The sequence below is a fragment of the Salvelinus namaycush genome, chromosome 16, assembly GCF_016432855.1.
Source record: "Salvelinus namaycush isolate Seneca chromosome 16, SaNama_1.0, whole genome shotgun sequence".
NCBI classification, from domain to species: Eukaryota; Metazoa; Chordata; class Actinopteri; order Salmoniformes; family Salmonidae; genus Salvelinus; species Salvelinus namaycush.
The window spans coordinates 2,804,007-2,948,185 of record NC_052322.1 but is presented as its reverse complement, the minus strand read 5'-3'; the positions used below and the strand labels follow the sequence as shown (position 1 = coordinate 2,948,185).

At 42.8% G+C, this 144,179-nt stretch overlaps 1 protein-coding gene across 1 annotated transcript; it reads left to right on the top strand.

Annotated features, from left to right (window-relative positions):
* Positions 1-61,560: 61,560 nt before the first annotated feature.
* LOC120060579 (liprin-alpha-3-like) lies at positions 61,561-116,076 on the top strand. The gene is made up of 29 exons (XM_039009951.1): positions 61,561-61,884; positions 68,291-68,392; positions 68,931-69,095; positions 69,258-69,332; positions 69,449-69,508; positions 69,696-69,821; positions 77,106-77,198; positions 78,575-78,627; positions 79,078-79,171; positions 79,477-79,611; positions 79,836-79,919; positions 86,139-86,270; positions 86,405-86,467; positions 86,977-87,056; positions 91,810-91,954; positions 94,649-94,842; positions 95,285-95,534; positions 96,060-96,196; positions 96,390-96,538; positions 97,182-97,360; positions 103,957-104,157; positions 104,320-104,382; positions 104,852-104,878; positions 106,779-106,954; positions 109,461-109,558; positions 109,779-109,954; positions 113,798-113,866; positions 115,714-115,876; positions 116,024-116,076. The coding sequence occupies exons 1-29, from the start codon at positions 61,561-61,563 to the stop codon at positions 116,074-116,076; spliced, it is 3,666 nt and encodes a 1,221-aa protein (XP_038865879.1).
* Positions 116,077-144,179: the final 28,103 nt, after the last annotated feature.

Genomic DNA, 144,179 nt, shown 5'->3' with positions numbered 1-144,179 from the left:
CTGACACCGCCTGGTATAGAGGTCCTGGATGGCAGGAAGCTTGGCCCCAGTGATGTCCTGGGCCGTACGCACTACCCTCTGTAGTGATTTTCGGTCAGAGGTCGAGCAGTTGCCATACCAGGCAGTGATGTAACCAGTCAGGATGCTCTCGATGGTGAGGCTGTAGAACCTTTTGAGGTTCTGAGGACCCATGCCAAATCTTTTCAGTCTCCGGAGGGGGAATAGGTTGAGAATGAGAATGGGGGCGTGCTCGGTCCTCCTTTTCCTGTAGTCCACAATCATCTCCTTTGTCTTGATCACGTTGAGAGAGAGGATGTTGTCCTGGCACCACATGGCCAGTTCTCTGACCTCCTCCTTATAGGCTGTCTTGTCGTTGTCGGTGATCAGGCCTACCACTTGTGTCTTCGGCAAACTTAATGATGGTGTTGGAGTCGTGCCTGGCCGTGCAGTCATAAGTGAACAGAAGGTACAGGAGGTGACTGAGCACGCCCCCGTGTTGAAGATTAGCGTGGTGGATGTGTTATTGCCTACCCTTACCACCTGGGGGTGGCCCGTCAGGAAGTCCACTATCCAGTTGCAGAGGGAGGTGTTTTGTCCAAGGGTCCTTAGCTTAGTGATGAGCTTTAAGGGCACTATGGTGTTGAACGCTGAGCTGTAGTCAATGAATAGCATTCTCACATAGGTGTTCCCTTTGTCCAGGTGTGAAAGGGCAGTGTGGAGTGCAATAGAGACTGCATCATCTGTGGATCTGTTGGGGCGGTATGCAAATTGGAGTGGGTCTAGGGTTTCTGGGATAATGGTGTTGATGTGAGCCATGACCAGCCTTTCAAAGCACTTCATGACTACAGACGTGAGTGTTTCGGGTCGGTAGTAATTTAGGCAGGTTACCTTAGTGTTCTTGGGCACAGGGACTATGCTGGTCTGCTTGAAACATGTTGCTATTACAGACTCAGACAGGGAGAGGTTGAAAATGTCAGTGAAGACACTTGCCAGTTGGTCAGCGCATGCTCAGAGTACACGTCCTGGTAATCCGTCTGGCCCTGTTGCCTTGTGAATGTTGACCTGTTTCAAGGTCTGAGTCACATCGGCTACAGAGAGCGTGATCACACAGTCTTCCGGAACAGCTGATGCTCCGTTGCATGCCTCAGTGTTGCTTGCCTCGAAGCGAGCATAGAAGTAATTTAGCTCGTCTGCTATGCTCGTGTCACTGGGCAGCTCGTGGCTGTGCTTCACTTTTAGGTCTGCAGTAGTTTGCAAGCCCTGCCACATTGGACAAGCGTCGGAGCTGGTGTAGTATGATTCGATCTTAGTCCAGTATTGACGCTTTGCCTGTATGATTGTTCGTTGGAGGTCATAGCGGGATTTGTTATATTCTTCCTGGTTAGAGTCCCACTCCTTGAAGGCGGCAGCTCTACCCTTTAGCTGAGTGCGGATGTTGCCTGTAATCCATGGCTTCTGGTTGGGGTATGTACGTATGGTTACTGTGGGGACGACATCATCGATGCACTTATTGATGAAGCCGACAACTGGGGTAGTGTATTCCTCAATGCCATCGGAAGAATCCCAAAACATATTCCAGTCTGTGCTAGCAAAACAGTCCTGTAGCTTAGCATCTGCTTCATCTGACCACCTTTTTATTAACCGAGTCAGTGGTGCTTCCTGCTTTAGTTTTTGCTTATAAGCAGGAATCAGGAGGTTAGAATTATGGTCTGATTTGCCAAATGGAGGGTGAGGGAGAGCTTTGTATGCGTCTCTGTGTGTGGAGTAAAGGTGGTCTAGAGTGTTTTTCCCCTCTGGTTGCACATGTAACATGCTGGTAGAAATGAGGTAAAATGGATTTAAGTTTCCCTGCATTAAAGTCCCCGGCCACAAGGAGCGCAGCCTCTGGATGAGTGTTTTCCTGCTTGCTTATGGCCGTATACAGCTCATTGAGTTCGGTCTTAGTGCCAGCATCGGTTTGTGGTGGTAAATAGACAGCTCCGAAGAATATAGATGAAAACTCTCTTGGTAGGTAGTGTGGTCTTCAGCTTATCATGAGATACCCTACCTCAGGCGATCCAAACCTCGAGACTTCCTTAGATATTGTGCACCAGCTGTTGTTTACAAATATACATAGACCACCACCCCTTATCTTACCAGAGGCTGCTGTTCTATCCTGCCGATACAGTGTTTAACCCACCAGCTTTATGTTATTTATGTAGTCATTCAGCCACGACTCGGTGAAAAATAAGATATTACAGTTTTTAAAGAGAAAGTTTTCATCCAGTTCAAGATGAGTAATCACTGTTCTGATGTCCAGAAGCTCTTTTCGGTCATAAGAGAGACTTCTTAGGGCTAGGTTAATGGTTGTGATATGAGAACTGAGGATAGGTCAACAACAATGTAGTTACTCCAAAATACTATCCTAAATGACAGAGTGAAAAGAAGGAAGCCTGTACAGATCAGGCACTAAAGTAAAACGGCAAAAAATGTGGCTAAGAAATTTACTTTATGTCCTGAATACAAAGCGTTTCGGGCAAATCCAACACAACACATCACTGAGTACCACTCTTCATATTTTCAAGCATGGTGGGGGCTGCAACATGTTACGGGTATGCTTGTCATCGGCAAGGACTAGGGAGTCGGGATAAAAAGAAACGGAATGCAGCAATAAGCACAGGCAAAATCGACAGGAAAACCGGGAACCAGTCTGCTTTCCAACAGTGCAAACAGTCCAAACAGTGCAGACAGAATAATGGCAAAGTAGCTGCATTTGTGTTTGTTTAAGCGGTTTTCTACTGATTTTTTAGGGATACATCCATAACAATGAGGTAATGATGCACAATTTAGCCTGGCATTTGCTCTCTAGCCAGGACACTGTTCAGAGGAGCTAGCCAACGACACAGCTAACACAGTCACTTAAAACTGAAGCTGGAATGACAGCAAACTAGCTGCATTTTATGTTTTTCTATTTATTTTTATACAGTGCCTTGAGAAAGTATTCTTACCCCTTGACCTATTCCACTTTATGTTGTGTCACAGCCTGAATTCAAAATGGATTAAATATTTAAACAAATATTCACCCATCTACACACAATACACCTGATGACAAAGTGAAAATATTTTTTGAAATTTTAGCTAATTTACTGAAAGTGTAATGCAGGAATATATATATTTTTGTACCTTTATTTAACTAGGCAAGTCAGTTAAGAACAAATTCTTATTTTCAATGACGGCCTACCGGGGAACAGTGGGTTAACTGCCTTGTTCAGGGGCAGAACAATATATTTTTACCTTGTCAGCTCAGCGATTCGACCCAGCAAAGTTTTGGTTACTGGCCCAACGCTCTAACCACTACGCTACCTGTAGGTTAGAATAAAAATCTATGTCATCCATGTTGAATTCAGGCTGTAACACAACAAAATGTGGAATAAGTCAAGGGGTATGAATATTTTCTGAAGGCACTATATCCTCCAAACACCGGCTTCTTGGGCTTGATTATGGTCTAGGCTAATAAGAGTGACTCATTTTGATGATGTCATCACCCCAACCTCATAACATGATGTTGCATCTGAGCTTATCATGCCTGAGGGCCCACTGTGCATTAGACTGCATACATGTTGTTTGGCTCTGTGTGCATCATATTGGCATTACAACAAAGATCTGATTTCCCTCTTCTTGTTGCTTTCTCTCTCCCCCACTTTCTCTTTACTCCATTATTTCCCTTGATCTCTTTCTCTCTCTCGCTCGTCCCTGTCTCCCTCTCTCTCCCCCTCTCTCTCTCTTCCCCATCTCTTTCCATCCATCCCGACCATCCATTAAGTAACATGCAATTATCACCAAAATAACAACTTTCAGAATTCGCTGTCGCTAATAATGTGTTTGTCGCGCTCAAGTTTCAGTTCACGCTGCACCTTTCCTCTCCCCTGTCATGTTACATTCGAATTCTAACCAGCTTTATCGGCATCACGGGAAAAGCCAATGTTGTCAAAGTGATTTATAGTGTCCTATCACTTCACATAGAAAAGGGAAAAGCAAATACAGATGTCACGAGAGACATCTCTCTCTCTCTATTCTCTCTCTTTATCCACTCTCTTTCTTTCCCCTTTACCTAAAATATAATATCTTTCTCTATTGATATCATCACATGTTTTCAGGCATATACCACAGTATAACCTTACATTTAATTGTTTGCCCTATTCAACTGTTAAAATACTTCAAACAGTTTGATACTTGTTAAGCCTATGTTGTTAGCATATTCCTATACTGGCTTTTAAGTAGAACATATGAATTCTTAATAGAGGAAGCTTTGCTTCCATTATGCACACTGGCATACCACTTACAGTGAATACATTTTTTGGACATGCATTCTCTGTGGTATGCTAGTATGGACAGTGGGACGTAACCAAGCCTCACTTCATCCCCTACACACAGGTGTACATGCGGAGCACAGACTACTACTGCACCCTGATGAGTGCCCAGGCTAACCTGGCTGAGCTGTTCCCCCCAAAAGACACCCCCTCCCATCATGCCCTAGTTACCATGGCAGCCCATTCCAGTTGAACTGTCACCAGAGCCAAGGATAAGGTAGGTAGGCGGCAGGCAGCTGGCATAAAAAACATGTCTACTCAGTCACATGTGTTTGAACTAGCCTGGTTGCATTGTAACCAATGAAAGAGTCCCAAAAGTGTAAACCCAGCCCATCTGACCTGGCACTCCAGGTAGGATCAATCAAACATATTTGAAAGAAAATACTAGTTCTATTGGTTTTCTGTGGCGCTTGCTGTGAGACTCAATATCATTACGCCCATTTGAGATGTGACTGTGAGCATGGATCTTTCACATCCATTTCCCTTACCAATAGGCCATTTGGCAGTGGGATGGAAATGGCGATTAAAAACAAAACAAAGGACTGCTAATAAAGCAAAGCTGTAAACTGAGTTTACATGAATTTTACCCGACACATTTGACATCGGATTCAAACTTGTGTTTTTGTCTTGGATTTGACAAGCTGCTTCACAGTAGACATGACATAGCATGTTCAGACTTGGGTCAAATTCATAGCAGTATGTCAAAAAATGTCAAATACTGCTTGAGCTTGATTGTGTTGCCCGATCCAATTGAATCAAATAGAATAGTCCCAACATGGAAAACTCCAAGATATACCAAGCACACCTCAATAACTTTTATGAGTTTGTTGACAACTTGTTGTTGTTTATGTCATTGTTTTTTTATGTTTGTTTTTGTTGTTCCGTCGCGTCATTTCAAGTCATATCATGTGATAGATATGCTTTGAGCAATATACCATGAAACCCTTTTCCTCCCAACCCTGTCTCTCCCTATTCATCTTGTCCCATAAATACATTTTTGACTCACTTGCTACATGTGTTTGTTATCCAAAGACTGAATTAATTGTCTGATTGTCACAAAGGCCTTTTTAGTTATTTTGGTGCGACATCAAGTCCTCAGCGATATTCTCAGTCAATTTTCTCTGTCGTCTTCCAAAAAGCTGCTCAACGCAATTTCTCTCACCTTCTCAGAGCTGTTAATTAACCACAGGATGGAATTAAAATGAAAAGGTTTTAATTAAACTGAGTCCCATCATGAATCCTATTAAGGAAAAATCTGGCAATTTATGGAGGCGTCCGTTGGTACGTTTTACTACCCTCTGGTGGGAACATGGAGTAACTGAAAAATTGTGTCACCCTTGGTACATCTCAATATTCAAAAGTGGTTTCCTCTCCTTGTGTCATTCAATGTGATCTGAAGGAATTGAGCAGCTGAAGGCCTAATAGGGTTTAAAGGTGTAATATGTCGAAATCGCTCCGCCATTACCTGATTGCTAAAATTCGATCATGTTCGCCTGATTTCAGTTTACGTGACGTCAGGCAATATATAGTATATAGAGAATCTTTGTACAATCTAAACGGCTGTGAAATATGTTTTCAATAACCAAAAATATTGCATTGTCAGCTGTTTTAAGCTGGTGTACAAAACTGAAAGTAAAAAGAGCAAAAGCAAAACCTCAGGACTTGGAAGCATAGAATTAGCACACACAGAACGGATCTACCGCTAATCAGACTTGCTTTCAATGATAATGACAGATCTACAACTCACATTTCTGTGTGAATTTGGTCAGGTCACACAAAGCTACATACTGGACCTTGAATCTATCGCTACATACTGACAGTAATCAACACTTGTCAAGTATTTTGCATCACTGTAGATGAAGGGAAGAACAATGAGATCCTTCCACTGAGTAATTTTTGCTCTTGACTAAGCACTGGGTAAAAAACAACTTGGTACAGTGCACTTATTTGACAAGACATATGGTTTTAATAATCAACTGTTTATGGAGGCAAAAAGCTAATGTGACAGAATATATTGATTGCTTTTAAGAATCCGTCAGTCACAGTAATACATTTGACTGACTGGATTTAAAAAAAAAATCTTATAAGATCAATATCATGTAATGAATGTAGTTATGATCCCACAGCGATTTATACAGGAACTCTCCAACCACACTGGGTACCCTGTGTCTAAGCTGCTGGGCAGGAATTCCATCTGGAGGGTCTACGACACTTTCCTGTCAGGTACTGAACTACCATATGTAGCTCACTACATACACACTCTGACTCTGATATCAACACCATGCCACATGTATGTAGTGTTTCCCCCGTGGGACTAGTTGCATGTCCCCTTCTGAGGGTGGGGCGCAAGGTGACCAGAGAACAGAGTCCCAAATGGCACCCTAGTCGCTTTATAGTGCATTACTTTTATGGAGGGCCCATAGGGCTCTGGTCAAAAGTAGTGCACTAAATAGGGAATAGGGTGTCATTTGAGACGCGTGCATACATTACATACATATACTTGGTTAACACCCAGTAAACTCACGTTTCCTGCACGCTGTCTGTGTAACTTCGTAACACTGGTGTCAGAATGGGGATCCCTCCTGCCTAGCTCTCTTGCCCTGTGTCTAAAATATTTTGTATTTTATTGGTTTCTATTGACAACGTTGGTGCCAGAAAGTCTGGATATTGCTTTTTGGACCTGTGTTCCCCATCTGGGAATAGGCAGTCTAGGTGAAACACTGCCATGTGATCATCTGGGCCTTTGGGCTTAATACTTCAATAGCACATTGAATTGAGAAATATTCATGATTATGTAAGAGGTAGACTTGGCCATAATTGCAGTAATACGCGTTCGCAATAGTGCAACGTGTACTTCCAACATCTCTTAATTTTAGAGATGGCTATAAATGGAAAGACTTACACAAGCCATGTAATACATGATGCATCCCAAAAAGAACCCTATTACCTTTATATAGTACACTACATTTGACCATGAGTCCTATGGGCCGCGGGCAAAATGTGCGTACCACAAAGGGAATATGGTGCCACTTGTGACGCAGCCACAGTAATTACATGGGTATAGGCTTGGTCGTGACTCGTGTTATGGAAGATTACGCTTCAAACAGAATGATGCTAATGGTTGTCATTGTTCCCGTTAGAGGAATCACAACCTGACCACTCCGGGCTGGGCCACACAGGAAGTACTCAACACCATACAGGAAGTAGCCTCATTTGAGGTCGTGCTCAGTGTTGTCACACACAAGAGAAAGGACAAGGCCCTCGGGAGGTGAGAGGTTAGAGTTCAAACGTTGCCAGAGGTGCTATGGGCTGTAAAAGAGTTGACGTAATGTTGCTTTAAGGTTGTGGCTGTGGGCTGAGAAGTTGAGTAGTGGAATATGCTGGGCCTTGTGAGTTGGTCTGAATGTTATGGTAATAGAAGGTTGGATTATACCAACTGTTTGCTTGTATGTCACCGTGATTGTTTTTTATAATGTTGATCCAATGTTTGTTTAATGTTTAGGGGTTCTGTTGAAAGCCATCCGGAGGAATTTCTCCAAGGCAATGGAGCAGGTGCAAGTTCATCATGTATTCAACGGTTTGTGAACGCCAATGGCACACACACACACGCGCGTACGCACAAAATGCACACACTTCATATTATGCAATCAGACATCTACTAGCATGTCTCCGTATTCATATTTACACATTCACAAGCACACACACGCGTGACCGTACATACAAACACAATGGTTATGCGATGTGATGATGCAATTTAATACGACACCAATTAATTCTATGTGACCTGATGTGTACGTCTCTCTCTCTGGTATGGATCCACCCTCATCACGCTCCAGGGTGCCCTAGACATGTACAACAGTCTTCTTCTTACACTGTCTCCTCCTCCAGTCTCCTCCTTACACTGTCTGTCAGCTCTTTGAGTTCTACCAAGAGGATGGTGGGTAATGTAGTATTTGTTGCAATACCTCTAGAAATGATACAGTATGTACAAGGCTAATGTTTTAGCGCGATAACCTGGACAGGTTGTTTTAGATGTTCTTCTTGATTTAAATGACAACTAAATGCAGTGGTGGGCCGTCAGGGCCAGCAAGGCCTTCTCTGCTGGCCTAAACATCATCAGAATATATATATATTTTTAAATATATTTTCCCACAAATATGTATTAAATTATTCCCCAGAGTAAGAATTATACTCTTCATTTCATAGCTTTCCTCTTGGTTGCACTGCTTCCAGGCCCAGGTTGAGATTTGGAGGGCTGGTCTTTATGTTAGATCTTTTATCCAATCATATTCAGCCATCATGTGTTGCCAGGGGTCTAAAATCTGCCCTCAGGCCTTCAGAATCAACAGTGCGGGCGCTTGTAGCTTAAAGTGAATGGAAATGAAAATTTAGTGTCAACCAATCAGCTTTAGAGTTGGCTATTGTACGCCTGCTGGCTGGCTCCAGTGTTACACAGGAGCCAGCTAGCAGGCGTAGTGCGTGCACGTCTTTTGATTGGATTACCAATATTGAGAAGCAGGTCCTATGGGCAGGTCTATGCAGATCCTCAGAACTAGGAAACTGAATTTGATAAACGAATTAATTTGCGTACGACTAAGCTGTTTTTTCAACCCACAATGGCGGAAGGAGGAGAAGATATCGATTTGGTCGAGGATATAATTATAACGCCATTCTCAAGACGAACTTTTCAAGAAAAGTTAGACATTGTAAGGAGAGGTCGCCCGACGCCGATGCTACAAAGCCTGTCACAGGCGGGAAAGGGGTTCGTTCGCCACTTTCAAAGTTCCAACTACGAGCGCTATCAATGGCTCACAGGCTCCGAGAAGCACTGCAAACTGTACTGCTGGGAATGCCTATTATTTGCAAGTGATCGATTTGGTGTTTGGAGCCACACTGGCTTTGCAAACTTGAGTTGTCTAACCAAGGCAGCAACGAGACACCAAAGTACGGCTGGGCACTTACAAGCAATGGTGCTTTTGAAAACTTTTGGGGACACCCGAGTGGATCTACAGCTCAATGAACAATCGCGCAGGGCAACGGAGCTGCACAATGAAAAGGTGAAGAAAAATAGGGAAATATTGAAAAGACTCATTGATTGTGTCATGTTTTTGGGTAAACAGGAACTTTCTTTTAGGGGACACGATGAAAGTGCTGACTCCACAAACAAAGGGAACTACGTGGAGCTTCTTTCTTTTCTTTCTGAAAGCAACACAGATTTACAATACCACCTGTCCACTAACAAAGTGTTCATTGGGACGTCAGGCAAAATACAAAATGACCTAATTTATGCTATTGCTGAAGTGATGGGAGAAGAGATCAAAATGGAGATTAAAAAAGCTCCCTTTGTTGCTGTTATGGTGGACGAGACAACAGATGTGGGAAATGCAGCACAGCTCTCACTCGTCCTGCGTTATGTGGCGGACACAGGAGTCAAGGAGCAATTTATCCGATTTGAAGATGTGACAAGCGGCAAGCGAGCTGATGACATTGCCGCTCTTATTTTCCGTTTCTTGGAGGAAAATGAATGTAGTCTGGATAAAGTTGTGGCACAGTGTTTTGATGGCGCAGCAGTCATGGCATCTGGACTCAATGGGGTGCAGGCTAAAGTTAAGGAGAGGGCACCGATGGCCTTATTCATTCACTGCTATGCACATCGACTACATTTAGTACTGACTCAAGGAGCCTCAAAGCTTAAAGAATGCAAGGTCTTCTTTGCCAACCTCAATGGCCTTGCAGCATTTTTCTCACGATCCCCTAAGCGCACGCAACTGCTGGATGACATCTGCCAGCGTCGTCTTCCTAAGGTTGCACCAACGATGTGGCAATATACATCTAGATTGGTCAATGCAGTCTTTGAAAAGAGAGTTGCCCTAAAGGAGCTGTTTAACCACTTACTGGAACATCATGATGACCATGACGGGGATACTGTGCTTATGGCTGATGGATTTAATGCACGTTTGGATGATTTTGAGTTTTGTTTTTTGCTTGAAACATTCAATGGGATTTTTAATTATTCGGATGTGCTTTTTGGAATTCTACAGAAACAAACTTTGGATGTACAATTCTGCCTGACAAGGGTGAACGAGTTTTGTGACACAATTGAGCGAGAGAGGTGCAGGTTCAGTCAAATCTACGATGACACAGCGCGCATCTCAAGTTCACCCAGCGCACACAGAGGCCCAGCACAAGGAGACCCTCGCACATACTATCAACAACTCCACAGCAATATTCTGGACAACATTCTTTGCCAGATACGAAACAGGTTTCAAGACCACGAAAAATGTATGTTTCTCTCCCTCCTGGACCCCCGGCACTTTCAGACCTACCGGAAAAAATTCCCGCAAACAGCCTTCTCCAGCTTAACAGAGTCACGGAACACTGTTCGACCTATCCAAGCTAAAAACAGAACTGACTGTAATGTATGCTATGACTGATTTTGAAGGGAAAAGTCCCTCTGATCTCCTTGATTTCCTTAAGCAGAAAAATCTGAATGAGGACATGGGGCAACTTTACACATTGGCATGTGTGACAGTGACTATCCCTGTGTCCACGGCTTCTGTCGAGCGGTCATTCTCAGCCTTAAAGCGAATCAAAACGTATTCCAGAAATGCTACTGGACAGACTCGGCTTTCAGCATTAGCCTCCATGTCGATAGAAAAGGACTTATTGGTGGAACTAAAACGCACAGATAGACTGTACAACAGAGTCATTGAAGTCTTCTTGAGGAAAGAAAGGAGGAAGGATTTTGTGTTCAAATAATCAGTCTTTGGTGAGTAGGCATACAATGCATGTTATTTTTTATTAAATGTGTATGTATGTTTCGCATTTTATTTCGTTAATATTAAATACCCTATATATTAACAAAATAAAATGGCAAATAGCCTATGTTGCAAATTATTTGTTTTCTTTCTTTTATTTTCAGTGAATAGTTATGTGTCTTTATCATCACGGTGAAACTGTTTTGGGTGCGACAATGCGCTGTTTAGTGAACACACTGTATTTATTTTTTTGGGTACTTAAAGCTCAAAGTTTGTGGACCAGAAATGGATAGAAGAAGAATATTAATATAACTCTGTTGCACTCGACTATGTTCTTGCCTATTAGTTGAACTGTACTGTATTGTACTCTTCCCCTGCAATTCTCTGAATAAAAATGTAAATTTCAAGGTGACGCAATGCCTGGTTATACTGCGTTTCTGTCTAAATGTATAGTGTCTAGAGCCATGGCATCATAATGATGGTAATAAGAGGTGGATTAATTCGGGTGGGACTGTGTAGGACCTCACTGAAGGCCCAGGCCCCAGGCCCACGGCAGGCTACTGACTAAATGGTATGTGATATGTGAAACGAGTATTAAAGTGTTATAGAAATCTGCACGTGACTGTATCTGTAAAGGGAAATTCCAGGTGAACAAAAAAGAGAGCAAAGAAAATAAAACATCTATCTGGTTTAGTACAAGTTGCAACAGGGAGACAACCTCCAGCATGGGAACATAGAAAAATGTAATGAAATGTTATGACATGGTCATCACTAGGGCTGTGGCAGTCATGACATTTTGTCAGTTAGTGATTGTCAAGCAAATAACTGCCGGTCTCATGGTAATTGAGTTTTTTTAATTAACATAAACACATTTAGCATCTCCTGTCTTCCACGCACGGCCTACGAGCCACCGATGCAAACCTTTGGAACTTCTACATTTAAAAAATTATAATAAATCCATGTGTAATGATCGTCTGATGAAGGAGTGGACCAAGGTGCAGCGTGCTACGTGTTCATGATATTTATTTAACTCAGAACACTAAGACAAAATAACAAAAATAGACCAACACGAAACAGTTCTGTCTGGTGCAGACACAAAGACAGAAAACAACTACCCACAAACACAGGTGGGAAAAGGCTACCTAAGTATGGTTCTCAATCAGAGACAACGATAGACAGCTGTCTCTGATTGAGAACCACACCCGGCCAAACACATAGAAATAGACAATATAGAACAAAACATAGAATGTCCACCCCAACTCACGCCCTGACCAACCAAAATAGAGACATAAAAAGGATCTCTAAGGTCAGGGCGTGACACCATGTAATATAGCCTACACCATCACAATAAATCTACATTTTTATTTTAGACAGGTCTAAAGAAACATGATATGAAGAAAATGTCTATTTCAGAAGAACAGAATAGCATACTGTGCATTATTATCCTTATGTTAGGCCCTGATCTGGTTATGCCATATGGCTGTGGGCTATTCTCAAAAGTGACCACAAATTAATGTGATTATGCATGTAATGCTTTTATTATAAAGGTGCGTTTTTTATGGTAAAAATGATCTTCCCCAAACTTGAAACTCACGTGCTGCGAATGTATGCCAGTTAGTCTGTACACCCGTTGTAAAGCGGTTTAATGTGCTTCATTTTAAGAAGTTATTTGGCCACTTTAGTTGTGATACAAACCTTATCAAAATATATAGGCCTATGGGCTAGGTTACATATGGTGTGGGACTATGATTTGAAAAAGTTTGAGGGAAAAAATTATGCGCCTTTTGCATTAGTCATTCACAAGTGATAGGCTAATATTGTCACCATCGCACTATTCTTGATTTAATCTTGTCTTTACATATACTAAATAATTAATGAGAGAAATTTGTTTCGATTTAGGATGGACCATTGTCATGCAACAGTCTCGAAACTGGGCCAGCGAGGGGGAAAAAAAGTAATCTATGCATTTAAATAGCGAATGGACAACGCTTTTTTTGTGGTTCATTTTCATGCCAGCCAGGTAGGCTATACTCCTGTCTTAAAGAGAAGCAATGCGCTTAATATTAGGAAGGTTGAGAAATAAATATAGTAGGCCGAGCCTATAGAAAGCTGATAGACACCGTCAATTGCATAGCCTGTAGAAATGTTGCGCAACATGAGCTCATGGGCTCTCATTAAGTGTTTGATTAGATTTTTGATTACAATTTACATTGATGTCAGAGTGATTAGAGGGACAACAGATTGGGGAGTACATGGCAGTTAGCACGTTTGGTAGGCTACTAATGACCATCAGCAACTTCAGAGTATGGAGAAGCCTAATTACCGTGACTAAACGGTCACAATTTGACTGCCATCATGACTCGTGACCGCCGGTGTGGCAGTAATATGGTCACCGTAACAGCCCTAGTCATAACTATGTCATAAAGTCATAACAGCTGACATAACTTGTCATAACTTGTCAAAATATGGTCATAACACTGTCATGACCCATATATATATACACCTGTTATTTAGTTATTTTATGGCTGGTTACGACATCTACATAAGAGTGTCAAAACCCACATTTATTCTAATTCGTTTTTTTTCTAACAAGAAGTTCCCTTTCGTTTGAAAGTTTGTTTCTTAAATCCTTTGCTGTTGCAATGGATTCTTTACAGTCATGTTTTTTTCATCATATTTCCAATAACTAATACACTTTATGATACTGAAGAATCATTATGACCATAATTATATAAGCCAGATAGGCCTATCACGTACATGCACTTATATCAGTCATCAGTCAAAAAGAGAGCGTCTTGTCCTGCTTTTATAATCTGCTCCTGCATTCATCCCAGTCACCAGCAACAGAGCATTGGGATAGGTGCATGTCTGCCATCAATTTGTGTGCAATTACAATGATAATTCATTATGGTAAAACAATAAAACAATTAAACAACATAAACATACTGTTTACAAAAAGGCTATGTTGTAATGTTTTGCCTTGTATGGTAGGTTTTGTGGGTTTTACACTCTTATGTACAGTTGAAGTCGGAAGTTTACATACATACACCTTAGCCAAATACATTTAAACTCAGTTTTTCACAATTCCTGACATTTAATCCTAGGAAAAATCCCTGTCTTAGGTCAGTTAGGATCACCACTTTATTTTAAGAATGTGAAATGTCAGAATAATAGTAGAGAGAATGATTTATTTCAGCTTTTATTTCTTTCATCACATTCCCAGTGGGTCAGAAGTTTACATACACTCAATTAGTATTTGGTAGCATTGCCTTTAAATTGTTTAGCTTGGGTCAAACGTTTTGAGTAGCCTTCCACAAGCTTCCCATAATAATTTGGGTGAATTTTGTCCGATTCATCCTGACAGAGCTGGTGTAACTGAGTCAGGTTTGGAGGCCTCCTTGCTCGCACACGCTTTTTCATTCACACATTTTCTATAGGATTGAGGTCAAGGCTTTGTGATGGCCACTCCAATACCTTGACTTTGTTGTCCTTAAGCCATTTTGCCACGACTTTGGAAGTATGCTTGGGGTCATTGTCCATTTGGAGACAATGACTGACTGATGTCTTGAGATGTTGCTTCAATATATCACATCATTTTCTTCCCTCATGATACCATCTATTCTGTGAAGTGCACCAGACCCTCCTGCAGCAAAGCACCCCCACAACATGATGCTACCACCCCCGTGCTTCATGGTTTGGATGGTGTTCTTTGGCTTGCAAGCCTCCCCCTTTTTCCTCCAAACATAACGATGGTCATTCTGGCCAAACAGTTCTATTTTTGTTTCATCAGACCAGAGGATATTTCTCCAAGAAGTACGATCTTTGTCTCCATGTGCAGTTGCAAACCGTAGTCCGGCATTTTTATGGCGGTTTTGGAGCAGTGGCTTCTTCCTTGCTGAGCGGCCTTTCAGCTTATGTCGATATAGGACTCGTTTTACTGTGGACATAGATACTTTTGTACCTGTTTCCTCCAGCAGCTTCACATGGTCCTTTTCTGTTGTTCCGGGATTGATTTGAACTTTTTTCACCAAAGTACGTTCATCTCTAGGAGACAGAATGCGTCTCCTTCCTGAGCGGTATGACGGCTGCGTGGTCCCATGGTGTTTATACTTGCGTACTATAGTTTGTACAGATTAACATGGTAACTTCAGGCGTTTGGAAATTGCTCCCAATGATGAACCAGACTTATGGAGGTCTACAATTTTTTTTCCTGATGTCTTGGCTGATTTCCTTTGATTTCCCCATGATGTCAAGCAAAGGGGCACTGAGTTTGAAGGTAGGCCTTGAAATACATCCACAGGTACACCTCCAATTGACTCAAATGATGCCAATTAGCCTATCAGAAGCTTCTAAAGCCATGAGATAATTTTCTGGAATTTTCTAAGCTGTTTAAAGGCACAGTCAATTTAGTGTATGTAAACTTCTGACCCACTGGAATTGTGATACAGTGAATTATAAGTGAAATAATCTGTCTGTAAACAATTGTTGGAAAAATTACTTGTGTCATGCACAAAGTAGATGTCCTAACCGACTTGCCAAAACTATAGTTTCTTAACAAGACATTTGTGGAATAGTTGAAAAACGAGTTAATGACTCAAACCTAAGTGTCTGTAAACTTCCGACTTCAACTGTAAGTGTCATAACCAGACATAAAATAAGAGAAAAATGTCACAACAGTCTAAATGTTTGTGTCATGACAGTGTTATGACATGGTTATGACCGTTTCATAACGTGTTATGATGCTGAATGTGTGAAGTAAAGTGTTACCGAAACATGTCTCCCTCACCTTCTCGCAGCAGACCCTTATATCCTAATCACATACAGTATGTTCTGTAAACACATAACAAAAAGCATTGAATACAAGCATACGTTTGTCCTTAACTGGCACATTTAGACTGTTGCCAACTCTAGCAGAAGATAGGAGAAACTAGCCTAGTGACCATCAACCTTGCACAAACAGAATCATGTGTATTACAGGAACGAAACATATGATACATTGTGGTAATCACTTAACTGAATATGTACTTTATTCATCTTAAATTTCCCCTACATAGTCTGTGTGAACTATTCCAGATCCTATTCTCTTGACTTGTATTACTGTAATGACTCATCCTGTGGTCCCTACCAGACCCCTGTGTCTGGCTGTGAGATGACCCGTGCCCTCTCACCTCATTTTATGACCCGGTTAAAGATGTCATCTCAACGGACTGTGAGGCCGAGTGTGGGCTCACACCATCATGGTCCAACACAGGTAAGAGAGGTAGTCCATATCTTCCTCATGGTTCAAAGGTTTTGCTTTGTTACTTTGGCGGAGGAGCTCATTGTTCTGTCATTCTATACAACAGAATAACCCTAAATATTGCCACAGATAAGTAAAAGTTATCACAATGTTTCCTCTGAAACTGTCACTACTCATTGAAACGGGACTCTCTTTAAGACTGAAATCTTAAATCTGATTACTAAACTTCATTGCGTCTCTCGTGACTCTTGCAAAGTGTCATTGTGGCGCTTGTAGTGGCGGTGGCTTTCCTATTGGTGGCACTGTTGACCAGCATAGCGGTGTTGATCCACCAGAGAACAAACCTGTACTCCAGGGATGGGAAGTAGGGCTTTCCGAGGGTTGAATACGTTTTCCTAAAACATCATGGCATGGAGATAAACGCTCTTATCCAGAGCGACTTACAATTAGTGCATTCATCTTAACCTCTAAAAGTCTAAGCCGTTGGGGGGAGGGTGGGTACTAAGCTAACATATGGAATTGTTTTAAGATAGTCATACCATGGATCATTTAGTTTTTTGATTTGACATTATAGGACCACTTTAGGTATCCCCCCAAAATAAAAAATAAATGTTTTGATAAAATATTGAATTTTGCCTTTACTATAGCCCATAGAAACGCATTGAATAAGATATTCATAGACAGTAAAAAAAAAGAAATCACGAGGAATGAGGCTTTGAAGTGTCTGTCCTATATCTAGGAGATAAAAGAAAGCTCAGTAAATATATAGATATTTTTGACACATATTTAACCCAATATTTTGGGGGGGACAAAATTACCTCCATACCCATTTGTTTGTATGAGTTACCTTCAGACAAGTCCCGTGACACTTGAGGTGGTGAAAAACGGAGAACATCATCGTGTTCATGAGAGTCCCCTTTCCATTGAGTGGTCATAATAGTTTGTAGCTCAAACGGTTCGAACGCTACAAACGTTTTCGCGAGAAGACCAATTTTCGGGATGTTTTATGGTCTGACAAACACAGCTGTAGCTCAGCCACCTTCCACCACAGATGCGGAAGGCCGAAATAAGCGGATGTGGTGGATTGAGACGCAAACCACGCAAAACAATTATATCTCTAGCTTTAAATGACAGAATTTGATGGGGATGTTTTTATTATGTTACTTAGATTAACACACGGGTGCATCAAAAGATTCTTAAGGATTAAGATAGCTAGGTAAGACTACGTCGGGGCTTTAAGATACTCTTCAAAGAGGAAGGGTTTCAGAAGTTTTCAGAAGATTAGCGGGTACTCCACTGTCCTGACTTCCACCATTTGGGTTCCAGGACAGAGGAGAGCTTTGACTGGGCTGAGCGGGAGTTGCCCTCCTGTAAGACCAGAGGTGGCGGAACGGAGTTCTCGGGTTGGGATGTAGGGTTTGAGCATAGCCTGAAGGTAAGGAGGTGCAGTTCCCCTTGCTGGTCTGTGGGTAAGCACCAGGGTCTTGAAGGTGATGCAAGCTTCTACTGGAAGCCAGTGGAGTGTGCGGAGGACTGGGGTGACATTGGAGAATTTAGGAAGGTTGAACACCAGGGGGGCTGTGGCATTCTGGATAAGTTGCAGGGGTTTGATGGCACAAGCGGGGAGCCCAGCCAACAGAGAGTTGCAGTAGTCTAGACGGGAGATGACAAGTGCCTTGATTAGGACCTGCCCCGCTTCCTGTGTGAGGAAAGGTTGTACTCTACAGATGTTGTAGAGCATGAACCTGCAGGACTGAATCACTGCCTTGATGTTTGCAGAGGATGACAAGGTTATTTGCATTCTGGGAGGGAGACACCGTGGAGTTGTCAACTGTGATGGCGAGGTCTTGGAGCGGGCAGGCCTTCCCTGGGAGGTAGAGCAGCTCTGTTTTGTCGAGGTTGAGCTTGAGGTGGTGGGCAGACATCCAAGCTGAGATGTCTGCCAGGCACGCAGAGATGCGTCTCGCCACCTGGGTGGCAGAAGGGGGGGAAGTAGAAAAGTAGTTGCGTTCCATCTGCATAGCAATGATAGGAGAGGCCATGTGAGGATATGACAGAGCCGAGTGACTTGATGCATGGAACTGAGCCCTGGGGGAAATGGTCAGACTCCAGCCACCCAAGTTATCCTCTACGGGATTGGTGTCCCTGAACTGGGACGGTTGTTGCTATCGTGCGCTAATGTGACTAGAATGACGTTGTAAGTAACAACCAACTTTCCAGGACATAGACATGTCTTATATGGGCAGAAAGCTTACATTCTTGTTAATCTAACTGCAGTGCCCAATTTACAGCAGCTATTACAGTGAAAAAATACCATGCTATTGTTTGAGGAGAGTGCACAAGAACAAAACACTTATCACGGCAACTGGTTTGATACATTCACCTCTGAAGGTAAATAATGTACTTACATTCAGTAATCTTGCTCTGATTTGTCATCCTGAGGGTCCCATAAATACAATTTAGCATAGTTTTGTTTGATAATTATTATTTTTTTATTCAAATGTAGGAACTAGGTTCTACAGTTTGAACCCCTGCTGCTAACCAGACTATCTGCATTAACCATTTTTGCATTGACCTTTTTGACTCTATCCACATACACTGGACTCTGCCCACACACTCACATATACTTACACTGACATTTCTTTATACTTGTCAGATAGGCTACTACTGCTATACAGATATAAGCGTACAGAAGGAGGCAAATTCATAATTTTCTATCAGAATATTTTTTATAAAGATAAGGATTATATTGCTAGATTGAAGCAGTAACTCTAGTAGGTCTAAAACGAGAGAGGAATTAGTCAGGTCTGCCATGACCTCACCATGCTTTGACCATGCGCGTTCACATGGGAGGGACCTCTGTTCCATCTGAAATCAATGTAATTCTCCGGTTGGAAAGTTATTCAAGATTTATGTTAACAACATTCTAAAGATTGATTCAATACATCGTTTGACATGTTTCTACTGACTGTTACGGAACTTTTGGACATTTCGTCAGGTTTTAGTGAACGCGCTTCGTGACTTTGGAATTGTTTACCAAACGCGCTAACCAAAGTAGCTAATTGGACATAAATAACAGACATTATCGAACAAATCAAGCATTTATTGTGGACCTGAGATTCCTGGGAGTGCATTCTGATGAAGATCATCAAAGGTAAGGGAACATTTATCATGTAATTTCTGGTTTATGTTGACTCCAAAATGGCGGCAAATTTTATTATATTTTTGAGCGCCGTCTCAGATTATTGCATGGTTTGCTTTTTCCGTAAAGATTTTGGGAAATCTGACACAGCGGTTGCATTAAGGAGAGGTATATCTATAATTCCATGTGTATAACTTGTATTATCATCTACATTTATGATGAGTATTTCTGTTGAATCGATGTAGCTATGCAACATCACTGGATGTTTTTGGAACTAGTGAATGTAACGCGCCAATGTAAACTCAGATTTTTTGATATAAATATGAGCTTTATCAAACAAAACATACATGTATTGTGTAACATGAAGTCCTATGAGTGTCATCTGATGAAGATCATCAAAGGTTAGTGATTAATTTTATCTCTATTTGTGCTTTTTGTGACACCTATATCTTTGGCTGGAAAAATGGCTGTGCTTATTGTGGTTTGGTGTGACCTAACATAATCGTTTGTGGTGCTTTCGCTGAAAAGCATATTTGAAATCGGACACTTTGGTGGGATTAACAACAATATTACCTTTAAAATGGTGTAAGACACATGTATGTCTGAGGAATGGTAATTATGAGGCACACAAGCCTAAGATCACCATGCGTAATGCCAAGCGTTGGCTGGAGTGGTGGAAAGCTCACCGCTATTGGACTCTGGAGCGTTCTCTGGAGTGATGAATCACTCTGGCAGTCCAATGGACGAATCTGGGTTTGGTGGATGCTGGGAGAATGCTACCTGCCCCAATGTATAGTGCCAACTGTAACGTTTGGTGGAGGAGAAATAATGGTCTGGGGCTGTTTTCCTTGGTTCTAGTGAAAGGAAATCTTAAACCCACAGCATTCAATGACATTCTAGACGATTCTGTGCTTCCTACTTTGTGGCAACAGTTTGGGGAAGGCCCTATCCTGTTTCAGCATGACAATGCCCTCGTGCACAAAGCGAGGTCCATACAGAAATGGTTTGTCAAGATCGGTGTGGAAGAACTTGACTGGCCTGCACAGAGCCCTGACCTCAACCCCATCGAACACCTTTGTGATGAATTGGACTGCTGTCTGCGAGCCAGGCCTAATCGCCCAACATCAGTGCCTGACCTCACTAATGCTCTTGTGGCTGAATTGAATCAAGTCCCCGCAGCAATGTTCCAACATTTAGTGGAAAGCCTTCCCAGAAAAGTGGAGGCTGCTATAGCAGCAAAGGGGGGACCAACTCCATATAAATGCCCGTGATTTTGGAACGTTCGACGAGCAGTTGTCCACATAATTTTGGCAATGTGGTGTATTAATTTGCAATGTACTACTCTGATTCCACACAATAGAGAACATGGTTAAAAGGGAAAAAAACTCTGCATCTCAATTCTGATCTCCTTCCTCCTTGTCCTCCTTGTCCTCCTTGAGAGCTTAGGGAAAATAAGAAAATGGAACATTCAGGTGCTGTTCATACTGCATGGTCAATATACTTGAGATAATATACAGCATAATGCTTCATTAAAACTAATACATTTAATCAATCATAATGAAAGTACTATTTTTGAACCCATGCTGTTTTTTCCCATTACAATGACAATCATTATACGATTGTACAAATACAGTACATGCATATTTTTACCTTGTGTTGCTACAAAGCATTTTTCTCCTCTCCCTGTTTCACTCTCCCCATCCTTTCGTCCTGACATATCCATCCCTCCCTCTCTCCATACTTTATCTCCAGCTTGCACTCCTTCCCTCCACCCCCCTCCCTCCCCGCTCTCTCCAGCTTGCATTCCATCTCTTCTCTCTCCATCCCTTTCTCCTGACCTACACACACCACCCCTATCCTTCCCTCCACCCTCCCATCTCCATTCTTCCTATCTCTAGCTTGCACTACACCTCATATCTCTCCACCTCCCTTCCCCTCCGTCCCTCTCCATCCATACCTTGTACGAGCAGAGTGCACTCCACAATGTCCTCCCCCATAGCTTGTACGAGCAGAGTGTTGATGGCCGTGCAGGTGAACTTGCCCCTGTCATACTGGCTGGGCTTGCGGATATTCAGAGTCAACACCCCCTGGTTGTTCTGCATCAGGAACCTAGGATTCTCAGATTCTCGGATTCTCCTCTGTCACGATCGTCTTGATATGAGAGATTGGACCAAGGCGCAGCATGATATGAATACATCTTTTTTATTAAAGAAAGAAGACGAAAACGACACGAACACTATACAACTAAACAAAACAACAAACGACCGTGAAGCTACAAACGCAAGTGCACACACAAACTACTTACGTTCAACATAGACTAGACATAGACAATGACCCACAAACAGCTAAAGCCTATGGCTGCCTTAAATATGGCTCCCAATCAGAGACAACAATAACCAGCTGTCTCTAATTGAGACCCAATTCAGGCAACCATAGACTTTCCTAGACACCTACACTGAACACTAAACCATCTATTCTACTAAACCCCCTAAACCAAACAACACCCTAGACAATACAAAAACCACATACTTCACCATGTCACACCCTGACCTAACTAAAATAATAATGAAAACAAAGATAACTAAGGCCAGGGTGTGACATCCTCATTCACTTGAGCTTAGGCTGAGAGGGACCCCAAAAGAAACTTCATGACAAGTATGTGACCTTAATAGCCTTCAATGTAATACAAATCAGGGAAAAGACTTGGTAACATGTTATTACATTTTTCATGAATAAGCCCATGGAAATGCTTGTAAATGTTTAGAAATGCATATATAAATCCCTTTATGAATGACCATAAATGTTTATGTATGAATTTACCATACAGTATATGAAATTATGTTTCAGTTTTTTTCACGTTGTAAAATATTGTTTTTATCTAATTCACTCTAATGTGCATTCATGACGAAGAAAGAAAACTGAATACGTTTACACGTCCTTTCAGGTCAGTGGCCATGAAGATGGTGACAAAGCAATTGGAGACATTTGGCACAGAGCCCCAATTTAAACCCCTGCATCTACAGTTAGCGCATTCAGACTGTTTGTCCCAAAAAAAAGCCACTGACAGCAGAGCTGACGGTGGTACTGTAGCCTGCCACCACAGACCAGTCAAGCAGGGGCTGTACTATGAACTTGGGGGCAGTTTGCATGTCCTTCTCCTTGAATGGAGGTGGGTTGTACTCCAATCCTGATTGAAAAGGAGGTTATTATACAGTGAATTAATATGGAGTGGTAAGGAATTCATACTGTAACGGATGTCTCTGAAACACATACTGTAGGCCTTGTTGATATAATGTATGTAAGCATGTACAGCACATACACCCACACCTATCTAAAGTATGACGTCTGAGGTTCTCACTGAAGACACTGAACATGCACTCGTTCTCCATGATCAGATTTGAGGCTGTGCAGTTTGTCCTTCAGTTGTGCTCATAAATACTGAACCAGTCCTAGAGAGAGGGAAAGAGAAAGATATGGAATGGATAGGAGAGAGAGAGCGAGGTGGGGGGAGAAGGAAAGAGAGAGAGGTAGAGAGAGCGAAAGAGAGAGTATTCAGGACAGTGGTTAGTTGCAGTGATCTGGTGTTTCGAGACACTTTAAGAATTCCATTGTGTCCATTACCAAATAATTATATTTGTGAGACTGACCATTCCACAACAGTTGTTTTTTTTCCCCAAATACCATGCCACAATCCTATACATTAATTAACCCATCACTTTGCATACTGGGGGGTGGAGTATTTGATCCCTTTGTCCCTAATGTATATGCCCTCCTTTCTCACATTGATCTTTTTGTCTACCTTCTGTATTGTGTAACCGGTGATCTTAGAGACGCCGTAGTCCTTGTGTGGCTTCCACTCCAGCGCAGCACTGAAGCCCCACAAATCTGTGACCTTCGCAACCTCTGGAGGCCCAGGCGTGTCTGATTGGACAAGAATATGGGGTAATTTTTTTACGATTAGGGTAAGAAAATGGCAAGATGTTTACTACAAAAAAGCCAGTATACTTTACCCTTTGTGGATTCGAACCCACGGCACAACAACGCAAAAAGTACTGGTGGCAACAGTAGCTACTTCAGGTCTCAGGAAGGCAGCAGTGTTGTTAAATTACTTAGCCATCCGCTTCACTATGATCCTGGGTTGTGTTTATTAAGCATTAAACAGACTGAAAAAAGAGGAGGGACTTATCCAATAAGAAACACACATTTTTGTGTTCCGTTGCAAAACATTTTCCGTTTGCCTGCTCTAATGAACACGACCCTTTCATCTTCAGTTGTCTTTCTTCTCTTACCTATGATCCTGATTTCCAGAGTAGCCCTGGCCTCAATCTGCAGGACCAACCTGTACATCCCAGAGTGGGCTCTCTCAGCCGAGCGGATGAACAGGATATAGTCCACGCTGGAACTGCGTGTGCTGCTAACTCAAATGTCAACTTCTTCCCCATCCTCACTGTTAGTCTACACCTGTTGTTCACAAAGCATGTGACAATTGAAATTGTATTTGACACCAGTAGTGAGAGCACGTGGAGCAGACACAGATCCTCTCCATGCCACCTGGTAGGAGCGGCCTGCCAGGGAGCATTTCTTACCCTATTAGACAAAGCAATACTTTGTTCAGAATAGAAACAAATGAAGGAACAAACAGTAGCTGTCAATGGCTAACTGCAGTGGTACCTTGTAAACTTCACGAGATATTGGGCACCTAATAAGATGTTCAAGTTTGATAAGCTCGTCCCATATAGAGTGATTCTGTAGAACACATAGCATTCAGCTTCAGTTCATACTTCATAATACACGAAACCATTGCGGTGTAATGGGTAACTTTGAACAACAGACCTGGAAGGGGATGGTCAGATTCATTTTGTCGCCTACTCTTCTGGGGTCGGTTGCACAAGTTGGGCATAAAAATGTTGGCCGTAAATGCTAGGTCGGGCGTAGCTACGTCCGACTTTGGGATCAGAATTTACACCTATTGCACCAACACAAAATAAGACTAGTCAAACCTGTCTGGCGTAAGCAATGCACATTCATGAGAGTTGATGCTTTTTTTATGCAAAATCTGGATCCCTACAAATCAGCTGGGCTAGACAATCTGGACCCGCTCTTTCTAAAATTATCTGCCCGAAATTGTTGCAACCCCTATTACTAGCCCAAGTCTATATTGCTGTCATCAAGGAAAAGGGTGGCTACTTTGAAGAATCCCAAAAAATGTAACATATTTAGATTTTTTTAACACTTTTTGGTTACTACATGATTCGATATGTGTAATTTCATAGTTTTGATGTCTTCACTATTATTCTACAATGTAGAAAATAGTAAAAAATAAAGAAAAACCCTTGAATGAGTAGGTGTGTCAACTTTTGACTAGTACTGTATATAGAAATACAGCATGGCTCTTGTAGCAATTTATTCTCTTCACCTCTGTGTCTTTTCTAAGGTCGCAAAGGAGTTTTCCAGAAGTCATCCTCCCATCCAGGGACACCTGGATCTTCAACAGAGAGGATGCCGAAAGGATTGCCAATGGTACGACTACCATACTACAATACCAGTGACCTAGTCGGTTACCATAGTGCTGTGGAATACCAATTCAGAGTGGGGTCCCTGCACGCTATCATATATCCAAAGGGATATTGGAAAGGGCATGTAAGACAATGTTCTTATGAGGGTGCTGTTTGGTGTAATGAACTGAACAATACGCTTTGACTGGTTAATGATGGGTATGATTTTGTTAGGGGGTGGAATCAGAGCGTTCAGCCCGCACCCCTTTACCTCAGGAGCTCCAAGACACCAATCAGGGAAGAGACCAGGGGCATGTGTGGATAGATCCAAACTACGAGGTGAGTACTGAGAGACACAGTAGGTTGCATTCTGATTCTCTACCCTTTTCTCGAAGTGTACACTTCTTATCATTGATTTAGCAATGGTGGAAACTCCAGCCAATGCTCACACCAATGCAATGTTTCAAATCCATGACAGGTAGTGTGCAAGTGCACACTTTGCGAGAAGGGTAGAGAATCAGGACGCAACCATACTGATAATACCACTTTGAATCCTCAACAATGACACAGTAAACATCTCTGTTGCGTCCATGATCTCTGTTTATGTACAGTATGTACTCCAGGGCATCTACAGTGGCCCAGTATAGCCATTGGACAGAAGAGAAAACAGACAGTCTGATATCCATGGTGACAGAACACAGAGAGAGACATCAGGTAGCTAGTATGATATGGAGTTTTTGACTATGCCCATGACGATCGTGTAAATTAACCACCTATGTATCATCGATTTCCAGAGTTGAGCAAATACCGGTATGGTATAACTATAGCAAATGTCTCTTCTGATGGTGTTACACTGTACAATATTGTCCTTGTCAGGTTTTCATGTTATCAATTGCTCTTTCTTATATACTTATTTTCCCTCTATCTCTGTCATCCTCAGAATCTCAGTCTAGTTCTAGATGGTCCACACCAGATCCCACAAAAAAAGGTACAATTGTCAAATGAATTACAGTCTCCACAATCTGCACCTTGATAAAATGTAAATCACTTGATGGAATACAAATAACTGACATATTTTTTTTAATTATGTTTTTTTTCAATCAAAGCCAAATTCAAATGTTTTGATTCTCATCTGATTCCTTACAATTAGGTCAAGTTGCAATATCTCTGACAGTCAACAGAGGGAAACAGAGACACATGGCTCTATGATTCTCGATGTAGTTACACCCAAACCCCTCTCTCTCTTTCTCTCTCTCAATTCAATTCAATTCAAAGGGCTTTACTGGCATGGGGAACATATGTTTACATCGCCAAATCAAGTGAAATAGACAATAAACGAAAGTGAAATACGCAATCAAATATGAACAGTAAACATTACTGTTTACAACAAACTACAACAAAAGTTTCAAAGGAATAGACATTTCAAATGTCATACCATGGCTATGTACAGTGTTGTAACAATAAATAAACATAAATATGGGTTGTACTTACAATGGTGTTTGTTCTTCACTGGTTGCCCTTTTCTTGTGGCAACAGGTCACAAATCTTGCTGCTGTGATGGCACACTGTGGTATGTCACCTAATAGATATGGTAGTTTATCAAAATTGGATTTGTTTTTTAATTCTTTGTGGGTCTGTATAATCTGAGGGAAATACTGTATGTCTCTAAGTGTAACCTAACCCCTAAGCCTACAATTGCCTTTTTCCTTGTGGGGACGAGCGAAATGTCCCCACTTATCCGAATGTTCCTTGTTTTACTATCATTGTGATTACTTATGGTCCCCACAAGGATAGTAAAACCAAACACACACAAACACACACACACACACAATATCATAGATTTTCTATTGGCACTATTACTACTTTGGCATTCTCAAGCTTTCCTGCTATTCATTAATTACTACAGCTCCCTTTTTTCACACACAACATCCATGACTTCCATTCATTCTGTGCATTGGAGTCATACACATTGTATTAAAGTATCAACTTTTCCTCATAAGGAGAGGGTGAGTGAAGAGGAGCAGATAGAGAGGATGAGGAGACATCAGGAAAGGCTAGCCAATCAGAGGAAACCGCTCATTCCCGGGTCTCACGACCCAAACCCAGTGTCAAAGTTCAGATCCAAAAGAAGAGGTTGGTTAAATGTTTTTTTATTTAACTAGGCAAGTTAGAACAAATTCATATTTACAATGACGGCCTACCCCAGCCAAACCTGGAAGACGCAGGGCCAATTGTGCGCCGCGCTATGGGACTCCCAATCACGGCCGGATGTGATTCAGCCTGGACTCGAACCATGGACTGTAGTGACGCCTCTTGTACTGAGATCCAGTGCCTTAGACCACTGCACCACTTGGGAGGATGAGTGTGTAATGGATTTCCATACGATCCATGTATATATTAATATATGTTCCAACATTGTATGGATATATACATACTGTATGTGCAAACATATATCTACGTACAGGTAAGACCCAAAATAAAGGAAACACCAACATAAAGGGTCGAGCCGCCAGAACAGCTTCAATGCGCCTTGGCATAGGTTCTACAAGTGGAACTCTATTGGAGGAATGTGTCATTGTGTCATTCTTCCATGAGAAATTCCATCTTGTTGTGTTGTTGATGGTGGTGGAAAACACTGTCTCTCAGGTGCCACTCCAGAATCTCCAATAAGTGAAGCAGATGCTAAGCTACTGTTTTGCTAGCACAGACTGGAATATGTTCGGAATTCTTCCGATGGCATTGCGGAGTACACCACATCAGTCACGGGCTTCATCAATAAGTGCATCGATGACGTCGTCCACACAGTGACCGTACGTACATACACCAACCAGAAGCCATGGATTACAGGCAACGTCTGCACTGAGCTAAAGGGTAGAGCTGCCGCTTTCAAAGAGCGGGACTCTAACCCGGACGCTTATAAGAAATCCCGCTATACTATCCGACGAACCATCAAACAGGCAACGCGTCAATACAGGACTAAGATTGAATAGTACTACAACAGCTCCGATCCTCGTCGGATGTGGAATGGCTTGCTTCTATGCTCGCTTCGAGGCAAGTAACACTGAAACGTGCATGAGAGCACCAGCTGTTCCGGACGACTGTGTGATCACGCTCTCCGTAGCTAATGTGAGTAAGACCTTTAAACAGGTCAACATTCACAAGGCCGCAGGGCCAGACGGATTTCTATGCTACCAAATACTAATTGAGTGTATGTAAACTTCTGACCCACTGGGAATGTGATGAAAGAAATAAAAGCTGAAATAAATCTCTCCTATTATTCTGACATTTCACATTCTTAAAATAAAGTGGTGATCCTAACTGACCTAAGACAGGGATTATATGTCAGGAATTGTGAAAAACTGAGTTTAAATGTATTTGGCTAAGGTGTATGTAAACTTCCGACTTCAACTGTACATACATACATACATACATATATACATACATACAACTTTAACCCCCCTATTCTCCTTTGAGACCTCTCTTTCAAAGTCACTGAGCCATGGTAGCCACAATAATGGACAACTGGGCATTTTTATTCATGACCCTCAGCATGATGGGATGCTAATTGCTTAATTAACTCAATAACCACACCTGGGTGAAGCGCATGCTTTCATTATACTTTTTAGCCATCATTTACTCACGTGTTTCCTTTATTTTTGCAGTTACCTGTATTTGCATACATGCAGGCCTATACATGTAAATGAATCATTCAGGGGAAATTTCACTTTTTTTCTTCAGGCCCCCTCTCTGATTGCCATTTCTGTGGAGGAGCCTCTTCATAAGCTGGACACTCCGCTGCCTGAGCAGATTCTTTCAGGGATGAAACACAGATTGACAGAGACGAGCAAGAAAATACTCCAGAAACCGCCAGGGGGTGCTTTGTTATTCGAGACGCATGATCAAAATTCCAACTGGTCCCAGGCAGAGATAAGGGAGATGAGCCAGGAGCCCAACAGTTGGCTAAGGCTCTACAGGAGATAGCTTCAGAGAGGCAGGAACAAAACTCAATTTGGGCTCAATGCAACCAGGGCCGAGCAGAGCCACAATGTCACCACCAAGTTCTCCAGAGACGACCCCTGGACAAAGGCGGAGACTGCTGCAGAGGCCCTGAAGCCCCATCAGGCTTGTGACTGGGCCGTGGTGGAAAATGGGTGTGTGGCCTCTGTTCCCAGGGTAAGACAGGAGGATGGGAGTCATGACTCTACAAGAAGTGTGTTGGGAGGAGGTCATAAGGAGGAACAGAAGACGAGATGTTGATGTGGACTTGTTGTTCAGTACAGGTCATTTCATCTCATCTCTTAATTCAGTTATAAAACGTGTCATATTCTATTAAAGGCTTTTACAAGCTAATTAGCTACTGATCGCTAATCAAATCAAAACAAATTTATTTATATAGCCCTTCTTACATCAGCTGATATCTCAAAGTGCTGTACAGAAACCCAGCCTAAAACCCCAAACATCAAGCAATGCAGGTGTAGAAGCACGGTGGCTAGGAAAAACTCCCTAGAAAGGCCAAAACTTAGGAAGAAACCTAGAGAGGAATCAGTTTATGAGGGGTGGCCAGTCCTCTTCTGGCTGTGCCGGGTGGAGATTATAACAGAACATGGCCAAGATGTTCAAATGTTCATAAATGACCAGCATGGTCAAATAATAATAATCACAGTAGTTGTCGAGGGTGCAGCAAGTCAGCACCTCAGGAGTAAATGTCAGTTGGCTTTTCATAGCTATTCATTAAGAGTATCCCTACCGCTCCTGCTGTCTCTAGAGAGTTGAAAACAGCAGGTCTGGGACAGGTAGCACGTCCGGTGAACAGGTCAGGGTTCCATAGCCGCATGCAGAACAGTTGAAACTGGAGCAGCAGCACGGCCAGGTGGACTGGGGACAGCAAGAAGTCATCAGGCCAGGTAGTCCTGAGGCATGGTCCTAGGGCTCAGGTCCTCCGAGAGAGAGAAAGAAAGAGATAATTAGAGAGAGCATACTTAAATTCACACAGGACACCGGCTAAGACAGGAGAAGTACTCCAGATATAACAAACTGACCCTAGCCCCCCGACACATAAACTACTGCAGCATAAATACTGGAGGCTGAGACAGGAGGGGTCAGGAGACACTGTGGCCCCATCCGATGATACCCCCGGACAGGGCCAAACAGCTAATCAACTGTAACACGTTAGGTCTTATCACAGTTTTACCTGGCCTTTTACTCTAGTACAATTAACTTCTTGTCAATATGGGGGCGCTGTTTTCACTTTGTAAAAATTCGTTCCCAAATTAAACTGCCTCATACTCAATTCTTGCTCGTACAATATGCATATTATTATTACTATTGGATAGAAAACACTCTCTAGTTTCTAAAACCGTTTGAATTATATCTGTGAGTAAAATAGAACTCAAGTTGGAGCAAACTTCCTGTCAGGAAGTGAGAAATCTGAAATCGGGCACTCTGTTCTAGGGTCAGTTTATTAATTTGCATGTATTCTATTGGTCGACATGCACTGCATACGCCTTCCCCTAGATGTCAGCAAGCAGTGAAAATTGGAATGGAGTTGCTAGGCAGATCTGAGGCCATATAAAGGGTCTTGGTACGTGGGGTGCACTCTTTTCAACATTCGCCATTACGCGAGACAGACCTCAGGATGGCATTCTGGAAAGCTCTCGTTATAGGCCTTAGATATATCCGGCTCTGATTTTATTCGATATAGGTGTTAAAAACGTCATAATGTAGTTATTTTAAACCGAGTTATATCATTTTATATCAGTATATTGCGATTTTCGGAATTTTCTTAGTGCTGCGTTATAGTGAGTTGGACACGTCTTCGCCATATGGCTAATGTTTACTGCTAATTCCAAAGTTGAAGGCGACAATCTACAACCGAGCAACGATTCTTCTGGACAAAGGACAACTTGCCCAAGATTCTGATGGAAGCTCATCAAAAAGTAAGAACTATTTATGATGTTAATTCGTTGTTCTGTTGAAAAATGTAAAACTACTATTCCGCCATTAATTTCGGTGCGGTCTCGCTTTAACGCACGCTGTATGTCGTAGTAACGTTAATTTTAAAAATCTAACACAGCGGTTGCATTAAGAACTAATGTATCTTTCATTTGCTGTCCAACCTGTATTTTTTAGTCAAGTTAATGATTAGTTATTGATTAGATGAGGTGCCTCTCCCAAGATTTCTCCCGACATTTTCTTTGCAGCTTGGCTACTATTCTCATTGTATAACCACGATTTGTGCCGCTAAATATGCACATTTTCGAACAAACAATATATGTATTGTGTAATATGATGTTATAGGACTGTCATCTGATGAAGTTTTGAGAAGGTTAGTGAAAAATGTAATATCTTTTGCTGGTTTATTCGCTATCGCTAACGTGCATGAATCAATGCTGCTGTGTGGTTGGCTATTGTAGTAAGCTAATATAATGCTAAATTGTGTTTTCGCTGTAAAACATTTAAAGAATCTGAAATATTGGCTGGATTCACAAGATCTTTGTCTTTCATTTGCTGTACGCTGTGTATTTTTCATAAATGTTTTATGATGAGTATTTAGGTAATTCACGTTGGTCTCTGTAGTTATTCTAGTTGCTTTGGTGAGAGGTGTGATGGTGGCTGCAATGTAAAACTATGATTTATACCTGAAATATGCACATTTTTCGAACAAAACATATGCTATACAATAAATATGTTATCAGACTGTCATCTGATGAAGTTGTTTCTTGGTTAGTGACTATTTATATCTTTATTTGGTCGAATTTGTGATGGAAAAAAATGGTGGAAAAAAAAGTTGTGTCTTTTGCTATGGTGGTTAGCTAATAGAAATACATATTGTGTCTTCCCTGTAAAACAAAAAATCAGAAATGATGGCTGGATTCACAAGATGTGTATCTTTCATTTGGTGTCTTGGACTTGTGATTTCATGAACATTTTATTATATGATATCCCTGTGGCTTTAGGCTAGGCTATGCTAGTCAGCTTTTTTGATGGGGGGGATCCCGGATCCGGGTTTGTGACTCGTTAGCATGCCACATATCTCAAAGTCACAATTTGGCAGATGCCCTTCTATTCAACTGCCTTTTGATTCATGATATACATCCATTGATTCCAAAATAATACAACTTATGAATGCCTCATTAAACACAGACAAAGACTCATTCATGTTACAGGTTGAGGGACATGCTACTCTCTGAACCTCTGCCCCGGACCCTAACCTTTGCATCACCCCTGAGCAGAGAGAGGCTAAACTGAGACGTGTGGAGAGGATCAGGGAGAGAGTCATCCAGAGGTGTGTGTGTGTGTGTGTGTGTGTGTGTGTGTGTGTGTGTGTGTGTGTGTGTGTGTGTGTGTGTGTGTGTGTGTGTGTGTGTGTGTGTGTGTGTGTGTGTGTGTGTGTGTGTGTGTGTGTGTGTGTGTGTGTGTGTGTGTGTGTGTGTTTCATTCAGAAAGCTGGGTCATGATAAATCTCTTCTGTGACAGCTCAGTATGTTTCACTATGTAGAGAGACACTTAGAAGGGAAATCAATTACTCTAACTCCCATGTCCATAGACCTGTCTCTGTGTTGCTATATGTTCTTGTCATGTGCTTTTCTTATGCGTTTGCATGCATCTACAAATCTAGCTTTAATCTCAGGGCTTTTCTTCCACCTCTTCTTTCTGCTCTTCCTCCCTATGTCTCGCTCTCTCGCTCGCGCTCTCTCTCAGTGCAGTCAGAGAGAGTGCCATGGCGACCGGCCATCCACTGATCAGGAGGGAGAAACAGGAGCTCCACAACACTCCTTCTACACAAACCTATGACAAGGCCAGAAATAGCAGGGAGATGTCAGGTACTCATTTAGCCATAATGCTTAGGTACAAACACTCAATCAGTTATTTTTAGAAATGTATGCTGAAAGTTTGTCCTTTCTGCTACATTACTCTCGTTAATATACAGTCTACACTTTACTACATTCAGAGAATCACACCAATTCCAGAACTTTCTGTACTTTTCAGTGTCTGGACCTTGTGAGGATGTATGCGGAGGCTGGTGCCATAGTGATGGAGCAGTTCTTTGTAGGTACAGGACAGTAGAACCTCATACCCCTGGAGAGACACTACTATATGCAGATGAGGGAAAGGGACATATGAAAGGCCACGAACGTCATATTGGGAACAAAACACAACACGAAGGTCAGAGTGAAAGAAAGGGTGAATGAAACATAAAAAAGAAAAGAAACCGTCCACTTCTTCCAATCAGATATCCTCGATGACTGTATACCAGACCGATGGAGGCCAGCGATTCAAGAGGAGGTGCGAGGAGGAAGAACACGAGGAGGACCAAGAAGAACTCTCAACCAATCATGGTGAAAGCAGTTCTCTGTCCACCAATCGGAGAGCAGAATGATTCCTCTTAACCAATCAGTGGCGAGAGTTCATACCTTTACGAGTCCACGGAATAGAGTCGCTGTGGCATGAGGAAAGCTCGAATGTGGACAATTATCCAATATCTCATGATGCAGGAACTGATTCCAATGGCGACACATTTTCTGTCAGTGAAAGTTTAGAGAAAATGTTGGAGAATCATGCCCTCTTCAATAGAATCACAAGTGACATCAATCTATCAGACACAGACTGACTGATGGACAATCAGTATCCAATCAGGGAGAGAAGATGGAGGGGCAACCAGTGAGATTTCAAGAACAGATGAAGTATAGTGTGGTAAGACCAACATATCAACAAATCGAAGGTTGCCACCCTTCAGAACCCTCCACAAATCATGGTACAGCCACAGACGATAGCGGAGACATCGCTACAACCAATGAGCAGCAAGACTCAACATCTATGGACCTGAACGCACAACTAACACTATCTGGTAATCAAACAACATGTGCATCAACCAAACCAGTACATGACCTATGCATCTGTGAAGAGATACCGGACAATGACGCCTTGTCCAAAGTAATGGAGGAACCCAGTCAAGAGAGTCAAGGGAAAATCAAGAAAAGTAAGGAATCAAGGAAACCTAATCCCGAATCGTCGGGTAATCCTGAATCAGAACAGGCTCCCTCTATGGATACATGTCTGTAGTATCTGGGATCTACATCTGTTTATATTAGTTACTATGCTGTTACTAAGCAGTGATGTATTACGACAGTGTTACGTTACTACACCTAATAGGAAATGCACATGCGCACTAGTGTGCCCGGGAACTGTAGAGCACGAGAGGTTTTGACTAAACGAAAACTAACTGTACTCCCGTCTCCTGCCTGGTCATTTCTCCACAACACAAATATTACAGTGGCGACGAGGTGATTAAACTTCTTTAACGGACATTGCTTGAAGGGAAGAATGTTGCGTGAGTAATGGAACTCAAAATAATTATGTAATTCGTCAGTTATTTTTTATTTTCTTTCGCCAGTAAAAAAAGGCTAAGCACTGCTAGCAGGTACAGTGTTCAGGAGCTGCCAAGTAGCAAGACTATTGGAGTCCAGAATAGCGACACTGCCCTCTGGTGGTTAAATAAATAAAAAACTGTCATTGAACCCATTGAAATTTGGCGATCTCAGTGGAGAAATATTGTCAAGAAGAAAAAAAAAAAGGAAGAAGGAACGTAACACGGTGTGTACATTATTACAAATGAGTGCAGTGAACGAAGAAATTGCAGAAACTTCTGAAGTGACGAATTAGATGAAAATTAAGGAATACAAGGAATAAGGAAACTGAACAATTAACTGTGAAAATGGCAACCATTGGTCGAGTACCAGAGTTTGAGGCTACAAAAGAGGATTTTGATTCCTATTTGGAGCGTTTTGAGCGTTGGCTGGCTGCAAATGAAATCAAGGATGAAAAGAAAGCAGACGTATTTCTCAGTGTTTTGGGTCCAACTGAGTATGGATTGCTGAAAGGTCTCATTGAACCAATAAAAGCAGTGGAGTTGAACTATGCAGAACTGACTGAAACTCTTTTAAGGCATTTCAAGCCTAAGCCAATTCTCATTGCAGAACGTTTCAGATTTTACCAACGTCACCAGAGTCAAGGGGAAACCGTGGCTGACTACATCCTTGCTTTGAAAAGGCTGGCAAGTACATGTGAGTTTGCACTATTTCTTGATGATGCTCTTCGAGACAAGTTTGTATGTGGTCTCACAGGTGAAGCATATCACAGAAGGCTTCTGTCAGAGAAGGACCTGACCTTTCGGAAAGCCTGTGATATCGCACTTGGACTCGAGCTTGCCCACAGGGATACTATTGAGCTATCGAGATATGCAGAACGTCAGAAAGGTGTTCACAAGGTCAGTGATGCACGTGGTGAAAAAGGCTCACAAAAGTCACACTTTTCTCAGTCCCGTCCTCAAGGTTACACAAGAACAAAGCAGCCCACATCTCAAAGGTCTAAGCCAAGTTGCTACAGATGTGGGGGAGATAATCATCAGCACAGTGAATGTCGATTCCAAAATGTAAAGTGCCACAATTGTGGAAAGGTTGGACATTTACAGAAAGTGTGTAAAGCCTCAAAACGCACAGCAAGAGCGCACAAAGTGTCAGACGCAGCACAAGAAGAGGAAGGTACAACTGAAACAGTATTGGAACTGTTCACAGTGTACACAGCTCAACAACAAAAAGATGGAATCTATCTCAACATGGAGTTAGCGGGAAAACCGGTAAAAATGCAGCTGGACACCGGAGCGTCTGTATCTCTGGTTCCAGAGAGACTCTACAAAGAAAAACTGAAAGAGTGCCCTCTTCAGCCAGCGTCCATCCGACTTTCTTCATACACTGGTGACACTATTCCTGTGTTAGGGCAGATCCAGGTACCAGTCCGGTATGAGGGGAAGGAGTGGACGCTACCGCTTGTCATTGTTAAAGGAGAAAAATCTGCCTTGCTAGGCAGAAACTGGCTACAAAAGATCAAGTTGAACTGGGGAGAAATCTTCAGTCTGAGAAAGGACAAACCAGTGAGTCAGGCTACACTCACTAACATGCTGGAGAAGCACAAAGAACTTTTCAAAGATGGCTACGGCGAAATACAAGACTTCACAGCAAAAGTCAGAGTGCAAGAAGGAACCAAGCCTATCTTTCACAAACCACGTCCAGTTCCCTATGCTCTTAAGGAAGCAGTAGAGAAGGAACTGGACCGCCTACAGAAGAATAACATAATCACGAAAGTAGCGAGGAGCGACTGGGCCGCTCCGATTGTTGTAGTCCCAAAGAAAGACAAGACCGGCAGAATGTGCGGTGACTACAAGGTCACAGTAAATCGCTGCATACTACCAGAGGAATATCCACTACCAAACGCTGAAGATCTGTTTGCCACTCTAGCTGGTGGGAAGGTTTTCAGTAAGCTGGACCTGGCATTCGCTTATCAGCAACTGAAGCTGGATCCGGAGTCAGAACAGTATCTGACCATCAATACACACAAGGGGCTATTCAGATTAAATCGCTTGGCCTACGGAATCTCGACAGCTCCAGCGATATTCCAACACACAATGGATCAGATCTTGGACGGTATAGACAACGTTGTGTGCTTCATGGACGACATCCTCGTGTCAGCACCAACCATTGGAGAGCACCTTGTAGTGCTGGACAAAGTGATGTCAAGACTGGAGAAATACGGAGTGAGAATGAAACGCAGCAAGTGTGAGTTTCTCCAGGACTCAGTGGAGTATCTCGGATACAAGATTGATGCACAAGGCCTGCACCCAACCAACAGCAAGGTGGAAGCAATCGTAAACGCACCAGCACCCACAAATATCTCAGAGCTGAGGTCATTTTTTGGGCTCCTGAACTATTACGGAAAGTTTGTAGCAAACTTGTCCACATTGTTGCATCCGCTTCACCAACTGCTGCAGGCCGATACAAAGTGGAATTGGTCCCCACAATGCGAAGAAGCATTCAAGACTTGCAAACAGCGTCTGCTAAAGAGCAAGTGGCTTGCCCACTACAACACAGAGATGAAGCTGAGACTCGCGTGTGATGCATCTCCATACGGAGTAGGAGCCGTCATCTCACATGTTCTATTGTCAGGTGAAGAACACCCTATTGCATTTGCATCACGGACTCTGTCACCAAGTGAGAAAAATTATGCTCAAATTGAGAAGGAAGCCCTGAGCATAATATTCGGAGTGAAGAAGTTTCACAAATACCTGTACGGAAGGAAGTTCCAACTGCTGACAGATCACAAGCCTCTGTTGGCCATCCTTGGACCAAAATCAGCTATACCAACCCTTGCTGCACTTCGAATGCAACGTTGGGCTCTGATATTGTTAGCCTACGACTACGAGATTGAGTACAGACGATCCAGTGATCACGCAAATGCAGATGCACTATCAAGACTACCATGCAATAGTGACTCCGACAGTGAAGATGATAGAGCAGTCTTCCAGATCTCTCTCATTGACGAACTGCCCATATCTGCTTCAGACATAGCAGAGGAAACAAGGAAAGATCCAGTGCTTTCCAAAGTCTTGGACTTAACATTAGGAGGTTGGCCAACCTTCGTAAATGACGATAACCTTCGTCCATTCATCGACAAGAAAGACCAGTTGTCCACTGATCAAGGATGTGTTCTGTGGGGATCAAGGGTGGTGGTACCTCACAAATTCCAGAGGAGACTGCTATCTGACCTGCATGAGGGACATCCAGGGATCACTCGAATGAAAGCACTCGCTCGCAGTTATCTGTGGTGGCCTGGACTGGATCAGGACATTCAACAGCATGTAGGCCACTGCTCACCTTGTGAAGCTGTTCGCAACAAGCCTGCTGCTGCAGCTCTTCATCCATGGTCCTGGGCTGCGACACCTTGGGAACGCATCCATGTGGATTACGCCGAGATTGACAAGCAACATTTCCTTGTTGTCGTCGATGTCCATTCCAAGTGGATGGAAGTGTTCCCTACTCAACTGACCACAGCTGAGAAGACCATCAATCTTCTCAGACACCTGTTCGCATCCTTTGGACTAGTCAAGGAGCTCGTATCGGACAATGGCCCTCCTTTCACGTCAAACGATTTTGAAATGTTTCTCAAGAACAATGGAGTAAGGCACATCCTGTCACCACCTTACCATCCGGCATCAAACGGAGCAGCGGAGAGAGCCGTGCAAACCTTTAAGAAGGCCTGGACTAGACTCGAGGTTCAGTCTGTGCCCACCCACCAAAGGCTTCCCCGGTTCCTGTTTACTTACCGTAACACACCACACACAGTAACGGAATGTACACCAGCTGAACTGTTTCTGAGACGCCAACCACGTACCCGCCTGACATTGTTGAAACCAGACTTGTCAAGCACTGTGGCAAAGCACCAGCTACAGCAGAAGAAAGCTCATGACAGACACTCAAAGACTGTCAGAGAATTCAAAGAGGGAGAGAGGGTGATGGTACGTGATTTCAGACACCCCAAGAGCCTGTGGAACTCAGGTGTGATCTTGCAACGCAAAGGACCTTTGACTTACCAAGTCCAAATTGGTCATCGCCAGGTCAACGTTCATGTGGATCATCTGCTACGGTCCAACGCCCCAGCAGAGACACGCCGAGAGAACAATAACGACCCCCAGGACTATTCTCCTGACTGTGGCCGTACGGGAGAGACAGAGCCTGACCTTCCACCCGAACCTGGCCCACCACCGGAAGCCCAGGAGGAGCGGAGATATCCTATTCGACAGCGAAAGGCACCTCAAAAGCTTGACCTGTGAGTTGAGCTGTTTAAGGTAACAGACAGTAAAACAAACAAACACTTTAATATGTCCTAGATAAAAGGAAAGAAAAAAGGACATTACCTGGGTTAGTTATTAGGACACAAACTCCATCTTCGGGGCAGAATAATCCCCTGGATTTGTGCTGGGCTCTGAAAAGTCTGCTTCAACCCAGTAGTTGAAAATGTTAAGAATGCATTGTTCAGATATTGCATTAGTAGTTCCCTAACATATTTACCTTGTTCTCTGGGAGTTAAACACTATGGGGGAGGAGTGTAGTATCTGGGATCTACATCTGTTTATATTAGTTACTATGCTGTTACTAAGCAGTGATGTATTACGACAGTGTTACGTTACTACACCTAATAGGAAATGCACATGCGCACTAGTGTGCCCGGGAACTGTAGAGCACGAGAGGTTTTGACTAAACGAAAACTAACTGTACTCCCGTCTCCTGCCTGGTCATTTCTCCACAACACAAATATTACAATGTCGAAGGGCAAAAACAGGAGAAGGAAATTGTGGAATAGTTGAGACAGTAGATATGAAGGTAGAACAGGAGGGATCTTCAGAGTTGAATGTGGGCAATATCAGTTTAGGTGGAAAGAGTGAAGAGGTGGTCCAAAAAAGAGGTAGCCTATCCAAAACCAAATCTTTAGGCCTATATGAGGGTGAAAGTGTGGATCGAAGTGCCTCGTTTGGAAGAGGGAGAGTAACAGTACTGCGGACAAGTTTATAGAGAGACCACAAAAATTGAGGATGACAAAACATATGTAGTACAATAGAGACTAGAGTAGTGAGAAAGATGGGGGGAAGTATAAAAATGATAGAGGGAAATAGTGTATTGAGGAGAAGAGAAGAATGAATTTGGGGGAATGGGACTGTTATCAGAATAGGAGAATGATGTAATAGGATCACGTTTCAGGGAGAGATATTGATGGTTACCAATAAAAACAGTTAAACATCTGAAGTAATTTTTTATGTAATATCCTGGAAAAATTGATGATCAGAAAATAAATCTATGATCAGGATATGCTACCAACAGAAAAGTACGTACATGGAATTCACCCTAAAATCTGTATATACTATATGTATACATTGTGATCGTTTGTAGTATCAATATAATTTAAGCTACAGCACTAGCAATAAATGAATCTACATGTCAAATGTCTGAGGTTACAGAGTCATTCCACCCAGTTTACATATCTAACACGGAGCAAATACACACGTATCACAGTTGGATGGGGGTTTATTATTCACAAATCACGTATTATTATTCTTACTGTTTAACATGAATTGTGCTTGTGTTTTGTATCTCAAATGTCTTAATTAATAAACATATATTTGCCATTACCATGTGTTGCACTGAAACTATTATTATAAAATTAGGAACATAAATTACATATGTGGGAGGAATGCACGTATATTTGCTCTTGTTTCGTCAATAGTGCTTTCTTTCCTTCAACACTGGTCTCCTAGATTCCTACTCCCTCTGGTTAACTCTTCTCTGACCAGGCCGAATGCAGAATTGCGCTGTTATTTTTTTAAACGCCTTTGTCACTTTAAATCCTTGCTGCGTCTCAGTCAATGACATCACTGTCTGAGAACACATTACATCACCACTTGCTGGGCTCTCTTGCAGCTTAAAAACAGCCCTACCTTCTGAATTGACTGTACCAAACGCAACCAGCTTATCTGTTTACCTGAGATATGCTATCAATATCGGTATATTCTATATGGAAACTACATTTATATCAAACAATGTCTTGTTAGTTTATTTATTTGAAAGAACATTCAATGCAATGGAATTGAATATAGGCTAGTATACGGTATGTACATGGTCTACTACTCACACATTAACATATTCAGAATACAACATGACAACTACATTTACAAACTGCACACTAATTCATGTAATAAACATATAATAATATTATTGTCATATTGTATTGACTATAATGGTCAATACAATACCGTACTTAGCCCGGAATGGATAATAGTTTAGCCTACTTTTATGTCATGTATTTTTATTTTATTTTTAAATACTCCTGCGTTATAATAGCGTAACATAAAAGATACAAACAACTATTTACAGATGTAGAATCTTAATTTGATCACTCTTTTGTTGCTGAGAATTTTCCTGCTTAGCAGGAAATGCAAACGTGTAGTGTATTTGAGGTTTAAAAAGGCTTCTAAAGTGTGTAATTTTCACTTTTAAATATCAGACTTGATTTGCCCTAACGAAAAATGTTTCAACCCCGACAAAAAAAAATCCATTATTATAATCCACATAATAATTTACATTTTCTGTTGCTGCAGTATTATTTTCCTGCTGATGCAAGCTGGTTCAAATGAATATCCTACATCTGTAGAAATGTACATTCGGTTAAATATTCACTGATTGGTGCAGTGAGTGAAATTACAAACATCAGAGGCCATTTTACGAACTAAAAAAGTTATTTGTACAAGTATAGTTTCAACCTCTCCCTGTCTGTGTCTGTAAACCAACATGTTTCAAGCAGACCTCCATAGTCCCTGTGCCCAAGAACACTAAGGTAACCTGCCAAAATGACTACCGACCCATAGCACTCACGTCTGTTGCCATGAAGTGCTTTGAAAGGCTGGTCATGGCTCACATCAACACAATTATCACAGAAACCTAGACCTACTCCAATTTGTATACCGTCCGAACAGATCCACAGATGAAGCTTCCTGCCATCCAGGACCTCTATACCAGGCGGTGTCAGAGGAAGGCCCTAAAAATTGTCAAAGACTCCAGCCACCCTAGTCATAGACTGTTCTCTCTGCTACCAAAGTCTAGGTCCAAGAGGCTTCTAAACAGCTTCTACTCCCAAGCCATAAGTCTACTGTACATCTAATCAAATGGCTACCCAGACTATTTGCATCCCCTACTCCCCCCTCTTTTACGCTACTGCTACTCTCTCTATTATTATCTATGCATAAGTCACTTTAATAATTCTGCTCATATGTATATATTACCTTGAATTACCGTGACTAACCGGTGCACCCCTCACATTGACTCTGTACCGGTACCCCCTTTATATAGCCACGCTATTGTTACTGCTGCTCATTAATTATTGTTACTTTCATTTCTTATTTTTTAGGTATTTTGTAATGGCCCTAGCCCTCACCCTCCGATCCAACAGGTCCCAGACGTGCTCAATGGGATTGAGATCCGGGCTCTTCGCGGGCCATGGCAGAACACTGACATTCCTGTCTTGCAGGAAATCATGCACAGAACGAGCAGTATGGCTGGTGGCATTGTCATGCTGGAGGGTCATGTCAGGATGAGCCTGCAGGAAGGGTACCACATGAGGGAGGAGGATGTCTTCCCTGTACCGTACAGCATTGAGATTGCCTGCAATGACAACAAGCTCAGTCCGATGATGCTGTGACACACCGCCCCAGACCATGACGGACCCCCCACCTCCAAATCAATCCCGCTCCAGAGTACAGGCCTCGGTGTAACACTCATTCCTTCGACGATAAATGCAAATCCGACCATCACCCCTGGTGAGACAAAACCGTGACTCGTCAGTGAAGAGCACTTTTTGCCAGTCCTGTCTGGTCCAGCGACGGTGGGTTTGTGCCCATAGGCAACGTTGTTACCGGTGATGTCTAGTGAGGACCTGCCTAACAACAGGCCTACAAGCCCTCAGTCCAGCCTCTCACAGCCTATTACGGACAGTCTGAGCACTGATGGAGGGATTGTGCGTTCCTGGTGTAACTCAGGCAGTTGTTGTTGCCATCCTGTACCTGTCCCGCAGGTGTGATGTTCGGATGTACCGATCCTGTGCAGGTGTTGTTACACGTGGTCTGCCACTGCGAGGACAATCAGCTCTCTGTCCTGTCTCCCTGTAGCGCTGTCTTAGGCGCTGTCTTAGGCGTCTCACAGTATGGATATTGCAATTTATTGCCCTGGCCACATATGCAGTCCGCATGCCTCCTTGCAGCATGCCTAAGGCACGTTCACGCAGATAAGCAGGGACCCTGGGCATCTTCCTTTTGGTGTTTTTCAGTCAGTAGGAAGGCCTCTTTAGTGTCCTAAATTTTCATAACTGTGACCTTAATTGCCTACCGTTTGTAAGCTGTTAGTGTCTTAACGACTGTTCCACAGGTGCATGTTCATTAATTGTTTATGGTTCATTGAACAAGCATGGAAAACAGTGTTTCAACCCTTTACATTGAAGATCTGTGAAGTTATTTGTTTTTTTACTAATTATATTTGAAAGACAGGGTCCTTAAAAAGAGACGTTTCTTTTTTTGCTGAGTTTATATTCAAACTAGCCTAAAGCACACTATATTCACTTTTCTTTGTTAGGGTCTTATCATGTTATGCACTGTAAAACATTTCCTGTAAAATTACAGTAACAAACTGGCATTCATTTTCCAGTAAGTTACTGTCATTTATTTTACAGTAGAGCTACTGTAAAGTTTTACTTTACCACACATATTACTGTAATCTACTTTACATTATCGAGTCAGTTATTGTAATCTAATTTACAGCACCAATTTACAGTACAAACAGCATATTATTGTAATGACCCAGTGACATTTACCTTTACTCACATCAGTCATAGCAAGTAACACATTTCTGTAACCATTACTGTTGTAAAATGTTGTAGTTAAGCATACAGTGGTCTTCAGAATATATATCTATGACTATCTCTGGATAGTGCCAATACAGTACTAAGCTATTCACAGTAACTTGATGCCAGCGTCCTGTAAATTATTACAATATCCAAAGCAATTAAAAACAGTACAATACTGTAAAAGTGACAAATAAACTGTATGATAGATATTTTGACAGTATTTTACAGACATTTCAAGGGATTGGAGCAAGCAGGTTGGATGCTAGGCATTTGTACTGTATATTACAGCATATTCATTAATAATAGGAGTGTTTTATTACGTGCACTTCTAGAGGCCTAAACAAAGGCTTCCAAACTTCCCGTCAGCGGAAATAAAATCGCAGCACCCCCACCCCCACACAGCAAGATTTTCCCACAGCTATAGACACGCCTTAAAATATGTTAATGAGACAGTGATTATTTACCCTCCCACAATAATTTTCCAAAATGCACCATAATATGGGGCGGCATGTAGCCTAGTGGTTAGAGCGTTGGACTTGTAACCGAAAGGTTGCAAGATCAAATCCCCGATCTGTCGTTCTGCCCCTGAACAAGGCAGTTAACCCACTGTTCCTAGGCTGTCATTGAAAATAAGAATTTGTTCTTAACTGACTTGCCTAGTTAAGTAAAGAATACAGTACTTTATTGTTAAATTGTATTGAAAAATTATTCATTAACTGCTAATAGTGAATATGTAATTATATATTACATCATACCAACTGATATTTGGTGTTTTATATCACTTGCACTTTAGGCCTCAACAAAGGCTTCTCAACTGACAAGTAACTACAAGGCAAAACAGATCAAAAGGACATGACTAGCCACTCAGGTGTGAAACTTGCTGCCACTCTGATCTGTCGCCTAAATAAATGTAATTGTTAGGGAACCACTACCACATATCAGTTAAATTCACGTACAGTGTTCTCACTAACAGGTGCAACAAATATAGCCTCTTACAAGACATCCCTCAAAATATGTTAATGAGTCAGAAACAACAATATCATGCACCCACTAGTGTTCAAAAGGTTTTTTCTGCTCCAAAAATACATTATGGTACTGTATTCTGAATTGCTGCAATTGGCCAGGAAATTGCTGTAGATTTTCAGTTTGTATTACTGTATTTTTACTGTATTTTGTGGGGGTACAGCATTCTCACTCACGGGTGCAACAAATATAGACTCTTACAAGGCACACCTCAAAATATGTTAATGAGCAAGATACTTTTCCCGCCCACAACATTTTCCTCAATGCACCATCATTAATTCTATCAAACTCATTTAAGGTAATTTTACAGTGTTTACTGTTGCAATGACAGAAAAGTAGTCTTACAGTGCTCTGCAACAAAGTATTACAGTGTTTTACTGTGCATTCTGCAGTGTTTTACTTTTGAAATTGCGGAAAAGTCTTATGTGCTGTAAAACACATTAACGGGAATTTATTGTGCATTTTACAGTGTTTTACTGTTGAAATTACAGAAACATCTTACAGTGTGCATAATGCATGGTATGATGGTTAAGTATGTCTGTCTGTCAATATGGCCTAGCTGTCTCTCAGAGAAGCCCCTGACCTCAGTGTGCAGTTCGGGGCCGGGCTCAATGTGGGCGGAGTCAAACGCGTTTAACCTGAACCCTTCTTGTCTCCTTCAAGGTCACCCAAGTTGAGGTAAACGTCTGAGGTATCAACGTCAACGCAAGCGAATCTTAATCGAACCTAATCTACATGGACAAAAATATAAACTATGGAAGTAAGTGAGACTGTCACTATGCATAATGTACTTTGTAATATTCATGTTATACCAGTGCAGTGGTATATTTTTATATAACCAACTACTGCACCAATGTTAGCATAGCGTTAATTAGCACCCATTTGCATGTGAGCTAGCTAATTGCTCACAATGAGGGAATCTTATTTGGACAAATTTGAGCAGTAAGCCTGGGTTTACATGTACAGTTATGTAATCAATTTGTTCGTTGATTTTCTGTGTTTCTTCAATGTATGCCTTGTGTTTGGCTGGCTCTAAATGTGTATCGTTGATGCCATTCCCTTAGTTACACATAGTGAGTCTACACAGCCTACACACAGTGTATATACAATAATGAAATCACCTGGTCCCAACATACATGGCAAGTCAAGAAGTCATTGTAACTTGTCCACACTGCAAACTGAAGTTAAATAAGAAAAACTTAAACACATTTACGAAGAAAGCATACACATTGCTTTGAAACAGTGTCCAAGGAACAGTTTTTGGCATGTGAGTGCATTGATGTGAGAAATGGTGTGTTTGCAATCGAAAATACATTTTCTGGTCCAGGAACACATGTTGTGAAAAATACTTGGGCTAATTCAGTTCCAACTGTGTTCAAAACTGTTATGCATGCTGAAGTATAAAAAGCTGTTGAATTGTACTTTTTCTTTACTTTCACATACACTGTGTTCACAAAAACATAAAACATTATTGAAAATTGTACCTTGTTCACACCACAGGGCCTACAAAAGCAAGGTTTCTCAAACAACTGTGGGGTGTTTGTTTTGATGGTAAAATGCTGGCTATTCAGTATATTATATTAATCCTATTTTCTGTTATAACATATGAAAAGTTATTATTATTTCTGTGCTTGCAGCATACAAAGCACACCATTGTTATTGCTCATACTTTTTCTTGTTTATTATTCTTGACACTTTTGGGGACCTATTTCCTACAGTTTTTACACTACATACACAATTTATACATCAAACTCCTGCAGAGCTGGATACTGATGTGACATGCTGTGACTTCTTGGGGAGGGGATGTCTTCTACATCTTGAAATATATTATTATTATTATTATTTACTATTATCATTATTGTTATCATAACTATCAAAGTTGACAACCTACTCTTTCTTAACTTACAGTACGCTCTGTACATTGCAATGGAAGCACAGTGTGATTTCACTGAGGTATCTACAAATTATGAAATTCTCATCACTAGTGGACATAATGTTTTTTGGGATACTCATCCGATTGTGTGATTTTCTTTTTCAAAGGAAAACATGCAGCAAATTAGGCGATGGTGGTGGCTTTTGTTTGCATGGTGGTATTGTGAAAGTGGGGTGTAATTTGACTTGATCACCCAATGAGGCACTACTCTTAATATTTATTCTTCCTATTTCTTCAAGGAAGCAGGTGTTCTTCCCAGGTACACCCTAGAGGCAGCAAGGTGGTGCGAAGGCCAAACATTTAAATACACTGTTTACCCTCCTAGTGTAATTCGGATGGACGGGGAAGACCGCATTACAACCCTTAAAGAACTACAGTTGTATGATGGCCTGGATGAAGAGGAAAATATTCTCCTCAAGGAACCATTCATGTTACAGAAAGATTATGAGATGTTCTATGTGGAAGCAGTTGACAACAAGAAAATAACTGTCTTTGCCTCTTTTGAGGAGCAGGAGTGAAGCCATTTTTGAGGAGAGGTCAAACCTTGTTTTTGTCTGCTGTGTTAATTGCTTCAATTGTTAACTGTTAATTGTGTTAATTGTGTTTAGTAAAGATGATGTAGAAGTCACCGAGTCTCTGATCTCTTTACTGGAGCTGGTATAACTTAATGTACAAAACACATTGTACACACATTCCCTTACATTACGCTAGCTGTCTAGAGCACATCGGACTGCTAGCTTAAGAGGCCCATCGGACAAATTCTTTGGCCACTATAACTATTTTGCCAATTGGCCTGGTTTACCACACGGAGCCCTGCTGATCTGTCTGCCGACGTCACAGCACGAGGGGGCCACAACAGACTTTCTTCCGTCGTGACGTCCCTCAAAGGCCCGTCTGCTAGCTTGCCAGCCCCGGCCCGCTAGCTGCCTGAAGCCACTCACTGGACTCCTATGATCACTCGGCTATGCATGCCTCTCCCTAACGTCAATATGCCTTGTCCGTTGCTGTTTTGGTTAGTAATTATTGCCTTATTTCACTGTCGAGCCTCTAGCCTTGCTCAATACGCCTTAGTTAACCCTTTAGTTCCATCTCCCACACATGCGGTGACATCACCTGGTTTAAATGATATTTCTAGAGACAATTTCTCTTTCATCGTCACTCTATGCACAGGTTTACCCCCACTGTATTCACATCCTACCATACCCTTGTCTGTATATTATGCCTTGAATCTATTCTACCGTGCACAGAAATCTGCTCCTTTTACTCTCTGTTCTGAACGTACTAGACGACCACTTCTTTTAGCCTTTAGCCGTACCCTTATCCGACTCCTCCTCCTCCGCTCTTCCTCTGGTGATGTGGAGGTTAATCCAGGCCCTGCAGTGCCTAGCTCCACTCCCATTCCCGAGGCGCTCTTATTTGTTGACTTCTGTAACCGTAAAAGCCTTGGTTTCATGCATATTAACATTAGAAGCCTCCTCCCTAAGTTTGTTTTATTCACTGCTTTAGCACACTCTGCCAACCTGGATGTCTTAGCCGTGTCTGAATCCTGGCTTAGGAAGACCAACAAAAACCCTGAACCCCTAACTACAACATTTCCCGACAAGATAGAAATGCCAAAGGGGGCGGAGTTGCAATCTATTGCAGGGATATCCTGCAGGGTTCTATATTACTATCCAGGTCTGTTCCCAAAAAATTTAAGCTTCTACTTTTAAAAATCCACCTCTCCAGAAACAAGTCTCTTACGTTGTCGCTTGCTATAGACCACCTTCTGCCCCCAGCTGTGCCCTGGATACCATATGCGAATTGATTGCCTCCCATCTATCTTCAGAGCTCGTGCTGCTAGGTGACCTAAACTGGGACATGCTTTACACCCTGGCCATCCTACAATCTAAGTTTGATGCTCTCAATCTCACACAAATGATCAATGAACCCACCAGGTACAACCCCAAAGCCGTAAACACGGGCACCCTCATAGATATCATCCTAACACACCTGCCCTCCAAATACACCTCTGCTGTCTTCAACCAGAATCTCGCTGTCTTCAACCAGAATCTCAGCGATCACTGCCTCATTGCCTGCGTCCGTAATGGGTCTGCGGTCAAGCGACCACCCCTTATCACTGTCAAACGCTCCCTAAAACACTTCAGCGAGCAGTTCTTTCTAATCGACCTGACCCTGGTATCCTGGAAGTGTCACGCGGGACTAGGTGGGTGAAAGAATCAGAAGCAGAGAGAGAGCCGCTTGGGAAAAATATTCCTTTTTACTATTTCACAAAAAATGCAAAAAATGCACAAAAAAGCCCGAACATCCAGGGCACAGAGAAACACTTGAAAAACCCAAAACACACACACGTAACCAAAAGACAATCCCGCACAAAACAAGGGCGGGTCAAAATCCTAAATATAGGGAAGCTCATTACGAAACCAAAAACCACAGGTGCAACTAATAAGACAAAACAAACAGACAAACGAAAAAGGGATCGGTGGCGGCTAGTAGGACGGTGACGACGACCGCCGAGCACCGCCCGAACAGGCAGGGGAGCCAACTTCGGCGGAAGTCGTGACAGGAAGGATATTGACCTCATTCCGTCAGTAGAGGACACCTGGTTGTTCTTTAAAAGTGCCTTCCTCACCATCTTAAATAAGCATGCCCGATTCACAAAATGTAGAACCAGGAACAGATTTAGCCCTTGGTTCACTCCAGACCTGACTGCCCTTGACCAGCACAAAAACATTCTGTGGCGTACTGCATTAGCATCGAATAGCCCCCGCGATATGCAACTTTTCAGGGAAATTAGGAACCAATATACACAGGCAGTTAGGAAAGCAAAGGCAAGCTTTTTCAAACAGATATTTGCATCCTGTAACACTAATTCCAAAATGTTCTGGGACACTGTAAAGTCCATGGAAAATAAGAGCACCTCCTCCCAGCTGCCCACTGCACTGAGGCTAGGAAACACTGTCACCACCGATAAATCCGCGATAATTGAGAATTTCAATAAGCATTTTTCTACGGCTGGCCATGCTTTCCACCTGGCTACCCCGACCCCGGTGAACAGCCCTGCACCCCTCACTGCAACTTGCCAAAGCCTCCCCCATTTCTCCTTCACCCAAATCCAAATAGCTTGTAACGATTGTCGTCTGGAGAAGGAGAGGAGGACCAAGGTGCAGCGTGGTAAGTGGTTATATTTTTTTATAAAATACGAAAACACTTGACAACCAACAAAAACGACAAACGAACAGTCCTGAAAGGTGAAACAAAACACTAAACAGGAAACAACCACCCACAACCAAAATGGGGAAAACAGGCTACCTAAATATGATTCTTAATCAGAGACAACGATCGACAGCTGCCTCTGATTGAGAACCATATCAGGCCAGACATAGAAATACTACAACATAGAAAACAGAACATAAACTACCCACCCCAACTCACGCCCTGACCAACCTAACACAAAGACATAAAAATAAACTAAGGTCAGAACGTGACATAGCTGATGTTCTGAAAGAGCTACAAAATATGTACCCCTACAAATCAGTAGGGCTAGACAATCTGGACCCTCTCTTCCTAAAATTATCCGCCAAAATTGTTGCAACCCCTATTACTAGCTTGTTCAACCTCTCTTTCGTATCGTCTGAGATCCCCAAAGATTGGAAAGTTGCCGCGGTCATCCCCCTCTTCAAAGGGGGAGACACTCTAGACCCAAACTGCTACAGACCTATATCTATCCTACCCTGCCTTTCTAAGGTCGTCGAATGCCAAGTTAACAAACAGATCACCGACCATTTCGAATCCCACCATACCTTCTCCGCTATGCAATCTGGTTTCCGAGCTGGTCATGGGTGCACCTCAGCCACGCTCAAGGTCCTAAACGATATCATAACCGGCATCGTTAAGACACAATACTGTGCAGCTGTATTCATCGACCTGGCCAAGGCTTTCGACTCTGTCAATCACAATATTCTTATCGGCAGATTCAACAGCCTTGGTTTCTCAAATGACTGCCTAGCCTGGTTCACCAACTACTTATCTGACAGAGTTAAAAAATCATACAATGTGATTTTCTGGATTTTTGTTTTAGATTCCGTCTCTCACAGTTGAAGTGTACCTATGATAAAAATTACAGCCCTCTACATGCTTTGTAAGTAGGAAAACCTGCAAAATCGGCAGTGTTTCAAATACTTGTTCTCCCCACTGTATATATACAGTATATATATATAAATACTCAATGAAATAATTAAAAAAAAGTTATAACATTTATCAACACAATTTTAACAGTACATGACATACATAACAAGTCTGTTCACTGCAACAATATCCATAGCTTGTCTCAAATATAGCATGAAGCAAAAAGGGTTACAACACATCTGCTGGTACCACTTTTATATAATATTTCTTACTATCTTCAAAAATGAAATACGTTTTTATTCAACGTGTGCCTTGCACAAACGTATGTGTCTGTATTTGGTGTGTGTGTATTCGGTGTGTGACTGTCAAACCTCAGATGGACAAAAACCCATGGGCGTGGTCAAACGTGGGCGGAGTCCATCGTTTGACTCCGCCCACATTGAGCCCGGCCCTGAATCGCACGCCACAGTCAGGGGGAATCGCACGCCGCAGTCAGGGGGAATCGCACTCCACAGTCAGGGGGAATCGCACGCCACAGTCAGGGGGAATCGCACGCCGCAGTCAGGGGGAATCGCTGTCACGAATCCCGCTTCCTGAGTCTGGGTTTGCCTGTGTGTCTGTCCTGGAGTGTGTTTCAGGTGTCCTGGAACGCACCCTGTCTGGTTGCCGGGCGAATTAGCTTGTTGGGAGATTGATGTTCACCCGCACCTGTGTCCCATCAGTAATCTGCACACCTGTCCTGATCATCATCTCTCCCCTTCAAAAAGCTCTGACCTGACTTCCATTCCCTGCCGGATCGTTAGCCATGAACAGTATGTTGTGCCATAGTATCAGACTCCAGTTGGATAGTATTTGTTTTGTTATTTTTGTTTACGTATTGCTTGCCTTGAACTTACCTCCGTTTGTTTTGCCTTCAGTTACTCACCCGGATCATTCACCCCATTCACGCCTGGTCGACGGAGGATTCCGCTACTCCATTGGATTCACCTATTTACTCCCATCAATTCACCACCGCTGCCCGCTACGCCACCTGGATATATCTACCCATTCACATTTACTTGTAAATAAATACTCACCTTCTTCCTACGCTCCTTGTCCTGGTCTGCTTCTGGGTTCAATTTTGAAAGAACGTGACAGAACGATCCGGCCAAGGATGAACCCAGCGGACCTGGACTCCGTTTGCCATGCCATTACCCAGCAGGGGAAGACATTGGGACAACACAATACGGCGCTACAGGAGATAGCGAGTTCAATCCAGAACTTATCTGCTAGCTTGACACAAATCCAGGATCAGCTCAGTTTGCCGGCGATTCATTCACCACCTGTTTCACCCATCTCACCTGCCGGGTCTGGAGCGGTTTCCTTCCGTGAACCCAAGGTACCGACGCCTGATAAATATGAAGGGGATTTGGGAAGATGCCGTTCGTTTCTTATGCAGTGTGGGTTAGTGTTTGATCTGCAGCCCCATTCTTACGCCACGGACAAGGCTAGGATAGCCTTTGTTATTGAACTGCTGCGTGGAAGAGCTCTGGAATGGGCTTCAGCCATTTGGGAACGACAGGGAACCTGCACGGCTTCATATCAGGAGTTCACGGGAGAGATGAGAAAGCTTTTTGATCATCCAGTCCGAGGTAAGGACGCAGCTAAACGTTTGTTCTCTCTTCGCCAAGGAGCTCGCAGTGTGGCAGATTTTATGATCGAGTTCAGGACATTGGCGGTGGAGAGTGGTTGGAATGAGGAGTCACTACAAGCGGTTTTTTACAAGGGGTTGTCGGAGGAACTTAAGGACGAGCTGATATCTTATCCAGAGCCTAGTGACCTAGACAGCTTGGTCACTTTATCTATTCGGGTAGATAATAGAGTCCGAGAGAGAAGGAGGGAGAAGCAGTGGGGCCCATCCAATCAATCAGCCACTCGGTTACCATTCGGTTCAGGAAGTGAACCAGAAAGTATTGATCGTTATTCCCCACACGGTATTAGTGGAGGGGTCTTGCCACCAGATTCTGAACCAATGCAAGTGGGGCGACACGGGCTAACTAAGGAGGAGCGCCAACGTAGACGTAAGACCAACAGCTGTTTCTACTGTGGTAGCTCGGGACATTACATCTCCGCTTGTCCACAGCGCCCGTTAAACTGCCCGGCTCGCTAGTTTTGGGAGGAATTTTAGCGAGCCAGTTTCAATCTCTCAAGGATCCTGTCAGACCCCGTTTTCCTGCGACCCTTATGAATAAGGATCAGAGATTAGAGATGAACGCTCTTATCGATTCAGGTGCCGATGGCAGCTTTATTGATGCCGACTTGGTGGAACAGCTGGGGCTTTCCAAGGAGCAATTGCCGGAAGCCATTGAAGCAACCACTCTGAACGGGAGTAGTCTGGCACGGATCACTATGAGGACTGAACCGGTTAAGATGTTGGTGTCGGGGAATCATTCAGAGTTGATCTCCTTCCTCATTCTGTCCTCGCCCCATGTTCCTCTGGTTCTTGGTTACCCCTGGCTGAAGGAACACAATCCCTCGTTTGATTGGGTGACGGGTAAGGTAACTAGTTGGAGCATTGAGTGTCATGCTAACTGCCTTAGGACTGCCTGTTCTCCTGCTGTTTCCAGTCAGGTCAGTGACTCTGCTCCTCCTGATTTGTCTCTGGTTCCAGAAACATATCACGAGTTGGGTGAAGTATTCAGTAAACAGAAGGCTCTGTCCCTTCCTCCCCACCGACCTTATGACTGTGCGATTAATCTGTTTCCTGGAGCTGCCTTTCCCAAGGGACGGTTATACAGTATCTCTCGACCTGAACGTGAGGCCTTGGAGACCTACATCAAGGAGTCTCTAGCTGCAGGTCTCATTCGGCCCTCGTCATCACCTCTGGGAGCAGGATTTTTTTTTGTGAGCAAGAAGGATGGCTCTCTTCGACCGTGTATTGATTATCGGGGGTTGAATGATATTACGGTCAAGAACAAGTATCCCCTTCCCTTGATGAGCTCGGCTTTCGATTCCTTACAGGGTGCTACGGTGTTTACGAAGCTTGATTTACGTAATGCGTATCATTTGGTTCGGATCAAAGAGGGGGACGAGTGGTTGACTGGGTTCAATACTCCGATGGGACATTTTGAGTACCAAGTGATGCCGTTTGGACTGACCAACGCTCCGGCTGTGTTCCAAAGTATGGTAAATGACGTTCTGAGAGATATGATTGGAATTTTTGTGTTCGTTTACCTGGATGATATCCTCATCTTCTCGAAGGAGCTTTCTAGCCACGTTCTGCATGTCAAGCAGGTCCTGCAGCGGTTATTGGAGAACCGTCTGTTCGTGAAGGCTGAGAAGTGTGATTTTCACGCCCACACGACGTCATTTCTCGGGTACATCATATCCAGGGGAGAGATCAAGATGGACCAAGAGAAGGTTCGGGCGGTTCGGGATTGGGTCCAGCCCGGTACGAGATTGCAGCTCCAGAGATTTCTGGGGTTTGCGAACTTCTATCGGAGGTTTATCCGTGATTACAGCCGGGTGGCCGCCCCTTTAACTGCCCTGACGTCTTGCACCAGAAATTTCTGTTGGACTCCTGAGGCAGACCGAGCATTTCTGGACTTGAAGAGCCGATTCACCAACGCCCCGATTCTCTCTCAACCTGACACTTCCCGTCAGTTTGTTGTTGAAGTGGACGCGTCTGATGTGGGGGTGGGCGCCATCCTGTCCCAGCGTAGCTCCACTGACGGTAAACTCCATCCCTGCGCTTTCTACTCTTGTCGTCTTTCTCCAGCTGAAAGAAACTACGATGTGGGTAACCGGGAGCTTCTCGCTGTGAAGCTTGCCTTGGAGGAGTGGCGTCACTGGTTGGAGGGAGCGGAGCAACCGTTTGTGGTCTGGACTGACCACAAGAATCTGGCTTACGTGCAATCGGCTAAACGTCTCAACGCCCGTCAGGCCAGGTGGGCGTTGTTTTTTGGACGCTTCAATTTTTCCCTGACGTTCCGACCTGGGTCGAAGAACGGGAAGGCGGACGCCCTGTCCCGGATGTTCTCTAAGACGGAGGAGAGTGGGGCCAAGACTGAGACGATTCTTCCCCAGAATGTTGTCGTGGGAACCGTTACATGGAGGATTGAGGAGGATGTGATGGCGGCCCTTCGGACGCAGCCCGGCCCTGGTAACGGTCCACCCGGTCGGTTGTTCGTGCCTGAGTCGGTCCGTTCTGCTGTTCTTCAGTGGTCCCACGCCAGCAAGATAGCTTGTCACCCTGGCGTTGCTCGGACTATGTCGCTACTGCGCAGACGATTTTGGTGGCCTGCCATGGGAGAAGATACCCGGAGGTTTGTTGCCGCATGTCCTGTTTGTGCTCAGAACAAAAGTACCAATCGGCCCAGCTCTGGGCTTCTTCACCCCCTACCTATTCCTCGGCGACCTTGGTCGCATCTGGCCCTGGATTTTGTCACAGGATTGCCCCCTTCTGTTGGGAACACGGTCATTCTGACCATTGTGGACAGATTCAGCAAGTTTGCTCATTTTGTCCCTCTCTCCAAGCTTCCATCGGCTACGGAGACGTCTGAGATCTTGGTTAGGGAGGTTTTCAGGGTCCACGGATTGCCCAGTGACATTGTTTCTGACCGTGGTCCTCAGTTTACCTCTGCTGTCTGGAGATCTTTCTGTTTGGCCATTGGAGCTACAGTCAGTCTCACTTCTGGATTTCATCCACAATCTAATGGTCAGGCGGAGAGAGCCAACCAGAAGATGGAGTCCACGCTGCGTTGTCTTGTCTCCTCTGATCCTACCTCTTGGTCATCTCAATTACCCTGGGTCGAGTATGCCCATAATACCCTTCCGTCATCTGCCACTGGGATGTCCCCCTTCCAATGCCTGTACGGTTACCAACCTCCTTTGTTTCCTTCTCAGGAAAGGGATCTCTCGGTTCCCTCTGTCCAGACCCACATTCGTCGTTGCCACCGGACCTGGCATCGGGCCAGGAAGGCTCTCCTTAGAGTGTCTGACCGGTATCAGATCCAGGCGAATCGTCGCCGTATTCCTGCCCCAGCTTATACGGTCGGAGATAAGGTTTGGTTGGCTACACGGGATCTTCCTCTTCGGACTGAGTCGAGAAAGTTGTCACCGAAGTTCATTGGTCCGTTTGTAGTGGAGAGAATCATTAATCCTGTTGTGGTTCGACTCAAGTTGCCTGCAACTCTTAGAGTACATCCCACCTTTCATGTCTCCTGCCTCAAGCCGGTTCACCTCAGTCCTCTGTTGCCCCCTCCTCCTCGTCCTCCTCCTCCTCGGATGATCGGAGGTGGTCCTGTCTACACGGTGCGCCGCATCATGGACTCCAGACGGCGGGGTCGAGGGTACCAGTATTTAGTGGATTGGGAAGGATATGGTCCAGAGGAGAGGAGTTGGATTCCTCGGCGTCAGATCCTGGATGACGACCTGCTTCGTGACTTCTACCGCCTCCACCCTGGCGCTCCAGGTAGTCCGCCCGGTGGCGTTCGTCGGAGGGGGGGTACTGTCACGAATCCCGCTTCCTGAGTCTGGGTTTGCCTGTGTGTCTGTCCTGGAGTGTGTTTCAGGTGTCCTGGAACGCACCCTGTCTGGTTGCCGGGCGAATTAGCTTGTTGGGAGATTGATGTTCACCCGCACCTGTGTCCCATCAGTAATCTGCACACCTGTCCTGATCATCATCTCTCCCCTTCAAAAAGCTCTGACCTGACTTCCATTCCCTGCCGGATCGTTAGCCATGAACAGTATGTTGTGCCATAGTATCAGACTCCAGTTGGATAGTATTTGTTTTGTTATTTTTGTTTACGTATTGCTTGCCTTGAACTTACCTCCGTTTGTTTTGCCTTCAGTTACTCACCCGGATCATTCACCCCATTCACGCCTGGTCGACGGAGGATTCCGCTACTCCATTGGATTCACCTATTTACTCCCATCAATTCACCACCGCTGCCCGCTACGCCACCTGGATATATCTACCCATTCACATTTACTTGTAAATAAATACTCACCTTCTTCCTACGCTCCTTGTCCTGGTCTGCTTCTGGGTTCAATTTTGAAAGAACGTGACAATCGCACTCCACAGTCAGGGGGAATCGCACGCCGCAGTCAGGGGGAATCGCACGCCACAGTCAGGGGGAATCGCACGCCGCAGTCAGGGGGAATCGCACTCCGCAGTCAGGGGGAATCGCACGCCGCAGTCAGGGGGACTCGCATGCCGCAGTCAGGGGGAATCGCACACCGCAGTCAGGGGGAATCGCACGCCGCAGTCAGGGGGAATCGCAAGCCGCAGTCAGGGGGAATCGCACGCCGCAGTCAGGGGGAATCGCACGCCGCAGTCAGGGGGAATCGCAAGCCGCAGTCAGGGGAATCGCAAGCCGCAGTCAGGGGGAATCGCACGCCGCAGTCAGGGGGACTCGCACGCCGTAGTCAGGGGGAATCGCACGCCGCAGTCAGGGGGACTCGCACGCCGCAGTCAGGGGGAATCGCACGCCGCAGTCAGGGGGAATCGCACGCCGCAGTCAGGGGGTATCGTACGCTGCAGTCAGGGGGACTTGTAATTAAATCAGGTGTTTGTTTGGCCTCAGTGTGTGTGTTTTGTGTGTGTGTGTGTGTGTGTGTGTGTGTGTGTGTGCGCGCGCGCGCGCGGAAATCACAGAGAGATGTGGAGAATGTTGAGAGGATGTTTCTTTAAGACCTATTGCCTTCCAATCCGAAAGAGGGGGAGGCTATGGTAAGGTGGTGTAGCGCCGCTCCCCGCTCCCTTATGCCGTTTACATGTGCAAAGGAGAGAGACAGGGGGAACCATATATCTGGGTATTTGAAAGCAGCACAGGCACGGAGGCATAATCCGCGGAGATGTGTCCGAGACATATTTAACGTCAGATTTGGACAGTATGAGCATCGCGCGATGACTGTGGTAAGGATGTAACTTCCACCGCCCCTCCCAACCCATTTTCTTATGGCATGAAACGAGAAGAGTCTGTGAAAATGTGTGCGTTTGTGTGTGGCCCGATAACCAGTTAGCCTATGTTTATTGTGTTGTCAGGAAGGGAGGGGAATATAGGAGGGAGGTAAATACATACAATAAACGATGCAATAAAAATAAACGAGGCACCTGTACTGTACTTAACCTACAGGTGCGTTAGCAACACACGTTAGCAACACACACATCGATGTATTTAGGGCGCTCACGAGAGAGATAGAATGTAGCCTACAAATAACGTTATATGTAGCCTATGCATTGCCAAGTTCTTATAAGCCTATAATAAACTAATACACTAGCATATAAACTACCGTTATTAAGCAACGATTTCCAAGAATACGCATTATTTTAGTGCTTTTCTCTCGTTTGTCTCTGGAGTAAATTGTATCAAATGCGTGACATGTATTTTGGATCCCGTTCAGTGTATTTCTGACGTGCTGTTCTCCATAAAATGAGTAGCCTATATCCTATGGCATGATGAGCGTTAACCATCGAGATATCTTCCTGCAAACTGTGGATGTTTTTATGAACATTCAGGAATGTCTGTAGTTGTGTGGGGCTGTGTGTGTGTGTTTTATCAAATTATATTTTTCTTTCCATACATTAAAACATGGAAGTAGTCTATAGCTGTCATCTCCAAACGCCTCATTTTCAGCACTGAAACACTGTTGGGGATGCGATTAAAAACATGTTTGATTGTCTTTCCTTCCTTTGATTCTGTCTCACTCTGCCCAGCTGCCGACAATCAGTTATTGACTTCAATGATGCGTTTCGTGATATGAGATGGATTTAAATAGGCTAGTTGTGTTTGCTATTGTGAATAATGTGGCACAGGACAAACCGCCACTGTCTCAGTCATCATTAATGTGTAAAAATGTCAAGTAAATAATTTAATGTGTGCGTAAATGCTGAGTAGGCTATATAAGACAACATTTATGGTGAACAGATCATGCCCCACTTTCTTCCAATGTCGGTAATAGCGAAAGGCTTGGCCACACTCCCCTCTCCCCCCCAATGTCTGGTGAACAGCGCTGTGTAGGCTGCCTTGCTCCTTCCTTCCTCGTCAATCGCTCTCTCTCTCTCTCTCTCTCTCTCTCTCTCTCTCTCTCTCTCTCTCTCTCTCAAACGTTTCATATTTTCCTTAGTAGTCCCCCATTCGTGGATAGCTGCTATTTTAGTAACCTAATACTGTACAAGATTGAGGCCTGCTCCTAATTGGCCATATAGAGAGCAACCATGAGATGGCCTACTACTCTGGGCTGGAAAGAACAACCACAACCATGTTAGGAATGTGACAGCTATAGGGTGTTGACAGAGATGATGAGGGTGATGGCAAGTATGATGATAAATTGTATACAGAGATAATTTTGTAGCTGTTCAATGATGCAGTATTAGTCAGTGTGTCAGGTGCAAAGAAGACGTGGTGCTAGATGACCAACTAGCATTCATAAGCTGAGTACGCTTAAAATCAGCTGCCCCTATAGTCCTATTCTTGCCATGAAAAATTATGGAATATCTTATCACAAGCCCAATCATCTTTGACTCTATATAATAATTTGTCCATCATTTGGGACTTTGCTTGTCTTGAGAGGTTTGTCGCTTTTGTATCCTCGTGTCAACTGTTTGTAATTGCCATTAACATGTTTGAATAGCCTACCTCACAAAGATAATGAAAATACTACTACATTACTATTGGTATTATATTTTGTGGAAAGGCTTGGGCCACATCTAGTACTTGTCCTGAAGTGCAGGGGCCAAATGGTCACATTGCCTGGTTGTCCAGTCTGTTTGTGCTTTCATCATATGGCAGTGTTCTGCATTGCTTTTGAATGTGTCTCTGTAAATATCTCTAGTCCTCTGTCTCTCTAGTCCCCTGTACAGGCAGTGCACTGGCCATCACTAAGTACCCCTACCTCAGAGCTGAATCAGGTGTGTCAGTGCTGGGCTGGAACAAAAGCCTGCACACCGAGTAGCTCTTCAGGACCAGGGTTGGAGACCACTGCCCGTACCAGTAGAAGGATGGCATGAGAGACAGCCTTGGTGGTCCTCCTTACCTCTCCTGGATGAGATGGAAGATGCTGATATAGCAGCAGGAGTAACCCAGGTGCAGTAGGTGCTGGGTGGGTTACAGTTTGCCAGACATCCTCTTCCTGGCAGGTCATGGAGGGAATGCTATAGTGGTTACCCAGACTGACTCATGGTTCTGATGGCCTGACTTGCCCTATCTACAGCCACCACATCATGTAATAAAATGTAACAATGGTCCTAGACCAGTGTTATTCCTTACTGGTCCTGACTGGGGACTCACAGGGTGTGCAGGCTTTACATCTATTTCAGCACTAACACACCAGTTTCCAGACCCCAATTTATTAAATGAATTATGTGTTAACAAGGGGCAGGGACAAATGCCTGCACAGCCTGTGGGTGCCCAGGACCAGGCTTGAAGAAAAACACTGATCTTTCCTTAGATCTCTATTTTAGGCCTATCCTCTCTGTTCACAAACCTAAACTGGACAGGTGTGGGAAACAAGCTTTTTCATCCAGTCACCTTATTGATCTGTGATCATTAGATAAATATAAGGGAAGGAAGGGTGTGTAAAGTATTGGGACACAGGCTGGGAGTTGTAGTCTTCCCGCGCAGCCCGTTGTTGTTACTGTACCACTAGTAGTCTCTCTCGAAAAGACTACAGAGCCACTATGTGCCGGTCTGCTCCCCAATCTGGAGAGGTGAGGGTCTGGAACTGGGCATGTCTTCAGCATTTAGATTAGGTTACATAGGTCTGCGTGGTCTCAAAAGCCTGCACACCCCGTGTCTCCCCAGGACCAGGATTGAATCAAATAATCAGCAATTTTTTCAAAACATGATTAGCTGAATCAGGTGCATTAGTGCTGTATTGGTGCCTTGCACACGCTTTGTTTGTTTAATCACAGAGAATACACTAATATGTATAACACACTAGATGTGGTCAATATCTGGGTCATGTTTAGTAGGGAGAAAACATGTAGAAATGGGGAGGTACTACCAATAAGAACACAGATCGTTTTGTTTTCCAGTGTAAAACATTTGCAAACACGTGCCCTGCTGAACACGACCCAGGTCCCGCACCTATATTTCATTACATATTTCGTATCATTATTTGTCCATGTTTGCGAGATGCTTGAGATTACTACACTTACAGTACATCAAGTTACAGTACAGGTTTATGTTGTGGAATTGTCTTACAGTAAGTAGTTGTAGTACTGGCCTAGCTTGTCTTTTCCTATGTTGTATACAGTGCATTAACTGAGGTGGGCCTAGTATGACGCTTTGTCTATCTTTATTTCTTTCAGCTATCGCTCCGGGTGTTGTGAAGACCCAACCTGTGGATCCAGTCGGAAGGTGGGCCTTCCACTATCCATTCCTCCCCTCCCTTTCCTCAGCCAATGCTAGACTCCCACCACAGCCCAGTTTCACAGAGATACTTCCTCCTTCGGTCATTCAAGAGCACATAGATCAGGGATTATCAACTAGATTCAACCGCGGGCTGATTTTTTCTTGAGTGGATGGTCAGGGGGCCGGAACTGACCGCACGAAGCCCAAACAGATATAACATTTGACTAAAACATAATAATTTCAAATCTTTCTTACATTTGTATATGATCACATATAGCTCTCTATTATGCGTGAGAATACTTTGGAACAGATTTTCAAAATTAAAATCACTTGTAGCTGATTTGCTGGTGATTTTACAGTCATTTATGTCCAAAAAGAAAGAAATAACTATTTTCTTTGCTCGGCAATCTTGCAGGGGCCCAAAAATATCACCAGAGGGCCAAATTTGTCCCGGCCCCACAGGCCGCCAGTTGGGGAACCCTGACATAGTTCCTTCCTGGTAAACAAAACCCAGGTTGTTGCACAGTAAGAAAAAAGCAGCGAGAGAGAAAAGTGCACTAGGCCTATTTGTTAGTGTTGTTTTGGAGAGAAGAAGTAATGCAATAGATGGAATCAGAAGGAGTGAAATGGAAGCGTCAAACATGATTAAAAGCTATTTTTTACAAAGAAAAAAGGAACAATTTATCTTTTTTATACAGTGTCATTTCAGTCAGACATGAACAGACTCAAACAGAAGATCTCGTTCAAGTAAAATACATTCTGTCAACGAATCACACGTACACACACTTTGACCCACCTGCACACAGGGCTTTTGGGTAAACACAAACTCCCAACATAGACGTTTTCTCTCAGAACCCGCCACACACTCTCCAGTCTCATGATGATGTGCGAAGTGATGCCCACCATTTCGGAGGACGGGCGCGGTGGAGGCCCCTCCTCTCCTGGGGTCGGGGCTGGGGGCCCTGGTGGGGCCATTGAGGGAGGGGGCTACGGTGGCCGAGGAGAATCAAGGGGTGGGGGTGATGAGGGAGGCAGCACAGGGAACCTGGAGTCCCTGATGGTCAACATGCTGACCGAGAGGGAGAGGCTGCTGGAGAGCCTGAAGGAGACCCAGGACAGCCTTGGGACGGCCCAGCTACGCCTCAGAGAGCTAGGCCATGAGAAGGACTCCCTCTCCAGACAGTTGTCCATCGCCCTGCCACAGGTATAGTAGTGTGTGTGTGTGTCTGTGTGTGTGTGTGTGTGTGTGTGTGTGTGTGTGTGTGTGTGCGCGTGTGCGTGCGTGCGTGCGTGCGTGCGTGGGGGGGTACAGTATGTATGAGTGGGGGTACAGTCAATGTATTTTCATGTGAGTGAGTATGTGGGTGTGATTGGCATGTCTGAGTGTGTATTTGTGTGTTTGTGCGTGCGTGTGTGTGTTTGTGTGTGGTGCGTGTGTGCGACTGCATATGTGTGCGCGTGTGTTCATGCATGCGCATGCTTGTCTGTGTATGCGTCAGTTGCAGAGCAAAGCTGGCTCACAATAAATCCCTGCAGTGGCAGATCAGTGTGCTCCCCCATATAGAGAAAAACTTTCAAGTGTAGAGAGGGACATCAATTAATTCCAGTCCTGCCTCTTTAAAATAACCGGTATTGTACTAACACATGGAGAGGATTTGTGCTTGTGTTCCCTTTTGTCTTTTTGCTCCCTTACTGTTGGCATTTTCTTTTAGCTATTTTTCATCTCAGATTGAGGGAAACATTTGTTTGTTTTTAGCACTGTAATTACCATACAGTCATTGGTAATAGGTGTAATAGCCTATGGATCTGATAGGACATTATACAGTAGTACTGTGTTCATATTTTTCATTAGATTGACCTTCATGGCCACAGTAGGTGAAGGCTAATCTACTTCAGTGGGCATATATACTAACTTTGTACAGTCGTGGTCAAACGTTTTGAGAATGACACAAATATGAATTTTCACAAAGTCTGCTGCCTCAATTTGTATGATGGCAATTTGCATATACTCCAGAATGTTATGAAGAGGGATCAGATGAATTGCAATTAATTGCAAAGTCCCTCTTTGCCATGCAAATGAACTGTATCCCCAAAAACATTTCCACTGCATTTCAGCCCTGCCACAAAAGGACCAGCAGACATCATGTCAGTGATTCTCTCGTTAACACAGGTGTGAGTGTTGACGAGGACAAGGCTGGAGATCACTCTGTCATGCTGATTGAGTTCAAATAACAGACTGGAAGCTTCAAAAGGAGGGTGGTGCTTGGAATAATTGTTCTTCCTCTGTCAACCATGGTTACCTGCAAGGAAACACGTGCCGTCATCATTGCTTTAAACAAAAAGGGCTTCACAGGCAAGGATATTGCTGCCAGTAAGATTGCACCTAAATCAACCATTTATCGGATCATCAAGAACTTCAAGGAGAGCGGTTCAGTTGTTGTGAAGAAGGCTTCAGGGCACCCAAGAAAGTCCAGCAAGCGCCAGGACCGTCTCCTAAAGTTGATTCAGCTGCGGGATCAGGGCACCACCAGTATAGAGCTTGCTTAGGAATGGCAGCAGGCAGGTGTGAGTGCTTCTGCACGCACTGTGAGGCAAAGACTTTTGGAGGATGTCAAGAAGGGCAGCAAAGAAGCCACTTCTCTCCAGGAAAAGCATCAGGGACTGACTGATATTCTGCAAAAGTTACAGGGATTGGACTGCTGAGGACTGGGGTAAAGTCATTTTCTCTGTTGTTTGGGTCATCCGGAAAAAAGCTTGTCCGGAGAAGACAAGGTGAGCGCTACCATCAGTCCTGTGTCATGCCAACAGTAAAGCATCCTGAGACCATTCATGTGTGGGGTTGCTTCTCAGCCAAGGGAGTGGGCTCACTCACAATTTTGCCTAAGAACACAGCCATGAATAAAGAATGGTACCAACACATCCTTCCAGAGCAACTTCTCCCAACCACCCAGGAACAGTTTGGTGGCAAACAATGCCTTTTCCAGCATCATGGAGCACCTTGCCATAAGGCAAAAGTGATAACTAAATGTCTCGGGGAACAAAACATCGAGATTTTGGGTCCATGGCCAGGAAACTCCCCAGACCTTAATCCCATTGAGAACTTGTGGTCAATCCTCAAGAGGCGGGTGGACAAACAAAAACCCACATATTCTGACAAACTCCAAACATTGATTATGCAAGAATGGGCTGCCATCAGTCAGGATGTGGCCCAGAAGTTAATTGACAGCCTGCCAGGGCGGATTGCAGAGGTCTTGAAAAAGAAGGGTCAACACTGCAAATATTGACTCTTTGCACCAACTTCATGTAATTGTCAATAAAAGCCTTTGACACTTATGCAATGCTTGTAATTATACTTCAGTATTCCATAGTAACATCTGACAAAAATATCTAAAGACACTGAAGCAGCAAACTTTGTGGAAATTAATATTTGTGTCATTCTCAAAACTTTTGGCCACGACTGTAGACAGATTCGTTCTTAAATTGTTCTTAAGTTGTGTGGTCGACAGCAGCAATAATGAGTGAAGGGAAGGATACAAAAAATCTGAAAACGTATCATTTCCACAAGGAATGGGAGGAGGATTATTTTTTTGTCCGTAAAACTCAAAATGTGTATGCCTCATCTGCCATAATAGCATCACTATCCCAAAGAACGGTAACATAGAACAACATTTTAAAACTACACACAAAAACCAGGAAAGAGATTTTCCAGCAAAGACTGAATTACGAAGAAGAAATGTACTGTCACGCCCTGACCATAGAGAGCTGTTTATTTTCTGTGTTGGTTAGGTCAGGGTGTGATTAAGGGTGGGTTATCTAGGGGAATTATATGTCTATGTTGGCCTGGTATGGTTCCCAATCAGAGGCAGCTGTTTATCGTGGTCTCTGATTGGGGATCATATTTAGGTAGCCATTTCCCCATTGTGCTTTGTGGGATCTTGTCTAGGTATAGTTGCCTGTGAGCACTACTCTGAGCTTCACGTTTCGTTTGTTTGCTTTATTGTTTTTGTTCTTTAAGTTTCTCTTCCAAATAAAAGGATGGAAACATACCACGCTACATCTTGGTCCACTTCTTATAACGATCGTGACAGGTACAAGAACAAAAAAATCTACTGGCAGCGCAGCAGTCAATTTTCACAGGCCAGGGAACCATAGCATCTTATTATCTTAAACTAAGCAAAATAAGAAACGTCCCTTTTTCAGGACCCTGTCTTTCAAAGATAATTTGTAAAATCCAAATAACTTCACAGATCTTAAGTTGTGCCCTACACTGTTTCACATGCTTGTTCAATGAACCATAAACATTAATGAACATGCACCTGTGGAACCGTCGTTAAGACACTAACAGCTTACAGATGGTATGCAATTAAGGTCACAGTTATGAAAACTTAGGACACTAAAGAGGCCTTTCTACTGACTCTGAAAAACACCAAAAGAAAGATGCCCAGGGTCCCTGCTCATCTGCGTGAACGTGCCTTAGGCATGCTGCAAGGAGGCATGAGGACTGCGGATGTGGCCAGGGCAATAAATTGACGCCTAAGACAGCGCTACAGGGAGACAGGACGGACAGCTGATCGTCCGCGCAGTGGCAGACCACGTGTAACAACACCTGCACAGGATCGGTACATCCGAACATCACACCTGCGGGACAGGTACAGGATGGCAACAACAACTGCCCGTGTTACACCAGGAACGCACAATCCCTCCATCAGTGTTCAGACTGTCCGCAATAGGCTGAGAGAGGCTGGACTGAGGGCTTGTAGGCCTGTTGTAAGGCAGGTCCTCAACAGACATCACCGGCAACAACGTCACCTATGGGCACAAACCCACTGTCGCTGGACCAGACAGGACTGGCAAAAAGTGCTCTTCACTGACGAGTCGCGGTTTTGTCTCACCAGGGGTGATGGTTGGATTTGCGTTTATCATCGAAGGAATGAGCATTACACCGAGGCCTGTACTCTGGAGTGGGATCAATTTGAAGGTGGAGGGTCCGTCATGGTCTGGGGCGGTGTGTCACAGCATCATCGGACTGAGCTTGTTGTCATTGCAGGTAATATCAATGCTGTGCGTTACAGGGAAGACATGCTCCTCCCTCATGTGGTACCCTACCTGAAAGCTCATCCTGACATGACCCTCCAACATGGCAATACCACCAGCCATACTGCTCGTTGTGTGCGTGATTACCTGCAAGACAGGAATATCAGTGTTCTGCCATGGCCAGCGAAGAGCCCGGATCTCAATCCCATTGAGCACATCTGCGACCTGTTGGATCGGAGGGTGAGGTCTAGTGCCATTCCCCCCAGAAATGTCCAGGAACTTGCAGGTGCCTTGGTGGAAGAGTGGGGTAACACCTCACAGCAAGAACTGGCAAATCTGGTGCAGTCCATGAGGAGGAGATGCACTGCAGTACTTAATGCAGCTGGTGGCCACACCAGATACTGACTGTTACTTTTGATTTTGACCCCCCCTTTGTTCAGTGACACATTATTCCATTTCTGTTTGTCAAATGTCTGTGGAACTTGTTCAGTTTATGTCTCAGTTGTTGAATCTTGTTATGTTCATACAAATATTTACACATGTTAAGTTTGCTGAAAATAAACACAGTTGACAGTGAGAGGACGTTTATTGTTTTGCTGAGTTTAGTTATCACTGCGTAATTCATCAGCAAGCTTTGTGCGGGAAGATGTTAAACATGAAAGAGGTGATGGATGTTGCAATGAAGATTGTGTGTTCTATTAGAGCAAGAAGCCTACAGCGGAGGCTATTTCGTGCTCACTTAGAAGAGACTGAAGCGGAGCACACAGACCTGCTGCTGCACACGGATGTGCGGTGGCTGAGCCGAAGGACATTTTTAGGGAGATTCAGTGAGTTGTTGCCTGAAATCAAGGAGTTTCTCAAGGTCTCCAAATATGCAGAATATGCACTGCTAGAAGACACACAGTGGCTCCTGTATTTAGCTTTTCTCACTGACCTAACTTATATGCTTAATGAATTGAATGTAGAGCTGCAAGGAAAAGGCAAACATGTCATCGACATGATCAGCTCTGTGAACACTATTAAATGCAAACTACAACTGCTCACAAGAAAGCTTCAACGTAAGGACCTGCACTTCTGTCAACACATGCATTCAGAACCTGAACGTCAGGGCAAGGCTACAGCACAGCTTGACAGTGCACCTTACGTGGAGCACGCCCAGAGCATCTTATCTGAGTTTTGTCGTTTCACTGATTTTGCATCACTTGAGCCTATTGCCACTTATATGTGCGTTCCGTTTGGCACAGACATAAATGTGGAAGTCATTGCCTCCAAAATGGGATCACTTTTTCAGTTGGACACAACTGTAGCAGAAACTGAAATTGTCACCCTTCAAAATGACATTCAGCTGAAATCCAGAGATGGTTGCCCTGATCCTACAGTCATCCACAGTTTATGTTATGTTTTTGTTTTTATTAATATGTAGTTTAATAAATGTATGCTTGGTTTACGGAGCCTCAACTGCACACACACACAGCTTATTCTGAAAACAAGATTTTTGAACGGTACCCCAGTACCATTCTGTGATTTTAGATTAGAACTAGTAAGTGTACATACAAGTACACAACATACACTCTGTACAATAAACAAAGCATACGTGAACTGTACAGTATATAGCACACAACTACTAATTGGACCGTGGGATAAAGGGTATGTTTGTATGCTACTCTTTAAATAAGAGTTCTGAATGGAGCCCAAAGTCTCTCAATGATCACACAGACAGTGAGAATGAGAGAGATGGAATACAAATAAATGAGCAGAGATGCCAAGTGAAATTCTGACCCTTATCCAAATAAGGACCAACCCCAGAAAGCAGTGCCAACAATCCTACTGTGTCACCATCTGTATACTCTCCTTCTCTTATCTCTGACTCCCATCGCTGTTGCATTACATTTCATGCTGCATGTTTCTTTGTGCCATGTTGATGACAGCAATTGTTATCGCTTACATTGCAGCATACGCATTGTCACTGTAGTCATCCAGTCTGAAGGTAGTCAAGTGAAAAGGTCCTAAGCTTGTGCCTCCAAAATGAACATTATAAAGCGTGTGCTGCCAAAACCAAGCTTCATTTGGGCGTTTCCTTTTTCTTCCAAATAATAGGGATCATTTTCACTTTTTTTGGAAGGGTAAGGATCATAAGGAATCATTAGAAAAGTGTTGCATGCTGTGTTACCTTCTGATGGCAAGATATTTTACTCACACTGTTGTTGACAGTGTTTCCAGTTAGTATTGTAAGTGACATATCAATGCTGTGTTTCTCGCCATTCCAGTGCCTTTCAGTGCAGTATCATTGTGTAACTCAGTGATTTAATCCTTGAAGGCCAGTTGACATAGGCGGCTCTGAGCCTGATAGTGTCACCGCAGCGTAATCTGTGTCAGTGTATCAGTACATGATTATTATGCTTGCTTACTGCTTCAATGTCTGCACGTGTGTGTGTGTGTTTTCAGAGTTGGTTGCACACCTTGCTGATTACAGTATATTTCCTGTAATATTGCGTCTACATTGATTGAGTATATGTGAGCATGTTACAAGTCGTCCATATTGTTCATGAATGTTATGTTGCTTGGGGGTTCTGCAGGAGTTTGCTGTGCTGACTAAGGAGCTGAATGTTTGCCGGGAGCAGCTACTGGAGAGGGAAGAGGAGATTTCTGAGCTCAAGGCGGAGAGAAACAACACACGTGTAAGATGTTTATCAGCCATTTTACTCCTTAGCACTTTCCCAGCAGTTGTGTTTGTTCTTTCTCAGCCATTGTAGTTGTGATATTGATTCATTCTATTACTCCCTCTTCTCCTCCCTAGTACACACTTTCACATTTTCTCCCACCGTCCCTCTGCCCTCTCCTTTTTCTCCATGTTTCTCCCCCTTCTCTTTCTGCTACCTTATGCTCTTCCACTCCTATCTACTCCCTCTAAACTCTGTCATTCTGCCACATTGTCTCTCTCTCTCTTCCTCTGCCTCTCTTACCTTCTCTGTCCTCCTTTTTCCTTCTTCCTCTCCACTCTCTTTTTCTCCACCTCCTACTCTGCCTGTCTTTCTCTCCTTTCCTTTGCCCGTCTCCATCACCTTCCGTGCGTCGCTAACTCTTCTGCCTCTCTCTCTTTCTCCCTCTACCTCTCCCTCAATCTCTTTATATGCCTCTTTCTGGCTGTCTCTTTCTCCTACTCTCTTCCCCCCCTTCTCTCTCTTTCCATCTTTCCCTCTCCCTTCCCATATATAGTTGTTACTAGAGCACCTGGAGTGTCTTGTGTCCCGTCACGAGCGCAGTCTGAGGATGACGGTGGTGAAGAGACAGGCCCAGTCCCCAGCAGGGGTCTCCAGTGAAGTGGAGGTCCTCAAGGCCCTCAAGTCCCTGTTTGAACACCACAAGGCTTTGGATGAGAAGGTGGGCGACCAGGCCACCAGGCTCCCATTTTGGGTCTCCATCCCACTCAAAAGCAGCTACTGTAGCTTTCCTCTCAACAGTCGCTTTATTGTTTTGATGAAGGGATCCAGACAGACACATTTCTCAGCGTTTCTCATTCGTTTCTCATTTTTTGGCCCTAAGGTTCGAGAGCGACTCCGGGTGGCCCTTGAGAGAGTGACTCTTTTGGAGGATCAACTACAAGCAACAGCACAAGAGGTAAAAGCCATACGGGATACACATGTTTTATTAGAGCACGTTATATCTCAATTTCTTGACAATAAGAAAGATGCAAATGCATTCACTCTATTTTTTGACATTTACCGCTCTTGCAGGTAATCTCTTTAAGAGACCCAATTAAAAGACGGCAACAAGGGATGGACGGCGGGAAAGATGTAAGGCGGGATTTATGCACGTTGGTTCCAGTATTTAAGTTTGTTAGCGTCCAAACGTTAATAACAGTACTACAGTATATAGTATATGGGTATTATGATGTGTCTCTTTGATATTCAACATGGGTCTAATTGATCTCATTTCCCGTCGCTCTCCTTTCTCGAAATCCATCGTCGCCGGTGACATCAGCGCCTACCCAATGGGCCGTCTTCTGGATTGGACGGTGAGATTGACAGACAGAGAGAAACGGAGATAGAGCGCCTAAGAGCTGAGCTCTCCCAGCTGAAAGAGAGACTGGCCCTGATGTGTCGACAGGTGGGTTAGAGAGCGAGAGAGTGAGAGAATGTAGCCTACCCTACATGTTTTGGTACATGTATGCATTTCCTACACTGTAAGATGTTTCTGTAATTTCAACAGTAAACATTTTTAAAATGCACAGTAAAATACTGTAAATGTGTTTTACAGAATTAATTATGGCGCATTGTGGGAAAATGTTGTGGGCGGTGAAAGAGTCTCTGGCTCATTAATGTATTTTAAGTAGTGCCTTGTAAGAGGCTATATTTGTTGCATCCGTGAGAATGCTGTACCCCAACAGAAAACAGTAATATACTGTATTTTAAGGATTTCTTCAATCCTTGTCCTGAATATCACTGCTAGTAATTTTCTGTAATTCAGAACACAGTACCATACTGTATTTTTTGAGCGACGAAAACCATGAGCGACGAAAACCATTACACTAGTGTCTCATTAATATATTCTGAGCGGTGTCTTGTAAGAGGTTATATTTGTTGCACCTGTTAGTGAGAATGCTGTACAAATTTAGCTAATATGTGGTAGTGGTTCCCTAACAATTAAATGTATGTAGGGAACAGATCAGAGTGCAAGTGATATAAAACACAAAATATCAGTTAGTGTGCTGGAAAGTAAAACCATCTAGTACTGAGTCGGACACCCCTTTGCCTCCAGAACAGCCTGAATTATTTGGTGCATGGAAACGTTGCTGAATTGGTATTAAGGGACCTAACGTGTTCCAGGAAAACATTCCCCACACTATTACCGCCACCAGCTTGTACCGTTGACACCAGGCCGGATGGGGCCATAGACTTACGCCAAATCCTGACTCTGCCATCAGCATGACACAACAGGAACCTGGATTCGTCAGACCTGGCAATTTTTTCCACTCCTCAATTATCCAGTGTTGGTGATCGCGTGCCCACTGGAGCCGCTTCTTTCTGTTTTTAGCTGATAGGAGTGGAACCCGGTTGCCCATTCGTGACAAGAACCGACAAGTTGTGCATTCCGAGATGCTGTTCTACACACCACGGTTGTTTAAAAAATATATATATTTCACCTTTATTTAACCAGGTTGGCTAGTTGAGAACAAGTTCTCATTTGCAACTGCGACCTGGCCAAGATAAAGCATAGCAATTCGACACATACAGCAACACAGAGTTACACATGGAATAAAATAAACATACAATCAATAATCAGAACAAAGAAAACAAAACGTCTATATACAGTGAGTGCAAATGAGGTAAGTTAAGGCAATAAATAGGCCATGGTGGCGAAGTAATTACAATATAGCAATTAAACACTGGAATGGTAGATGTGCAGAAGATGAATGTGCAAGTAGAGATACTGGGGTGCAAAGGAGCAAGATAAATAAATAAATACAGTATGGGGATGAGGTAGGTAGATAGATGGGCTGTTTACAGATGGGCTATGTACAGGTGCAGTGATCTGTGAGCTGCTCTGACTCTGACTCTCTGGTTGTACTGTGCCATTTGTGCCCCACGTGTTAGCTGTTTTCACCCTTGTTGTTTGTCACACCATTCTCGGTTAACCCTAGACACTGTCGTACGTGAAAAGCCCAGGAGGCCGGCCGTTTCTGAAGTACTGGACCACTGGTTAATATGTCACTGGGTAATTACAGTAATATTCTGTAATTGTAATTGGTACTGTAAATTAGATTAGTCATATTTGTGGTACCGTAAAATGGATTACAGTAGCTGTACTGTAAAATAAATTAAAGTGACTTACCAGCCAATTGCTGCCAGTATGTTACTGTAAATTTACATTAAAAGTTTTACAGTGTAGTTTATTTAAGTGATAATGCCAGAGAAGCCGGTGTTTGGATGATATATAATGCCCTTCGAGGCATTATCACTTTTATACAACGGGTTACCAACATATTCAAATAATAATTGACATATTTTCATTAAAAACGTTATTTTGATGAATGTATTCATACTATTTCATCCTTCCACAAGATATAGTCCCGAAAGAAATCTAGGGTTGCGACCCAAGCCGGCTGGTCGTTCGTTCTATTGGTTCGGTTGCCAGAGACGGGACCCAGTAGTTCAGTCTTTTTGTTCTGTATCTATCGACGCGACCCAGTCATTCGTTCTAAATGTTCTATTGCCATACTGGCTGGCAACGTTCTTATGCTTTGCTTGCTAGCTAGCCAACTACGGCTAACTTACGGTCATGTCAAACAGTGTGGACAGAATAACAACAGTAGCTGCATTTGTTAAAGATGTTTTCTTGTGACATTTATTTGGATACATCATAACAATGAGTTAATGAGGTACGATTTCACCTGGCATAGAAAATTTTCTCTCTTGTTAGGACACTTAGAGGAGCTAACGTAAACTCACGTAAACTCGTACATCGCCTTGGTCCGTACAATGGCCCTTATTTTAGCGCCCCAAAAACGTAATACTTCCAGATCAACTGTAATGTCAATACCATTGTAAAGCACAATTGCTCCCCTTTCCAACATTATCAATTACATGACCTAAACGCTGCCCGTTTCTGCATAATTCAAGCAGGCAATGAGCCCCGTCGGGTCTTTTTAAAAATGGCGGGTGGGGAAGCGAAACTAATGCGTGATAGTGAGAAGGAGAGAGGTTGTGTGGTAAAATTGCTTTTTTTCACTCGATCTGTCCAACTTATCACCTTATCGCCTCTAAAATGTAAATAAAACACTATAAAGAGTTTATATAATGTGTCATTACATACCTATTTGAAGGTTTGTGTCGAATTTGAATCGGGTTTTTAGGGCGGTGCTAAAGTGATCTTAGCTGTAAACAGCGGCTTTGAGAATGATGATAGCATGCAATGATGACGCAAAAAATGACTAGGTATCCCCCCTTACCCCCGTCACTGTCCATTTCTTGTTTTTAAACGATGAGAGAAGTGCTACACCTGGTGGAGAGAGATTGTAAGACAGAAATAGTTGCTTTATGCGTGCTGTACATTACGACATGACACGTCATGATGTAACGGAGGGTCCGTTTTTTCAACTTTTCTCCAATACTATAGATCCATTACCATGTCGATCAACGCTTGAATAGAAACGTAGTTCACACCCCCGATTTTGAAGTCAACACAGTCGCTACAGTCCCATTACTTTTCTTTGTAGCCTCGTTTGAATGTTGCGGTTGCGCACATTTGTACGGAATGGGGTGAGTTTACGTTAGCCAACAACACAGCTAACACAATAACTTCAAACTAAAGCTGGAAAGACCGCAAGTTAGCTGCACTTCGTTTCGTTTGACCCTTTTTCAATTGACATTTCTTTTTTAAATAATTTTCTCCCCTTTTCTCCCCAATTTTCGTGGTATCCAATCGCTAGTAATTACTATCTTGTCTCATCGCTACAACTCCCGTACGGGCTCGGGAGAGACGAAGGTCGAAAGCCATGCGTCCTCCGAAGCACAACCCAACCAAGCCGCACTGCTTCTTTAACACAGCGCGCCTCCAACCCGGAAGTCAGCCGCACCAATGTGTCGGAGGAAACACCGTGCACCTGGCCCCCTTGGTTAGCACGCACTGCGCCCGGCCCGCCACAGGAGTCGCTGGAGCGCGATGAGACAAGGATATCCCTACCGGCCAAACCCTCCCTAACCCGGACGACGCTAGCCCAATTGTGCGTCGCCCCACGGACCTCCCGGTCGCGGCCGGCTGCGACAGAGCCTGGGCGCGAACCCAGAGACTCTGGTGGCGCAGTTAGCACTGCGATGCAGTGCCCTAGACCACTGCGCCACCCGGGAGGCCCCTTCAATTGACATTTCTTTGTATATATCCATAAAAATGCCAGCTGATTCATGATTGACTGTCTGAGAAACGCTGCCTGCCTCTCTCTCGTCCTGACTCCCGATCCCTACACGTTCATTACTATGGGACAGTTGAATATTTTAATATTGAAACAATGTTGCAAATGTCGTAAGGTTTATACAAATCTCTGCTGTTGAAAACGAAATGTTAGTCTAAAAGAAATGTGAGATAATGTCTAGATGTTTTTTATAGTGGAGATCAAGTTTATAAATTGCCTGGCTGGGCTGATGAGACAGTGGATTGCACAGTCAGATGGAACAGAGTAAATAGGCATTTTAACATCATAGATTTAGCAGGTGGTAACTTGTGGAATAGACACCAGCTGGAATGCGTTTTTAACCAATCAGCATTCAGGATTAGACCCACCCGTTGAATAATATGAGCTTATTGCAACCTATACTGTTACGAACCATTCCCAACACTATTGTGTGAGAGAGTGTGAACGAGAACAAGTGAAAGAGAGAGAAAAGAGAAGAAATGTAAAGAAAAATAGATTAGGTGGGGGGAGGGGGGGGGGTGTATGAAGATTCTTAAAACCAGTTCCCTTCTTCTCTCTTGTGGACAGTTATAACTGTCACGATCGTCGTAGTGAGGAGACCAAGGCGCAGCGTGAGAGAAATACATTCTTCTTTTTAATAACGAAGAACACTTAACAATACAAAATAACCAAACGAACGTGACCGCTATAATACTGAGTGCAAACATGCAACATCACATAGACAATTACCCACAATAGCCTAATGCCTATGGCTGCCTTAAATATGGCTCCCAATCAGAGACAACAATAAACAGCTGTCTCTGATTGAGAACCAAACCAGGCAACCATAGACTTTCCTAAACATCTATACTGAACACAACCCCATACACTCAACAAAACCCCCTATACAATACAACCACCCAAGACGAGACAAATACACACAAACATCCCCCCCTGTCACACCCTGACCTAACTAAAATAATACAGCAAACAAAGATAACTAAGGCCAGGGCGTGACAGTACCCCCCCCCCCCCCCAAAGGTGCGGACTCCGGCCGCAAAACCTGACACAGAAGGGGAGGGTCCGGGTGGGCCTTCCTACGGCGGCGGCTCGGGTGCGGGACGTGGCCCCCACTCCACCATAGTTAATACCCGCTTTGGTGGCTCTGGCAGATCCTGGCTGACTGGCGGCTCTGGCAGATCCTGGCTGGCTGGCGGCTCTGGCAGATCCTGGCTGGCTGGCGGCTCTGGCAGATCCTGGCTGGCTGGCGGCTCTGGCAGATCCTGGCTGGCTGGCGGCTCTGGCAGATCCTGGCTGGCGGGCGGCTCTGGAAGATCCTGGCTGGCGGGCGGCTCTGGCTGCTCCTGGCTGGCGGGCGGCTCTGGCTGCTCCTGGCTGGCGGGCGGCTCTGGCTGCTCCTGGCTGGCGGGCGGCTCTGGCTGCTCCTGGCTGGCGGGCGGCTCTGGCTGCTCCTGGCTGGCGGACGGCTCTGGCTGCTCCTGGCTGGCGGACGGCTCTAGCGGCTCGGGACAGACGGGCGGCTCTGACGGCTCGGGACAGACGGGCGGCTCTGACGGCTCGGGACAGACGGGCGGCTCTGACGGCTCGGGACAGACGGGCGGCTCTGATGGCTCGGGACAGACGGGCGGCTCTGACGGCTCGGGACAGACGGGCGGCTCTGACGGCTCGGGACAGACGGGCGGCTCTGACGGCTCGGGACAGACGGGCAGCTCTGACGGCTCTGGGCAGACGGGCAGCTCTGGGCAGATTGGCTCTGGCGCCTCTGGACTGAGGGGCTGAAGCTCTGGCAGCGCCGGACAGGCGGGAGACTCCGGCAGCGCTGGAGAGGAGGAAGGCTCTGGCAGCGCTGGACAGATTGGCTCTGGCGCCTCTGGACTGAGGGGCTGAATCTCTGGCAGCGCCGGACAGGCGGGAGACTCTGTAGCGATGAGACGGAGAGACAGCCTGGTGCGGGGGGGCTGCCACCGGAGGGCTGGTGCGTGGAGGTGGCACTGGGTAGACCGGACTGTGAAAGCGCACTGGAGATCTTGAGAGCAGGGCTGGCACCATCCGCCCTGGCTGGATCTTCACCCTAGCCCGGCAGATGTGGGGAGCTGGGATGTTGCGCACCGGGCTAAGCACACGCACCGGGAACACCGTGCACTCCACCGCATAACACGGTGCCTGCCCGGTACGACGCCCCCTCTCTCCACTGGAAGCACGGCTGGGAGAGCTGTAGCGCCGAGCTGGCAGAGGACGTGCAGGGCTAGGGAGGCGCACAGGAGGGCTAGTGCGTGAGGCTGGCACAGTCTTAACCAGACGGCTAGCACGCACCTCAGGACGAGTATGGAGAGCTGTCCCCGGTGACATCAACTCCACGACACGTTCAGTCGGGCGGATGTCGTGCCTCATGCACCAAACCAGCACCTCCCTCATAACTCTTTCCTCCAATTTCCCCATTAACTCCTTCACTGTCTCTGCGTCGCTCACCTCCAATTCCGCCCTGACCGGCTCCTTACGGTAAGCAGGGGGAGTTGGCTCAGGTCTGACTCCTGACTCTGCCACACTCCCCTTGTGCCCCCCCCCCCCCCCCCCCCAATAAATTTTTGGGGCTGCCTCTCGGGCCTCCAGCCGCTCTGCCGTGCCAGCGCCTCATAATAGCGCCTCTCCGCCTTCGCTGCCTCCAGCTCTTCTTTGGGGCGGCGATATTCCCCTGGCTCTGCCCAGGGTCCTTTGCCGTCTAATTCGTCCTCCCATGTCCATTCCTCCAAATAGTGCAGCCTCTCCTGCTGCTGCTGCTGCTGCTGCTGCAGCCTCTCCTGCTGCTGCTGCTGCTTCTCCTGCCGTTTACCACGCTGCTTGGTCCTGGTATGGTGGGTAATTCTGTCACGATCGTCGTAGTGAGGAGACCAAGGCGCAGCGTGAGAGAAATACATTCTTCTTTTTAATAACGAAGAACACTTAACAAACAATACAAAATAACCAAACGAACGTGACCGCTATAATACTGAGTGCAAACATGCAACATCACATAGGCAATTACCCACAATAGCCTAATGCCTATGGCTGCCTTAAATATGGCTCCCAATCAGAGACAACAATAAACAGCTGTCTCTGATTGAGAACCAAACCAGGCAACCATAGACTTTCCTAAACATCTATACTGAACACAACCCCATACACTCAACAAAACCCCCTATACAATACAACCACCCAAGACGAGACAAATACACACAAACATCCCCCCCTGTCACACCCTGACCTAACTAAAATAATACAGAAAACAAAGATAACTAAGGCCAGGGCGTGACAATAACATTTAATCTGTTTGACAAAACCCACACAGCCTGATCATTGTACATGACACTCTTTTCTATATAATTGCCAAAAACCTGCCTCTACCCAAACCAGTGCTTCACGGCTTCACACATAAAGGCCCTCTATCCTGTAATAGTCCTTTATTGTCCCTTATCATCTTATTGCTCTTCCTCATGTCATTTCAGGTTGGGGAAATAGAGGAACAGCTTGCAACCGCCAGGAGGGAGGTGACAAAGTCGGAGGAGGCCAATAAGAAGCTCCAGAGGGACGTGAAGGAGGTCAGTCGGGCCAATCTGTTCCTGACCAAGGCCTTTGGTCAGGGGTGGGAAACCTTTTTCGTTCGAGGGCCACATCGGTATTACGAAGTTCAACGGAGGGCTGTAGTGATTTTTTTTATGACCTATTTGTTTGTCAAAATCAATTTGAGTGACAAAAAAAGGACCGTTATTTAAAAATTATATAGGGCAATTATAATTTCTACATACAGTACTTTCTATCTAGTTTTAGATGCTCAAGTAAGGCCTGGAGAATCGATTTTTACACACCCCATGCCTTACATTCTATCAGTTCCCAAAGCCTCTCTGTTCAAGCTGCTTTTCTATCCCATTATGTGCATCCAATGCAAATATCTCAAAGCACAGAGCATAAGAATGCCTAGTATGAATTACGGGAAAAGATGCATTAATGAGTTATATTCATCATGGATCAGTGGCAATATATCATATAGCTCCCGAGTGGCTCCTGAGTGGCGCAGCGGTCTAAGGCACTGCATCTCAGTGCTAGAGGCGTCACTACAGACCCTGGTTCGATTCCAGGCTGTATCACAATCGGCCGTGATTGGGAGTCCAATAGGGCGGTGCACAATTGGCCCAGCATTGTCCGGGTTAGGGTTTGGCTAGGGTAGGCCGTCATTGTAAATAAGAATTTGTTCTTAACTAACTTGCCTAGTTAAATAATGGTCCCAAATGTAAAAGTCCAAACATGTAGTTAATGATGCATAATAATTTTTGGTCAGTTAAAATTGAGCTTACAGCACTCTGGTATTCCAAGGCTGTCTCCCATCCAAGTACTCACCAGGCCCGACCCTGCTTAGTTACCAAGATCAGACATGTTCTGGGTGGTATGGCCACAAGCATACTTGGCTCATCGCTGCAACTCCCCAATTGGCTCGTTAGAGGTGAAGGTCGAGTCATGCATGCTCCTGTGTTATATTCTCCTACATTCAATTCACATTTCCACAAACTTCAAAGTGTTTACTTTCAAAATGGTACCAAGAATATGCATATCCTTGCTTCAGGGCCTGAGCTACAGGCAGTTAGATTTGGGTATGTCATTTAGGCGAAAATTTGAAAAAAAGGGGGCTTTCCCTAAGAATATATATATATTATAATATTATTAAGCATGTCAATTAATATTGAATATGAAAGAAAGAGTAGCTATAAGACGAGCCCTAGGTGACAAAAAAGCCTGTGCACATATTAAATGACTGAACAAATGTGATAATGAATAGTCAATTCATATAAATGTGCACATTTCTCAGTCAAATGTTTAGGTTACCATTTTATACAGTTTGTGATATTCACAATGTGTAATGTATAATCATATATTTATTTGGATGATTAACCATGCTTCACTACATTTCTGCATCGTTCAGGCTCTGTGCCAGAGGGAGGATATGGAGGAGAGGATTACTACATTAGAACGCAGGTAACTCTCTATTTGATATGATACTGGCTTGTGTGATTTTTCATTTCCCCTTTTTCTACACCCAGTACAATGGTGCCAAACTACCAGGTTTTTCCTCCTCATTATCTGAAAAGCTGTCACCAAGGTGTCACAACACATGTACGTTTCGTCTTTATCTCAATGCCTGGGTATTTTTCAATCGTTACAGCACACTGCAATAGTTGGCTTGTGTCTGCATACTGTACATACAGTGAAGAGCGGACGTGCATAACTAATGGTCAGGGATGTAGTGGAGCATAAATGCACATCAACTTTGTTTCGAAAACGTTTACACTCCTATTGTGCCAAATAAGCTTTGTCAGCGTTAACACTGACATTACACACTGCCGGTCATCGGCCCGACCAACGTTCACCGTTGGTGTTATCCACCTTCCTTACCATCACATCACCATGTGTCCATGTTGTTTGCAGGTACCTTAGTGCTCAGAGGGAAGCAACCTCTCTACATGACATCAAAGACAAGCTGGAGAATGAGCTGGCCAGCAAGGAGTCACTGCACAGACAGGTAATGGTTAACAAACGACTACAAGGGTGGCTTACATAGATGTACAATAACCCTGTAAAAAGGAGTAGGTTATATCCAGAGTAGCATTGTCTTTTAATACTTAGGGCCAGATTCTTACAGCCAATTTCCTGTACCTAGATTTAAGTCATTCTCAATGGAGTATCTCCATTAAAAGTGTGTGTTAGTCCAGGACTAGGCTTAATCTGAGTCCAGAAAACCGGCCCTCGGGCTCAGACCTAGATTGTATAAAAATATCCCTGACTTCATCTGCTCTCTTCCCTCTTTCTCGTCCTGTGTGCTGTCAGAGTGAGGAGAAGAACAGGCAGTTCCAGGAGCGTCTGGAGGACGCCAAGCAGAAACTCCAGCAGACCCTGCAGCGGGCCGAAACACTGCCCGAGATTGAGGCCCAGCTCGCCCAAAGAGTGGCTGCCCTCAACAAGGTACTGTACTGGATGTCTAAGTTCACTCTGTTTGTTCTGTTTACTCATGTGGATATTTCTGACTGTCTGTGAAACTGCTTGGTTCTGTCTGTCTGTCCACTTTCTACCGTCCGTCCGTCTGTATGACCTGAGTTGTCCTCCCTTTTGGCAACCCAACTATTTGTCCGTGTGTTAGTCTGAGTTTATATTTGATCTCATATACAGACACTATCTTTTCTATTTAGGCAGAGGAACGCCATGGAAACTTTGAGGAGCGACTACGACAGATCGAGGCACAACTTGAAGAGAAGAATCAGGAGTTGCAGAGGGTAATAAATGCAGTATTTGTTTGTACACTGTAAACCCCAATGTGCTGTCATTATTCAAACATTTTTAGGAAACCTGTTGCACTAAATATATCTGAGTACAGTTACTTAAAGTGATTTTGGAGTCATTACTCAAATCGATAGAGTCGATGTGACCCTGTAGGGCAGGGGTGTCAAACTCGTTCCATGGAGGGCCTAGTGTCTGCTGATTTTGAGTTTATTTCTTTCAGGTAAGACCTAGACAACCAGGTGAGGTAGGTTTCTTACTAATTAGTGACCTTAACTCATCAACCAAGTACAAGGGAGGAAGGAAAACCCGCAGACACTCGACTTTCCGTGGAATGAGTTTGACACATGCTGTAGGGGGATCCAGATTTGAGTTGGACGGTATCAGCTTGCCTTTTCGAGTGAATTGCAGAATTACCACTTATGACTGTAATTGTTAGTGACAGACATTTTTTAAAATTTTTATTTAACCTTTATTTAACTAGGCAAGTCAGTTAAGAACAAATTCTTATTTACAATGACAGCCTATAGCTGCCAAACCCTGCCAAACTCCCAAGTGGCGGTCTAAGGCACTGCAGTGCTAGAGGCATTACTACAGACCCTGGTTCGATTCCAGGCATTATCACAACCGGCCGTGATTGGGAGTCCCATAGGGCGGCGCACAATTGGCCCAGCGTCGTCCAGGTTAGGGTTTGTCTGGTGTAGGCCGTCATTGTAAATTATAATTTGTTCTTAACTGACTTGCCTTGTTAAATAAAGGTTAAATAAAAAATAAAATATCTTATTTCTCAAAAATGACTAAATCCTGAGGCCCATTATCCTGCCATTCATCCACCGCCATCACCTCATGTTTCAGCATGATAATTCACGGCCCCATGTCGCAAGGACCTGTACACAATTCATGGAAGCTAAAAATGGCCATGGCCTGAATTACTTACCAGACAGAGCATGTTTGGGATTTTCTGGATCGACAGCGGGTTCCAGTTCCTGCCAATATCCAGCTACTTTGCACAGCCATTGAAGAGGAGTGGGACAACATTCCACAGGCCACAATCAACAGCCTGATCAACTTTATGTGAAGAAGATTTGTCGAGCTGCATGAGGCAAATGGTGGTCACACCAGATACTGACTGGTGTTCTGATCCGCGCCCCTACTTTAACTTTTTTTTACACTACATGGCCAAAAGTCCTTCAAATTAGTGGATTTGGCTATTTCAGCCACACCCGTCTCTGACAGGTGTATAAAATCGAGCACACAGCCATGCAATCTCCATAGACAAACATTGGCAGTAGAATGGCCCGTACTGAAGAGCTCAGTGACATTCAACGTTGCACCGTCATAGGATGCAACCTTTCCAACAAGTCGGGGGGCCTTGTAAGGATCCAACGGCGAATGAGTAATCCCCCTCTACCGTCAGTCCTATTAGCCAACGTGCAATCATTGAATAACAAAATGGATGAGCTCAGATCAAGGCTATCCTACCAACAGGACATTAAAAACTGTAATATCTTATGTTTCACCGAGTTGTGGCTGAACAACGACATGGATAACATACAGCTGACAGGGTTTTCGGTCCATCGGCAAGATAGAACAGCTGCCTCCGGTAAGACATGGGGTGGCGGTCTGTGTCTATGTGTCGATAACAGCTGGTGCACAAAATCTAATATTAAGGAAGTCTCAAGGTTTTGCTCGCCTAAGGTGGAGTATCCCAAGAGAGTTTTCATCTGTATTTTTCGTAGCTGTCTATCTACCACTACAAACTGATACTGGCACTAAGACGGCACTCAAAGAGCTCTATAAGGCTAAAAGCAAACAAGAAAATGCTCATCCAGAGGCGGTGCTCCTAGTGGCCAGGGACTTTAATGCAGGGGAACTTAAATCTGGTTTACCTAATTTCTACCAGCATGTTAAACGTGCAACCAGAGGAAAAAACAAACAAACTCTAGACCACCTTTACTCCACACACAGCGACGCGTACAAAGCTCTCCCTCGCCCTCCATTTGGCAAATCTGACCATAACTCTATCCTCCTTATTCCTGCTAACAAGCAAAAACTAAAGCAGGAAGTACCAGTGGCTCGCTCAAAAAGGAAGTGGTCAGATGACGCAGATGCTAAGCCACAGGACTTAGCATCTGCGGGTTTTGCTAGCTCAGACTGGAATATGTTCCGGGATTCTTCCGATGGCACTGACGAGTACACCACATCAGTCACTGACTTCATCAATAAGTGCATCGATAACGTTGTCCCCACAGTGACCATACGTACATACCCCAACCAGAAGCCATGGATTACAGGCAACATCCGCACTGAGCTGAAGGGCAGAGCTACTACTTTCAAGGAGCGGGACTCTAACCCGGACGCTTACAAGAAATCCCTCTATGCCATCCGACAACCCATCAAACAGGCAAAGCGTCAATACAGGACTAAGATTGAATCGTACTATACCGGCTCCGGTGATTGTCGGAAGTGGCAGAGCTTGCAAACTATTAAAGACTACAAAGGGAAGCACAGCCGCGAGCTAACCAGTGACACTAGCCTACCAGACGATCTAAATTACTTATATGCTCGCTTCGAGGCAAGCAACACGGAAGCATGCATGAGAGGATCAGCTGTTCTGGACGACTGTGTGATCACGCTCTCTGTAGCCGATGTGAGTAAGACCTTTAAACAGGTCAACATTCACAAGGCCGCACTCCGGACATGCGCTTACCAACTGGCAAGTGTCTTCACTGACATTTTCAACTTATCCCTGACCAAGTCTGTAATACCAACATGTTTCAAGCAGACCACCATAGTCCTTTTGCCCAAGAACACCAATGTGACCTGCCTAAATGACTACAGACACGTAGCACTCACGTCGGTAGACATGAAGTGCTTTGAAAGGCTGGTCATAGCTCACATCAACACCATTATCCCAGAAACCCTAGACCCACTCCAATTTGCATACCATCCCCAACAGGTCCACAGATGATGCAATCTCTATTGCACTCCACACTGCCCTTTCCCACCTGGACAAAAGGAACACCCACGTGAGAATGTTATTCATTGACTACAGCTCAGCGTTCAACACCATAGTGCGCTCAAAGCTCATCACTAAGCTAAGGACCCTGGGACTAAACACCTCCCTCTGCAACTGGATCCTGGACATCCTGAAGGGCCGCCCCCAGGTGGTAAGGGTAGGTAACAACACATCTGCCACTCTGATCCCCAACACAGGGGACCCTCAGGAGTGCGTGCTCAGTCCCCTCCTGTACTCCCTGTTCACCCATGACTGCATGGTCAAGTACGACTCCAACACCAGCATTAAGTTTGCAGAAGACACAACAGTGGTAGGCCTGATCACCGACAACGATAGGGAGAAGGTCAGAGACCTGGCAGTGTGGTGCCAGGATAACCTCTCCCTCAACATGATCAATACTAAGGAGATGATTGTGGACTACAGGCAAAGGAGGACCAAGCACGCCCCCATTCTCATCGACTGAACTGTAGTGGAGCAGGTTGAGAGCTTCAAGTTCCTTGGTGAACACATCGCCAAAAAACTATCATGGTCCAAACACAGCAAGACAGTCGTGAAGAGGGCACAATTTTGCCTCTTCCCCCTCAGGAGACTGAAAATATTTGGCCCTGGTCCTCAGATCCTCAAAACGTTCTACAGCTGCACCATCGAGAGCATCCTGACTGGTTGCATCACCGCCTGGTATGGCAACTGCTCGGCCTCCGACTAACACGGCACTACAGCGGGTAGTGCGTACGGCATCTATACCAGGCGGTGTCAGAGAAAGGCTCCAAAATTTGCCAAAGACTCCAGCCATCCTAGTCATAGACTGTTCTCTGCTAACGCACAGCAAGCGGTACCAGAGCGCCAAGTCTATGTCCAAAAGGCTTCTTAACAGCTTTTAACCCCAAGCCATAAGACTTCTGAACAGCTAATCAAATGGCAACTTGGACTATTTGCATTGTCCCCACCCCACATTTTTTACACTGCTACTACTATCTGTTTATTATACATGCATAGTCACTTTACCTCTATTTTTTTATTTTTTATTTAACTAGGCAAGGCTTTAAGAACAAATTCTTATTTACAATGACGGCCTAGGAACAGTGGGTTAACTGCCTTGTTCAGAAGCAGAATGACAGATTTTTACCTTGGGGATTTAGCTTGGGGATTTAGAACTAGCAACCTTTCGGTTACTGGCCCAATGCTCTAACCACTAGGCTACCTGCCGCCCCTCTACATACATGTACAGTCCCAGTCAAACGTTTGTACACACTTACTCATTCCAGGGTTTTTCTTAATTTTTTACTATTTTCTACATTGTAGAATAACTGTGAAGACATCAAAATTATGAAATAACACATATGGAATCATGTAGTAACCAACAAAGTGTTTACCAAATCAAAATATATTTTGTATTTGAGATTCTTCATGGTAGACACCCTTTGCCTTGATGACAACTTTGTACACTCTTGGCATTCTCTCAACGAGCAAAACAAAAGTGAGGTCCATACAGAAATGGTTTGTTAAGATTGGTGTGGAAGAACTTGACTGGCCTGCAAAGAGCCCTGCCCTCCACCATATCGAATACCTTTGGGATGCATTGGAACGCCAACTGCAAGCCAGGCCTAATTGCCCATCAGTGCCCGATCTAACTAATGCTCGTGACTGAATGGAAGCAAGGCCCCTTCACAGAAGAGTGGAGGCTGGTGTAGCAGCAAATGGGGGGGACCAACTCCATATTAATGCCCATGATTTTGGAATGAGATGTTCGACAAGCAGGTGACCACATACGTATCGTAATGTATCGTGACCGACAGATGCATATCTGTATTCCCAGTCATGTGAAATCCATAGATTAGGGCCTAATGACTTCATTTCAATAGACTGATTTCCTTATATGAACTGTAACTCAGTAAAATCTTTGAAATTGTTGCATTTATATTTTTGTTCAGTGTAGTTAGGATTTTGTACAAAATGTTTCACCTGACCGGTAGCTAAGCAGGTAGAGTAGTGAACTATGGAACACTCAGGGATGTGAGGGGTATGAGGTCCAATGAAGTTGAATTTCGCTACACAAGCATTTCGCTACACCGGCAATAACATCTGCTAAACACGTGTATGTGACCAATAGAATTTGATTTGATTTATGTGAAACCACAATTTCTGGACTGTTGTTAAAATATTTATTTTTCTATTTAGTATAGTGTGCGTCTGTGTTAAGAATCCTAAATAATGCCATAGATACAGTTTTTTGAAAGATAGTAAACTTGAAGGAAAAACAAAGAAGCGTGTTGTAACATGCATACCTGTTATTCCAACTGATTATAGGCTATTATAGCCAGCGACTTACCATTGCATCAAGACGCTTAGATGAAAAAAAACGGCTATCTGATAATCACACGCTGCTTTTTATTGCTAACCAGCAGATGTCACTTATGTGCATTGTGAACAGATAATGAAGCTCTGAGTAATGAACCGTTCTTTGGCACAATTTGGTGAAAGCACCGAAGCATTCAGAAAACGTTAGTTTCCCGTCACTACAACACTACCTGCAGGTCACATTATGATGGCTTGCAAAGTGATGTGCAATTCCTATTGGAATCCAGCCAGAGTTAGGATATCCGTTGATATCAGTTATTCACCAGCAACCTGCATTCATAATGACTGCCAGGGTTAGGAACAGTGAGAGGAGACTGCATAAGCCTTTTAAACTGGAACTGGAAGGGTGCAAAAATTCTAACTAAATGACTGGATTTGTTTAGAAAAATGTATGTTATTTATTTTTAGTGTAGCATAAGATTAATCAATCACTCAATGTACATGCAAAACACAGGTATTAAAAACGATTTTAGAAAATGCACCTGCAGTAGAACAAGCTGGGAAAAAAGTTAATTTGTTATCATAACTTAACTTGACTTTTGAGTTCAACTTACTATAATTATTTGATAAAAAAATGCCTTGGGGTTTACAGTGGTCTATTATAAAGTCTCATACATGCTTATAACAAGTTACAAAGCATTATACCTGCTATACTTTACCTACTAAAGTGGCCATGTGTTACAATGTGTTCCTTACCCTCCATTTTGGCCAATCAATTTAAACCCAATCCTGTCTTTATGAACTGTATGAACTCTTATTCTTACCCAAAAGCTCACGGTTTCTTCAGCTTTTTCTTTTCTCTACCTTGACCCTCACTACGTAATTCCATCTGTTTCAGGCAAGGCAGAGAGAGAAAATGAATGACGAACACAACAAACGCCTCTCGGATATGGTGGACAAGCTACTGTCTGAGTCCAACGAGCGACTGCAGCTTCACCTCAAAGAGAGAATGGCTGCCCTAGAGGAGAAGGTACTATAAGGCATTGTTAGCCATATGCTAAATTAAGCTAATATTGCCATCAATAATCATAAGTATTTTTTTTATCGACACAATCAATGGCAAACATGAGTAAACTTGGCATAATCACTCCTCTACTCTTCTAGAATGTACTGTCAGAGGAGTTAGCAAACATGAAGAAAATCCAAGATGATCTTTTAGCAAACAAGGTACATATCTTCCCCTTATTGTATCCAGTTGATCCGATTTCAATATGTACATCGTTGTTGTACTTTACGTCTGTCGATACATGGAATGAGGACATCAGCAGTACTTTATACTGATTTATAACTTTGGACTCGGGTCTTACTCATCGGTTGTTTTTAGGGCTATACACTGACTTTTGCAAACCCTTTTTGGGATACTAGTGTGGATAGTTTACCCTCCCCAGTCTCAATATGCAATTGAATCTATCATCGCAAGGGTTTGTCTGTTTCGCCGCGAGAACTGGAGACCAGTCACACTGCTCTGCACTGATAACAATATGTTGGTTTTGCCAACAGACAAAGACTTCTGTGATCTTGTAGTTTTGTCAGTTCTGTCTGTTCTTTAGTGATTCGTATATGTGTTCTTTGTTTTGTTATTTTAGTATGGAAATAGATGCATGTAAACAAGTAGGCACTTTTCTTTACTGGAATATAATGTTATCCTGTACTGTGCTCCCATCTCTCTCTCCCAGGACCAGCTCATAGCCGAGCTGGAGAGGATTCAGCTGGAGGTGGATCAACTGAGGGGGAGGCCTGGCTCTTCCTATTCCAGGTTAGCCACAATTGAGCTGCAAGGGTATTTATAAATACATTTGATAAAAGCATAAAATAAACACATTTGTTCTCTCGAGGGAAAAGTTATCCACCCCTTGTCAGAGGATCATGTTATGAACACTGTACCACTCCTAAATGATAGACTTTCTAAATGTTTGTTTTATATTTTGCTAAGACGACCAAAGCAAAGAGTTTAGAGCAGAGATATTATCAATATGTTATGCCCTAATACCCTCAAAACCAACAAAAATAATGGTTGGTGACAAGTCACTGATGGTTAAAGGTCCTGGACAGGCAAAATCATGTTTTTCACGAAATTGGATGATAATTGGATGAAACCAGATCAAAGTAGGACTACCAAAGTATGAAAAAAATGACTGTTGCTTCTACATTGATAAAATTGTATCTTAAAGTTACTGGTCCCCTCCCCAATGTCAAACACTTGGATTCAGGAGGCTGGATGGAGGCAAGATTATTAAGGGCTTTTTGTGACATCACAAAAATACTAATTAAAAAAATATAACATTTTTTACCCCCTTTTCTCCCCAATTTTCGTGGTATCCAATTGCTAGTAATTACTATCTTGTCTCATCGCTACAACTCCCGTACGGGCTCGGGAGAGACGAAGGTCGAAAGCCATGCGTCCTCCGAAACACAACCCAACCAAGCCGCACTGCTTCTTAACACAGCGCGCCTCCAACCCGGAAGCCAGCCACACCAATGTGTCGGAGGAAACACCGTGCACCTGGCTCCCTTGGTTAGCCCGCACTGCGCCCGGCCTGCCACATGAGTCGCTGGTGTTCTTCTCACTTTCTGTTAGTTGAGGTAGCATTAGATTTCTTTCTAATGTAGTGTAAAAAATAAAGCATATATTGTGATTGAGGATAAAATGTCACAATTTCACTCAATTTACAAATGTTAACTTTTTTCATTAAAACCACTTTAGGATCCGCCCCTTTTTTTCAATTTTCACCTAAAATGACATACCCAAAACTAACTGCCTGTAGCTCAGGCATTGAAGAAAGGATATGCATATTTGTGATATAATTTTAAAGGAAACACTGAAGTTTGTGGAAATGTGAAATGAATGTAGGAGAATATAACACATTAGATCTGGTAAAAGAAAATACAAAGAAAAAAAAAGAAAAAAATTATGATTTTTTGTACCATCATCTTTGAAATGCAAGAGAAAAAGCCAAAAAATATTATTCCAGCCCAGGCACAATTTAGATGTTGGCTACTAGATGGCAGCAGTGTATATGCAAAGTTTAAGACTGATCCAATGAACCATTGCATTTCTGTTCAAAATGTTGTACCAAGTCTGCCCAAATGTGCCTAATTGGTTTATTCATAACTTTTCAAGTTCAGAACTGTGCACTCTCCTCAAACAAGAGCATGGTATTCTTTCACTGTAATAGCTACTGTAAATTGGACAGTGCAGTTAGATTAACAAGAATTGAAGCTTTCTGCCAATATCAGATGTGTCTATGTCCTGGGAAATGTTATGGTTACTTACAACTTCATGCTAATCGCATTAGCCTACGTTAGCCTATGTAACCGTCACGTGGGGGACCCACCGATCCTGAAGAAATGCATCACTTTTTTTTTCAGGAAATGAGGGAAATACATTCTGAAAGATGTGCTATAACGAATAAAGTATTTTTATTTTCTCATCTTACAAAATATGACTAACTCTTTTGGGCAGTGGTCAACTAACTTTTTTGGTGACCACTGCCCTATGCAGGCTGAGATCTACAGCACAGATGTTTTTTGTTTTTTTACATTACTTAAAAAACGTAAGCCTATGCAACAGTAATCTATTAAAAACAGTTTTGTATCAATGAGGTTTGTGCAGTATGCTATAGGCCCAATATATTATCACTGCATATTGGCTATGATTGAATTGCCCTGCCAATGTTGTTCCTCTCAAACCATTATCAAATTGTATTTAAAAACTTGATGTATATGATCACACTGGTAATAGATCATCATTTGTTGTATTACTTGTGAGACACAGCTAAGTGAGCATAAATTTAAATTATTTGCTTTCTACATTTTACTGGACTGATGGTGCCTGCATCTGATGGTCAGTCTCAGCGGAGGGATAACATCAGAGGTTCTGCCTCTCATCGTTGAACCGTCCCTCAGCTCTCCCCCCTCCGCTAAGACTGACCAAAAAGGGGAAACCGTCTTCAAGCTGATGGTGAAACTCGAGTCACACCGCATCATTTCTGCCTCATACACAAATTAATGTTGTTACTCCTATGACTAGAGAAAGTGAAATATTCCACGATATTAAAAAACACAGCCGCTAATAATAACTACGCAAGCCTATCGATACCCTTTGCTACTCATTCATTGAAGCTGCAGTGCTGGTTGCAGCGCAAGTGGAGCAGCGCCTTTCATGGCTTATAAAGTGTTTAATAAAAAGTATTGACTGTGCTGAATGAAACTTAAACATGAACTCACTCATAAAAACAGCGCTGCTATATTTGTTGGCAGTCTCTCTCTAGTCATGGTTTTAGACGTTTTGGAATCACAGTATCAACGAGAAAGTCTATAGGTGCACTTGATTTGCTCTCCGAGCACGCCGAGTAGGCAGAGTTTGTACCTTCAGACACATGAAATGGTTTAAAATGGGAATACTTCACCTACCCGGTGTTCAGGGCAGCTGAAACAAATGCACCTACTGCCAACAACGCAAGACAGAAAAAAGTAGGAATGCAAGGCTTTATTATAGAAATGTTTCTCCATTAATGTCTTATGGCTGGGGGCAGTATTGAGTAGCTTGGATGAATAAGGTGCCAAGAGTAAACTGCCTGCTACTCAGGCCCAGAGGCTAAGATATGCATATTATTAGTAGATTTGGATAGAAAACACTGTGAAGTTTCTAAAACTGTTTGAATGATGTCTGTGAGTTTAACAGAACTCATATGGCAGGCAAAAACCCGAGAAAGAATCCAACCAGGAAGTGGGAAATCTGAGGTTTGCCTATCCAATATGGGGCCATATTGCACTTCCTAAGGCTTCCACTAGATGTCAACAGTCTTTAGAACCTTGTTTCAGGCTTCTACTGTGAATGATGAGGGAATGAGAGCTGTTTCAACCAGGTGTCTGGCAGAGTGCCACGAGCTCACTCAGGCACGCCCCCGTGAGAGGTAGCTGCGTTCCTTTTCGTTTCTAAAGACAAAGGAATTCTCCGGTTGAAACATTATTGAAGATTTATGTTAAAAACATCCTAAAGATTGATTCTATACATAATTTGACATGTTTCTACGAACTGTAATGGAACTTTTTGACTTTTAGTCTGGCCTGCGAGTCAGGAATTTGGATTTTTGAACTAAACGCGTGAAAAAAAGAAGGTATTTGGACATAAATTATGGACTTTATCAAACAAAACAAACATTTATTGTGGAACTGCGATTCCTGGGAGTGCATTCTGATGAAGATCATCAAAGGTAAGTGAATATTTATAATGCTATTCTGACTTCTGTTGACTCCACAACATGGCGGGTACCTGTATGGCTTGTTTTTGTGTCTGAGCGCCGTACTCAGATTATTGCATGGTGTGCTTTTTCCGTAAAGTTTTTGGGAAATCTGACACAGCGGTTGCATTAAGGAGAAGTTTATCTAAAGTTCCATGCATAACACTTGTATCTTTTATCAATGTTTATTATGAGTATTTCTGTAAATTGATGTGGCTCTTTGCAAAATCACCGGATGTTTTGGAGGCAAAACATTACTGAACATAACGCGCCAATGTAAACTAAGATTTTGGGATATAAATATTAACTTTATCGAACAAAACATACATGTATTGTGTAACATGAAGTCCTATGAGTGTCATCTGATGAAGATCATCAAAGGTAAGTGATTAATTTTATCTCTATTTCTGCTTTTTGTGACTCTTCTCTTTTTTATTTTATTAAAAAAAAAATGTTTTATCCCATTTTCTCCCCAATTTTCGTGGTATCCAATCGCTAGTAATTACTATCTTGTCTCATCGCTACAACTCCCGTATGGGCTCGGGAGAGACGAAGGTCGAAAGCCATGCGTCCTCCGAAGCACAACCCAACCAAGCCGCACTGCTTCTTAACACAGCACGCCTCCAACCCGGAAGCCAGCCGCACCAATGTGTCAGAGGAAACACCGTGTACCTGGCCCCTTTGGTTAGCGCGCACTGCGCCCGGCCCGCCACAGGAGTCGCTGGAGCGCAATGAGACAAGGATATCCCTACCGGCCAAACCCTCCCTAACCCGGACGACGCTATGCCAATTGTGCGTCGCCCCACGGACCTCCTGGTCGCGGCCGGCTGCGACAGAGCCTGGGCGCGAACCCAGAGACTCTGGTGGCGCCCTAGACCACTGCGCCACCCGGGAGGCCTTGTGACTCCTCTCTTTGGCTGGAAAAATGGCTGTGTTTTTCTGTGACTAGGTACTGACCTAACATAATGATATGTTGTACTTTCGTCGTAAAGCCTTTTTGAAATCGGACACTGTGGTGGGATTAACAACAAGTTTGTCTTTAAAATGGTGTAAAATGCTTGTATGTTTGAGGAATTTTAATTATGAGATTTCTGTTGTTTGAATTTGGCACCCTGCACTTTCACTGGCTGTTGTCAAGTCGATCTCAGCCGTAAGAAGTTAACTAGGAATGCCTTGGAGATCGACCATTCTATCGCGATCGACTGTTTGTGACCAATGCTGTAGGGCGAGCAATGTGAACTCACTTCCTTCCAATCTATTTTGAAGATCTCTTTCAGGGAGTGCCTCAGAGCTCCGGTACCCCCAGGGTGGTGGCTCCCTCCCAGCCGGCTATGGCAGCTCCTCCTGTGGCGTGGTGGTCCGGAGGGCACACCGCGGCCGATGGGCTTCCCCTAGGGATGAAAGCAACAAGGTGAGGATCTCATGGACTATCTACAGTACTGTAGCTCTCTGGTAGCCTGGTCCCGTAACGTATTGGCTATAGCCAACTCCTAGAAAAGAAAGGCTGCGCATTTACTGTGCCTTCGTAAAGTATTCAGACCTCTTGACCTTTTCCACATTTTGTTACGTTACAGCCTTATTCTAAAATGGATGAAATAAATAACAATTCTCAGCAATGTACACACAATACCCATAATAACAAAGCGAAAACAGTTTTATTTATATTTTTGCAAAATAAAAAAACAGAAACACCTGTGTTAAACTCAATTGATTGGACATAAGGTTCCACAGTTGACAGTGCATGTCAGAGCAAAAACCAAGCCATGAGGTTGAAGGAATTGTCCGTAGATCTCCGAGACTAGATTGTGTTGAGGCACAGATCTGGGGAGGGGTACCAAAACATTTCTGCAGCATTGAAGGTACACAAGAACACAGTGGCCTCCATCATTCTTAAATGGAAGAAGTTTGCAACCACCAAGACTCTTCCTAGAGCTGGCCGCCAGGCCAAACTGAGCAATCGGGGGAGAAGGGCCTTGGTCAGGGAGGTGACCCAGAACGCAATGGTGACAGAGCTCCATAGTTCCTCTGTGGAGATGGGAGAACCTTCCAGAAGGACAACCATCTCTGCAGCACTCCACCAATCAGGCCTTTATGGTAGAGTGGCCAGACAGAAGCCACTTTTCAGTAAAAGGCACATGACAGCCCACTTGGAGTTTGCCAAAAGGCACCTAAAGGACTCTCAGCCCATGAGAAACAAGATTCTCTGGTCTGATGAAACCAAGATTGAACTCTTTGGCCTGAATGCCAAGCGTCACGTCTGGAAGAGACATGGCACCATCCCTACGGTGAAGCATGGTAGTGACAGCAACATGCTGTAGGGATGTCTTTCAGGGACTGGGAGACTAGTAAGCATCGAGGCAAAGATGAACGGAGCAAAGTACAGAGAGATCTTTCATGAAAACCTGCTCCAAAGTGCTCAGGGCCTCAGACTGGGGTGAAGGTTCACCTTCCAACAGGACAACGACCCTAAGCACACAGCCAAGACAATGCAGGAGTGGCTTCGGGACAAGTCTCTGAATGCCTTGAGTGGCCCAAGCCAGAGCCTGCACTTGAACCTGATCGAACATCTCTGGAGAGACCTGAAAATAGCTGTGCAGCAGCTGTGACAAAGCTTGAGAGGATTTGCAGAGAAGAATGGAAGAAACTCCCCAAATACAGGTGTACCAAGCTTGTAGCGTCATACCCAAGAAGACTCAATGCTATAATCGCTGCCAAAGGTGATTCAACAAAGTACTGAATAAAGGGTCTGAATACTTGTGTAAATTATATATTTCATATTTTAAAAAATTGCTAAAATGTTTAAAAATATTGGTTTTTGCTTCGTCACTATCGGTGAAGATGTGTGTAGATTGATGAGGGGAAAAAAACGATTTAATACATTTCAGAATAAGGCTTTAATTTAATAAAATGTGGAAAAGTCAAGGGGTCTGAATACTTTCCGAAGGCACTGTATGTGGTTCCGATGCAATTGAATAAATACCAACATTTCAACAGCTTTGCTGCCTTTGTAAGGGTTTCAACTCCTGTCCCACAATGCACAGTCTTGGACCAGTCTAGCTCTCTGGGTGGCACCTAATTTTGTGTTTTAATGATTTATGATTTATGATTTATGATTGACTGAGTGACCTGTCACTCCTACACATTGGGGCCATTTAGTTTGAGTCTTGATGTGACATGCAAGGATACAAGTACACTGTAAGACATTTCTCTAATTTCAACAGTAAAACACTGTTGAATGCACAGTAAAATACCATAAATGTGTTTTACAGAATTAATTATGGGAACGCAGTACCCCCACAGAATACAGTAATATACTGTATTAGTGTCACGCCCTGACCATAGTTTGCGTTGTTTGTTTCTATGTTTTGTTTGGTCAGGGTGTGATGTGAGTGGGCATTCTATGTTCTATGTCTAGTTTGTCTGTTTCTATGTGTTTGGCCTGATATGGTTCTCAATCAGAGGCAGGTGTCAGTCGTTGTCTCTGATTGGGAGCCATATTTAGGTAGCCTGTTTGTTATTGTGGGTTGTGGGTGATTGTTCCTGTGTTTGTGTTCACTATACGGGACTGTTACGTTTTCGTTCGTTCACTTTGTTGTTTTTGTTCAGTGTTTCTATTTGCTTTATTAAAGTATGGAAACTTACCACGCTGCACATTGGTCCTCCGATCCTTCCTACTACTCTTCCTCAGAAGAGGAGGAAGACGAGCGTTACAATTAGAAGAATTTCTACAAATATTTTCCTCTGCAGCACTGACTATTTTCTGCCAGTAATTTACTATAATTCAGAATACAGTACCATACTTTATTTTTGGAGCTCCAAAAACCTTTTGAACACTAGTGGGTGCATAGTATTGTTGTTTCTGACTCATTAACATATTTTAAGGCATGCCTTGAAGTGGCTATATTTGTTGCACCCGTTAGTGAGAGTCCTGTGCCAATTTAGGTGAAACGTTTCACAGTGGTTTTCAAATAACCAACTCATCTTCAAGCTTTGTTTGGCAAACCCTATCTTACTGTTCATTTTACAAGAAATGTTTAACAGTGTAGCTAACAGCATTACAAGTCATGTCTCTTCTTTTCTTTTTCTCTCCTCTGTCTCTCTGCAGTATGGAGAGTGGGACAGTGGCACCATGCTGGGTTCCAGGTTTGAGGGGGGAGCTGAGGGGGGCTGCTCGGACGACGAAGAGGACAGGGAGACCCTGTTTGGCTCGGAGCTGCTCTCGCCCAGCGGACAGACGGACGTGCAGACCCTCGCCATCATGCTGCAGGAGCAACTGGAGGCCATCAACAAGGAGATCAAGTAAGTCTTCTGGTACAACGCAAACAGGAATGGTGGGTTTGACTGAATTCCTAACGGACCTAAAATTGCCTCAGAAATACGTCAATAAACTACACTCTTACTATATCCTCTGTCCCATTCGATGGGTGATCCAGAGGGCAAAACCCCAACATTAACTAAAAATCGACCGCTCTTTGCTTTTCTACTCTGCTTTGTCCAAACCAGGAGTGAATAATAACACCGATACAGATGGAAAAACTCACACTCCGTTGCTTTACTCAAGCCAGAGGTTTATTGCACATGCATATCATAAAATAGTGATACCGCAAACATCTCTTTGCGGCTCTCCTCAGGAGTAATTTTCCTATTTTTCTCCCTTCTCTTTCTTCTCCTCTTTTCTCATTTCCTCCACTTGCCCCTTTCTGTCGCATCACTCTTCCTTTCCTCCCCTTTCTCCTCTCAGGCTGATCCAGGAGGAGAAGGAGAGCACTCAGCTGAGGGCGGAGGAGATCGAGAGCCGGGTGAGCAGCGTGGCCTTGGACTCCAACCCTCTCCTCCCCCCCTCCTCACTGGGCGGGGGCAGGGAGAGTGTGGGGAGGGGCTACATGACCCCCTCCCTCACTTCCTCCACCTTGGCCTCCCCGTCTCCCCCTAGCTCTGGACATTCCACCCCCCGACTGTCACATTCCCCTGCCCGAGAGTCAGACAGACAGGTACAGTACCGTACTGCTGGTGGCTGTCTGTGTTTGGACACATCTAGCATTTCAATGTGCACTTCTTGGTTGTTGCTCCCCAACGGGTAAGGCTAGTTGAAATGACATCATGTCAGTTTACAATCAGAACTGGTTATAACCTAGTTGTAGCATCATTTCAATAGTTTTACCCGCTGGGTAAAGGAGCTTCTTCTTTATGTCTACACTGTGTTTGATTGTGTTTATTTGTGTGTTTGGTCTTCTAAATATATTCTCATGTGGCTGCGCGAGAAAAACAATTATGCCAATCTGGTATTATTGTTGCTGCAAGTCTCAAGTGTGCTGTGACTTAAACAAGCGGAATTGTTTACAGTACAACAAATAAATATAGTTTTCTATTGTGATTTAAATGGGTGGAACTGTCTATGGGGTTCCAAATTAATTAAACTAGCACAGTTACTTGAATGAACACATCTTCCTACAGCAATTAAAATGTATTAGAGTGGTCTACAGTGACTCAATTGAACTGATTCTCTGTCAATACAGAACAGCAAAGAGAGCGACGACTGCCGGGCGCTAGCCCTGATTGACTCTACCCCTCCAGTTCCTCGCGCTCTGCGATTAGACAGAATGACTCACACACACCCAGGGGCGGGGCTGGATGATCACCGCGAATTCCGCAGGTACAGAAATGACTTTAGTCTACATTGTGTGGTGTTTGTTAGGAAGCTAGGTAATATAATTGACTTCCCGTTGAAATAAAGAAAAAATAATATATATAAAATAGCTTGCCAATAGAATATATATAGAATAGATTACCAACTAGATCCGTGACCCTCATGTGTCACTAGTGATGTTCTGAGATTAATTTGACAGTCTGTCTGCTGATGGTGCAACCACCAGTAGTCAGGACTCTCTCCACAAAGCCAGCAAGAGGAAGAGCATCAAGTCCTCCATTGGACGCCTGTTTGGAAAGAAGGAGAAAGGGAGGATTGGAGGACCTGGGAGTCAGTCTGCCTCTCTGGGTAAGTCAATATAGAGTGTTAACCATGTGAGTGGTATGAGGGTTAGAAATAATGTAAGGTTGCCTGCACACTTATACAGTATACACTATTATTTGCAATATAACAGTAATATAATTTACCCTAAAGACATATACAACAAGGTCAGCTACTTTCACAGTTTTACGAAGAAAAACCGATGGCAAAACCGATTTTCCAGTAATCATGTGGAGTATTCCTAGACAAGGGCTCACCAACCTTGTTCCAAGAGAGCTACAGTCCTGGAGGTTTTCACTCCACCCTAATATAGCACACCTGATTCTAATAATTAGCTGGTTGATAAGCTGAATCAGGTGAGTTACAACTGGGGTTGGAGCGAAAACCTACTGGAGGGTAGCTCTCCAGGAACAGGGATGGAGAACCCTGTCCTAGACAGAGGTGGTTTAAGCCAGTGTTAAACTCATTCATTCAATGGAGGGCCTAGTGTCTGCAGGTTTTTATTTTTTATTTTCAATTAAGCCCTAGACAACCAGGTGTGAGGAGTTCCTTACTAATTAGTGACCTTAATTCATCAATCAAGTACAAGGGAGGAGTGAAAACCCAGACACTCCGCCCTCTGTGGAATGAGTTTGACACCTGTGGTTTAAGCAGTGACCTTTGACCTCAGCCTCCACGCCCTCTGATGACCTGGGATCAGCCGACCCCCTGGGCCTGGCCAAGATGGGAACTGGCACCGTGGAGAAAGATCGCCGCAGCAAGAAGAAGCAAGACCTGCTAGAAAAAGCCTGTCGTCAGGGTCTTCCCTTTGCCTCATGGGATGGCCCCACCGTGGTCACATGGCTTGAGGTACGTTGTCTCATTGGTTAACTATCTGGGAGGAAATCATTAATGATGTGCAGTGTTTTACCTGAAGGTGCTCCATTTAATTATGAGTGGATCTGAATAACGTACAGTACCAGTCAAAAGTTTGGACACACCTTTTCAGTCAAGGGTTTTTCTTTATTTTTTTACTATTTTCTACATCGTAGAATAATAGTGAAGACATCAAAACTATGAAATAACACATATGGGATCATGTGGTAACCAAAACAGTTAAACAAATCCAAATATATTTAATACTTGAGATTCTTCAAAGTAGCCACCCTTTGCCTTGATGACAGCTTTGCACACTTGGCATTCTCTCAACCAGCTTCATGAGGAATGCTTTTCCAACAGTCTTGAAGCAGTTCCCACATATGCTGAGCACTTGTTGGCTGCTTTTCCTTCACTCTGAGGTCCAACTCATCCCAAACCATCTCAATTGGGTTGAGGTCGGGCGATTGTGGAGGCCAGGTCATCTGATGCAGAACTCCATCACTCTTCTTCTTGGTCAAATAGCCCTTACACAGCCTGGAGGTGTGTTTTGGGTTATTGTCCTGTTGAAAAAAGAAATGATACTCCCACTAAGTGCAAACCAGATGGGATGGCGTGTCACTGCAGATTGCTGTGGTAGCCATGCTAGTTACGTGTGCCTTGAATTCTATATAAATTGCAGACAGTATCACCAGCAAAGCACCCCCACACCATCACACCACCTCCTCCATGCTTCACGGTGGGAACCACACATGCAGAGATCATCCGTTCACCTACTCTGCATCTCACAAAGACATGGCGGTTGGAACCAACAATCTCAAATTTGGACTCATCAGACCAAAGGCAGATTAAGAAGAAGTATCTTCTTATTATTGGTAGTTTTTTCCTTTAGTAGTTTTTTTGTTGTTGCAGCAATTTGACCATTATGGCCTGATTTACGCAGTCTCCTCTGAACAGTTAATGTCAAATAAAATAAAATGTTATTGGTCACATACACATGGTTAGCAGATGTTAAAACCTGTTCGGGATCAGTGTACCACTGGCGGTACAATTTCCGGTCGAACTGGAGGGCGGTAATTCAAATAAATTCTAATAGTTATTATAGCTGTTAAACATTTAGGTACATAAGTGTCTTATATAGGCTGAAAGCTTAAATTATTGTTAATCTAACTGCACTGTTCAATTTACAGTAGCTATTACAGCGAAAACATGCCATGCGATTGTTTGAGGATGGCGCCCCACATCAACAAAGAAAATTGCACTGGCACATGTTTCATACATTCACATATAAAGATTAAATATTCACTTACTTTTTGAAAATCTTCCTCTGATTTGTCATCCAAAGGGTCCCAGAGATAACATGTAGTGTAGTTTTGTTAGATAAAATCATTTTTTTATATCCCAAAAAGTCTGTATAGTTGGTGCCATCGATTTGAGTAATCCACTTGTTCAACTTGCAGAGAAAGAAATCCAAAAATCTACCCCTAAACTTAGTTTCAACAAGTCAAAATACATTTGTATTTACTCCTCAGACACCCTAAAATGTAATCAAACTATAATATATTTTTCAGAAAGAAGTATGTTCAATAGGAAACGGATTTTAGCAGGTGCGCAACTTCATCATGGCGCACGATGACACAGATTTTCAAGACTGTGTCTTCATGGGACTTCCGGCAATGGCGAAGCTCTAACAAGACGCGTCTGCGTAGCGTCCTCGAACTTTCGAAAAATTAAGGCATTTTGACACGGTTTACCGGTTCGTTAATAGTGAGTTGGAAGTTAAAACATCTATTCTATCGCCAAAGCAAAAGATGCCCAATATGTCAAAGCCTCAGACGAGGCATGGAAAAATGCCCCTCTCTGACAGCCCTTCTTCGGCCTCGTAGGATGCTAGCTCGGAAGAAGCACCAGCATGGTTCAGAATGGAGATGGACAAGGCTATAACAAGAATCCAAGAGACACTTTCTGAACACCTCGGCAAAATTGATATACTGGTCGATAAACTCCACGAAGACCAGAAAGTCACAAAGGGACGAGTGACAAAGTTAGAAGAAGACCATGCTGACCACCAGGCTGCCATCCTGGACGTCCCCGAGGAAGTGGACCAAAAATACAAGAAGTTGGAAGACGCCATCTCTAAACTCGAGGATAAATGTTATTATTACGAGACTTCAAGGTTTCCCGGAGGCCGTGGAGGGAAGAGACGCAATCTCCTTTCTACAGGAATGGATTCCCAAAATTCTGGATCTATCCCCTCCAGGAAACGGCTGGCTAGATGGCTAGCGTGATAATGACTGGCGAGGTAAAGTTGGATCATAGCTAATGCTGGCTGTGCTATTTAGCCAGCTCGCTAAGTTTACAAGGGTGTAGCTATAGCTACTATACATCCACACTATGCCAGGTAGTTACATTTTTGCTGTCTACTTTTATTTTACGCAGATAGGTCGGGTTTAGTTAAATAGTTATTTGGCTTTTGACTGGGTTTCAAGCCTAACTATGTTGTTTATATTACTTCGTGGAATTTTAGCTACTATTACGTTTGCTGGCTTGTTTATTGTTAGAGATGTATGCTAGCATTAGTGATACTGAGGCAGGGATAAGCTACACACTGGCTGTCCGCCTAATTGCCAGCTAGGTGTAAAATGAGAGTGGGCACACTTATGCTTAAAAAGAACAATTTCCGTTTGGTTTTTCTTTGGAGTTTCTCCTACCATATCTATTGTTATATTCTCCTACATTATTTAAAAATTTCTACAAACTTCAAAGTGTTTTCTTTCAAATGGTACCAAAAAATATGCATATCCTGGCTTCAGGGCCTGAGCTACAGGCAGTTTGCTTTGGGCATGTTATTCAGGCGGAAATGGAGAAAAGGGGTCCCTAACAAGTTAATGCGAGTGTAGCGAAATGCTTGTGCTTCTAGTTCCGACAATGCAGTAATATCTAACAAGTAATCTAACAAATTCACAACAACTACCTTATACACACACATGTAATGATGAATAAGAATATGTACATATAATATATGGATGAGTGATGGCTGTGCGGCATAGGCAAGATGCAGTAGATGGTATAGAGCAGTATATACATATGAGATGAGTAATGTAGGATATGTAAACTTCATTAAAGTGGCCTTATTTAAGGTGACTAGTGATACCTTTTATTAAGTCCATTTATTAAAGTGGCCAGAGATTTGAGTCTGTATGTTGACAGCAGCCTCTCTATGTTAGTGATGGCCGTTTAACAGTCTGATGGCCTTGAGATAGAAGCTGTTTTTCAGTCTCTCGGTCCCAGCTTTGATGCACCTGTACTGACCTCACCTTCTGGATGATAGCGGGGTGAACAGGCAGTGGCTCGGGTGGTTGTTGTCCTTGATGATCTTTTTGGCCTTCCTGTGACTTTAGGTGCTGTAGGTGTCATGAGGGCAGGTAGTTTGCCTCCGGTGATGCGTTGTGCAGACCGCACCACCCTCTGGAGAGCCTGCAGTTGAGGGTGGTGCAGTTTCCGTACCAGGCGGTGATACAGCCCAACAGGATGCGCTCGATTGTGCATCTGTAAAAGTTTGTGTGTTTTAGGTGACAAGCCGAATTTCTTCAGCCTCCTGAGGTTGAAGAGGCGCTGTTGCATCTTCTTCACCATATTGTCTGTGTGGGTGGAACATTCATATTGTCAGTACGCCGAGGAACTTGAAGCTTTTCTCCTTCTCCACTACTGTCCCGTCAATGGGGGGGTGCGGGGGGTTCCTAAAGTCCACGATCATCTCCTTTGTTTTGTTGACGTTGAGTGAGAGGTTATTTTCCTGACACCACACTCCGAGGACCCTCACCTCCTCCCTGTAGGCCATTTTGTCGTTGTTGGTAATCAAGCCTACCACTATAGTGTCGTTTGCAAACTTGATGATTGAGTTGGAAGCGTGCATGGCCACGCAGTCATGGGTGAACAGGGCGTACATAGCATTCCTACAGAGGTATTCCTCTTGTCCAGATGGGTTAGGGCAGTGTGCAGTGTTATGGCGATTGCATCGTCAGTGGACCTATTGGGGCGGTAAGCAAATTGGAGTGGGTCTAGGGTATCAGGTAGGGTGGAGGTGATATGCTCCTTGACTAGTCTCTCAAAGCACTTCATGATGACAGAAGTGAGTGCTACGGGGCGATTGTGATTTAGTTCAGTTACCTCAGCTTTCTTGAGTACAGGAACAATGGTGACCATCTTGAAGCATGTGGGGACAACAGACTGGGATAGGGATTGATTGAATATGTCCGTAAACGCGCATGCTCTGAGGACGCGGCTAGGGATGCCGTCTGGGCCGGCAGCCTTGCCAGGGTTATCCCGTTTAAATGTTTTACTCACGTTGGCCACGGAGAAGGAGAGCCCACAGGCTTTGGTAGCGGGCCATGTCAGTGGCACTGTATTGTCCTCAAAGCGAGCAAGGAAGTTGTTTAATTTGTCTGGGAGCAAGACGTCGATGTCTGCGACGGAGCTGGTTTTCTTTTTGTAATCCGTGATTGACTGTAGACCCTGCTACATACGTCCCGTGATTGAGCCGTTGAATTGCGACTCTTTGTCTCTATACTGACGCTTTGATTGCCTTGCGGAGGGAATAGCTGCACTGTTTGTATTCGGTCATGTTTCCAGTTGCCTTGCCATGATTAAAAGCGGGTGTTCGAGCTTTTCAGTTTTGCGCGAATGCTGCCATCAATCCACGGTTTTTGGTTAGGACATGTTTTAATAGTCACAGTGGGTATGACATCTCCGATGCACTGGACGGACCTGAGCATGGGCATTTCCTGTTTTAGTTTCTGTCTATAGGCTGGGAGCAACAAAATGGAGTCATGGTCAGATTTGCCGAAGGCAGGGCAGGGGAAGGCTTTGTATGCATCGCAGAAGTTAGACTAGTAATGATCCAGAATGCTAGCAGCCCATGTCTCGCATTCGATATGCTGATAGAATTTAGGATGTCTTGTTCTCAGGTTAGCTTTGTTAAAATCCCCGGCTACAATAAATGCAGCCTCAGGATGTATGGTTTCCAGTTTACATAGAGTCCAGTGAAGTTCTTTCAGGGCCAACGAGGTATCTGCTTTGGGGGGGGGGGGGGGGGTATACACGGCTGTGACTATAATCGAAATCGAAGAGAATTCTCTTGGAAGATAATGCGGTCGGCATTTGATTGTAAGGTCTAGCTCAGGTGAACAAAATTACATAAGTTCCTGTATGTTGTTGTGATTACACCATGAGTCGTTAATTATAAGGCATACACCCCCGCCCTTCTTCTTACCAGAGAGATGTTTGTTTGTCGGCGCGATGCATGAAGAAACCGGGTGACTGTTGCGACTCTGACAACATATCCCGAGTGAGCCATATTTCCGTGAAACAGAGAATGTTACAATCACTGATGTCTCTCTGGAAGGCAACTTGTGCCCTAAATTCGTCTACCTTGTTATCTAGAGATTGGGACATTTCCGAGTAATATGCTCGGGAGCAGTGGATGGTGTGCTCGCCTTCTGAGTCGGACCAGTAGGCCGCTCCGTCTGCCTCTCCTGCGGCGACCGCGTTGTTTTGGGTCGGCCTCTGGGATAAGATCCCATGTCCAGGGTGGAGGTTCCGAACAAAGGATCCGCTTTGGGAAAGACTTATTCCTGATCGTAATGTTGGTAAGTTGTCATCGCTTTTATATCCAATAGTTCTTCGCAGCTGTATGTAATAACACTTGAGATTTCCTGGGCTAACAATGTAAGAAATAATACATAAAATAATACATTAAAAAAACATAACTGCATAGTTTCCTAAGGCGAGGCGACCATCTCTGTCGGCGCCATCTTGCATTGAGTGGTGTCTGTTACTTGAACTCTGTGAAGCATTTATTTGGGCTGCAATCTGAGTTGCAGTTAACTCTAATGAGCTTATCCTCTGCAGCAGAGGTAACTCTGGGTCTTCCTTTTCTGTGGCGGTCCTCATGAGAGCCAGTTTCATCATAGTTCTTGATGGTTTTTGCAACTTCACTTTCAAAGTTCTTGAAATTTTCCGTGTTGACTGACCTCATGTTCTAAAGTAATGATAGACTGTCGTTTCTCTTTGCTTATTTGAGCTGTTCATGCCATAATATGGACTTGGTCTTTTACCAAATAGGGCTATCTTCTGTATACCACCCCTACCTTGTCACAACACAACTGATTGGCTCAAACGCATTAAGAAGGAAAGAAATTACACCAATTAATTTTAACAAGACCCACCTGTTAATTGAAATATATTGCAGGTGACTACCTCATGATGCTGGTTGAGAAAATGCCAAGAGTGTGCAAAGCTGTCATCAAGGCGAAGGGTGGCTACTTTGAAGAATCTCAAATATAAAATATATTTTGATATGTTTAACGCCTTTTAGGTTACTACATGATTCCATATGTGTTATTTCATAGTTTTGATGTCTTCACTATAATTCTGCAGTGTAGAGAATAGGAAAAATAAAGAAAAACCATTGAATGAGTAGGTGTCAACTTTTGTACTGTTATTGTACATGATGAACATATTATTCAATTCAGCCTTATCGGCAGGTATATGTGTGTACATATTCTCATATTCTGTCTCCCTCGTCTTAGTTGTGGGTGGGCATGCCCGCCTGGTATGTGGCTGCGTGTCGTGCCAATGTGAAGAGCGGTGCCATTATGGCCAACCTGTCGGACACAGAGATCCAGCGGGAGATTGGCATCAGTAACCCCCTGCACCGCCTTAAACTGCGCCTGGCCATTCAGGAGATGGTGTCCCTCACCAGCCCCTCGGCACCGGCCAGCACACACTCTGTAAGTGATACAATACGTAATAACCTGCACACAAACATTAGCATATGTTCAGTAACATACTTGATACACATCCAGAAGTTTGAATATGTCTGAGTGAAAATGTATTTAAACTGTAATCATTTATTATTTTCCAATCTCAAATTGTCCTCAATGACATCACAGTCGACCAGTAATATCTGGATGACTCATGCAGAAATGGAGTCACTGACCGCTGCCATAAAACCAGTAAGCTATTTTGTATTTTTGTATTTGATTTAAGTTCCCTTTAGAAAATATCTTATTTCAAAATGTTCAACAAATTAAGACATTTCGTGCAACACAATTATCTAACGATAGTGTATTCATTCGGAACTGTATAAAATTGTATGGTACACATTTAACTGGCTTAAAATCATCAGGCAACTTGAGACTATGCTGAATGAAATGCCATTTATCATTTGTTTTCTTTGTCTTTGTCTCTGATTAGGCATGTATTGCTGCACCTCTCCCCCACTACTCCCCCAATTTCTCTTTGAATGTAGTGTTTCTCCAACTAATTTTCCTTCACTAACAAACTATTCCTCCTTCTGCCCTTCCTTCCGTATATCTTCTCCTCTCCATAATGCCTCCTGGCATTTACCGTTCTGGCAATCGTTCCTTCTCCCTCTCCCTCCATATCTATCCTTTTTTTCTCCTTCCTTTGCCTCCACTGAAGGAAGTGAAGGAGTTCAGCTGGGACCAGGTGAGTTGTTTTTGTCGTTAATATTATTGTCAGGATCAGCAAAACTATATTGATTATATCACATTGCAAACAGACCATACAGTTGAAGTCGGAAGTTTACATCCACCTTAGCCAAATACATTGAAACTCAGTTTTTCACAGTTCCTGACATTTATTCCAAGTAAAAATTCCCTGTCTTCGGTCAGTTAGGATCACCACTTTATTTTAAGAATGTGAAATGTCAGAATAATAGTAGAGAGAATGATTTATTTCAGGTTTTATTTCTTTCATCACATTCCCAGTGGGTCAGAAGTTTACATACACTCAATTAGTATTTGGTAACATTGCCTTTAAATTATTTAACTTGGTTCAGACGTTTTGGGCAGCTTTCCACAAGCTTCCCACAATAAGTTGGGTGAATTTTGGCCCATTCCTCCTGATAGAGCTGGTGTAACTGAGTCAGGTTTGTAGGCCTCCTTGCTCGCACATGCTTTTTCAGTTCTGCCCACAACTTTTCTATAGGATTGAGGTCAGGGCTTTGTGATGGCCACTCCAATACCTTGACTTGGTTGTCCTTAAGCCATTTTGCCACAACTTTGAGAGTATGCTTGGGGTCATTGTCCATTTGGAAGACCCATTTGCGACCAAGCTTTAACTTCCTGACTGATGTCTTGAGATGTTGTTTCAACATATCCACATAATTTTCCTAGCTCATGATGCCATCTATTTTGTGAAGTGCACCAGTCCCTCCTGCAGCAAAGCACCCCCACAACATGATGCTGCCACCCCCGTGCTTCACGGTTGGGATGGTGTTCTTCGGCTTGCAAGCATCCCCCTTTTTCCTCCAAACATAACGATGGTCATTACAGTTCTATTTTTGCTTCATCAGACCAGAGGACATTTCTCCAAAAAGTACAATCTTTGTCCCCATGTGCAGTTGCAAACCGTAGTCTGGCTTTTTTTATGGCGGTTTTGGAGCAGTGGCTTCTTCCTTGCTGAGCGGCCCTTCAGGTTATGTCGATATAGGGCTCGTTTTACTGTGGATATAGATAATTTTGTACCTGTTTCCTCCAGAATCTTCACCAGATCCTTTGCTGTTGTTCTGGGATTGATTTGCACTTTTCGCACCAAAGTACGTTCATCTCTAGGAGACAGAACGCGTCTCCTTCCTGAGCGGTATGACGGCTGCGTGGTCCCATGGTGTTTATACTTGCGTACTATTGTTTGTACAGATGAACGTGGTACCTTCAGGCTTTTAGAAATTGCTCCCAAGGATGAACCAGACTTGTGGAGGTCTACAAATTTTTTTTCTGAGGTCCTGGCTGATTTCTTTTGATTTTCCCGTAATGTCAAGGAAAGAGGCACTGAATATGAAGGTAGGCCTTGAAATAAGTCCACAGGTACACCTCCAATTGACTCAAATTATGTCAATTAGCCTATCAGAAGCTTCTAAAGCATTGACATCATTTTCTGGAATTTTCCAAGCTGTTTAAAGGAACAGTCAACTTAGTATATGTAAACTTCTGACCCACTTGAATTGTGATACATCGAATTATAAGTGAAATAATCTGTCTGTAAACAATTGTTGGGAAAATTATAGTTTGTTAACAAGAAATTTGTGGAGTGGTTGAAAAATGAGTTTTAATGATTCCAACCTAAGTGTATGTAAACCTCTGATTTCAACTGTATATCCCAAATCCAAATGTTCAAATGTTAAATTATTTTATCTATTCTCAGAGAACATTTTGGAAGGAAATCTAGGAAATTGAAATAAATTGTCTCTGAGGCCATCGATTCTCACTGTCTGGTGCTCTCTCTTACCCACTTTTTCTCTCGTTTTTATATCCCACCTCCCTCTTTCCCCCCTATGTTTTGTATCCCAACACCCCTTGTCTCTCCCTCCCTCTTTCCCCCCATCTAGATCCTGGCCTACGGGGACATGAATCATGAGTGGGTAGGGAATGAGTGGTTGCCCAGCCTGGGTCTGCCCCAGTACCGTTCCTACTTCATGGAGTCTCTGGTGGATGCTCGCATGCTGGACCACCTCACCAAGAAGGAGCTTAGGGGACAGCTTAAAATGGTGGACAGCTTCCACAGGTTGGATTCAAATAGTTTCAATCAGTCTTTGCTGTCATCGAAGGGCATTCCATGTATGGAAGCAGATTCATGCCAAAATCTTGGTATTGATTTGGCACATCTGCTTCCTTAATTTATGTGATGCATGAAAACAAATAAAATACTGATCATCAACAGAATATTAAATGTACAATACCAAAGGGCATCTTATCTAGTGTCCTCTGCTCAGTTACATATTTCAATGGTTTTTACATGTATTTCTTATCATCATCTCTTTCTTTCCTCTTCTCTAGAGGAGAAGGGGTTGGTTGTCACACGTTTTACTCTTGTGTGTATTTCTTAGCACCAGTATACACTATATATACAGACGTATGTGGACACCCCTTCAAATGAGTGGATTCGGCTACTTCAGCCACACCTTTTGCTGACAGGTGTATAAAATTGAGCACACTGCCATGCAATCTCCATAGACAAACATTGGCAGTAGAATGGACTTACTGAAGAGCTCATTGACTTTCAACGTGGCACCATCATAGGACGCCACCTTTCCAACAAGTCAGTTCGTCAAATTTTCTGCTCTGCTAGAGCTGCCTCGGGTCAACTGTAAGTGCTGTTATTGTGAAGTGGAAACGACTAGGAGCAACAACGGCTTTGCCGAGAAGTGATAGGCCAGACAAGCTCACAGAACGGGACTGCCCAAGTGGTGAAGTGCGTAACGCGTTTAAATGGTCTGTCCTCGGTTGCAACACTCACTACCGAGTTGCTTCCAGAGGCAGTTTGGAACGTCAGCACGTTCGTCGGGAGCGTCATGAAATGGGTTTTCATGAAAAAGCCTCACCATGCACAATGCCAAGCGTCGGCTGGAGTTGTGTAGAGCTTGTCGCCATTGGACTCTGGAGCAGCTATTTTTCATGTTTCGGGCTAGGCACCTTTGTTCCATTGAAGGGAAACCTTAATGCTACAGCATACGATGACATTCTAGACGATTCTGTGCTTCCATCTTTGTGCCAACAGTTTGGGGAAGGCCCAGTCCTGTTTCAGCATGACAATGCCCCCGTGCACTAAGCGAGGTCCATACAGAAATGGTTTGTCTAGATTGGTGTGGAAGAACTTGACTGGCCTGCACAGAGCCCTGACCTCAACCCCATCAAACACCTTTGGGATGAATTGGAACGCCAACTGCGAGCCAGGCCTAATCACCCAACATCAGTGCCCGACCTCACTAATGCTCTTGTGGCTGAATTGAAGCAAGTCCCCGCAGCAATGTTCCAACATCTAGTGGAATGATATTTTGGAATGAGATGATCGACGAGCAGGTGTCCACATACTTTTGGTTATGTAGTGTATCTTACAATAATCTTTTCAATATCAGGAGAAAGACCAAAGACTTGGTTTGAAACGGGGACCATTTTTATCCTCCTAGCTTATTCCATAAGCCACCACACACTCTGTCCACTTGTGACAACCAGCCCCATTGTGGAATGATGTCACACAGTATGGGGTTGGTTTTTGCTAGAAGCGTATACCTTTTTGTTACAGGAAATAAAGCAATATAGCATACAAAAAAATTGCCTTTCTTTGATCGAATGATATTCCTAACAAAATTCAGCATTTTAGGCCGTGAGAATAACAAAGTACCTTTTTAGTAAATTTGTGAGTGTATGCGTGTGTTTGCACATGTGGGTATGTGACAGAAACAAATATGTGTGAGAGAGGGGCAACAAAGGGAGCTCTTTATAGCACATGCACAAAAGAGCTTGGGATTTACTAAAATGGAGTTGATAGTGACAACCAACCCCATATTTCATGTGACAACCATTCCCAACCTCTACCCCCCCCCCCCCCCCCCCCATGCTAATTAAGATTCTAGTTACTGGATGTATGTCATGTTCAAATCAAAGTTTATTTGATTGCGTGCGCCGAATACAACAGGTGTAGACCTTACAGTGAAATGCTTACTTACAGGCTCTAACCAATAGTGCGAAAAAAAAGGTATGTGTGTGTGTGTAGGTAAGTAAAGAAATAAAACAACAGTAAAAATACATTTGAAAATAAGAGTAGCGAAGCTATATACAGACACCGGTCAGTCAGGCTTATTGAGGTGGTATGTACATGTAGGTATGGTTAAAGTGACTATGCATATATGATGAACAGAGAGTAGCAGTAGCATAAAAGGAGGGATTGGCGGGAGGTGGGACACAATTCAGATAGCCCAGTTAGCCAATGTGCGGGAGCACTGGTTGGTCGGGCCAATTGAGGTAGTATGTACATGGATGTATGACATGAATTGACCAGGTGTCCGAGTTCTTTCAAAGAATTCACATATTTTAACCTTGAAAATATTAGAGTGCCATTTAGATTGGGAGTAATTAGCACTGTGACAACCAACCCTGGTCTCCGCTACTCAATAGTTTTCTTTTCTCCAGTTTCTCTGCATCAGGGTTTTTAATGTGTTTGGTTGTGAGGACATCAACAGTAACGCTCTTTTCTCTCTCTTTCTCCCTCTCTTTCTCTCTCTCTCTCGCAGGGTCAGTCTGCATTATGGCATCATGTGCTTGAAGCGTTTGAACTATGACAGGAAGGAGCTTGAAAGGAGGAGGGATGAGAACCAACATCAGAACCAAGGTGAGCATACGTACAGTATACGTACAGGTATCTTGAACCATAACGTATTTGGGGGCTCGTCTGATATTGCCAATGATTGTTGTCTTGCAAATAAAACGGGTAACTTGGGCTATAACGTCGCCATATTCTTTGTCTCTCAATTGCAAATGTTCACTGTATTTGTAACCCCACTTGGTTGTTATTGTACTACAGTAGCGGCCTCTTTCTGCCCGCTCCCTAGATGTGATGGTATGGTCCAATGATCGAGTGATGTGTTGGGTCCAGGCCATTGGGCTAAAGGAGTTTGCAGATAATCTCACAGAGAGTGGGGTCCATGGGGCCCTCCTAGCCCTGGACGACACGTTTGATTACACCGACCTAGCCCTGCTCCTCCAGATGCCCAATCAGAACACACAGGTACCTTCCCTTCCTGCTACACTCCAAAAAATGCTGGATTAAAATGACCCAGTTTGCTAACCCAACGCTAGGGATGGGCTTTTGAAATAATTTCACTATACGAATAATATCATGGTATCCGGATAGTCTAAATACATTTTAAACTTCAATGGGGACTTGCTCGTGCGACTCAAGAGGCGTACTCTGCTTGTTTCAGCACAGAACGGTGCGGGAGGGGCAGAGTGTCTGACATGGAAGGGGAGAGAGAAAGTAGCCAAACCAACTCGCTCAAGTTAGACATCCTATTGCAGCAACAAGTTTATCATCTCATCTGGTAGTGTCTGTCTTAACTGCATCAAATTGAAGTAAAGAAGCTAGCTAGCTACACTAGCCAGCTAAGTTAGCCAGCTAGCTAGCAAGGCTAATTGAGGCTATTTTTCTGCGCTCCCCGTCCAACAACTCTATTCATATTAATCAACAGCCTACCTATTGGATGATCATTGTAGCCTACTCTCCCACTTCACTGCTACACATAGAGCCTCTGACAGTAAAGCTGTTTTGATTGACTGATAATAACAAGCTACACGCGTGAAAAGTGTGTAGGCTGCCGGTAAGTCTTTTTTCATGGGCACACTCATAAAAACTGTCATCAAAACTGTCATAAAACTGTTGTTTTATAAACATTTTTAATGTCATGGTCTATCCTTGCATGTAGCAAGGTCACATAGAGAATACAATTTTAGTCAAAGCCTTTTAATAAAAATAAAAAGTATAATACATTTAAAATAATAATATAATAAAAAAATATATACTCTCACAAGTAATCGAATAATAATGTCTGTTCGGATATTCGGGTAAATATTGGACAGAACACACAATGGGTTATTTTGACCCAGCCAGTTGTGTTGTGTGAATAACCCAATATGTTTGGTTGTTTGGATTACACAAACATTGGCTAATTTAACCATCACTTTCATGCTGGGTTGACCCAGAGGTGAATGACTGCCCCCTCTCATTGAAGCCACGGAAGTTCAAAGCCAACCGTGGTACTGCAGGAATTGTTAGCAGGAAACAGGATCCCCCGTTATAGTGAATGGGAAAATTGCAATCTTCGTGGTAAATGTTCGTGTAAAGTTTTTAAACACAATCATGGTACCAATAATAGCTTGTAATACACCAGATGTATAGTCACCTGACAGTGTATTAAGTACACCCGTCTTCTTCCGGGTCAGACCACCCTTTGCCTACAGAATAGCCTGAAATCTTCGGTGTATGGATTCTACAAGGTTTTGGAAACATTTGTTGCTCAATTGGTATCAAGGGACCTAATGTCTGCCAAGGAAAACATTCCCCACACCAGTACACCCCTGCCACCAGCCTGTACTGTTGACACCAGCCAGGATGGGGCCATGGACTCATGCTGCTTACGCCAAATCATGACTCTGCCATCAACATGACACAACAGAAACCGTCCAATTGTCCAGTGTTGGTGATCGTGTGCCCACTGGAGCCACTTCTTCTTGTTTTTAGCTGATAGTGGTGGAACCCGTTGTGGTCGTCTGCTGCAATAGCTGATCCATAGGAAGGATCGACCAGTTGTGCGTTCTGAGATGTCGTTCTGCAAACCACTGTTGTACTGCGCATTTATTTGCCTGCCTGTTCGTGGCCCACCTGTTAGCTTGCACAATTCTTGCCATTCTCTTTCGACCTCACTCATCAATGAGCTGTTTTCGCCCACAGGACTGCCGCTGACTGGATGTTTATTTATTTTTTTGTCACACCATTCTCTGTAAACCCTAGACACTGTCGTGCGTGAAAAGCCCAGGAGGGTGGCTGTTTCTGAGATACTGGATCCGGCACGCCTGGCACCGTCGATCATACCACGCTCAAAGTCGTTTAGGTCACTCATTTTGCACATTCAATCGAACAGTAACTGAATGCCTCGATGCCTGTCTGCCTGCTTTGTATAGTAAGGCACAGCCACGTGACTCACTGTCTGTAGAAATAATAATTTCTGTGACCGTGGATGGTGTACTTAATAAACTGGCCTGTGTGAGTATGTCAATTAACTTCGAACACAGAAGAAGTTATAATTGAGTTGCTAATGGCAGCCTGCAGTACACCGGTCGGCCTTCAACTCGAGTTACTCAGTGAGAGGTGAAGCAATCTAGCTAGCCTGCAACATCACTTCCTGGAGTAGCTCAAACTGTGCATGGTATGTCTCCATGATACGCCATCTTAACCGACTTCATTTGGCTTCAATGCGCTATTGAGTCTTCACATAGGAATGAATGGTGTCACGTGATCGATGGCTTTATCCATTCAAATCAAATTGTATTTGTCACAAGCTTCGTAAACAACAGATGTAGACTAACAGTAAAATGCAGGTAGGGTTTAGGGTAGGGACATCCCAAGGATAGCACAAACCATTTTTTATTCTAATCCATAGGGAATTTGCAGGCGTGGCTTTCAGACAGTTATTTTTGCCCACCCGTGAGAGTAAATGTCATTCCTGTTTATCATGTTAAATTTGTACACTGCAAATTAAAATTTTCCTTGAATGTTTTTAATCTTTCCATAATCTAATATGAAATGAATAACAATAGTATTTTTAATATTGTAACAAAGTGGTAGCTATCCCAACATTCGGATATGCATAGGCTTTTGACTCATACACTTGTGTAACCCTTATTAAAGCTATAAAAGCATTAGTGTTCAACCTTCATGTGATAACAATACAACAACAGAACAGATTAACCGGAATGACATTTGCACTCATGTGTGGCCAAAAACTACCTGAAAGCCATGCCCCTACTAAGCCACGCCTACGGTCTATCAGCATCAATAACCCAACCTTGCTCTTTTTAAAGTAAACAACCCAACTAAGTGGCCCAATGCCTGCAACCCAGCAGTTGGATCATCCAAACAACCCAGCATATTTTTGTGTACAGTAGTCCAATCAGAACATGCAGGTACTCACCACCAGGGATTTTTCTGCCATGGAAATCTAAGTTTTTTCATATTTATTTTATGATGGAAAAATGCTTTCAGTGTAAACTTAAATGACTAAAACCAGACATAAAGATAATAACGGACCTATATATTTTAATAATATAATGTTTGAGAACTAACAATCACTAAAATAAAAGCTAAGACATTTACTTTAAAGCTGCAATATGTCACTTTTTGGGTGACCTGACCAAATTCATATAGAAATGTGAGTTATAGATCTGTCATTCTCATTGAAAGCAAGTCTAAGAAGCAGTAGATGTGTTCTATGTGCGAGTTTTCTATGCCTACCATGCTTATGTTTAGTTTTTGCATCTTTTACTCTCGTACTTTGATACTTTTGTACACCAGCTTCAAACAAGCTGAAATTTCAATATTTTTCGTTAAAATATATTTCACGGCGATTTAAATGGTACAATGATTCTCTACTTGTTTTTGTTGCTTATTTTGTCACACAAATTGAAATTAGGCAAACTATTAGAATTTTTTTAACCAGGAAATGGCGATGCGATTTCTGCATATCACACCTTTAAAACTGACACAATTTCTTTCAACTCCATTGAGAAACTTGTAGAATTGCAGAAAATGTCCTTAAATTTAAAAAAAAGTCTCTACACAGCCAAGATGGGGTCCTCTAAAATGTTCTCTAAAATCCAGCCATGCCGACGGGCTGACCACTATCCAATCAGAGCACAGGCATTACCCATTCTACTATCGTAGTCTAATCAGAACAACCATCATTCACCACAATCACCAACCTAATTCATTTACAACTGTTTTGTAATTCAATGTAATCAATAAATGCCCTTGATAATCTTAATTATAATCTTAATACACTCATTCTTTCTCTCCCAGGCGAGGCAGATGCTGGAGAAGGAGTACAATGCTCTCATCTCCATGGGAACTGAGAGAAGACCAGATGAGGTAAAAATAATAATAATCAAAGAATGCCAATGAAAACAACATCAATAAAGTTATGCTCAATGTTAATGACTCATACAAGCAAGCGTTACAATCTTTATGAAATGGTAAATGGATAGTTGCTTGCCGAAGGCTATTGCTCATGAAGAAAGGCAGTTTGTTTCTACCAACATTAACTGGGAACCATGTGCATGTATTTTTCCCACATGCTGTTCTATAGTATACCTACAGTTGAAGTCGGAAGTTTACATACACTTAGGTTGGAATCATTAAAACTCGTTTTTCAACCACTCCACAAATGTCTTGTTAACAATCTATAGTTTTGGCAAGTCGGTTAGGACATCTATTTTGTGCATGACACAAGTAATTTTTCCAACAGTTGTTTACAGACAGATTATTTCACTTATTTCACTGTATCACAATTCCAGTGGGTCAGAAGTTGACATACACTAAGTTGACTGTGCCTTTAAACAGCTTTAAAAATTCCAGAAAATTGTCATGGCTTTAGAAGCTTCTACTGAGCAAACTCAGTGCCCCTTTGCTTGACATCAGGTGAAAATCAAAGGAAATCAGCCAAGACCTCAGAAACAAAATTGTAGACCTCCACAAGTCTGGTTCATCCTTGGGAGCAATTTCCAAACGCCTGAAGGTACCACGTTCATCTGTACAAACAATAGTATGCAAGTATAAACACCAAGGGACCACGCAGTCGTCATACCGCTCAGGAAGGAGACGCGTTCTGTCTCCTAGAGATGAACATACTTTGGTGCGAAAAGTGCAAATCAATCCCAGAACAACAGCAAAGGACCTTGTGAAGATGCTGGAGGAAACTGGTACAAAATTATCTATATCCACAGTAAAACGAGCCCTATATCGACATAACCTGAAAGGCCGCTCAGCAAGGAAGAAGCCACTGCTCCAAACCACCATGAAAAGCCAGACTACAGTTTGCAACTGCACATGGGGACAAAGATTGTACTTTTTGGAGAAATGTCCTCTGGTCTGATGAAACAAAAATAGAACTGTTTGGCCATAATGACCATCGTTATGTTTGGAGGAAAAAGGGGGAGGCTTGCAAGCCAAAGTACACCATCCCAACCATGAAGCACGGGGGGGGGGGGGGGGGGCAGCAACATGTTGTTAGGGTGCTTTGCTGCAGGAGAGACTGGTGCACTTCACAAAATAGATGGCATCATGAGCTAGGAAAATTATGTGGATATATTGAAGCAACATCTCAAGACATCAGCCAGGAAGTTTAAAGCTTGGTCGCAAATGGTCTCCAAATGGACAATGACCCCAAGCATACTTCCAAAGCTGTGGCAAAATGGCTTAAGGACAACAAAGGCAAGGTTTTGAAGTGGCCATCACAAAGCCCTGACTTCAAACCTATAGAAAGTTTGTGGGCAGAACTGAAAAAGTGCGTGCGAGCAAGGAGACCTACAAACCTGACTCGGTTACACCAGCTCTCTCAGGAGGAATGGGCCAAAAGTCACCCAACTTATTGTGGGTAGCTTGTGGAAGGCTACCCAAAATGTCTGACCCAAGTTAAACAATTTAAAGACAATGCTACCAAATACTAATTGAGTGTATGTAAACTTCTGACCCACTGGGAATGTGATGAAAGAAATTAAAGCTGAAATAAATCATTCTCTATTATTCTGACATTACACATTCTTAAAATAAAGTGGTGATCCTAACTGACCTAAGACAGGGAATATTTACCTGGATTAAATGTCAGGAATTGTGAAAAACTGAGTTGAAATGTTTTTGGCTAAGGTGTATGTAAACTTCTGACTTTAACTAGCACTTGGTAAATCTTATATCATCATACAATATTGTCTCGTTGACAGGATGGCACTAAGACGTTCAGTCGTTCACCCTCGTGGAGAAAGATGTTCAGAGAGAAGGACCTCCGGGGCGTGACCTCTGATTCCTCGGAAACGTTACCCGCCAACTTCCGTGCCTCCGCCATCTCCACGCCCTCCGTCACCCTGAGGAAAGTCCAAAGTGAAGGTGAGGTGGTCGTCTCTTTCATCTCCTTCCCCCTGGGTACCTACTATTTGAGTCATTGGTTCCATGCTGACCAATCATTTCAGTGTTATTGACTGGAAATCTAGTCTCATTGACTGGTGTTTAAAATCGTAATGCTATCTGTTTCAGTGAACTCCGGGCCCAGGGGTGAGTCAGGGTCAGTGAGAACATATTCCTGCTAGAGATAAGCACACCAGGTGAGAAAAATACTTAATTGCCAAATAATATCATAAACGTGTACAAAGTTGTAAACACTGGTGTAAAGTACTGAAGTAAAAATACTTGAAAGTACTACTTAAGAAGTTTTTGGGGGTATCTGTACTTTACTATTTATATTTTTGACAACTTTTATTTCACTACATTCTTATTGAAAGTATGTACCTTTTACTCCGTACGTTTTCCCTGACACATGAAAGTACTTGCTACATTTGGAATGCTTATTAGCAGTACAGGAAAATGGTCTAATTCACACACTTATCAAGAGAACATCCCTGGTCATCCCTACTGCCTCTGATCTGGCATACTCACTAAACACATGCTTTGTTTGTAAATTATGTCTTTGTGTTGGAGCGTGCCCCTGGCTATCCGTAAATTATAAAAACAAGAACACGGTGCCATCTGGATTGCTTAATATAAGGAATGTGAAATGATTCATACTTTTACTTTTGATACTTAAGTATTTTTTGCAATTACATTTACTTTTGATACTCAGTAGTTGAGTCATTTTCTATTAAGCTATCTTTTACTTTTACTCAAGTATGACAATTGGGTACTTTTTCCACCACTGGTTGTAAAGTAGTCAATGGTCATTCCTGGCTCAACAAAGCATCAACTTTTTTACATTTTGAATGGTGCTTTTGTCACCTTCTGTAAGTGTCTGAACTTCAGTCACCTAAACATGTCATTTCAGTCATCTCATGCATCCAAACACATTTCAGTAAGTAGTATCAGTTATCCAAAAACATTCCACTAATTTCAGTGAGCCATCATCCCAAAATATTTCAGTCCTTTCAGTACTGTCATCAGAACACATTTGTCAATTCAGTCATCTCAGTCATCCAAACACGTTTCAGAAAAGAGCCGACCCACACTGAAATGCAGTTATTTTTTGGTTCCTTCATTATTTATCAACCCTGTCTTTGTTTTAGAGTCCGAAAAAAAATCCACCCAGTTTAAGATGAAGATCATCAACAAAATGGAGAATAGAACACAAACATCAAGAATTCATTTGGAATCCTTCAAGAAACAAGGACAATGTGAGAGAATGAAAAGATGCAAAAATAGAGTGAATGTCCATCTGTCTCTCTCTCTGTCTCTCTCTCTCTGTCTCTCTCTCTCTGTCTCTCTCTCTCTGTCTCTCTCTCTGCCTCTCTGTCTGTCTCTGTCTCTGTCTCTGTCTCTGTCTCTGTCTCTGTCTCTCTCTCTCTCTCTCTCTCTCTCTCTCTCTCTCTACAGTTGTGGCATGAAGCTGTTTGATGCTGTAGAAAGTGACTCCATCGCCCATTGTTAAGTTCATCTTTAGTTGTGAGTGTGAAATGACAATGACATAATGACTCTTCTTTTTTTCTTTGGGACGTAAAACTGCATTCCAATTCTGATCAACAGAATGATGACCCAGATTTTTGGGGGACTGTCGAGAGAACATGCATACCCGATCTGTTAAAATCTCAGAACGTGGTATTGGGATCGTGTTTCTCAACCTTTTTGTGACATGAACAGGCAAGATAAGGTATTTTCTTTACTAAGGACCCACAAGTTATGGTCCTTCTCTCTTGGGGAACCATTTACATTAAAACGAGCACTTGAGAACTAACTAAATCAGGTACAGCTAACCATCTGAGGGACCAGTCAGCATCATCCAAGGAACTGGTCGGTCCGTGGACCAGAGGTTGAGGAACACTGTGTTAGGACAGAGGGAGAGGGAGGTTACGAAATAAGTTCTAAGGGTTATAAACAGTTATGAAGGGAGAGTATATGAGGGAATGGAATCATGTTCTTAAGCCATAACATACAACATGAGGTGCACAATGAGAAGGACAATGGACAATGAGTGAAGTGCATTATGACAAAATCCTATTCCAACAACAAAAAAGTTTGTTAATATGCATGCCAAAACAAAACCATTTTAGAGTGAGATTAATGATATCAATCATGTAATGACATGAAAGCTTGGGTACGGGTAATTTGTAAAATGTGTGTTTTATTTGTATCATTTTTTTGTGTGTGTCTGAACTGTATGTTCATTTTATACTTAGTTAAGACTGACTGTAATTTTTGTTTAAAGTAAATGCGTTTTAAGTTATGGACATTTAAGATAATATTGTATATGTACATTTTAAAAACAACTTATGATTTAAATTAATGAAGAGTAGTGATGATAATTGAAAATAATATAACAATAATGATAATGATTGTAAAAGCTGTAATTAAAAAATACCTGTAAAATGGATGGAAACTAAGTGTTTAATTTCTTGTTCCGCATTATAATTCCTCTTCCAAATAAGGTATTGTAATCCTTCCTATGGAAGGTCAACAGGAGCAGTTCCTTGATGTGTTCTTGATTTTCTTTTAATCCTTCCCTCGTATCAGGTTCCCACTGGGCACAAATTGGTTGAATCAACATAATTTGTCAACGTATTGTGACGTGGAATCTACATGGAAAATACATTGGATTTGAAAAAGTTATCAACGTAAACTGTTTTTTCAATCACAGGATTATGTCATCATTGAAACCAGTTTTCAACATAGATGAACCTTGTATAAAATATGTTGAATTTGTACCTTTTCTAAACAACGTCAAATCTTCAACGTTATATCCACTATCAGAAAAAAAACTATAGGCTGGGCAGCACCTCCTACTAGAGAATTTATCTACAGTTGAAGTCGGAAGTTTACATACACTTAGGTTGGAATCATTAACTCGTTTTTCAACCACTCCACAAATGTCCTGTTAACAAACTATAGTTTTGGCATGTCGGTTAGGACATCTACTTTGTGCATGACAAAAGTAATTTTTACAAAAATTGTTTACAGTCAGAGTATTTAACTTATAATTCACTGTATCACAATTCCAGTGGGTCAGAAGTTTACATACACTAAGTTGACTGTGCCTTTAAACAGCTTGGAAAATTTCAGAAAATGATGTCATGGCTTTAAAAGCTTCTGATAGGCTAATTGACATCATTTGAGTCAATTGGAGGTGTACCTGTGGATGTATTTCAAGGCATACCTTCAAACTCTGTGCGTCTTTGCTTGACATCATGGGAAAATCAAAGGAAATCAGCCAAGACCTCAAACAAAATTGTAGACCTCCACAAGTTTGGTGGATGAACCAGACTTGTAGTAGACGCGTTCTGTCTCCTAGAGATGAACGTACTTTGGTGTGAAAAGTGCAAAGTAATGCCAGAACAACAGCAAAGGACCTTGTGAAGATGCTGGAGGAAACCGGTACAAAAGTATCTATATCCACAGTAAAACGAGTCCTATAAAGACATAACCTGAAAGGCCGCTCAGCAAGGAAGAAGCCATTGCTCCAAAACCGCCATAAAAAAGCCAGACTACGGTTTACAACTGCACACGGGACAAAGATTGTACTTTTAGGAGAAATGTCCTCTGGTCTGATGAAACAAAAATAGAACTGTTTGGCCATAATGACCATCGTTATGTTTGGAGGAAAAAGGGGGAGGCTTGCAAGCCGAAGAACACCATCCCAACCGTGAAGCATGGGGGTGGCAGCATCATGCTTTGGGGGTGCTTTGCTGCAGGATGGACTGGTGCACTTCACAAAATAGATGGCATCATGAGGTAGGAAATTTATGTGGATATATTGAAGCAACATCTCAAGACATCAGTCAGGAAGTTAAAGGTTGGTCGCAAATGGGTCTTCAAAATGGACAATGACCCCACGCATACTTTCAAAGTTGTGGCAAAATGCTTAAGGACAACAAAGTCAAGGTATTGGAGTGACCATCACAAAGCCCTGACCTCAATCCTGTAGAAAATTTGTGGGCAGAACTGAAAAAGTGTTTTCGAGCAAGGAGGCCTACAAACCTGATTCAGTTACACCAGCTCTGTCAGGAGGAATGGGCCGAAATTCACCCAACTTATTGTGGGAAGCTTGTGGAATGCTTCCCAAAACATTTGACCCAAGTTAAACAATATAAAGGCAATGCTACCAAATACTAATTGAGTGTATATGTAACCTTCTGACCCACTGGGAATGTGATGAAAGAAATTAAAGCTGAAATAAATATTTCTCTACTATTATTCTGACATTTCACATTCTTAAAATAAAGTGGTGATCCTAACTGACCTAAGACAGGGAATTTTTACTAGGATTAAATGTCAGGAATTGTGAAAAACTGAGTTTAAATGTATTTGGCTAAGCTGTATGTAAACTTCCGACTTCAACTGTATATACAGCCATTCATTTGGTCTCCCATCCAGGGTTTTAACCAAGCCCTACTTACATCAAATTGTATTGGTCACATACACATTGTTAGCAGAAGTTATTGCGAGTGTAGTGAAATGCTTGTGCTTCTAGTTCTGAAAGTGCAGCAGTATCTAACATGTAATCTAACAATTCCACAACACCTACCTAATACACACTGTTATGAGAATTCCGTTATCAATGTTCATAAACTTAAATTAATCTACTCAGTCTCCAACCCAGAGTTTGTAAGACTATGGTTGAATTAAACAGACAGAGTCCCAGCTTACAATAGTCAAAATGTTTATTCACGAGAGTACTCTGAAGTCCATTATACAAAGGCATCCATTTTATACTTGCTCCCTACTTACGCACATACTTCCACACGAACAGTAGATATCCTACGCACATACATACGAACAGTAGGTGAGTTGTATCCTTCTCCAGAGTTCTCACCACTGTTTATCACTACCCAGCCGACAGTTCCATTCCCCTAAGATTAGAGAAACCTTGAGAAGTACTCCCTGTCTTACCATAAGTTTCTCAGAGTTCTAGCCAGGTCGGGTCAAACACAGTTGAATTGTTCTCGGTATTTTCTTAGGCACACACATACACATACATTTCTCTCCCTCACAGGTCTCTTCTGAACCTATTTGGACTTACGTTTAATACTTTAGTTATTCCTTATACATGCTACATAAACTATGATCACTCATAGTTAGGTTTCAGGGTGGAATTATTGAATCATTATCTTTAAACATATAAATTCCCTTATCAACACAAATCTAAGTAATGGAATAAGAATATATACATATTAATATATGGATGAGCAATGACAGAGCGGCATAGGGAAGATGCAATAGATGGTATAAAATACAGTATATACATATGAGATGAGTAATGCAAGATATGTAAACATTATTAATGTGACTAGTGATCCATTAAAGTGGCCAATGATTTCAAGTCTGTATGTAGGCAGCAGCCTCTCTGTGATGGGTGTTTAACAGTCTGATGGCCTTGAGATAGAAGCTGTCTCTCGGTCCTTTGATATTTGTCACGGACTACTAGCAATGTGCTATTTTGAGAATAGTTATTGAGTGATCGCTTGATAACTAAATTGATTCACTGTTGCTATTGAAGTCATTTGAAAGGGCAGGTTTAAAACTTATTAAGGCTAGGAGGCAGTATTTGACATCCGGATGAAAAGCGTGCCCAAAGTAAACTGCCTGCTACTCAGGCCCAGAAGCTAGGATATGCATATTATTAGTAGATTTGGATAGAAATCACTCTGAAGTTTCTAAAACTGTTTGAATAATGTCTGTGAGTATAACAGAACTGATTTGGCAGGCGAAACCCCGAGCACAATCCATCCAGGGATTTTTTGTTGTTGTTGAGGTTAATCTGTTTTCCATTACGTTTCTATGGGAAGCCCTTTTTAATAGGAATATGGTTGCAGTTCCTATGGCTTCCACTAGATGTCAACAGCCTTTAGAAATTGGTTGATGTTTTTCTTTTGAGAAATGACGAAGTAGTCCTGTTCTTTCCATGTGTCACTCGGAGTGACTCAAGTCTTCTGGTGCGCACGACCTGGAACGCGTTTCACTTTGTTTTCGTCCTGTATTGAACACAGTATATCCCATCTTAAAATGTATCGATTATTTACGTTTTAGGGTACCTAAGTTTGAATTAGGAAAGTTGTTTGAAATGTTTGGACCAAGTTTACAGGTAACTTATTAGATACTTTGTAGGCATGTTGGGCGAGTTGAAACCGGTGTATTTCTGAATCAAACGTGCCAAATAAATTGACATTTTGTGGATATAAAGAAGGAATTTATTGAACAAAAGGACCATTTGTGATGTTCCTGGGACATTTTGGAGTGCCAACAGAAGAAGATCTTCAAAGGTAAGGTATGAATTATATCGTTATTTCTGACTTTTGTGGCACACCTGGCTGGTTGACATATGACTTTAATGTGTTTGTATGCAGGGTGCTGTCCTCAGATAATCGCATGGTCTGCTTTTGCCGTAAAGCCTTTTTGAAATCTGACACTGCGGCTGGATTAACTTCTTATGGCTGGGGGGCTGTATTGAGTAGCTTGGATGAATAAGGTGCCCAGAGTAAACTGCCTGCTACTCAGGCCCAGAAGCTAAGATATGTATATTATTAGTAGATTTGGATAGAAATCTAAAACTGTTTGAATGATGTCTGTGAGTATAACAGAACTCATATGGCAGGCAAAAACCTGAGAAAAAAAATCCAACCAGGAAGTGGAAAATCTGAGGTTTGTAGTTTTTCAACTCTTTGCCTATCCAAGATACAGTGGAAATTTGGTCCGATTGCAATTCCTAAGGCTTCCACTAGATGTCAACAGTCTTTAGAACCTTGTTTCAGGCTTTTACTGTAAAGGAGGAGAGAATAAGAGCTCATTGAGTAAGGGGTCTATCATGAAGGTAATGAGCTTATTCAGGCACGCTCCCGTGAGAGGTAGCTGCGTTCCTTTTAATTTCTAAAGACAAAGGAATTCTCCGGTTGAAACATTATTGAAGATTTATGTTAATGACCTTGGTCTTTCATCAAAAAGGGCTATCTTCTGTATACCACCCCTACCTTGTCACAACACAACTGATTGTCTCAAACTCATTAAGAAGGAAAGAAATTCCACAAATACACTTATAACAAGGCACACCCGTTAATTGAAATGCATTTCAGGTGACTACCTCATGAAGCTGGTTGAGAGAATGCCAGGAGTGTGCAAAGCTGTCATCAAAGCTACTTTGAAGAATCTCAAATATTTTGATTTGTTAAAGACTTTTTTGGTTACTTCATAGTTTTGCCGTCTTCACTATTATTCTACAATGTAGAAAATAGTAAAAATAATTAAATTACAAATTAATTACTTAAAAATCATACAATGTGATTTTCTGGATTTTTGTTTTAGATTCTGTCTCTCTCAGTTGAAGTGTACCTTTGATAAAAATTACAGACCTCTATATATGCTTTGTAAGTAGGAAAACCTGCAAAATCGGCAGTGTATCAAATACTTGTTCTCCCCACTGTAGGTGTTAGGTGGTGCAGTTACCGAACCAGGCGGTGATACAGCCTGACAGTTTGCTCACAATGGTACATCTGTAAAAGTTTGTGAGGGTCTTAGGGGCCAAGCCAAACATTTTTCAGCCCCCTGCGGTTGAAGAGGCGCTGTTTTGCTTTCTTCACCACACTGTCTTTATGGCTCGACCCTTTCAGATTGTCAGTGATGTGCACGCCAAGGAACTTGAAGCTTTTCACCTTCTCCACTGTGGCCACGTCGATGTGAATGTGGTCCCTCTGCTTTCTCCTGAAGTCCATGATCAGATCCTTCGTTTTGTTGACGTTGAGGGAGAGGTTATTTTCCTGGCACCACTCTGCCAGGGCTCTCACCTTCTCCCTCATCATTGTTGGTAATCAGGTCGTTTGCAAACTTGATGATTGAAATGCGTGGCCACGTAGTCATGGGTTAACAGGGAGTACAGGAGGGTGCTGAGCACGCACCCTTGTGGGGCACCTGTGTGTAGAATCAGTGTAGTGGAGGTATTGTTTCCTACCTGGGGGCAGTGCATCAGGAATTCCAGTGGCCAGCTGAGCTGTAGTCAATGAACAGCATTCTTAAATAGGTATTCCTCTTGGGATAGGGCAGTGTGCAGTGTGATGGCGATTGCATCGTCTGTTGATCTATTGTGGAGGTATGCAAATTGAAGTGGGTCTAGGGTGTCAGGTAAGGTGGAGGTGATATGATCCTTAACTTCTACTTGGTCACCATCCCGGATCCGGGAGCATCCTCATCTGTAAAAAAGCTGACTAGCATAGCCTAGCATAGCGCCACAAGTAAATACTAGCATATAAATATCATGAAATCACAAGTCCAAGACACCAAATGAAAGATACACATCTTGTGAATCCAGCCATCATTTCTGATTTTTAAAATGTTTTACAGCGAAAACACAATATGTATTTCTATTAGCTAACCACAATAGCAAAAGACTCAACCGCATATTTTCACCATTTTTTTACCGCATAGGTAGCTATCACAAAACCGACCAAATAGAGATATAATTAGTCACTAACCAAGAAACAACTTCATCAGATGACAGTCTTATAACATGTTATACAATAAATCTATGTTTTGTTCGAAAATGTGCATATTTGAGGTATAAATCATAGTTTTACATTGCAGCTACCATAAAAAAATATCACCAAAGCAGCCGGAATAATTACAGAGAGCAACGTGAAATACCTAAATACTCATCATAAAACATTTATGAAAAATACATGGTGTACAGCAAATGAAAGATAAACATCTTGTGAATCCAGCCAATATTTCAGATTTTTTAAGTGTTTTACAGCGAAAACACAATATAGCATTATATTAGCTTACCACAAAAGCCAACCACACAACCGCATTCATTCACCGCAAAGGTAGCGATCGCAAAAAACCAGCAAAAGATATTAAATTATTCACTAACCTTGACAAACTTCATCAGATGACAGTCCTATAACATCATGTTACACAATACATATATGTTTTGTTCGAAAATGTGCATATTTAGCGGTACAAATTGTGGTTTTACAATGTGAATACGTAGTCAAAATGCACAAAATTGTCCGGAGATATCTTGGACAGTCACCTAATCTAATCAAATAACTCATCATAAACTTTACTAAAAATACATGTTGTACAGCAAATGAAAGATACACTAGTTCTTAATGCAACCGCTGTGTTAGATTTTTTAAAATAACTTTAGTACGACATACAGCTTACGTTATAGCGAGACAGCGCCCAAAATAAGGGCGGAAAATATGACTAAACATTTTCCACAGAAATACGAAATTACATCATAAATGGTTCCTACTTTTGCTGAGCTTCCATCAGAATATTGTACAAGGAGTCCTTTGTCCAGAATAATCGTTGTTTGGTTTTAGAATGTCCTCTTCTCCTGTCGAATTAGCAACCATAGCTAGCCATGTGGCGCAAACATGGCCAACTTCACATGACGCAAAGAAAATAAAATTCCAAAACTCGCAATAAACGTTCAATAAACTGATATAACTCGGTTTAAAAAAACTACTTTATGATGTTTTTAACACATATATCAAATAAAATCAGAGCCGGAGATATCTAACGTGTATACCGAAAGCTTTTCAGAAGGCAATCTGGGGTTCCTTCTCGCGCCTTCCAAGACAATGAAATTTCCAGACACGTCATTCCAAAAGCTCTTGTTCGGCCTCAGATCAAGCTAGACACCCCATTCCACCTCTCACTGCCTGCTGACATCTAGTGGAAGGCGTATGCAGTGCATGTATATCCATAGATTTCAGGCAAATTAATAGGAAGGCCCTGGAACAGAGCCTCGATTTCAGATTTTTCACTTCCTGTCAGGAAGTTTGCTGCAAAATGAGTTCTGTTTTACTCACAGATATAATTCAAACGGTTTTAGAAACTAGAGAGTGTTTTCTATCCAATAGTAATAATAATATGCATATTGTACGAGCAAGAATAGAGTACGAGGCAGTTTAATTTGGGCACGATTTTTTACAAAGTGAAAACAGCGCCCCCCTTTTGAGAAAAGGTTTTAACTGGCCTCTCAAAGCACTTCATGATGACAGAAGTGAGTGCTACGGGGCGATATTCATTTAGTTTAGTTACCTTTTCTGTATTGGGTACAGGAACAATAGTGGACGTCTTGAAGCAAGTGGGCATCAGACTGGGATAGGGAGAGATTGAATATGTCCGTAAACTCTCCAGCCAGCTGGTCTGCGCATGCTCTGAGGATGCGGCTAGGGATGTTGTCTGGGCCGGCAGACTTGCGATGGTTAACACGCTTAAATGCCTTACTCACGTGGGCCACGGAGAATGAGAGCCCACAGTCCTCGGGAGCGGCCCGCGTCAGTGTCACTGTGTTATCCTCAAAGTGTGCGAAGAAGGTGTTTAGCTTGTCCTGGAGCAAAACGTCGGTGTCCGAGACGTGGCTGGTTTTCTCTTTGTAATCAGTAATTGTCTGGAGTCCCTGCCACGTTTGTCTCGTGTCTGAGCTGTTGAATTGTGACTCCACTTTGTCTCTGTACTGATGTTTTGCCTGTTTAATTGCCTTAGAGGGCATAACTGCACTGTTTGTTTTCAACCATATTCTGAGTCACCTTGCCGTGGTTAAATGCAGTGGTTCGCACTTTCAGTTTTGCAGGAATGCTGCCATCGATCCATGTCTTTTGGGTTTGGGTAAGTTTTAATAGTCATGGTGGGAGCAACATCCCCTATACACTTCCTGATGAACTCAGTCACCGTGTCAGTGTATACGTCAATGTTATTCTCAGAGGCAACCCGGAACATATCCCAGACAGAGTGTTTAAAACAATCTTGACGCATAGATTCCGATTGGTCAGACCAGCATTGAATGGACCTTAACACAGGTACTTTCTGTTTGAGTTTCTGCCAATAGGAAGGGAGGAGCAGAATGAAGATGTGATCTGATTTTCCAAAGGGAGGGACTTTTAAAATGGAAGTGCGAGTAACAATTGATGAGAGTTTTTAAAGTGCAAGTACTACAGGCAAAGTGTTGAGAAAATGTTGGTAGCGTTTCTTACATTTGCATTGTTAAAGTCTCCAGCTACAATGAATGCGGCCTCGGGATATGTGGTTTCTAGTTTGCACAAAGTCCAGTGTAGTTCCTTGAGGGCCGTCATGGTATTGGCTTGAGGGGGAATATACACGGCTGTGACTATAACCGAAGAGAATTCTCTTGGTAAGTAATACGGTCGCCATTTGATTGTGACATATTCTAGGTCGGGTGAACGAAAGGACTTGAGTTCCTGTACATTATCACAATCGCACCATGAGTAGTTAATCATGAAACATACACCACCGTCTTTCTTCTTCCCGGAGAGTTCTTTATTCCTGTCTTCGCAATGTACTGAGAACCCAGCTGGCTGTATGGACGGGGACAGTATATCCAGAGAGAGCCATGATTCCATAAAACAGAGTATGCCACAGTCCATGATGTCTCTCTGGAAGGAGATCCTCAACCTGAGCTTGTCTACTTTTTTGTCCAGGGACTGAACATTAGCAAGTAATGTACTCAGAAGTGGTGGATGGTGTGCACACCTCCTGAGTTCGACTAGAAGTCCACTCCGAATACCTCTTCTCCGACAACGGCGTCTTGGGGCAGCATCTGGGGTCAGTTCAATTGCCTTGGGGGGTACGAACAAAGAATCCAATTTGGGAAAGTCATATTCCTGGTCGGAATGCTGGTGAGTTACCGCCGCTCTGATATCCAAAAGTTCTTTCCGGCTGTATGTAATAACACAGAAAACTTTCTGGGCTAATAATGTAAGAAATAACAAAAATGAATATATATATACTGCAAAGATGTTTGGGAGCTAGAGGCAGAGCAATCATGTCTGTCGGTGCCATCTTACTACATTGCAGCAGGTGTTTTCAGTGTAAACATGACATTTTATGTTGGTAGTGAAATTCATCCTGCACTGTGGCAGTCTTTTTTGTTGAATAATGTGTGCTATATGGACAGCTGGGCTATAGAATTGCAGTAACTAGCGTCGACCTAGCTAATAGTACTGCCGATAGCTAGCTAATATAGGAAAGCAAAGCAAATCTAGCTCCGTCTGTTTGATAACCTGATTTGGATCGAATGTGAGCATAAAGACATCATGATTCAACATCACTTATTTAGCTGTACTCTTTCTTACATCTAGCTACAGTTGGGCTGTGGACCTAACCTCTCTTTCCACTAGCTTGCTACCGCGTTTCACGCTCACTCCCCGTGTCGAACATAGTTGCTCGTTGCTGTGTTGACTGCCGGTCTGTGTTTCCAATACTGTACCCTGAGAAGTTGAATATGGAGGGTACTGCATCTGGTTTTAGGTTATGGGTCTTCACCTCAATTAGCATCCCAGAGGCATTTCACTTTTTTTAAATTCAAAATCTGAATCTTTGAAGTGGGCACTGCAAACTATGAATTTGTGAGTAACAGGTGGGCTTTGGCGCTTCATAGCCACAAGCCATTGTTGCAACACTGATTGTTGCTTGAGTGGTAGGGCATGGTAGTGGACTCCTTCTGTTCTGTAAAATTCATTATTACAGCCTGGGGCTAGCTGGTTCTGTTGAAGCTGTTTTGAGATAGCTGCCATCTAGAGAAGCTATCAGTGCCACACACTACCACTGCTAGCTGTCAGTTAGAAGTGACCATTCAGATGACATCACCGACAGTCAGCTAGAAAGTTTACAGAGGTTTTATTTACATATGAACGTTTTTGCAAGTTTAGGGGTTGGGACATGCTTGGTGATCATATTAGGTTATTAAAAGGACCCTTAATAAATAATTGATGTTCCACTAATTAAGTACAAAATGCATTAGCTAGATAGACTTTATAAACTCAGGCCTTCACTACCTGGCTGCATCTTCTTTGTGTTTGTTCAAGGTAGGCTAAAGGCAGTGTTGTTGGAGGGACATTACTATTGAATACAAGTTATGATGACAAGCTGGAATAGATAACATTAGCCTAAATGTTTCACCTGAATATTTCACCAGCCATGGTATTTTTCAACCCTGTATTCCACAAAACAAGTTAGCTAAATAACAAGTTTGTGTTAATTAATTCAGCGAGGGGGAGAGAAGAGACACAGCAGTTTGAAGAGGAGGAGAGCCCCTTTGTGTTTTTTTTTTCTTAATTTTAATATTTTTCATTTGGGTCTCCATGACTATTTACTTTATTGTGTACCCAAATAAGTAAGAGTGATAAAGAACTGAAACATGTTTTTGGTTTTCCTCAGGTTAAGATGCTGACGGAAATGGGCAGGCTCATGGATCTGGTGGCCAGATGTTGGAAAACTGAATTTAACTTTCATGCCATCTTTCATGCCATCCAGTGTTGTATATAGTAAAATCAAACAGATTTTTCTTTAATATTTGACTTAAGGATTTGTTGTTGACAGATCATAATCACACTGAAATGTGTTAAATTATTTTGGCTCAAATTCAAATATATGTATCTATTATTCCACAGTATAATTATTCGTTCTAGCAATGATTATATACAGTGGGGCAAAAAAGTATTTAGTCAGCCACCAATTGTGTAAGTTCTCCCACTTAAAAAGATGAGAGACGCCTGTAATTGTCATCATAGGTACACTTCAACAATGACAGACAAAATCAGAAATACTTATTTTCCACCATAATTTGCAAATAAATTCATAAAAAATCCTACAATGTGATTTTCTGGATTTTTTTTTCTCATTTTGTCTGTCATAGTTGAAGTGTACCTATGATGAAAATTACAGGCCTCTCTCATCTTTTTAAGTGGGAGAACTTGCACAATTGGTGGCTGACTAAATACTTTTTTGCCCCACTGTAAATGAATAAAAACAATACCAGCAGTTGCTGTTTTAAAAGTAATACAATAGTGACACTTTTGAAACACTCAATGTCAGTGTTGGTGTTTGTCTCTCATGCATCTAAATGGAATTACAAAAAAACATAATGGAATCTTTGATCGCTGTTTTCTACTGTTTTTACTTTTTAGCTGAAGTCAACTTTAAAAAGCTCATAACTCGGGTTCTGATAAAATATTTCAGTTATTTAAAAATAGTGTCGTTTTCAAGAACTATTCAAAAAAATCTAAAAGTCCAAATCTGAAGACGTGAAGGGTTTCCCTAGGCCTCCACACACATTAGAGTTAACTGCACCTCAGATTGCAGCCCAAATAAATGCTTCACATAGTTCAAGTAACAGACACATCTCAACATCAACTATTCAGAAGAGACTGCATGAATCAGGCCTTCATGGTCGAATTGCTGCAAAGAAACCACTACTAAAAGACACCAATAAGAAGAATATACTTGATTGGGCCAAGAAACACGAGCAATGAACATTAGACCGGTGGAAATCTGTCCTTTGGTCTGATGAGTCCAAATTTGAGATTTTTGGTTCTAACCGCCATGTCTTTGTGAGACGCAGAGTAGGTGAACGGATGATCTCTGCATGTGTGGTTCCCACCATGAAGCATGGAGGAGGTGGTGTGATGGTGTGGGGGTGCTTTGCTGGTGATACTGTCTGCAATTTATTTAGAATTCAAGGCACACGTAACTAGCATGGCTACCACTGCAATCTGCAGTGACACGCCATCCCATCTGGTTTGCACTTAGTGGGAGTATCATTTCTTTTTTCAACAGGACAATAACCCAAAACACACCTCCAGGCTGTGTAAGGGCTATTTGACCAAGAAGAAGAGTGATGGAGTTCTGCATCAGATGACCTGGCCTCCACAATCACCTGACCTCAACCCAATTGAGATGGTTTGGGATGAGTTGGATAGCATAGTGAAGGAAAAGCAGCCAACAAGTGCTCAGCATATGTGGGAACTCCTTCAAGACTGTTGGAAAAGCATTCCAGGTGAAGCTGTCATCAAGTCAAAGGGTGGCTACTTTGAAGAATCTAAAATATATTTAGATTTGTTTAACACTTGTTTGGTTACATGATTCCATGTGTTATTTAATAGTTTTGATGTATTCAACATACTACTGAGCGATTAACCGAAATGTCTATTATTTGGTTTTTAAACGAATTGACTGACATGTTTTTTTTTCTGGGTCACTGCCCAGTTTCTCTAGAAATTAATCAGATCAAGCCCTAATTGTGCGATTTAGTAGGGAGTATTCCACATTGTTTAGTGCAGAAAACCTGGTAATTAACTAAAATGACCATAATCCATTGCACGCCTACTTGTCCTGTCTGTTTGTTTCTTTTACGCATGCTACATTAGGTTAGTTTAGGGCAGACACGGAGAGGGAGAGAAGAGAATACGTGATCGAGATGGATAGGGAGCAGTTGCTTCGCGAGGTATCTCTACCTGAAAATACATGATCTAAGCGATTGATAGCTGGTATTCAGCAGTCATAAAATGATGCCTTATTTACTTTAAAGAACTACTAAAATAGTGATTGTCAGACAGCAAGGGCAGCAGCTCTATAGAGATGCGATGACTTGGAATGAAATAAAGTAATCAAATAAAACAAAATGTAATATACACAACTGAAATATTTTATTAAAGTAAAGTCATGTGAATAAATTGTTTAACTAAGCCATTATTAAGCACGAGATAACACGAAGTGCCTGGATACAGCCCTTAGCCGTTGTCACGACTTCCACCGAAGTCGTTTCCTCTCCTTGTTCGGGCTGTGTTCGGCGGTCGGCGTCACCGGTCTTCTAGCCATCGTCGATCCACTTTTCATTTTCCATTTGTTTTGTCTTGTTTTCTTACACACCTGGTTTCCATTTCCCTCATTAATTGTTGTGTATTTAACCCTCTGTTCCCCCCATGTCCTTGTGTGGAATTGTTTGTTTGTAAGTGCTTGTACTCTATGTTACTGGTGTGCGTCGGGTTTTGTACCCATGTAGGTACTTTTTGTATTGCCGTGGATTTTGTAATTAAACTGCTCTAGCTATGACCTATTTCTGCACTCCTGCGTCTGACTTCACTGCCACCAGTTCCGCAACCCTTACAGCCGTGGTATATTGGCCATATACAACAAACCCGAGGTGCCTTTTATTAAAATAAACTGGTTACCAACATGATTAGAGCAGTAAAAAATAATGTTTTGTTATACCCGTGGTATACGGTCTGATATGCCATGGCTGTCAGCCAAATCAGCATCCAGTTTATAATTAGTGATATGCAGCAATGGGCAGTCACTACAATCATGGGACTTAAACGTTTTATTCTGTGTTACAGAATTCAACCCACATAATTCAAAGTGCATTTGTTTTTGTTTTTTATGATCGAAACCGAAAAACATTGTTATTCTTTAATAATTGACCCGAACCCGAACTGACCTCAAAAAAGCACTAATCACTCAGCACTACTTCAGCATCAACATGAAACGCCTTTGTTTTGAAACCTCTCCGTTTCTTCTGAAAAGGGAAACACAAGTTTAAATGAAACCGACACTGATCATAGTTATGATGCTCGATACAATATTAAAATAATGCTGACACAAAACAATCAATGTTTTGTACTTTATTGATTTGAAATATTTTTCATTTATTTGAAGTTCATTTCAAATGATTTCAACCATTTTAAATGCCTTTGAAAAGCATTTCATGACTTTAATAATGTATTCGTTCAAGCAGTTTTCGAGATTTCTAATCACATTAGAGCGCATTGACATTCATACATTTTAAGTCTCAATAGTCAAAATTATGACACTTTTGATATGTTTATTTTTTTCTTCAAAATATACAAAGATGGATCACCATTCCATTGAAATAAATATACTTTATACAGTTTCTTAAATAATTATTCTTTGAGTTTCCAACATTAAAAATTGTTGAGACTACCTCTTTTTCTCCTTTTGATTCTCCTACTATGGTAGCAAACAATAATTCTGTTTTACAAATTGTTGTGAAAAGTGAGATGAGTATGTATACAATTTGTTTGTTTGTCTTTGGAATGCTGACGACTAGGTTTACATACACTACCGTTCAAAAGTGTGGGGTCATTTAGAAATGTCCTTGTTTTTGAAAGAAAAGCACATTTTTGTCCATTTAAATAACATCATATTGATCAGAAATACAGTGTAGACATTGTTAATGTTGTAAATTACTATTGTAGCTGGAAACAGCTGATTTTGTATGGAATATCTACATAGGTGTACAGAGGCCCATTATCAGCAACCATTACTCCTGTGTTCCAATGGCACGTTGTGTTAGCTAATCCAAGTTTATCATTTTAAAAAGCTAACCTTTCTCCTTACCCATAGTATAGATCCCCACAGTGGAGGTCTAATAATACCTATAAAACCTAGAGACCAAACAGGGAAATGGTTCCAATCGTTTTTCCACCATTCATTTTTCCCCATAGGGGATTTTAGAAACACATAAAATAAGTGCTGTGTTTCGTCTAGGCTTACCCTGGCGTGACGTTTTGATAACTATGTAAATCTCTCTTGGACAAAGTAACTTAATATATTCAACTCTATTTACTCTCAGATAAGGAAAATGCTAATTAGCATCAATGTAGCCCTCTTCCAAAACTACAAATTCCTGCACGTCATCTCTAGCTGACACCTTTGCTAACAGGTATTGTGACAATTTAAAACTTGCACAAGACAGTTCACAAAATGTTCAATTTAAAGAAAATGTTGCCAATTTATTCATTACATTTAACATTATAGTTAATCCAGAAATTCTTACCTTTGCCTCGATTCGGCAGTCTCGTCCAGATCATCATGGCATTTGTAGTTCATTATGATAGCCACATTAGCAGCTAATTAGCATTTCATTTTTGGGGGGAATATATTGATAAAAGTCACGTTGTCCTAGAGAGATTTACATGGTTATCAAAATGTCATACCAGGGTAAGCCTACAAGAAACAGCCCTTTTTAAAAGTGTTACTAAAATCTCCTACGGCAAAAAATGAATGGTGGAAAAACTATTGGAACCATTTCCTTGTTTGACCACTAGGTTTTATGGGTATTATGACTTATGCTATGGTACCCTATACCCATAAAGTAGTCAAACCACATAGTTGCCTCTGGTTGCTATCATTAAGCTATCCCAGTCACTTAACTCAATACAGGTGTGGGTGACACTATAGGTTATCTACAGTAGCTGTTGTTGAGCATTGGTTAAGAAGGTGTTATATAGTCCATATTTAGTGTATCCCTTGGTTATAAAAATGTATGTTGTAAATGGAACATAAAACAATAAGACTTACCACTCTTAACATTGTAACCCATTCCGTTCAACATGGCTATATCAAATGGCAGTAGTGTGCAATAAAAAAGGAAAGACATCTTGTTTTTAGCCTGACATGGGCAGTCACATGTCAAAGAAAACATATGATAATCCTAAAAAGGAATGGCAGACTCATCAGTTAGTAACAGAGAAAATATTAACAATACCAGGCTATATTACAACATCAAATCTTGGGTGAATTCTTGGGTGAAGCACAGAGCTTTTGCAAGTGCGTTAATGAATCACGGTCGCTGGAAGTTAAATATTTCTGAGGTTATCAACATTTCACAACCCCCAAAGCATTAGTGGCTTAATGTCTTCTAAAAGAAATGACTGAAATCATAGTTAAGGAAAAAGTAAAAAATATAATAGACCCATTTTTGCGGAAAGTGGACAATGCTGTAAACCCTCTACAAACCAACATAGACCCAACTAAATAAGTGAGTAGCCTCTGTAGTTCTTTCCATTGAGTCTAGTCTAGTGGTTATAGTCCAATTAGAATACATGACTAGGCCTGGCCAGAGATCATTTTTACAGCTGCCTGGGCTGATCCTGGACCTGCCAGGGCCTACACCCTCAGAGTAAGCCACTGCTATTAAAGATATTGTCTGGAAAACCAACATTCATCCAACCTGTTCAACAGCGGGGAACTGTGGGTGAAATACACATTTCTACATCTACCCAACCTGCACAGTAGTGGCAACTGGTTCTTTCACCCCTCCATTTTAAAGTAATTCAATGAGATCAATTTGGAAGCTCTGGGTCTTTTTATGAAGCGTGTTATAACATGACGTGTGCTACCATGAGCTGTCGCCGCGACGACTATAAGCCGGATGGTTCTCGATGGATGATGAACGAATGGATGACCTGACCACCTAACAACAAGGACAAGCTACCTCTCGATGCTGCTGCTCTACCACACGGCACAGTGTTCATAACAATCAGGACTGGTTTCATGACAAATAAAGGAGCTTAAGACATGTCGAGACCGCGTTCCCTCAGATCGGCAATCAAGTCGTAACGCATGCATTTCCCGTCACTGTGAGGTATTCACATTATTGTATCTATATACTAGAATTCATTACGTACAAAAAAGAGCAAAACCACCTACATCCACATCCCCCTTCACCCCAATACACCTCAGTCTCTTTTTTAACAGACACGATTTTGGAATGGCAGTTTGTTCCATGCAAACCTGAAAACTCTTGACTAACGACATCTCTTTTTGACCAACCTAACTCTCTTATGAAAATATATAGCACTTTACTGGTTAACTAGCCAAGGTCCTGGATTAAATCAACACAAATTAACGACCTGCACACAGCGATTTACTTTTAAAGGCATAGATCACGTTCGCTGTAAATGCCGCAGATGTCGTCTCGAGCAGTTTAAATCACCTTTAAAAATGTAAATCCCAGTCCACAGGACATATATCTGTGTTCAATCCATTCGGATTCAATCCGATCACACTTTGTCAGCTATACACCTTTTATAGTCATTGTTCCCGCATTCACGGTAAACTCTGCATATGTCGGCTCAATCATAATTTACCTTTAAATGTCAAGCGGGCTATAACGTTGATCTACAGCTGATCGGATTGAATTCCGGCCTAACTCCTGTTTCACCTTCTCCCCCCTGAGTAATGGAAGAAGACTGCCTTCCTCAGAACATACCAACCCAGCCACTTCCAATAACAACCTGTTACAAACGTCTCCAAACAAATAGGCATAGAAGGTAGTATCAATTTGATGGAATCAATTTGCCCTGCTACAATCATGACAACTTGTGCATTATTGTCAAACAAAACAGAAATCGTTGTATAGTTGCAATGTATGCACCCTTGAAACATATAGTATAGAAAGCTATCATTTAAAAATTGCTGCTACAGTTGTGGTGAAAATGATTCAAGCCAGGGAAACGTGGTTTTTGAATCAATGAAGAGGGGTATGATCAGTTGACAAATATGAAGATTCAAATGAACCCTGAAATGCTCCATTTCGATAGAATGATCAAAAATAAACAATAACCAACAAATGCTTAAGTACAGCTTAATTAAAGCAGACAGTACTGCAGAGATCAATAAAGTGGAATGAAGGAGTGCGGAATGCGGGGCAGTAGTAGCAGAGATTTAAATCTAACAAAACAGTTCCGTGTGTATTTTGCAAACATACATGTTTTAATATTCACATTTTTTATTATTTCAAAACAAAATAGAGCTCTTTCATTATATATATATTTTTTATATGAATTGCATATAACATTTTTTTCGAATTTATTTTAAATATATTTTTTTGTATCTCTAGCACCCTTGTCTTCAACTAAAGGCTTGCAGGAAAGAAAGTCATGCAGAATAATCATGCTGGTAAACAAAGTAAAAAAAATGCATTTTCATTTTTTTCCTTCATTTGTTTAAATCGCAGTGTCCACCCACTCTGGCCATCCCCACATCTTTTCTCACTCATGAGTCCCTCTTTCTTGTTGGAACACAGATGCTAATGTCCACCCACCACATCACCTTTCCAAAAAAGTAAATTTCGTACATTATTCCTTTACTTTTCCCTCTTTACTTCTTGCAAAACCAGTTCCGATATTGATCTTTATAATATTAACAGACATTTGCAACTGATTTTCCAAATAGCATTTTTTTTTTCAGATGGAAAAGGATGTTCCTTCTCCATCTGAAGCCATGGATAGTTTATCAAAATATAGATTTGTTCTCTTTGTACGCATACCCACCTTTGTACTTTCCTTGGTCCATTTGTCCTCGGCTTTCCTTTATTAAATGGTCTCATTTGGAGGGTGTTCCCTATCTTCTTAGAAGCTTGACCCCTGATGCAGTCAGTGGTCATTGATTGGCAGCAAGGGAAACGAGAGAGATGGGGGCAGTATAAGCATTAGGGGTCATATTTTCCTCATTGGCAGTATATATGCATCTGGAATAATAGTAATAAGTGCATGTGTAACCGATGTGAAATGGCTAGCTAGTTAGCGGTGGTGCGCGCTAATAGCGTTTCAATCGGTGACGTCACTCGCTCTGAGACCTTGAAGTGGTTGTTCCCCTTCCTCTGCAAGGGCCACGGCTTTTGTGGAGCGATGGGTAACAATGCTTCGAGGGTGACTGTTGGCGATGTGTGCAGAGGGTCCCTGGTTCGAGCCCAGGTAGGGGCGAGGAGAGGGACGGAAGCAAGACAGTTACACATGTTTGGTGTCTTGCAAAAACCACAGTAGATAACTTATTCCACCACCGGACACATTTTGATGGGACTTCAAAGTGTCCTTATTGTGGAGGCATCCTCTGTGCTGTAGTTAAGTTGGAACCGTATTCCTGCTGTTGGCAGGTCTCTGCATTGGACTTGAACTCAGTCAGTCGGTGCTCTACTTGTGATTGACTTGAGCTGTAGTTAGTCCATTTCTAGTGACCAATAGCAGTGTCTGTCATACATGTATGTGCATTAAGGGTTTTTGTTCAAGAAGAATGTAATTGTAATAAATAAGTCAATTCAATCTGTTTTAAAAAATACTCAGCAATTACCTCTGTTATATACATTAATGGCATTTCTTACTTGTACTTTTGTACGAAAGCAAGGCGATAGCCAAGGTACCAAAGGCAGTTCAAAGCCTTGCTCTAGATATATGGAATGTTCATCCCATAACAGTATGGGCTGCTGTTACTTTATAGGCTGGTCATACAGCAAGTGAATGCACAGGACCTCCAGTATATGCCACATGGATTTTAAAGTAAGTACATGAGTAAGTCTTGTTAATCCATTTTTTCTAGGGGGAAATACACTACATGACCAAAAGTATGTGGAACATCTCATTCCAAAATCATGGAGGTGCCCCCCCTCGTCGCTGCTTTATCAGCCTCAACTCTTCTGGGAAGGCTTTCCACTAGATGATGGAACATTGCTGTGAGGACTTGCTTCCGTTCAGCCACAAGAGCATTAGTGATGTCGGGCACTGATGTTGGGCGATTAGGCCTGGCTCACAGTCGACTTTCCAATTCATCCTAAAAGTGTTCAATGGGGTTGAGGTCAGGGCTCTGTGCAGGCCAGTCAAGTTCTTCCACAATGATCTCAACAAACACTTTCTGTATGGACCTTGCTTCGTGCACGGGGCCATTGTCTTGGTGAAACAGGAAATGACCTTCCCCAAACTGTTGCCACAAAGTTGGAAGCACAGAATCGTCTAGAATCTCATCGTATGCTGTAGCGTTAAGGTTTCCCCTTCACTGGAACTAAGAGGCCTAGCCCGAACCATGAAAAACAGCCCCAGACCATTATTCCTCCTTCACCAAACTTTACAGTTGGCACTATGCTTTGGGACAGGTAGAATTTCCTGGCATCCGCCAAACCCAGTCTGTCGGACTGCCAGAGGGTGAAGCATGATTCTTCACTCCAGAAAATGTGTTTCCACTGCTCCAGAGTCCAATGGCGGCAAGCTTTACACCACTCCAGCTGCGCATGGTGATCTTTGTCTTGTGTGCGGCCACTCGGCCAAGGAAACCCAATTCATGAAGCTCTCGATGAACAGTTCTTGTGCAGACATTGCTTCCAGATGGGCGGCAGGTAGCCTAGTGGTTAGAGCGTTGGGCCAGTAACCTGAAAGGTTGCTGGATTGAATCCCCGAGCTGACAAGATAAAAATCTGTTGTTCTACCCCTGAGCAAGGCAGTTAAACCACTATTCCCCGGGTGCTGAAGACGTGGATGTCGATTATGGCAGCCCCCCACACCTCTCTGATTCAGAGTGGTTGGGTTAAATGTGGAAGACATTTCAGTTGAATGCATTCAGTTGTACAACTGACTAGGTCTCCCCTTTCCCAGATGCAGTTTGGAACTTGGTACTGAGTGTTTGCAGATGACTTTCACGTGCTATGAGCTTCAGCACTCGGCGGTCCCGTTCTGTGAGCTTGTGGGGCCTACCACCGAGCCGGTGTTGCTCCTAGACGTTTCCACTTTACAATAACAGCACTTATAGTGGACCGGTGCAGCTCTAGCAGGGCAGAAATTTGACAAACTGACTTGTTGGAAAGGTCACATCCTATTAGGTGCCACGTTGAAAGGCACCGTTTTTCAGTAAGGCCATTCTACTGCCAAAGTATATGGAGATTGCATGGCTGTGTGCTTTATTTTATACACCTGTCAGCAACAGGTGTGGCTGAAATAGCCGAATCCACTAATTGGAAGGGGTGTCCACATACTTTTGTATATAAAGTGTATGTAGTACTAATAGGTTCTCGGTTGATGCTACATCCATTTGGTATGGTCATCGACATACAGTATGTACTGTATCATAGTGTAATAAGTACATATATTGGTGTCCTGGGATCATTGTTCCAAATTGAATGGAAATGAATAGAATACGTAAAGGCTTGAATGATAACCAATCTCTAACTTCCACAAGTCATGAACTCATGAGGTGGGAGAACAGACATAACATGTCTAAATTCAGTTCTCTGTTAATTTAACCTTTAACTGGTTTAGTTGTTGTTACACGTTTCCCAAATAAACTTTTGAGGTGGAACCTGTCTTTGTCTCTCATGTACAATAGTTTCTTGTAAAGGTAAGTAACACAAGAGGAAAAAGGCATGTAAAGTTTTGATTCAGTGCGCATTTTCACATCACTCTGTTCAAACTGTTGATGGATAAGGTCATGACGATATTTTTCCCTGGCAACAAATGCTACAGTGTTAGCAGAGATGCTACATAGTCAGTTAGACCTGGTCCCTCGTGTATAGGTGAGTGATAATTCATGGATTCTCTAAGTTACTCAGTAGATCAGCACTGCAGTCGGTTATTTGTTACTGTATGAGATGGTTGAGCGTCACAATATAACGTCTTCTGGAATGTTGCAGTAGGAGCTCTTTTCTCTGCAACGCTCATGTCAGTTATTGTGATCTGTCGGACAGTCTTCAAAAGGGTGGTCGGAGTTGCCAAGAGGCTGCTTTGGTAACAGCATAAAGATCCAACCTAATGTTCATCTTGACTACCCTCCGGTATTGCTCGTCACACCAAAGATCCGCCTTTTAACTGTCCATCTGTGTCACACGTCTTGGTAAAGTGGCTCCCTCCGATCATTTCTGATTGACTCAGTATGTCTTCTTCAGAGAAAAGGCCGATGCTAGAAACTTAACACTGCAAAGACAAGAATAAACAGCTGTTAATGTTGTACACTAAGATAAAATAGGATTACAATTAAGAAAAGTAATGCATTTGGGCAGTAGTAGTATTAGAAAGTAGCATGCTATCAATGCTACAGTTTGTATTTCTGAATATAAAAGGTTAAATAAGGCATTCAACTGTTGCATCATCAACATAGTATTACAGTGCCTTGCAAAAGTATTCAGAGTCCTTAGATTTCTCCACAAATGGGATTAAAATGGATTTAATAAAATTAACATTTTGTCAATTTACACAAAATACTGTAAAAAATGGAAGAATAAAGCCATTTATTTTAAAGGAATATTTAAAACAATGTTCTGCTTCATAAAATGGTGCGTTTCTGTATGTTGTAGTAAAAAAATATCTTCCTCTAAGTGTTTCCAATGACATCAACCAATTAGTAGGCAATGTCTACTCATAATTGGTTAAAATCACATGATGCACTCCTATGACATCACTGGAAACCCTCATCTTCCTCACTACAAAACATAGAAACGCTTCATTTTCACATATGTTGAGGTGGCGCTGGAGATGAATACGAAGTAGAAACATTTGGAAATTTCCCCTTTAAGATGAATAAAAAAAATGTGTAACTACAATATTTGTTGCAGAAGTATTCAGCCCCTTCAATTAGGCAAGCTTAACCCTTGTGGTGTTCGTGGAACACATTTTTTTTATTTACATTTTTTTATTTAACTGACTTGCCTAGTTAAGACCAAATCATTTTTTACAATGACGGCCTACCCTGGATGACGCTGGGCCAATTGTGCACTTTGTAGTCTGTAATAGTTTGCAAGCCCTGCCACATAAAATGAGCGTCGGAGCCGGTGTAGTATGATTCAATCTTAGCCCTGTATTGGCGCTTTGCCTGTTTGATGGTTCGTCACAGGGCATAGCAGGATTTCTTGTAAGCGTCCGGGTTAGAGTCCCGCACCTTGAAAGCGGCAGCTCTACCCTTTAGCTCAATGCGAATGTTGCCTGTAATCCATGGCTTCTGGTTGGGGTATGTACGTACAGTCACTGTGGGGACGACGTCCTCGATGCACTTATTGATAAAGCCAGTGACTGATGTGGTGTACTCGTCAGTGCCATCAGAAGAATCCCGGAACATGTTCCAGTCTGTGATAGCAAAACAGTCCTGTAGTTTAGCATCTGCTTCATCTGACCACTTTTTTATAGACCACACGACTTGCCTAGAGTTTTCAGTTATACTTTTCGTGGCTGTTTATTTACCACCACAGACAGATGCTGACACTAAGACCGCACTCAGTCAGCTGTGTAAGGAAATAAGCAAACAGGAAACCACTCACCCAGAGGCGGCGCTCCTAGTGGCCGGAGACTTTAATGCAGGGAAACTTAAATCAGTTCTACCAAATCTCTATCAACATGTTAAATGTGCAACCAGAGGGGAAAAAAATTCTAGATCACCTATACTCCACACAGAGACGCGTACAAAGCTCTCCCTCCATTTGGTAAATCCGACCACAACTCTATCCTCCTGATTCCTGCTTACAAGCAAAAATTAAAGCAGGAAGCACCAGTGACTTGGTCTATAACAAAATGGTCAGATGAAGCAGATGCCAAACTACAGGACTGTTTTGCTATCACAGACTGGAACATGTTTCCGGGATTCTTCCGATGACATTGAGGAATACACCACATCAGTCACTGGCTGTGTAAAATAAAATAAACTGATGAAACATATTGTACATGGAAACACTATATTATGCCATGTCTTTTCAGACATAAGTTACAATATCTTTTAGCAAACCCCATTAAGCAGATATTTTTGAAAGACTTCAAAGGATCATTTGAAGTCTTTCAAAAATATCTGCTTAATGGGGTTTGCTTAAAGATCATCTGAATCTAGAAATATATATATTAAATGATAACTAAACGTCCACTGTAGCTTTCTTTACACTGAATCTAAGATTTTGGTAACACTTGTAGTGTGAAAAAATTAAACTAGTATGGATAACACAAGAAACATATTTCCTTGTCAGTTTGACCCTAGTTAGAAGTTGGGTAAACTGACATGGAAAGACATATGTAATGTCAGGTGATGGTGATTTAAATGGACCCACACTCAGAAGAAAGGGTACGGTTAGGCTACAGTATTGTCGCTAGCGGTACTAAAATAACAATACCAACCAGCGGTCACCAACCAGTCGATCGCGGTCGATTTGTCGTAATCCATGCATTTCTAGTCGATCGCCAAACATTTCTGTAAAAAACAACGATAAAGTCTTGTGTTCCCATTTTTTTTATTTGTCTCAAGCTGTTGGTGGTAGGTGCAGCCAATGCAGCTGCCCTGCGCACTGGGTAGGCAAACTGTTGCCATTTCATGTATCGGAAGGTACAAACACGACCTTCCCGGTGGGACTGGAGATTAAAATACAAATTTAAAAAATACAACACTAAGGCAGTCAGGGGCTTCCAAGAGAGTTCAACAACTCAAGGCTATCTTAACTTAGATCAGTGTATCCCAACCCTGGTCCTCCAGTACCCCCCAACAGTACACATTTGTATTGTAACCTTGGACAAGCACACCTGATTCAACTTGTCAACTAATCATCAAGCCCTCAATGAGCTCAATGAGACGTGTTTTTCCAGGGATACAACAAAAAATGTGTACTGTTGGGGGTACTGGAGGAACATGGTTGGGAAACACTGCCTTAGATAGCAAGTTGTCAGTCAATCGGATTGTCATAGTCCCGAGTCGCACAGCAGTCTAATGCACTGCATCTCAGTGCAAGAGGTGTCACTACAGTCCCTGATTTGAATCCATGCTGTATCACATCCGGCCGTGATTGGGACTCCCATAGGGCGGCGCACAATTGGCCCAGCGTCGTTCGTGTTTGGCCGTGGTAGGCCATCATTGTAAATAAGAATTTGTTCTTATCTGACTTGCCTAGTTAAGTACAGGTTAAATAAATAAAATAAATACAAATATTGTCTGTCTGGCAGTGTGATGTCAGAGTCAATCAGTGTTTCAGTCACTAGTTGCAGCTTACTGTATTGCTTTTGAACTACTCGAGGTCACTACACTACAGACATATGACTGAAAATGTTGTTCTAGTCCTGTGACCTCGGAGGCTCTGCTGACCCCACTGACCTTTGACCGTTGAAAGATGGCCACTGTACACCATCGTATTCAAAAGCATCCATTATGCATGCATAGCTAGAATATGTACATGTCATACCATGATAGAAATATTTGAGACTGAACATTTCGGCCAATGCAAAGGGAGATTTCTCCAGAGAGCGATGTGTCTTTTGTTGTCTGTCAGGGTGAATGTCAGCTGGGTAGAGAGGGCACCAGTGACACAAAGAAATAACACAGAAAAAGCCACAGACAACAGCAACACAAACACAAACACTCAGATTGCAGTAAAACATTGGATTTGATTCGGAGTAGGACAGAGACACAATGTAAAGTGTAAGAATGAATAAGCCAACATACAAATGCGTGAAATGATACTGAAGAGAGAGACAACAACACAGTAGAAAACATGTGACCCGCTGTTCCTGATACCCTTTAAGTGTTATAGGGCTACTTCAATGCAGCTGCCCCACGTGGCACACGTTGCCACACACATACATTTATTTGTGCACACACACACAAACACTTTACACACACTGACCACAGTCTCTCAAATACACTGCCTGGTTAACACACACACACACACACACACACACACACACACACACACACACACACACACACACACACACACACACACACACACACACACACACACACACACACACACACACACTGTATATTACACTATCCATTAAATATGATACTCTGAGCAATAGAATGCAATTGGCTTTGATATTCGAATTACAGTTTTACCCAACCTTAGCTCAATAGCTTGGTGATGTTGCTTCTCTACCTATCTATTGATTCC

Bases quoted from the DNA above. Each gene is read 5' to 3' on its own strand.
- LOC120060579 (XM_039009951.1), top strand. From the start codon at position 61,561: ATGATGTGCGAAGTGATGCCCACCATTTCGGAGGACGGGCGCGGTGGA. The intron at 86,271-86,404 runs GTACTATAAGGC...CTACTCTTCTAG, and splicing joins TGGCTGCCCTAGAGGAGAAG to AATGTACTGTCAGAGGAGTT. The intron at 106,955-109,460 runs GTTGGATTCAAA...TCTCTCTCGCAG, and splicing joins ATGGTGGACAGCTTCCACAG to GGTCAGTCTGCATTATGGCA.